Source organism: Schistocerca nitens, chromosome 5, assembly GCF_023898315.1.
Source record: "Schistocerca nitens isolate TAMUIC-IGC-003100 chromosome 5, iqSchNite1.1, whole genome shotgun sequence".
NCBI lineage: Eukaryota > Metazoa > Arthropoda > Insecta > Orthoptera > Acrididae > Schistocerca > Schistocerca nitens.
This window is the reverse complement of record NC_064618.1, coordinates 687,944,712-688,088,890: the sequence shown is the minus strand read 5'-3', so window position 1 is coordinate 688,088,890 and position 144,179 is coordinate 687,944,712. Positions and strand designations below refer to the sequence as shown.

The window sequence follows — 144,179 nt, the reverse complement described above, 5'->3', positions numbered from 1 at the left end:
GAACAGAATGACTGGATTCGACCGATTCCTAAAGTAGCTATTAACAAAATAGACCTACAAAATAAAGTACGGCAATCCTTACTCAATATAATGGACAAGGCAAAAAAAAGGAAAATATATTTTGACAATCGACTTGGAAAAATAAAAAAATATAAAGTGAAAGACCAAGTTTTAGTAAAAACTCATTCTAAGTCTTCACTTATACAGAGGAAGAACACAAAATGGCAATTATTGTATCAAGGACCATTTGTGATTACCAAAATACCCCCTCCAGGAACTTATGTTTTGAAGGAAGTGGCGAATGGAAAGGTGAAAGGAATGTATCCTCATCACTTGTTAAAGCAATTTCATGATGACTGAAGATTCTGAAGATTGAAGATAATAATCTTATCAAATAATATTGATTAGAGAACTTTCATTAAACCTATCAATCATACTTAGGATAGTTTCTTTCTTTTTGCAATTTAGTAGTTAGTTTTTCTTTTCAGGCATAATGTTCGAGAGATATGCAGACATTATGTATTTGTTTTCCACTGTAAAGATAAGTTTTCTTTTCAGTATGCAGAGAATTTAGCTATAGTATGAATGATTTCTTTTAAATTTTTTTTTATTTAGTTAATAGTAACTTCCATCATGTTTCACAATGCATAATGACCATGGGTTAGTGACTCAAATGAATCTGGTCTATGGCAAGATATTTTTTCTTATGTCAATTTAACAATGTCAGTGTATGTTTGTATTTGCTTTTTTACTCGCTGAGCTGAAGTCATGCTGTTCGGAAGGGGTAACCCGTTCTCAGTTTTAAAAGGACGCCTATTACTTTGTTTCAATCTTTTGTGATGGACATTGTCTTTATAATTGTACTATTGTTATAACATACCTGTGTATGTAAATTATGTTATGTCAATTGTTGCTCGCGAAGTTACCAACTGAGCGAATGCCTTTTGGTTATAAGCGCATGAACAACTGTTAAAGTCCATCTGAAAGATGACGAGCATAAGTTGACATGGCAGCACCAGTTGGATTTGTGTATAGTGCATTCTAGGGTTGTTGATAGAAATGAACAACACCTTACGACTTCCGAATATTTCGAATTCAGGACAGAGAATTAGAAAGACCTTTAGATTAGATTCTATTTCAGCTCAGCATAGATCAAACACCTTTTCCACGGAACTTACACTGACTCTTATTTTCATGTTAACCATATGAGGAAAACCATAATACCCACGAGGAGATGGTGAAATGGGAATAGAATTCACTCAGTTACCCGGAGATGACAGATAGAAGGGAATTGTAGATGGACGTAAACCAACGCGTCGACGGTTCACCTCAAGACACAGAAGATTAACAGTGTTGTGTTTCTTTTGTGAACAATGTTTAAATTCATTCAAAAAAAATCCATAGTATAAATATTTTTTTTATATTTTCAATTGTAATTCAATTAATTTTCTTTGCAACTGAGAAATACGAGGATGGTAAATCTACCCCGAGGTTTTCCTTGGTTTTCCTTTGTGGAGCTTGGCCGAATGGCTAGGTTATCTGTTTGAGACATCCCAAGGCGAGTGACAGAAGCTCTGAGTGATGATGAAAAAGGTTTCTGATCACATCTCATGCCATCCTCGACAAATGAATAAAAGCAAGCATGTAAGCTATGAGTATAAGCTGCATCAGAAATTTTCAAGCGGCACAGGCTTTGTCAGCAGTATATGCACCCAAATCTATAATTTCCATTTAGATAGTCATTCACTAATACCAAAATATCATAAGAAATACAGTGGACATTAATACTCTAGTGGACATTAATACAGCGTCATAAACAATCACCGATATAGTGTTGTGTGAACGCTTGTGTTTGTTTTTGCCCAAAAACGTTCGTCCACAAGAGGGCCATATATGACGTATCATGCAGCATAACTTACTGTGACAGTGCGAGAGAGAGACAAAGATATTGTTTATTACTCTGTGGCGGTCAGCACTCACATAATTATTCTTAGGAGATAGAGCTTTTGTTCTTCTTAAGAGTAAAAATTTTTGGAGAGGAGAGCCATTCTTGTGATGTAAAAATCAACGACATTGCGAGTTTTGATTCACATTGTCAAATATAAGTGTATATGGAAGGAATACCGGCCTTAATTTGAGGAAGAAATTTCTGAGGATGTATGTCTGGAGTACAGCATTGTATGGTAGTGAAACATGGACTGTGGGAAAACCGGAACAGAAGAGAATCGAAGCATTGGAGATGTGGTGCTATAGACGAATGTTGAGAATTAGGTGGACTGATAAGGTAAGCAATGCGGAGGTTCTATGCAGAATCGGAGAGGAAAGGACTGTGTGGAAAACACTGATAAGGAGAAGGGACAGGATGATAGGACATCTGCTGTTTGTTAGGCAGTTCTCATGCCAGAGGTGTAGGCCAACTTCTGCAGGAGGAATTAGGACCAGAATACCAGATCACAAATTTTTTCAAACCAAGTGCTAGTCTGGATCAGGTGACAGAGGATTTAGGTTCACTCTGTAAAGGATTTACCAGGGAAGACACCGTGGTTATTGTGGGAGGGCCAGGGAACAGCATCGACAGAGATCCTGGGTACAGTATAGAGTGTGACCTGGTAAAGATTGTGTCGGCATCGAGACACACCAATGTTGAATTTGTGTCTGTCCTGAGACGCCATGACCGGCCTCATTTGAACTCTTCTGTTGGGAGAGTTAATTTAGAGTTGGAACGGCTGCTTGGGTCGGGTGCGGGGGCTCATATTGGTGTGGTTCCTGTTGATTATCTCAGTAGGTGGGACTATACCAGGCACGGCCTACATCTCAACAGGAAAGGGAAGGGGAAACTGGCTGGGGTAATAGCAGGAAATTTAAGGTGGGGAGGCACTGCCATGAATGGTAAAATACCAGTGGTTACAGGTGTTGGAGCAGCACCTTTTTTAGGATAGGTAAGACAGAAAGATGTCAAGTTCTACGAGAGGTCAGGATTGAAACAAATCTTCAGTTTAGGAAAGAAATTAAACAGCACAATTCTAGCACATTGGATCACCAATCACAGCTATCAATTATAAATTTTCACCAATCAACAGAAATTTTATCTCCACCAAGTTGTATCTCAGTCCTAGGTAATTGCATTGATGAATTAAAGTCACCCAACCCAGTTGACATAATCTGCCTCTCTGAACACCGTGTGACCACTGGTATAGGAACTAGGCCTAAGCACAATGAGAAACTCAGACAGGAGAGTACTGCAAATGTTAGAATAAGGAAAGGTTCTCATAAAAGTGTAATTAAAAATAATGTAAGTATATTTCATCAAAATATTGGGAGTTTAAAGAATAAAGTAGATGAGCTTCTGGTTTGTTTAGAAGATTTAGAAGCTGAGAATGAAATAGATATACTATGCCTGTCTGAGCATCACATTGTTACTGATATGGATAAGGTAAATGTAAGTGGATATAAGCTCTCTGCACATGTAATGAGAGAAAATATGGAGAAAGGAGGAGTTGCCATATATGTCAAAAGTTATCATTGTGCAAAAAGTTTAGAAACAAAAAAGTTTTGTGTAGAGAAACATATAGAAGCATGTGCCTGTGAGCTTAAATTAAAGAAAGGCACATTTATAATTGTAACTGTATATAGGTCCCCATCAGGAAATTTTCATCTATTTCTGAAAAATTTGGACTCCTTGTTGTGCTATCTGTCAGACAAGGGGAAGCAAATTATTATTTGTGGGGACTTCAATGTAGATTCTCTGAAAGAGGGTAATAGAAAAAATGACCTTGAAGTATTACTCGGTTCTTTCAATTTGACACCCGTTATTGATTTTCGTACTCGAGTGGTAAAGGATTGCAGCTCACTGATAGATAACTTCTTTATAGACCAAGATAAGTTTAACCAGATAAATGCTCAGCCTGTTGAGAATGGTCTTTCTGATCATGGTGCACAGCTAGTTACAATATATGACATAGCTCCATTCAGCAATACTAAACAGTCCTCCAAAGTAGTACGTCCAGTCAACGATTTAACAATTGCAAATTTCAGGGAAAGCCTACAGCAGTTAGACTGGGATGAGGTGTACCGTGAACCTGATGCCAATTTAAAATATAATTTATTTCATGACATTTTTGTAAATGCATTTGAAAACTGCTTCCCCAAGAAAATAGTTAAATATACTCGTAAGAAACCTTGTAACAAACCATGGCTTACTAAGGGTATAAAAATATCTTGTAACCGGAAAAGGGAAATGTATCTGACAGCAAGAAAGAGTAGTGACCCAGAAACTATCAAAAATTATAAAAACTACTGTGTTATATTAAGAAAAATTATTAAAAAATCCAGGAGTATGTGTATCATGTCTGAAATCAGCAACTCTGATAATAAAATTAAAACAATTCAGAATATTATTAAAAGAGAAACAGGTCAACCAAGAGCAGAGGAAGACAGTATTACCATCAAATTGAATGAAAACTTTACGAACAAAAAGTCAGAAGTTGAAAATATTTTTAATAATCATTTTCTAAATGTTGTGGATATAGTAGGATCCAGGTGTTCATTAGAAGATGCTAGGCTGTTAATGGAAGAGGCCATACCTATGCAATTTGATACAATTGAAATCTCACCCACTTCTCCCTCTGAAATTAGGAAAATAATAAACTTGCTTAAAAGCAAAAACTCACATGGAATTGATGGCATTTCCAGCAAAATACTAAAAGCTTGTTCTCAACAGGTAAGTAAGATTCTCAGCCACCTGTGTAATAGCTCTCTGGAACAGGGCATTTTCCCTGATAGACTGAAATATGCTATGGTTATACCTTTGCATAAAAAGGGGGATAGATCGGATGTCAACAATTACCGTCCAATCTCCCTTCTAACAGCTTTATCCAAAATTTTTGAGAAAGTAATGTATTCAAGAGTAGCTTCACATATCTGTAAAAATGAAGTACTAACAAAATGTCAGTTTGGTTTCCAGAAAGGTTTTTCAACAGAAAATGCCATATATGCTTTCACCAGTCAAATTTTGAATGATCTGAATAACCGAACACCACCCATTGGGATTTTTTGTGATCTCTCAAAGGCTTTTGATTGTGTAAATCATGAAATTCTGCTAGACAAGCTCAAGTATTGTGGCATGAGTGGGACAGTGCACAAATGGTTTAATTCGTACCTAACTGGAAGAGTGCAGAAAGTTGAAATAAGTAGTTCTCGTAACATGCAAAGATCAGCACATTCCTCAAACTGGGGAACTATCAAGAATGGGGTTCCACAAGGGTCAGTCTTGGGTCCTTTGTTGTTCTTATTATATATTAATGACTTGCCATTCTATATTCATGAAGAGGCAAAGTTAGTTCTCTTTGCTGAGTATAGTAATCACACCTGACAAACAAGAATTAACTGATGAAATTGTCAATACTGTCTTTCAGAAAATTACTAAGTGGTTCCTTGTAAACAGACTCTCACTGAATTTTGATAAGACACAGTACATACAGTTCTGTACAGTGAATGGTATGACGCCATTAATAAATATAGACCTTAATCAGAAGCATATAGCTAAGGTAGAATATTGCAAATTTTTAGGTGTGTCCATTGACGAGAGATTAAATTGGAAGAAACACGTTGATGATCTGCTGAAACGTTTGAGTTCAGCTACTTATGCAATAAGGGTCATTGCAAATTTTGGTGATAAACATCTTAGTAAATTAGCTTACTACACCTATTTTCACTCATTGCTTTCATATGGCATCATATTTTGGGGTAATTCATCACTGAGGAATAAAGTATTTATTGCACAAAAGCGAATAATCGGAATAATAGCTGGAGTCCACCCAAGATCATCCTGCAGACATTTATTTAAGGATCTAGGGATATTCACAGTAGCTTCTCAGTATATATACTCTCTTATGAAATTTGTTATTAACAACCAAACCCAATTCAAAAGTAATAGCAGTGTGCATAACTACAATACTAGGAGAAAGGATGATCTTCACTATTCAAGATTAAATCTAACTTTGGCACAGAAAGGGGTGAATTATACTGGCACTAAAGTCTTTGGTCACTTACCAAATAGTATCAAAAGTCTGACAGATAACCAACAAGTATTTAAGAAGAAATTAAAAGAAGTTCTGAATGACAACTCCTTCTACTCCATAGAGGAATTTTTAGATATAAATTAAGGAAAAAAAAATATTAAAAAATAAAAAAATAAAAAATAAAAATAAAAAATAAAGAAAAACAAAAAAAACACAATAAAATAAAGTTGTTATATTAACTTAAGTATGTTGTTAAATTAACCTAATTATGTCATGTATTGGAAAATTCGACTCGTTCCACATCATTACGAAATATCGTATTCATGATCCATGGAACTAGTATTAATCTAATCTAATCTAATCTAATCTGCTATGACATGAGGGAATGACTTCCATGGTACTAGAGGGAGCTGTAGAGGGCAAAAACTGTAGAGGAAGACAGAGATTGGAATATGTCAAGCAAATAATTGAGGACGTAGGTTGCAAGTGCTACTCTGAGATGAAGAGGTTAGCACAGGAAAGGAATTCATGGCGGGCCACATCAAACCAGTCAGTAGACTGAACACACACACACACACACACACACACACACACACACACACACACACACACACACACACACACACACACACACACACAAGGAAGGAAGGAAACCAGTTAATAGAACAATAAAATATTGTTCATTTCAAGAAGGTACGTGTTATTATACACCCAGCGATATACTTCTATTGTGATTTACTAATAAACACCAGCTTGAGAACAGTTCCGACAGGAGCGAGCGTTCAGTTCTAGTGAAATAGTTCAATGTTTTCTTCGGAAAAGAAGTCACTACATTGATCATTCAAATCCACAATAATACCTGGACATTTCTCAGAACTGAAAGCAATCTGATTGCTATGCAACAGAGCCCCGAAGAATATTTCTCCGTACTTTGGTTACCACTGTCAGCTCAACACGGTATCTGCAGCATCTGGAGCAGATTTCTACAACATCGGAAGCGCGCAATCGCTATCAGTTTCACACATCGCCCTGTGTACGCTGTATGTATTTACCCTCAACAGTGAACATACAGTTACTCACACACACAGAAAGACAATACTAGGTGGTGTGGGGAAACATTTCAGTATAAAGGCCCTATAGAGCTAAACAGTAATTAGCCTAGTAGTAGTAGTGGTAAACAAAAAAAAAATTTTCTTTTTTTTTTTTCAAAGGAGTCTTTATAAGTCGCACAACTGAGATGATACCCCATAGGCCCACAGCTTGATTAGAAGTCGCTTGTGAGGAACGGTGTCAAAAGCTTTCCGGAAATCTAGAAATACGGAATCAACCTGAGATCCCCTGTCGATAGCATGAAGAGTTTGATAGAGCACTGAAAGACCTGAGTCGAAACAAGGCCCTGGGAGTAGACAACATTCCATTAGAACTACTGACGACCTTGGGAGAGCCAGGCCTGACAAAACTCTACCATCTGGTGAGCACGATGTATGAGACAGGCGAAATACCCTCAGACTTCAAGAAGAATATAATAATTCCAATCCCAAAAAAAGCAGGTGTCGACAGATGTGAAAATGACCGAACTATCAGTTTAATAAGCCACAGCTGCAAAATACTAACACAAATTCTTTGCAGATGAATGGAAAAACTGGTAGAAGCCGACCTCGGGGAAGATCAGTTTGGATTCCGTAGAAATATTGTAACACGTGAGGCAATACTGGCCTAACAACTTATCTTAGAAGAAAAATTCAGGAACGGCAAACCTACGTTTCTAGCATTTGTAGACTTAGAGAAAGTTTTGACAATGTTGACTGGAATACTCTCTTTCAAATTCTAAAGGTGGCAGGGGTAAAATACAGGGAGTGAAAAGCTATTTACAACTTGTACAGAAACCAGATGGCAGTTACAAGAGTCGAGGGGCATGAAAGGGAAGCAGTGGTTGGGAAGGGAGTGACACAGGGTTGTAGCCTCTCCCCAATGTTATTCAATCTGTATGCTGAGCAAGCAGTAAGGGAAATAAAAGAAAAATTTGGAGTAGGTATTAAAATCCATGGAGAAGAAATAAAAACTTTGAGGTTCGCCGATGACATTGTAATTCTATCAGAGACAGCAAAGGACTTGGAAGAGCAGTTGAACGGAATGGATAGTGTCTTGAAAGGAGGATATAAGATGAACAACAACAAAAGCAAAACGAGGATAATGGAATGTAGTCGAATTAACTTGGGTGATGCTGAGGGAATTAGATTAGGAAATGAGACACTTAAAGTAGTAAAGGAGTTTTGCTATTTGGGGAGCAAAATAACTGATAATTGTCAAAATAGAGAAGATATAAAATGTAGACTGGCAATGGCAAGGAAATCGTTTCTGAAGAAGAGAAATTTGTTAACATCGAGTGTAGATTTAAGTGTCAGGAAGTTGTTTCTGAAAGTATTTGTATGGAGTGTAGCCATGTATGGAAATGAAACATGGACGATAAATAGTTTGGAAAAGAAGAGAATAGAAGCTTTCGAAATGTGGTGCTACAGAAGAATGCTGAAGATTAGATGGGTAGATCACATAACTAATGATGAACTATTGAATAGAATTGGGGAGAAAAGGAGTTTGTGGCACAACTTGACAAAAAGGAAGGGACCAGTTAGTAGGACATGTTCTGAGGCATCAAGGGTAGACAAATTTAGCATTTGAGGGCAGCGTGGAGGGCAAAAATCGTAGAGGGAGACCAAGAGATGAATACACTAAGCAGATTCAGAAGGATGTAGGTTGCAGTAAGTACTGGGAGATGAAGAAGCTTGCACAGGATAGGGTAGCACGGAGAGCTGCATCAAACCAGTCTCAGGACTGAAGACCACAACAACAACAACAACAACAACAACAACCACCTTTTGCTGAAAGAAATTTATTAGTGCTCAAACAAAATTATTCTCGTTCTGGCCTTCAAAACTAACATAAAAATGGTACCCTATAAATTGTACCAAATATCATATATGCATTGTATACTGTTCTTGCTTCCATCCTCTTATAATCATTAATTCAATATAAATTATTAGCACAGAAGAAACTCTACTGAAACATATTATCACACTAAAGATCATACAAAAGTTGAAGCCAATTACTTATCAACTAACAAACTACTGACCAGATACAGTGCATTGAATCCCCTATTTGCTTCTTGTCATTTACTATTAATTTGATCCCCCAGCTCTTCCACCTAATTTTGCACTATTGACTTCAGACCAACATCTGTCTTCCAGGACATCTACCAAACCACTGCAAAATACAACAGATTCTTTGAACATTTGGTCCCCAACATACATAAATGCATTGCCCATCACTTTTTCATTGAAATTTGTTTCTTTGACATTTGTATTCGATATTATTTGTCATTGCATTTGCATTGAAAATTAGTTCCTGATTCTTATTACTACAGATTTTTGCCTGTAAACCTTCTTTGAAAATTGTTCTTTGAAATTTATTTTTGGAACCTCAGCACTGAAAATACGTTTTGCAGATTTAAATGGAAAATAACTTTTTATACTTTTTCACAAAACACTATTCTTTGTAAACTGTTCACTTATTTGCCTATCTCTAATGCTCTGTACAAATCTACCACTGCTAATTTGAGAAGAGGTATCTCTCATTTGATGACTTCCCTCTCTCAGTTAGTTCACACTTCAGCACAATATTCCATCCATTAACATTTACCAATTGCATTTCACTTAGCTTATTACTTATTAGCAAGGCTTTGCATTCTTTGTCAACAAGATTCTTAACATTATCAACATACCCATTTACTCCCTGTACACATTTCCTTTTCAAATCAGGAACATCAATATTTACATCAACAGTTTTCTGATTGATCCCCAGATCATAAATACTATCATTATTTACTTGCACTGCAATTGCAATCAATTCATCATTATTATCATTTACTTATTTATGTCAACATCAGTGTGCACTACCCCTGTATCAACAACATCAATAACAACTTTGTTAACCTTTTCGTTTAACATCAGTGCACGTTCTGTTTCAACAGCACTGAATGTACCATTATTTACACCAACATTCTCTTTAAGTAGTTCTATCTTGTCAATGTCAAAGGTATTTACCTGTTTTGTATCAAAAATAATTTCATTATAATAATCAAAAGAACAAGTTTATACTACATCAGTTAACTGAGACTGAGAAAAATCAACTTTCATTCACTTACTGCATTTGTTTTTAGTTGCATGTCAATTTAATAATCTATCACCAAAAGATTTAAATTTCAGATCAAAATTTTCTGTTACATTTTTATTTCTCTCCCTCAAACAATTTAGCAGTGGATCTATGCCATTGCTCACTCTTCCAATACTGCTGTTCAGTTCTGATTCCAAACTGTCAGAAGACCCTCTTAGGATACTTCTAATGCACTATAAAGTCAGTCTGTTTTTGAATTCATGTCCTTCCTCAGTTCTTTAAAATTCTTTTCCTGTTGTTTCATGAACTTCAAAAATAGTAATTTTATGTCCTTATTTACTGACACTTCTTGCCTTCTAACCTATAATATGCTGTCCTTTACTTTTAGGTTACTCATTTTTGTGAACAGCTAACAGTCACTCGATGCTAAAAACATTTTCACCTTGATAATTTCCAGCACTAGTTGTGCCTACTGTTGCCCATCAATGTTGTTTACAATATTTACATCCATTCATCTGTTATGATGCATGATGTGCTGTCAGCTGAAGTCACCCATTGATCATGAACTCATGTCTCACGTGTCAACAGGCTGCTGTCCAAGATGGAGTCGATATTGATGACATCAGACAGTTCTGCATTTCTCACAAGTCAAACTTTTCTTCCATAATAGCACCTGCTTCTACTTGCAAATTCAATCAGAATTCCACTTTTTTTTAAAAGTTCATATGTGCATTGTCCTGTCTTCAGTCCACATGTAATTTCAGTTAGTTAATGCCACACATAAATGTTTCATATTGTTTAACAGTCATTTCGTTACTTCTGCTGTGAGTAGTTCAAAAGTTCACTGCACTCTTACATAAGTTATTGAGCACAATATTATCTCTGTAAAGTGCTCTGAAAACATGAGGTACTAAATGGAACACAACCATATTTACCTGTGCGAATGTGCCCTTGGTACCTGCATCACCTTCGGATCTGGCTGAAAAGTGGCTGTTGGAAGTAGGCTATTTTTAGTGATATATTCTAATTCAGATTTCTAGTTCAAACACTCTAATTGCACTCAGATGTTGAAAGAACTATTATTTAGGCCAGATCAAGTCTCATTTACTCAATTTATGTACAGATAATGAGCTAGCTACATGTTACACTCAGTTGATGATCTATAATGTAATTGTTCGAATGCAATAACCTAACACTGAGACAACACAACAGTCCATGTGCGGGAAACAAATAATTAACACAGTCACTGATTAAAGTTCTTAAATCACTGTCCTTGAAGCCTAACAGTCATATCAATAAGGAATTGATGTGCACATAACAATAATTTGGAGAAAACACAGTTCACAGTCTGATGCTGTTGTCACAGTGGGCATTATTGAAGTTTGGCACAATCCATAATAATAATTACACATTCACTGTCCATTTAATTATTTAAAACAGTCACTAAATTAAAGATTGATCTCACAAATGTGAAATGTAAATAAAACTTGGCACATTTTATGACTTTTAATCTGTACTAACTTGTCTGTGGTACATTGTTCAATGATTCTGGGTACTGATCTTGCCTGTATCATAACCTTCCACAGACTGATCCAAATTATTTCCATGTTGCCTCTTTTATAAGCGGACAATACTCAAAACTAAAGTTACCGTAAACCGGGTATACTTTGACCGATTTTCAGATTCAAATGCGATTATCATGACTTTTTTTTAACTGATGTGATGTTTAAGTTTCTCAATTTGGGGGAATGTATGAAAGGATTACACAGTAATCAGCACAACACATTTTATAAAATACAGAGGTAGTTATGGGAAAAATTGTTGGTGGTCAAAGTTACCATGGGTTTGGGTTTACATTGACCGGCCTCTATCTCCGCCACAACTGTCAACTACAATTCCACCTGTGGTCAATATTTCAACAACACAGTGAAACATTGACCACCCAGAAATAAATACATTGGTCTAAATTTATCTCAAGTGCTTCATTAAGCTTTATAAAAGAGAAACCATAGTGAGCTACATAAATGAAACAGTGTGATCCATCATAAAAAGTATAAAAATAATGAAAGTTACCAGGATGGAGTACTACACATATAGCCCTAAAATTAGTTCAGCATAATACCCTCAAGTTCATCCAAATTAAACCGAAATCCACACTTAGAAAGACATTTCTTCACTCCTGGATTGTCACATAAGTTTGTCTCATCATAATTGAAGATTCTACATGGTGGTATCATATCATTGGAATTTATAACTGTTAATGAGACTTTAGATGATCAAAACACTCTTGAAGTGAACTTTCAGTAATTTCTGCCTATGGGGTCTTCAAGTTTTGGCATTACTGATGGGATAAGAGATCCTTATGACACTTCATAAAACAGCATGCCCCTTCAACACCAGGTGTATTGGTTGGACCAAATTGAGATACTTTTTTTCCTCTTGTATCTAAATACAGCTTTCCCAAATATCGGAAGTCTTGCACATCAAAAGAAAAAACCCATTTGCTAACTGTCAAAGCATAATGAAGAAATGTTTCTTCTTCTTCATTTGTAAATACACTTGGTCTTCCACATTTATGTTCATGTTTTGAATGCTCCTTATTATAGAGTGTTCCTTTTGCAATACTGTATTTCTCTGATGCTGCATTCATTGAAATTGTTTCACTTTTAATTTCATCTAATGCAGTCTGCATGTCTTCTTCACTATAAGTGTTATACTGTCTTGCACCAGGCACCTTTCTATGACTTCTTGGCATATTGTACCTGTGTAGGAGAACAATAGAAGCATAAGAACAAAAAGACAATAGCGTATCTTAATTCTGGAGTAACACTGACTGGCAGTCGAGGTCACCCCGAAACAGAGGCTTCATACACTTGACCTTAGAAAAAGTAATATACTGCTCAAAGTATACATACGGAAAAAAAAAACCATAATAATAATCAGCAGTCTGTTATGAGAATTAATCGAGCAACATACCTGATATGGTTTAAAACACTGATGGCTTTGTTGTTATGAGATGTGGTGGATTTTGCACAGCTAACTATAAACACACTTTTTTGTGAACAACTTCAAGTCTCAACAGGTTTGCCAACCACTGCATAAGAAAGTCAGCACTACATGTGCAACATCTAGTGTATACTGATGGAACTTTTCCACCAAAGAGTATTCACAAAAGACGCAACTGAGAGCCAGCAGAGATATGTAAAACTTTTCATGCTTGAGTGGTCAAAGTAACCACGGCAGTCAAAGTAGACCCAGTTTATGGTACAATTAAAGATTTATGTTTCTGAGTAACTGAGTAGTGGAGAGATATTTGTTTTAATGTGAACTTTCAGATACAACAACAATTACTATTGAGTTATGCTGTCTAGTTTGCCAAAATAGGGGATATTTTAATTAAAGAAGCTAATTACTATGAAACTCAATGAGGGCAAATGTTGCTGATATGTTTCAAATATTAGCTGCATAAATACTACAGTTATTTACATATCTTTCTCAGCTATTTTATCAGGAAGTCAGTAATCATGAATATGTTTGCATCTGAACAATGTTAATGAAATCTGAAATCACTAGTAATTGTAATTAGCACAGTTTTCAAGTAAACTAGCTGGCCCATTAACCCCTGAGAGCCAAAGGAATGTGATAAATACCAAAGTTATGTTAGAAAAGCCTTGTGTCATTTATGATGCTGACGGAATACACTCCCACGGGGGTGTGAGTGATGCCCAAGTATCTTCCAGCTGCTGATGAGCTCGTAGATGGGTTCACCTCACTTCTGTCTAGTACTTCCTCTACAAATTGTAATATATGATTATGTTGATACCTTCATGTCATGGATGGAATGTCCCGTACTCATGGCGGAGTCACTGATGTAGCCTCTGAAATAGCGCATGATGGACTGTTGTCTATTGCAGAAGTGTTCACGATACAGATGTGCTGCTAAGCGTCCACAGCCTCTAGCTTCACTGTAAGCACACATATATCCTCCACTTATGTAGAGGACTAAACATTCTGGTATGATATAAGATGTACGGAGGCCAACACAACTGTTTCAGCTTAGGCAATGGCAACAACACAGCTTTCTGGTAGGATAGGAAGTAAACAACTGACACCACACAGTCATCTACTGTTCTTGGCATTGGTATACAACCTCTCAGGGCAGCTGCAGATCTCTGCTATGGGCTGTCATATGGAGCAGAAAATGGGATTATAGGCAACACACATTGCATACATATTCCATAGAGGGCATAAGTGCTGCTGCCTCTCGGAGGCGCAACCAATAATAATAAAAGATGCCAAGCATCACCTGGAAGTGCCAGCAAAGAGTTTCAAGGATGATTAGAGAAAACAAACATGTCTCATTATATTTAGTTGCCATGAATTTGCTTGTTTGCTGACAGAATTTTTGTGGGATGAGATGTCTTATTACCAAGTTTCTTTGTGTGAGTGCACTGTGTCTGAATTCTTGTGAGTTTTATTTTGTTTACTTGTTGCAGTAGCAGCCTCTATACACATAACAGCCGATACAGTTTTCTGTTCCAGCTCATAAATGTCATCATCGGTTGGTACTCGTATCTGAGTTTTCATTTGAGATTTCCTTTATCATGGTTCAGGCACGGAAATGTCTTTGATGGCATAGTAGTCCAATCCTAGCATGGAACATGTGACCACATAATTTACAAATGATGGAAGGTGGAGGACATGGCTGGGCCTGGAGGAATATACATCACTGGCATTTGTCATTCTCCAGTCTTAGCCATTCCTGCTCAAAGTTCTGAAGAGCATTTGAGGTAGTTGAGTGCCAGCAACTGTGATCTCCTACTATGGTGGACCAGTTACTTGGATCGATGTTCAAGATTTTTAGATTTTTCTTATACTGATCCTTGTAGGATTTAAGAGGGGCACCTCTCAGCCTTTTACGTGTGCTCACTTCACTGTACACCATTTGAGGTGCAAACCTGTCACCTCTCATCCACTGGACATGCCCAACATATCTTAGTTGGTACCCAATAATGGCAGCTTCTATACTATTCATTTTCACTTTTCAAGAATGGTGGTATTCGATATAAAGTCATCCCATTTCTTGTTCATAATGTATCTTAGCTTCTGTTGGTTGAAGCATTATAGTTTCTTCAGATCGCGGTGGTATAATGTCCAGGTTTTGCAACCATCGAGCAACGTTGAGATGAGAACAGATTTATACACCATCAGTTTGGTGTATAGTGTTAGGTCTTTATTCAGGAAGACCCGTTTTCTGAGACAACCAAATGCTACATGGGCAGCACGTATTCTGATCTCCACGTCTTTTTCAGATGAGCAATTAGATGACAATATGCTTCCTACGAGGGCAGTTCAATAAGTAATGCAACACATTTTTTTTCTCGGCCAATTTTGGTTGAAAAAACTGGAAATTTCTTGTGGAATATTTTCAAACATTCCCACTTCGTCTCGTATAGTTTCATTGACTTCCGACAGGTGGCAGCGCTGTACGGAGCTGTTAAAATGGCGTCTGTAACGGATGTGCGTTGCAAACAACGGGCAGTGATCGAGTTTCTTTTGGCGGAAAACCAGGGCATCTCAGATATTCATAGGCGCTTGCAGAATGTCTACGGTGATCTGGCAGTGGACAAAAGCACGGTGAGTCGTTGGGCAAAGCGTGTGTCATCATCGCCGCAAGGTCAAGCAAGACTGTCTGATCTCCCACGTGCGGGCCGGCCGTGCACAGCTGTGACTCCTGCAATGGCGGAGCGTGCTAACACACTCGTTCGAGATAATCGACGGATCACCATCAAACAACTCAGTGCTCAACTTGACATCTCTGTTGGTAGTGCTGTCACAATTGTTCACGAGTTGGGATATTCAAAGGTTTGTTCCCGCTGGGTCCCTCGTTGTCTAACCGAACACCATAAAGAGCAAAGGACAACCATCTGTGCGGATTTGCTTGCTCGTCATGTGGCTGATGGTGACAATTTCTTGTCAAAGATTGTTACAGGCGATGAAACATGGGTTCATCACTTCGAACCTGAAACAAAATGGCAATCAATGGAGTGGCGCCACACCCACTCCCCTACCAAGAAAAAGTTTAAAGCCATAAAATGGTTCAAATGGCTCTGAGCACTATGGGACTCAACTACTGAGGTCATTAGTCCCCTAGAACTTAGAACTAGTTAAACCTAACTAACCTAAGGACATCACAAACATCCATGCCCGAGGCAGGATTCGAACCTGCGACCGTAGCGGTCTTGCGGTTCCAGACTGCAGCACCTTAAACCGCACGGCCACTTCGGCCGGCTTTTAAAGCCATACCCTCAGCCGGTAAAGTCATGGTTACAGTCTTCTGGGACGCTGAAGGGGTTATTCTGTTCGATGTCCTTCCCCACGGTCAAACGATCAACTCTGAAGTGTATTGTGCTACTCTTCAGAAATTGAAGAAACGACTTCAGCGTGTTCGTAGGCACAAAAATCTGAACGAACTTCTCCTTCTTCATGACAATGAAAGACCTCACACAAGTCTTTGCACCCGAGAGGAGCTCACAAAACTTCAGTGGACTGTTCTTCCACATGCATCCTACAGCCCCGATCTCGCACCATCGGATTTCCATATGTTTGGTCCAATGAAGGATGCAATCCGTGGGAGGCACTACGCGGATGATGAAGAAGTTATTGATGCAGTACGACATTGGCTCCGACATCGACCAGTGGAATGGTACCGTGCAGGCATACAGGCCCTCATTTCAAGGTGGCGTAAGGCCGTAGCATTGAATGGAGATTACGTTGAAAAATAGTGTTGTGTAGCTAAAAGATTGGGGAATAACCTGGTGTATTTCAATGCTGAATAAAACAACCCCTGTTTCAGAAAAAAAATGTGTTGCATTACTTATTGAACTGCCCTCGTATATAAAGGACATGGTCCACTTGTTCCAAGGACATAGCAGAAATGGATATGCTGAAATCGGGAAGGAAAGAGCCAGGAGCTGGCTGCGTAAGCACCTTTGTCTTTTGAATATTGATTGAAAGACCAAATCATTTGAATGCCTTGCTGAAACAATTAACAGACTGCTGCATCTCAGCACTTGAATGAGCTGGAGAGGCATTGTTGTCAGCATACTGCAGCTCTGTTACATGAGTGGTACTTGTAAACTTTTTTGACTGGAGTCTGGATTGGTTAAATAATCCTCCATCGAACCTGTCCTTTAGTTCTATGTCTCACGTCCATTAGCCATCGTAATTAAATTTATTATTTACCACACAAATTGATTGGTAATGGTGATTGTTGCTGACTTACGTGGTGGGCCTTAATTAAAATGATATTTCATTCAATTTTGATTTACAATTAAATGCTTTTGTGAATTTGTCTCTTTTTTAACAATATTAATCTTCAGTGGAAATTATTTGTTACGTTAATGACTGTAAGACTCACTGAATCTTAAAACATGAGCATATAAGTTGTACAATGGAATAAACTTTTCATATTGATTTCCTCAGCTAGGCAGTTCACTTTAAAGCAAAAAATCTTTAGTTATTAATTACAATTGTGGACCACACACATGCGAGAGAATTTTTTCTTACCTCCGTTAATCGTTGCATTGTAGTCAGAGTTCTGGCTCTGGCTCTCTGCTGTTGAACTGAAAATAAGAATCTTAAAGCTAAATATTTTCTGCAACATCGGGCAGCTGTGGAGAAAAATGCATAATTATGTTAATAGCGGGTGAGTTATTCGCTTCCAATAATTTTTATAAGTTAATATCACCACGTAATGGCATCGTTGGCTGCACTGGCTGCTGCAGTTGTTACACTGTAAATTATTTGAATGCAGGTTAATTCAAGGAAAGTGGATATGAAATCAGGATCACCTCTTACAAATTAAAAGTGAACAATAATATTAAATAAATATATTATCTGCTTAATTAGTACAAATATGCTTACATTTGCCAGCACTCGCAAGATGTCGGATTACACACAACCAAGACAAGAGAAGAAGTGAAGATGACTAAAAAAATTAACAAAAGGGCGCATCTTGCCGTCTCTTTAGATGATTTTTTTTTTTCCCCCCCCCGAGTGCATCTTTATATTTCTTTGCCCTTGAAACTTACACAGAGAAATTATTATAATACGGATATGTGAGAAAAGCACATGTTCGCCTGAGCAGCTAGTGTCCACTCATTATTCAATTTTAAAATGTCTCTTATTTATAAATACTATTTTTAAGTCTTTTCTTAGCATTTCACTGGGAACGGTATATATGCCAGCATTGTTTACAGCTGTCTCATAAAGCATAGCTGCCAGGTACAAGGCAAATAATGTTGGTGCAAGAACACATCCTTGTTTGAGCCCACTCGTTATTTGGAATTCCTTAGAGGATTCATTCTGGCAGATGACCTGTCCAGTCATGTCATCATGGAGACCAGCAACAAAATGTTCAGGGCAGCCGAAACATTTTAAGACCATCCACATGTCTTCTCTAGGAACTGTATCAAAGGGCCTTTTCTAGGTCATAAAAAAACTAATAGTAAAGGCTTTTGTTGATCTCTGCACTTCTCCTGCAGTTGTCATGCACACAAAATCATGTCAGTCATCCCTCTTGATGGGTGAAAAGCGCATTGAGACTCAGGAAGCACAGTCTCTGAAAGTGTCTGAAAGCAATTTAAAAGGATTCTGGCAAAAATTTTACCAGCAACAGGGAGCAAGGATATTCCATGGTAGTTACCACAGATGCTTCCATCGCCTTTCTTGAAGATAGTGACAATTGTGGAATTCTTCAAGTTGGCTGGTACCTTGTGGATTTCCCGTATTAATAGTATGAGTGAGAAGAGCCTAGTTTTTAGAGACAACTCGCCACCATGAATAAGTTTCTGTGTCATGTTGTGAGGTCCAGGAGCCCTTCCTGGTTTCATACTACGAGTGCCTTGCTGAATGCTTGAAAAGTTGGAGGATCAGCCCTCCAGGGTTGTGGAGGATGCTGTGGGACATGTTTGAGAAAGTCTCCAGCAGCAGTGGAAGTGCTGTTCAACAGTGAGCTGAAGTGCTCTTTCAAACGATTTATGATGTCCTGACTTTCAGTAAGGATGGTGGTGTAGTCAGCAGCTTTCAGTATTCCTGATAAGGAGCCGATGGGTGTCCATAAAGCTCCTTAATTCCAGCACAGAAGCCACGCAGGTTCCTGGCATTGGAAAGATTTTGGAGTTCCGAGGCTTTTTGTTGCCACCATTTGTTCTTGATTGCTCATATTTCACTTTGACATTTCTGCTTGAGCTCTTGAATGTGTGCTTTCTTTCCTGTGCAAGATGGATCAAGAGCAAGGGCTAGGTAATCATCCCGCTTTGCACTGATGACAGCTTGGATTTCTTCATTGCTGCCATCAAACCAGTCACTTCTCTTCCACACACCAAAACCAATAACATTCTCTGCAGTCTCTTTGATGATGTTCTTTAATGCGGTCCATTCTTGTTCGACATCATCTGTGATTGCTGGAGATTTGTGGAGTTGTTCTGACAGCTCGTCTTGGAAGTGTGAGCGAACATCTTTGTTCATAAATGTACACTATTGAGAAATACCAGTGTACATAAAAATTCATTTTTGAGTTGCTACAATGACAGGCAACAAACAACTGCATAATAATGTAGATATAAGCATAACAAAGCACACACATTTGATAGCAGAGCAAAAAATAAAAAAAAATAGCAATTTATGATGACATATACCTTGAAATAAATACAGTACATAGTTTTCAAAATAACTGAGATTATTACTTCTCGCTCCACATTTTATAATGACAATGTTGTGATAAATACTGATAACCATACCTTTCACTCACCAATTTACAGTGACAACAGTGCAGTTCCATCCAGATCCCCATTATTACTGTTATCAGATTCAACACTAAAACCATTTTCATCATTGTTATCAAAGTTTTTCTTACATGAGACTGCATCCACAGAGACAAGAGTTTCATGTAAGAGCCTTTCCATCTCTGTCAGTAAAGAACTTGTTATTGTCACTTATGTACATCTTCACATCACTCCATAGTAACTCAGTGGGCTTAAAATGGCAGTGATATGGTGACAGCCTTATTACAATATGATGCTGCTGCTTGGCGATTTTGTCTAATACATACGTTGGCATCATAGGCTTCTTTTCTTTAACAAGTGAATATAAAAGCATCTTCATCATACTCATATCTGTAGTAATATTCCATGCCTGTAACCACTGCACTGTAACTTCTTTTCGAGAGTTTGTGGTGGGCTTTGTTCAATATCACTGAATGATATGGAACACAATAATTGTTGTAGGGTCAGGAAACTGTTAAAATTTCTTGAATCTCTCAACAAATCATGTGTGGTCCATGTTTTCATGGTAATCATCTATCGTTTTGGACTGAAAAATTAAATGTGCATCAGAGACAAAACCACTGGAAGCATCTGCATGGATCCCAATTACTGTAGCTCCTCTTCCCATTGGCTGATGACCACCACTGCTTGAAGCATCATCCATAGAGCATTTAGTGACAAATTCCCCTGCATTAACCCACCTTTTATCTGACAATATATGGAACAGATGTCTTTGCTGACTGTTTTGTGTAAGAAAATGCTTTAAGCCATAACAATATGCATCTTTCTTAACAGGACTTTGCATCTGTCTAGCATTTTATAACAGAAACACATATTTTTCAGCACAAATTATAGTGATTTTATCCCTTACTGACTACTGTTCTTCCACTAATTCCAAGAGTTTTCGATGTTCATTCCACAACTTAATTGTCAGGAATTTATGGCTGCCCATGAATAATTATGTATTCTTTCTTCTGCTCATAAAAGCCACAAATTCTCTGTAGTGAACCCCACTATATGGCTGTTGAGCAGCACACCTGGAAGCAAATGATTTTTACTAGATGAAAGAAGTCTTTTTGGTGGCATTTTCCAAGTATCAGAACTTTCAAAATCACAGAAAACAAAGTACTCAGTAGAAACCATACACAATGCATGTTGTTTGTGTTCACACAAAACAAAGCCAGCAATGCAGGAGCTTTGATGTCACAGCACTTCACACTGGCTGTGAATACTGCACTGTGATTGGTTCATGCCCAGTGCCTAAAGCAGCCCCTAGATGGTCAATAATATTGTGCAATATAATCAGTTCTCTCCTCACAGTGCACAATAATATTGCACAATATTATTGTTTAATATTATTGAGATGCATAGATGCATAGTATTCGAAATCACAGACGATAAAGACACAGTGGCAGTGACATTTGCTTTATTGTGTTGCAAGCTAAAAAAGGACAGAAGATGGATGAAAAATTGGTACATGGAAGATTTACTCATAAATTTTTTTTGAGAGAACTGGGACTGAATGAGACAAAAGATTACCATAACTCTTTGCGTGTTGATGCCTCAACATTTGAAGCACTGCTATAAATGGTTCGTCCTGTGATCAAGAAACAAAACACTGCACTTACAGATGCAATTCCACCAAGTCACCACTTATCTATTACGCTGCAATACCTGGCTACTGACAGTTCATTCGAAGACCTAAAATTCACAACAGCAGTTTCACCTTGTAATCAAACAGAGCAACTTAAAGATCAATTCACACTGGCCATCACATCACATCCCATCCCGTCCCGTCAAAACATACTGCAGTGCATTTCAAATGGCAGCATCCACACTGGCCATCCCATCATTTAATGGCACCATCAAGGTTTCTCTGGAGGAAAGTTTCTGATTGCTGACGTCATCCATCCATTGCTGATCACGTGACCCACAAGCTTGTTTCCTCCTGATACATGGCCATGTGCTGATCTCCATATTTTGTTTTGTGATGGTTTTGTGGCTCATATCAGTTGTTTGTTGTTCTTTATTTGCTATAAATTGTTTCACTTTGTTATTTCTTTTATTAAAATTTATGATAAATGATGACAGATTAATTTGATTGATTGAGAGAGTATGGGACCAAACGTGAGGTCATCAGTCCTGCGATTCCAAATGGGATTGTTACATAAGAGAGAGAGTCTGCTGAAAGTGAACGGATTCAATCAGAGGAGTCACATTATAAAAGAATGAACATTAAACACACACAGCATAAGCATAAAAGGGGAGACCAAATCTAAAAACTGGAAAAAGTGTGTGTGTGGGGAGGGGGAGCACTCATGGGGTCACAGACCACAGACCATGAAGACTGCAAAAGAAGTCCCAATCACAACCAACCCACCCGTGCTCCAAGACAAAAGGAGAACCTTATACCTGGAAATAAAAACCACTTTCACGGTGGAAACTGAGGACCAGGTCTACCATCCATGGATTGTCCGCTAATATTAAATTTAAGGAAGCAGGAAGACTATACATAGCATGAAGGGTCGAAAGAAGGGGACATGCCACCAATATGTGAGATATCGTCAGTCTGGTGCTGCAACCACATTGTGGGGATGGGTCGTTACGTAGGAGGAAACAATGAGTGAGCTGAGTATGGCCAATGCGTAAACGACATAAAACAGTGGACTCATTCTGAGAGGGGTGGAAAGAAGTGCCCCAAACTGCAGTAGACTCCTTGATTGTGCAGAGTTTATTATGAGCAGTTGCGCTCCAGATGGCATTCCACCGTTGGGCAAAGAGAGATTTGACGTAGACCCACATATCTGCAGCTGGAATTGTGAAAGGAAAAGGGAGGGTAAGTATCTGCTTCTCTAGCCAAACGGTTAGCCAATTCATTCCCTGGGATTCCCACATGACTCAGGACCCAGAGAAAGATGACTGAACAGGCGGCACACTCAAGGGCAGAGAGAAGGCCATGGATGGCAGAGACCCAGGGGTGATGAGAGTAGCATCGATCGATAGCCTGAAGGCTGCTCATGGAGTCAGAACAAATTAAAGCACTACGGAGAGAGGCCTAAGAAACAAAAAGGAGGGCCCTGTAAATGGCTAGAAGCTCTGCTGTAAATACACAAAATGATCCTGGCAACAAATGGTGCTCAAAGCTGGTAGTGGATGTGATAGCGTATCTCACCTTATTAGTAGTCTTAGAACCATCAGTGTAAAGGATGGTGGCACCCTGGAACTCTGCAAGGATGGCAAATAGAAGACGCCAGTAAACCATAGGAGCAACAGATACCTTAGGACCATGAAATAGAGCAGTCCTAATCCGTGGTATAGGCACCATCCATGGGGGGTATGGGAGGAAAGACACAGGGCGCAGTCCAGTGAGTGCAGATGGAGATCCTGGCAGAGGGTAGTGAGACCCATGCCAACTGGCAATCCCACCTGTGGGCAGGTGTTAGCAGGGAGACATCCCTCATTGGCAAAGAGCACACGGTATACAGGATGGTCAGGGAATTGGTGAATGGCGACTGCCTAAGAAACAAGGAGTTGGCTCCGTCAGATGTGCAGGGGGGAATCCCTGTTTCTGTGAGCAGACTATGAGCAGGACTAGTGCAAAAGGCACCAACAGCCAGACGCACCCTGCAATGATGGACAGGATCAAGGAGTTTCAAAGTGGAAGGAGCTGATGAGCCGTAAACCAGACTACCATACTCGAGTCTGGACAAAACCAAAGCATGGTAAAGATGGAGGAGAGTGGAACGGTCTGCACCCCAAAATGTATGGGCCAGGAGGTGGAGAGCATTAAGCTTCCACATGCACGTAGTCTTTAGGTAATGAATGTGGGGCAGCCATGTCAGCTTGTTATCAAAAATAAGGGCCAAGAAATGGGACTGTGTTACAACATCAAGGAGCTGGTTGCCTAAATAAAGTTCTGGATCGGGGTGTAGTGTGGGTCCATGACAAAAATGCATAACCCGCATTTCGGAGGAGGAAAACTGAAAGCCATGAGTGATGGCCCACGTAGAGGCTCATCAGATGGTGCCTTGGAGCTGGCGCTCAGCAGACGCCATCGAGTGGAAGCTGCAAGATTCAAAAACCATCAATGTACAACGCCAGGGTAACCAGAGGCCCAACAGATGTCACAAGCCCATTTATGGCAATGAGGAGGAGCGTGACACTTAGTGTGCCAACTCAAACCTGGAAGAAATGGTAAGATAAAACCTCATGGATAAAAATCAGAAGGGGACCATGGAAGCCCCAGTCATGGAGGGTAACTAAAATGTGATGGCGCCAAGCCATGTCATATGCCTTATGTAGGTCAAAGAACACTGCGACAAGGTGCCGGCGGTGAGTAAAAGCCTGCGGATGGCTGATCCAAATCAGAGTAAGTGGTCAGTTGGAGATAGCCGTGCCCCGAAGCCACACTGATATGGTGACAAAAGGCCATGAGATTCAAGTACCCAACATAATCTGGAGTTGACCATCCTTTCAAGCAGTTTGCAAAGCACATTTGTAAGGCTAATGGGGTGGTAGTTATCGAGAGATGTTGGGATTTTCCAGGGCTTAAGGACGGGGATGACTATACTGTCTCGCCACTGTGATGGAAAAGCACCCGTGAGCCAGATTTTATTGAAGAACCTGAGGAGCTGTTGCCTCTGGGGAATGTCCAAGTGTTGAATCATCTGATGGTGAATGTAGTCTGGCCATGTGGATAAGTCTTGTGAAGAGCTAAGAGCCTGCACCAATTCTCATTCAGTGAAAGGAGCATTGTAGGGCTCATTGTGGTGTGGGATGAAATGGAGGGGGGGGTATGTTCAACTCTGTGTTTCTGCTGGAGAAAGGTAGGAGGATATGAAGCAGATGACAATGCCATCATACGTCGCAAGGTGTTCTGCGAGGACTAATAGATCAGTCCACAGAGCTCCTTGGATGTTCAGACCCTGAACAGTTAACTTTTGCTGGCAGCCCAGAACTCTACGGACCTTGGACCAAACCTACAATAAAGAGGCAGATGTCCCCAGGGAGGAAACATAGTGCTCCCAGCATTTCTTTTTATTCCGCTTAATAATGTAATGAGCCTTAGCATGAAGGATGCTTAGAAGTGAGGAGGTTGGTCGGGAGGGGTGTCACTTAAATCGTTGCAGTGCCCGTCAGTGGTCCTGGACAGTGACTTTGATGTCCTTGGTCCACCACAGTACCGGCCAATGACAAGGGGCCCCTGTGGATAGGGGAACTGCAGAGCCAGCAGCATGAAGAAGAGTGGCAGAGGTGCCTTGCACAACTACATCAATGGAATTCAAGAGGGAGGTGTCAAAGCAGACAGCAGACATGTATAAAGGCCAATTTGCCCTGCGGAATGCCCGGCGTGGGAGCCTGTCTGCCTGGTAGCAGCAGGGGAACAATAGTGTCACCGGGAAGTGGTCACTGTCACAAAGGTCATCATGCTATGTCCAATGTAGGGAAGCCACGAGGGCAGGGGAGGAGTTCGCGAGATCAATAGCAGAGAAGGTGCCATGAGGAGCACTGAAGTGGGTAGGGGAACCATTGTTGAGGAGACACAAATCGAAGTCTGTGATAAGTTGGTCGATTAGGATACCCTGAGCTGTAGATGTAACACTCCCCCACAGTGGATGGTAGGCATTGAAATCCCCAAGGGGGAGAAATGGGGGCAGGAGTTGCTGAAGTAAGGTAGATAGTGCAAAATAAGCAAGTGGCCTACCTGGAGGGAGGTACACATTGCAAATGGTGATTGCTGGAGTCGTATGCACTTTAACCGCTATCACTTCCGAGGTGGTACATAGGGGGATCCAGTCACTAAGGACATTGGAGTGAACCAAAGTGCAGACCCCACCAGATGCTATCCCAGGGCCAGCACAGTTCCGACAGAATGCCCGATAACCACACAAATTGGGAGAGTGGTCGTCACGGAAATGCGTTTTTTGGAGAACAAGACAGAATGCAGAATAAGAGAATACAAGACATTGCATTTCTGGTAGGTGATGATAGTAACTGTTGCAGTTCCACTGGATGATTGTGTGGCATGAGTCCATGGTAGGCATGAAGGAGCCGAGGAAAAGGTCAGGTCACTCGGTCAGCAATTGTCACCGACAAAGATGGGGTGGTATCCATAAATAAGATGTCAGACTCAGGTTGCGAGAGGGGAGTTGGGACCTCCAGGGGCACCAGAGATGCCTTCTCTTGGGATTTATGTTTCTTCTTCTTCTCTTTCTGAGGTGGAGGAGGACAGAACACAGGGGGTGTATAGGCGTCTGCAAGATCAGGAACAGAAAGAGAGCGGGCGACCTTGGGGCCCACAGATGGTTCGCCTCGTGGCTGAGTGGTGGTAACAGTCTTCTGGCCTGAGAGACACCGAGGAGGCGGTTCCCGGGAGGGAGCCAAATCATCGGCAGATGACGAAGATGGGGGGCACTTCTTCGGCTGGGGTGGAGGGGCGACTCCCTGACTGGAGGTCCTGGGAATGGCAGGGGAGGTTGAGGGAAGAGTGGGGTGGGGCTGGAGAGAGGAGGAGGAGGACTAGGAGGAGGGGGAAACAAAGTAACAAAGGCAAAAGTTGAAGATAGTCACACCGGATGGAGTCTCTCATACTTTTGGCGAGCCTCAGTGCAAGACAGGTGATGCAGGGACTTATATTCTTGTACCTTCTTTTCTCTCTTGTAAGCCGGGCAATCCGGTGAGCGAGGGGAATGGCAGTCAGCACAATTAATACACAGAGGCGGCGGAACACAAGGGGTTCCCTTATGGATGGGATGGCCACAGTCACCACACAAAGGGTCCGCTGTACAGCAGGAAGACATATGCCCAAAACGCAAGCACTGAAAGCACCGCACAGGTGGAGGTATGTACGGCTTCATGTCACATCTGTAGCACATAACCTTGACCTTCTCTGGGAGGGTATCCCCCTCGAAAGCCAGGATGAAGGCACCAGTATCGGTGCGGTTGTCTTTGCGACCCTTCTGCACACTTCAAATAAAATGAATGCCACACTGCTCCAGATTAGCCCGGAGTTCCTCATTAGTTTGCAGGGTGAGGTCCCTATGAAAAATCACTCCCTGGACCATATTCAGAGATTGGTGAGGAGTGATACATACTGGGACATTGCCAAGATGATCACAGGCACAAAGAGCTGCGGATTGGGTGGCAGATGAATCTGATCAACAGGGAGCCCGACTGCATCTTGTTAATAGCCTCCACTTCACTAAACTTGTCCTGAATATTTTCCACGATAAACAATGGCTTTGTGGTGGTGAATGTGTCACCATCCATCCTAGTACAGACAAGGTAACGGGGAAAAGGTTTCAGACCAAGATGGCAAGCCTGGCCATCCTCACATGGGGTAGCCAGGGAAGGGAAGGCTGCCGGGTCACACGAGACAGCATTTAAGGATCCTTCACCATTCGAAGAGACGGCCGTGTGAGAACGGCCATATTTTTGTAGCTTGATATGCTTCATGCACCAAGCATCCACCCTAATACCACCCACTCCAACCAGGAGCTCTCCCCATGGACACCACCCAGCCACAGCAAGGGCCATCTGGCATGGTGGCTGTTGCCAGTTCCAATACTCCAAGAAGACAAGCAACCACTCCTTGGCATACACTGGAAGGGAACAGCTCAGGTATCAGTAGTGTGATCCCTGTGTTGTCAAGGGACTCAGACATATGGGTATATAACAGCCCTACCATATGGACTGGCTACACGTGCTGGTGACCTAGCAGGGTGGAAGGGGGCTACAGTGGGGAAGGGAGGAATCCACACTGTAGATGCTAGGGAGGGAGTTCTTTCCCATATGGCTCACACTAAAAACAGGACATTTTGAAGTTGAGGTCAAACCTCAAGTGGGGACCGAAATTCCGAAAGGGTGAAAGAACCGGCAAAAGGAACAAAATTGCAACCAATACAGGAAACCAGGGGAATAGCCAGGTCAACATAAAGCAGAACACCAAGAGAGGGGAAGGAGGTGGCAACGAGGAAGGAGGGAGGTGGCAAGGAGAAGGAAAAGCAGCTAGGGAATGAAGAATAAACTGAAATAGCTCAGGGCCCGTGTGTGCCATGCACGAACTCATGAAAGAACCATGAGCCCCCTGGGGGGACAAATTAACTGAAGCAGCGAAACAGCAATCTGAATTTTACGACATAAGCGTACTAAATTACACGCCCTCTACTACATTTATAAAGTGGATTTTTATAGATACCAGTACAATATTTAATATTTTACAATGAAATGGATTGAAACATGGCTGCAAGTTGAAGTGGAAAAAGTATTGTGGGTATAATCAGATTGATTAGAAGGTGGACTTTATTTGTATTTTGTCAGGGATTTGTAGTGTTACATAAAGAGATGCACTGAAGCCTTCAGATACTGTGAATTGTTTGTTTAAATGTGTTTTTTTGGCAGGCCTATTTATTGTTAAGTAGCTCTCCGAATTGTGTGCGAAACAGTTTTGCAAGCATCGGTGATCAGTATTTATTTGGTTTTACTAGCTAAACCTATTACAAATAAGGCACTTGAACTATTAAAAGCCAAATACAACATGTAAAGAAAACCTACAATCTTGGATGAAAAGTTATTGAGGGAGACATGGCTATTGCACAAAAATTTGCACTGGACTATCAACTAAAGATAACATAAAACAAATCAAATTTTCACAAGATGTGATGGCAGTTCTTAACACTATGTTCCTTTTAGTAATTCTTGGTGCAGTTTGACGTAACAAAAGAAAAAAACTGATGCTTTGACTTTCCAAAATATAAAATGCAAATTCATCTTCCTCACACTCCTTTCATAGTGCATGAAATTCCCCTTCTGTACCACATAATGACATTATTTTGGACCCATGCATTTCCATTGTGTTGTTTGCACTTCTGCCTCCCTTCTCTAATATACAAGCTATCCCTGCAAGCTGCAAACCATTTGAGTCCAATAAATGTAATTTTCATACAAATGTGGACTTCGGCATCCATTTATATAAGGCTACCGTATTGTGTACTGTCAGTACTTTAATAACAAGAGTAAAGTATGCTGGCAAGATAAAGTTTGTTTGTTGTTTTGGAAAGCATTATGATAACTTGATACGTATCATCCAGTTATTATGTGCACCTTATATGTGTCATCTGCATGTATTGTCGTTAACTGATGTGCATTTCGTATGACTATAATAAACCAATTGAAAAAATGTTTAGGTAACTGTTCCTATTGTGGTCTGCCCTCACATTCCACAATGCTTGCAATGATCTATACACTTCAATGCTTTCCAATGAAAAGGCACTCATTTCTTGTTTCCTACTCATTCTAAACTGTGCACATACTTCACAATAACAACAACAACAACACAGTATTGCATAAATAATTATGGAAGCCAGTAATGGAATTACGTGTGAATTAAAGGGCTATATTCAGGTAAATAATGCATACAAGCACAAATATGTATGCAATTTTTTATGGGATCTTGCATAAAAGAGTGCACAAACTCCACATTGTTACAAACATAGAAACATAACAAAAGAGTGATATGACACTATTTCACTGACAAAATACAGAAAACAGTGTCACACGGCCACAAAGGAAGATGTCACAAAAAATTTAATTCTTTAAAGCCAAATCTTCAGAAATAATTGGAAAGAATAACAATTTCCAGGAAAAGTAGTGCAGGTTCTGATGCAGTATTAGAAGTCACATTATTGTATTGTGATGAAAAAAAAACATGGTGAACTATGAAAACTGGGAGAAATACTAGGCTGCATCTGCTATGGAGATCATTACTGTCTCCTGTGGATTTGATGCTGCTGTAGTAGGTAACAAAAGAGGCGTAGATACCAAAACTGTGGCTGTAAGATGTGGGTGTATCTCCACACAGTTCCTATACAAACTGCCAAGTTGGCCTTCATTCAAAATATGTTGATGGCTTCCTTTGGACATAATTGCTGTTCATGCGTCGTTTTCTCCAGCTCCACATCCCAAGCTCTGGCAATCTTCATTGATTTGCTTTCTGTTATCAGCAGCCTCTGGCAGGCTAAAGTTAAGGGCTTGCCTTGCCTCATCACCACCACCCTTTTCTGTGTAGGCGATATAGAAGCTGCAGTCTGTTTTTCATTGACCTACAAAAAAGTTAATCAGTAATCAGAATGATGCTAAATTGATTGTGTAACCAACAGAACTTCTCATATATGTTACTTTACTAATGAGGGTAAAATGTATTGGTATGATAAACCTTGTCTGCATGGCTTTTGATTACTTGACTTAGATATTATCATTAATTGATGTATCTTTCACATGAATGTAATATATCAACTGAAAAAAATGCTTATGCAACTGACAGATTATTCCAGCTCATCTAGGCCTACAGAGGCCATAGTGCTGACTGAGCTCACTACTTCTTGATCAAGCAGTAACCTCGTTTCATCAGAGTATCAGAAACTGGGTTCTAATCCTTCATCTGATCCAGAGCTGCTGCTCCTCGAATTCTTTATTCTTCTCACTTCTTTCCAAAAATTGGTCCTTAAGGAATTAAATTTTCTCACATCATCTTCCTTTGTTGCTGTGGGATAGCGTTTACTGCATTTTGTAAATAACATCCCATAACACTCATTCTTCACATTTCTGTTCTTATAAAATTCTGCTTTTGCATCCCACAGTGCATGCTATACAACTCTATGCATTCGAATAAAAATGCACGCTCGTCTTGCTTTGTGCTCATGTCAAATTTACCATGGTAAACTGAGAATACAAACATGCCCAATGTATAGATACATAAGGAAAAGCCCCAACAAGCCATGATGAAAATTTAAAACCGATGATTATAATTATTAGTGTGGCCACTGTAAGCATTGATAAAGATATATGTTGCTACGCCGGAAGGCGAATAACAAATGATAGAAAAACTCCTTTCAATTTTTTTGTCAATCATTAGAGAGACTCTGTCTTTAGTTCTCGAGTGGAGAAGATGTATTTTTGTAAGGTGTGTGAGGTAGCCAATTGTGTTGTTTGAATAATAATTATTATTTGTGTAAAACCAAGAAAGTTTTCTTTTCTTCCGCACACTATCTCAAAGTCAGGTCCACAAGCAGCCTGCATTCGGAAGAAGAAGCCCGATTAAGAACTGTTATAGACACGCTCAACAGATAAATATTCATGGCGGAAGAAGATGAATATAACCAAGGACATCAGAAGTAAGTTCACGTTAAAACGGACTCAAAGGAAACAAACTATAAAAATCCAAAATTTGAGCATTAATTGAAAATAATTGATTTCTATTAATCTCTTTATTTATGTACCCCTTATTATTGTCATTGCCATTTATATATGTATATATAAATTTGCACAACTGACGACCTGGTGACATGACATTGAGAAAGCCATGAAACCAGTTGTGTAAATTATTCAAAATTATTTATGACATTGTATCAGTTTGGAAATACGCTGTTTGTTTCATCGCAGCAAAGGTAGGACCGCTATGCAACCGCTTGCTTAGCTATGCTTGGTAGCGTCTCCTGCGTAATAATTAGAAGTACCTTTCCTTGATGAAATAAATCTCATGTGAACAGCCTGGTATGAGTGTGCATAGGACACAGGCTGTTCACCCGAGATTTATTTAGTCATAAAACATGCCTGAATAAATTGAAGAATCACAGTACCTTTCCTTAATTTCCTTTCCTAAATGCATTGTAGTGAATTTTTCAGAAATTTTTCGTAATGAGTAATGAGCGAAAAGTTTGAAGTTTTTTGTGTTACAACATTTCGTGCATCATAAAAGTAGATTAATAATGCTTGACGACATGTAAATCATATATTTAAATTCACAAAATAATATATTTAAATTTTCTGTTTTTCAAAAATTTTAATTGTGATATTCAAACAAAATGGCACAAAAATCAGTTTCCATTATTGTTGACAATGGCAAAAGTGCAATGAGCCAAAATGGCATACAATTGCAGGATAGAACATCCGAAGTACCAACTCCATGTCTTCCAGAATTAGACATATTAAATACACTCCTGGAAATTGAAATAAGAACACCGTGAATTCATTGTCCCAGGAAGGGGAAACTTTATTGATACATTCCTGGGGTCAGATACATCACATGATCACACTGACAGAACCACAGGCACATAGACACAGGCAACAGATCATGCACAATGTCGGCACTAGTACAGTGTATATCCACCTTTCGCAGCAATGCAGGCTGCTATTCTCCCATGGAGACGATCGTAGAGATGCTGGATGTAGTCCTGTGGAACGGCTTGCCATGCCATTTCCACCTGGTGCCTCAGTTGGACCAGCGTTCGTGCTGGACGTGCAGACCGCGTGAGACGACGCTTCATCCAGTCCCAAACATGCTCAATGGGGGACAGATCCGGAGATCTTGCTGGCCAGGGTAGTTGACTTACACCTTCTAGAGCACGTTGGGTGGCACGGGATACATGCGGACGTGCATTGTCCTGTTGGAACAGCAAGTTCCCTTGCCGGTCTAGGAATGGTAGAACGATGGGTTCGATGACGGTTTGGATGTACCGTGCACTATTCAGTGTCCCCTCGACGATCACCAGTGGTGTACGGCCAGTGTAGGAGATCGCTCCCCACACCATGATGCCGGGTGTTGGCCCTGTGTGCCTCGGTCGTATGCAGTCCTGATTGTGGCGCTCACCTGCACGGCGCCAAACACGCATACGACCATCATTGGCACCAAGGCAGAAGCGACTCTCATCACTGAAGACGACACGTCTCCATTCGTCCCTCCATTCACGCCTGTCGCGACACCACTGGAGGCGGGCTGCACGATGTTGGGGCGTGAGCGGAAGACGGCCTAACGGTGTGCGGGACCGTAGCCCAGCTTCATGGAGACGGTTGCGAATGGTCCTCGCCGATACCCCAGGAGCAACAGTGTCCCTAATTTGCTGGGAAGTGGCGGTGCGGTCCCCTACGGCACTGCGTAGGATCCTACGGTCTTGGCGTGCATCCGTGCGTCGCTGCGGTCTGGTCCCAGGTCGACGGGCACGTGCACCTTCCGCCGACCACTGGCGACAACATCGATGTACTGTGGAGACCTCACGCCCCACGTGTTGAGCAATTCGGCGGTACGTCCACCCGGCCTCCCGCATGCCCACTATACGCCCTTGCTCAAAGTCCGTCAACTGCACATACGGTTCACGTCCACGCTGTCGCAGCATGCTACCAGTGTTACAGACTGCGATGGAGCTCCGTATGCCACGGCAAACTGGCTGACACTGACGGCGGCGGTGCACAAATGCTGCGCAGCTAGCGCCATTCGACGGCCAACACCGCGGTTCCTGGTGTGTCCGCTGTTCCGTGCGTGTGATCATTGCTTGTACAGCCCTCTCGCAGTGTCCGGAGCAAGTATGGTGGGTCTGACACACCGGTGTCAATGTGTTCTTTTTTCCATTTCCAGGAGTGTAATTCAGAGATGAACATGACCGAAATGAAAAGTGCTAGTGAGCTTTCACAGAGCTCTAACTTTGATGATACATTGATGACAATAGATGAAACTACATCACGTATCTCCGCGAGCAAACATTCTGTTCGCACAGAAAAACATAGAAAGCACAGATTACATGATTTTTTATGACAGTTTACCGTCACCCATCACACGAAGTTCAAATATTGATTTGCAGAGTGCAGTTGTCAACAACCAAAGTACATTAAATAGCAACCAAAATGACGAACTTGCCATAATACTTCAAAAACTGGATAGTATGAACACCAATTTGCAAACAGACATACAAAATACAAACACCAGTCTGCGTGCAGAAATAAAAATATAAACACTAATTTGCAAACAGACATAAATACAAAATTTGACAGTTTGCCGCAAAACCTTACCATAGTCACACAAGACATAAACCCAGTAAACCCAGGGCTGGCACAAGGCACGTGTGAAACGTGCGGTCACACGGGGCGGCAAATCTGCCCCCCCCCCCTCTTTTTTTTTTTTTTTTTTTTTTTTTTTTTTTTTTTTGGGACAAACTCACCATTCATGCCAAAGAGGGGATTCGAAACCAAACCCCAGAGGGAATGGCTTCGGGAACTCTGGCATGTTGCCTCGACTACCTGCAGGCCGCCCCTGTTGCACAAGGGAAGGGAGGACTAATTTCTTTCTCGTCACTGTGGCAGCACTGTTGCGCTTACGCCCGAGGAACAGAGAGGGGGAAGCAGTCTGGCATACATGCCAGTATTCTTATGAGTGGAGTGCTGCGAGCCTGTTCCGCACTCTGCGTTTACTCACAACTAAGTTTGTAGAAGACGAAATCTAATTTGTAAATTCGAATGCAATGTTCGATATTGCAGTTACATGTTAAGCCTGAAGCAATTTTGTTAAGCCCTTCAATGGCAGTTTCGAGTGTTTTATTCTTCCCGCATTATGGAAAAAAATTGTTGAACATTACTACATCAAACATGTCCAACACCTACTATGGCTAAAAGTATTCCAAATGGGTAAATAGGCTGTGAGTAATTACAAGGGATAAAGACGTTGCTAATAAGCCTGGCATAAGTTCGGTTTCAACGTATTTTTGAAAATTTTTGCTATCCGTTTCTGAGTGATAGTCGGATGTTTTGATTTTTGAACCATGAAACACCTGCCTCCGTCTGCATGAACAACAATTAAACTCTGACCGGCACTTTTGTTTGACAATACTACTCGCACACTATCACTTTGCCAACATTTATTTACTGTATAATGCGTATGAATCCATGTTTCATCTTAGTAAACTACTGGTCGCTTGATTCTGATGAAAACCTGAGAAAGTGTGGTCTTTTAGCAACAATGCCCTCTCGTCCGCACAAAATGAAAATCCATAGACACAATATTGCTTCTAAGGGTTTCCTTGCTAGCTTTAAAGCCCATTTCTGTTTGACAAAAGTTGTGCGGTTTTCGCAAAGTTCGTATTTCTTTCTATTGTTCGTAATTCCATAGAAATTGCTGCCTGATAATACAGTGTGATCAAAAATTCAGTATAAATTTGAAAACTTAATAAACCACGGAATAATGTAGATATAGAGGTAAAAATTGACACACATGCTTGGAATGACATGGGGTTCACAAAATGTCCGACAGATGGCGTGTGAAAGATCTCTTGTCCGTGTCGTTTGGTGATGATCATGTGCTCAGCCACCACTTTCGTCATGCTTGGCCTCCCAGGTCCCTAGACCTCAGTCCGTACGATTATTGGCTTTGGGGTTACCTGAAGTCGCAAGTGTATCATGATCGACCGACATCTCTAGGGATGCTGAAAGACAACATCTGACGCCAATGCCTCACCATAACTCCGGATATGCTTTACAGTGCTGTTCACAACAATATTCCTCGACTACAGCTATTGTTGAGGAATGATGGTGGACATATTGAGCATTTCCTGTAAAGAACATCATCTTTGCTTTGTCTTACTTTGTTATGCTAATTATTGCTGTTCTGATCAGCTGATGCGCCATCTGTCAGACATTTTTTGAACTTTTGTATTTTTTTGGTTCTAATAAAACCCCATGTCATTACAAGCATGTGTGTCAATTTGTACCTCTCTATCTACATTATTCCGTGATTTATTCAGTTTTCAAATTTATACTGACTTTTCGATCATCTGGTACATTTATCCATATCATCGGTCACCTATTGTGAGATTCTTGCTCCTTCTTCTTGGGCGCTAGTTTAACAGTAGCCTCGCTGTACCTCGTCACGTGACCTAGTTCCTGGCACTACCACGTCACCACTTCGCCTTTCCAGGCAATGGGTATTGTTATGTTCTCTACAACGAAAACTACAAAAATTCGTTTTGGTAGTTGGCCGAGGGTGCGAATTTGTTGCATCTTGGGATGTAATAGGTAAGTGCTTTTCATATAACGTACAATTAATATTGCGCATGCACGCTACTCATAAGTAAGAATCAAGATTGCAGAATAGGAAAATTTATTTTTCTGATGATCTGTTACTTCAAAAATTGGCAAGTCAGCAAATAAGCAGGCGTCGTCCCTATAGCTAGAATGAAAATAAAGCGAAGAAAAGTGAAGTGATACAGCGATGACTAATTTGTTACCCCTTATTCCATAATCAGACATGAAAGAAGTGACACATGGAAATTATGACAGATGTCGAGTGTCAGTTCTTTGAAATGAACAACCACAGTGCAGTGAGTTAATATATTTCGACTAGCATTAGTACCCGTCGATGTCCGGGTGTGTATTTATTGTATTATTATGTTACTCCATCTCCTAATTCTTCCTGTCTCCATTTTCTTCTGCCCCACTCTTAGACTGTTTCACCTGCGTCTGTAGTGAAATTCGGCCTGAAATTCAATTTCACGCGCCTCAATTCTTATGACTTCATCTTCTGAACAGTGTATCCTATAGTAATATAATTTTCCTTTTACGTAGAGTGGAATATCAGGAAATTGTCGACAGTGAAAAGCTTGTATGACTTCTTCTCGTCCTCCGTTCGACGTTGGGCTGTCTTGAGGAAGTATCTGCCTAACCTGTCGCTGAAGCCACTGAGCAATACTAGGTGGGAAGTCGCATCGATGCACTTACTCCCCTGAGATTTCAAATTGGAGGCGTTTATGGTGCACTGGTTCAGATACCAGAAGAATTCGATGGAATGACTGCTCATGAAGCAATGTCACTTGCAAATCAAATAAAAAATTACACCTTTCTCACTTCTCTGGTAATCTGGTATGACGTTCTGCTACACATCAGTGTAGCCAGTAAAGCCCTCCAGACCATTGACATAAAAGTTTCTGAGGCCGTGGAAATGCTTGAAAAACGAAAGCATATTTTGAGACCTGGAGAACAGAAGAAAAGTTTGTGTCTTTCTTGACGGATTCCAAAGAATTGGCTACGGAATTATAGCTAGAAGATCTAACGTTACCACGCGTAAATGTTGCCCGGCGACGAAGTAAGAAGCCAATACACTTTACCTATGAAGGAAGGGATGAGACAATAGATGACCCAACATTACAAGATTGAATTCTACTATTATCTTTTAGATATAGTAACCACATCTTTGGATGAGGGATTCAATAAACTGAAATCTCATTGTGATTATTTTGATTTTCTCTATGACATCGGCAAGATGAAGAATCGCCTCCTGACAGCCTGGAAGCAAAGTGTAGAAACCTCGCAGCGATTTTGCAAGATCGTGAGTCAAGCGACATTGATGCACTGGAGTTGTGGGAGGAACTAAAAGTGCTTTCAACATTGTTGAAACCTGAAATAGGTCCAAAAGAGACTCTGAAATTTATAGGAAGACATAATTTTTGCCCTAATGTTAACATTGCTCCGATAATTCTCCTAACATTCCCAGTGACAGTTGCGAGTGGAGAGAGGAGTTTCTCAAGACTGAAATTGATAAGGACATACCTCCGATCAAAAATGAGCCAAACTCGTTTGAATAATCTTGCAGCAATATTGATTGAGCACGAGCTTGCAGAGGACTTAAATTACACAGATCGTGTGAAAGAGTTTGCACAAGCAAAAGCCAAGAAGGTTCGATTTGTCTAGTATTTTTTTAAATTTTTATATTATGATCAGTGTCTTGGTTATTTACTGTGTTGTTTCTTATTTTGTTCAACATTAAATAGTTATTGTAAATATTATTGTTCAAAACAAAATATCGTTAAATTGTAAATATATTTTGTTTTCCGTTGAATACATTATCTGTTCACAATAATTAAAAAAATGTTTATTTACATAAATTGTGTAAGTTCACGCTGCGTGGGATTAGCCGAGCAGTCTTACGTGCTGCAGTCATGGACTGTGCGGCTGGTCCTGGCGGAGGTTCGAGTCCTCCCTCAGGCGTGGGTGTGTGTGTTTGTCCTTAGGATAATTTAGGTTAAGTAGTGTGTAAGCTCAGAGACTGATGACCTTAGCAGTTAAATCTCATAAGATTTCACACACATTTGAACATTTTTGTAAATTCACAAGCTAGATTTCTTCTATTAGGTTTGACTCCATTTTGAGCTAGTGCCCAGCGACTGTTTTGTACAAATCTGTAGAGAATGTCACCAATCTGTCGCAATTTTTGTTTTTATTTTCCAGATCTACATAGATTTCAGGCACAGTGTGGCTATTCTCAGTGCTTTGAGTTATGTTTACATCTATACCTTCATGCAGAACGTAACTGTGAACATGACGGTTTAGATGTAAGCACATATTAAAAGCTTTGAGACTGGCCACTCAGTGGCCGAAACCTAGGTAGATCTGTAAAGTAAAAACAAAAATTGCAATTGATTGCTGACATTTCCTACAGATTTGAATAAGAAAAATTCCACAAACGCTTTGGAAAAAACAGGGGGTGGGGGCAATTTAGCACCTCGCACGGGGTGGCGCTTGGGCTTGCGCCGGTCCTGCATAAACCACATAAACCAAGAGCAGAAACAAGTTTTAAGAGATTTTCAGGATACAGTCACACAGCAGATCAGTGATTTGACAAAGAATTTTCCCGAGGAGGTGAATGTAAAATTTAAAGACATGGAAAAAACAGCTAAAACAAGACGTACTTTCCGAAGTAAACAATGACATTACGGATATAAAACAGAAATTGGACACTCTTCTACATCTACATCTACATTTATACTCCGCAAGCCACCCAACGGTGTGATCACTTTATGCACCACTGTCACTATCTCCCTTTCCTGTTCCAGTCGCGCACGGTTCGTGGGAAGAACGACTGCCGGAAAGCCTCCGTGCGCACTCAAATCTCTCTAATTTTACATTAGTGACCTCCTCTGGAGGTATAATTATGGGGGAGCAATATATTCAATACCTCTTTAAGAGCAGAATGATACAGTAGAGCAACAAATAAAAGCGATTAAAGACACACACACACACACACAAACTTGGAAGCTACACAAACACAGTTAACTTCTGCAGTAAAGAACATCTCTACCATAGTAAACAAACTGGACAAGGATTACGAAAATATACCAGCAGCAATAGATGAACTCACTTTGAAAGTAGCATCAGTTGAAATCGAATCACTCTGTGTCAAAAAGGAAAGAGACAAAATTAATGAAAAGTTATCCGACATAGTTTCACAAGCTGAAGCAGGTACTTTAGACAAAATCAGTACCGCAGTGGAAAAGGTAGTGAAGGAATGTAAATTAATCAATGATGTAGTTGAAAAAGTTATTCAACAAAAGGAAAATGACATTATCGACAAAGTGAACACCAATTTGCAGGCTACAGAGCACAGGATACGCAACTACTTAGGTGGAACTGATACAGAGACACAAGTTGTACACATAAACAAAGTGCCAGCCACAGCAAACCAAAGTAATGTATGCACACAGATCATTGCAAACCCAACAAACAATGCAAATAATAATGAAAGACCTCAAAGTGTAAGTTTAGATGGCATGACACCAGAACCAGTAACTACGAAAAGTGTAAACAATTATGACAGCTATGTAAACACAGCACAAAGTGCAAACAGCTTGTCCACTATATTTGCTGACGAAGGCCTGCTAAGACACCGTCAATTTCAAACATTTACGAGTGAAAGTAAGAAGATGAATCCTGTTTTGTTTACTAGTGCTTTTCGACACGTGTTTTCTAGAAATTGGGCGGAAGCGCAAAAGATCAGGTTTGTTGTTGAGTACACACAAGGCGATGTACTTTTGTGGATGACCAAGGTAGCTGAGCATTGTACCACATATTTACAATTTGAACGGGCATTTCTTGACAAATACTGGTCAGAAGCTGTACAGGAGAGACCTAGGCGAGAGGTTTTTAACCCCGCCCCTTTTAATAGCAAATATGGTTGTTTGCGAGGGTATTTTGAGAAGTATCTCAATAAAACATATTATTGGATAAATCCTATTTCTCATGTGGGTATTTTAAAAAGTTGTTTGCCATCACACATTCGTGAAAAATTAATTACTATACCTGAGCACAACACAGAATATTTTCTATCCATTTTAGATTCAACGACCTAATATATGAAGAGAAAGTAGTAACAAATAAGGCATCAGACAGCCAATCACCACAACAACGTAACTTGAATGGTCAATACAAGAAGCCAGACATGAACACATAGCAAAGCTGGTGCGTGCAACTGCAAGGATACATTAACCGTGGTAATGGATACGGGAATGGGAATGGAAATGGTAGGAATAAGAGATTTAAACAAAACTTTCCATATAACAGGAACGATTACCATCCACAAGCTAATGTCAATCCCTCCTTTCAAAATCAGGCACTGCGTGTAAATGAAAACAGTCAGCCGCATCGGTGGCCGGCGTGCAGCAACAACAATAACATTCAACAAGCTGTACCGCAGCCAACCTTTGCGCACCAAAATAACAATATGGCAACATTTCACAACAGCCATATGAACACACGAGAAAGCGTGTTGCGAACTGGAAATGACACACACCGGAGAAACAATCACACAGTACAACTGACAGAAGTTGTCCCGTGTACCAAAATAGATAAGACAACACTGCGGGAAAACGCGAATCAGTCGTAGTTGAGCCCCATACTATAGCTTTATAAGCAATGGGGGCAAACCAGATTTGCAAACATGTTTCGTACGATTCAATGAGCAAGGAGACATAAAGGGCGGTGTATACCAACATGAACTAAAATCGGCGAAAACTACACTGGAAGCACAAGTGCAAGCAGTAATAAGAGTGAACATTTTTGGTATAGACACTTGATGCAGGATCCATGACTAATTTAATGTCTGAAGCATTTTTCACTGAATTAAAGAGACAAAATAAATTTCCTGTTCTGCCAGTGCAAAACTGCAAAATACAAACCGCTAAAGGGGGCAAAACCAAATTAGTAAAACACCAAGCTCATATCACCGTGAACATTGAAAAATTCTCTGTGCAGTGTAATTTTTTAATAGTAGACAAACTTATTGTCAACTGCTTGATAGGTATGGACACATTTAGAACCTACAAAGCTCAAATAGACATAGGTAATGAAGGACCAAACATTTTCTATCAGCCTCATTACAGCATCGGAGAGGTATGACAAAGTAAACACAGAACCCCATGTCACTGTACAGTATTCATATCCCACCGTGTATTTTGTGAACAAATGTGATAACGAACACAAGACTGACAATGAAGTTAACCAGGAATTAATAGAACAAAAATTGAACGAATCAAATATTCTGGATGCTACACAACAACAGGAGCTTTCTGACTTCCTTTTTAAATATGCAAGTGTTTTTAATAAGAATCCAGGAGTAATCAAAGATTATGAACATAAACTTAATGTCTGTCTTTACAAAACATTTTGTGTTATGTGTTACCCTATACCGTGGGCAAAGCGTGAAGCAGTTAAGCAGGAAATCAATAGAATGTGCGAATGGGGAATCATACAGCCATCATTTTCTCCATATTGCAGCCCAATTTTACCAGTTAGCAAACCTGATGGATCAGTAGGACTAGTTTTAGATGCTACAGGCATAAACAAAATCCTTGTACCAGTAAGAACAAAACCAGATAACTTAGATGAACAACTGCTAAAATTTCATAACACTGAATATTTCAGCACCCTTGACCTTAAAAAACCTTACTGGCAAATAAAGTTACATGAGCAAAGTAGAAAATACCCAGCATTTGTCTGCAATGGCAGGAGTTATGAATTTCAAGTTCTACCCTTTGGCTTAAACACTAGCGCAGGCATATTTATATCAGTTTTGGACAAGGTCTTAGGACCTGAATTGCTCAGTAAAGTTACCATTCATGTTGATGATACGTTAATAGCTGCATCAACTTGGGCAGAACACATCAGTATAATAGAAAAGGTATTTCAGAGATTTACAAAGTACAGAGTAACAGCAAATCTAAAGAAATCGAACTTTGGCAAAGAACAAGTAAAATTTTTAGGACATATTGTATCAGAATAGGGTATATTACCAGACCCATAGAAACTAATTGCCATACGTAATTGCCCACCCCCAAGGAACAGAAAACAATTGAAAGCATATCTAGGACCAACTTCCTTTTTCCAAAAATTTATATCACAGCAGCTTATGAATAGCAATGCCCTACTTAACCTGTTGAGAAAGAATAAGCCTTGGTTATGGGATGAGAGATGCCAGGAGGAGTTTATCAAAATTAAAAATGCATTAATATCAGCACCCCCCCCCCCCCCCCCCCCATGAACCATGGACCTTGCCGTTGGTGGGGAGGCTTGCGTGCCTCAGCGATACAGATGGCCGTACCGTAGTTGCAACCACAATGGAGGGGCATCTGTTGAGAGGCCAGACAAATGTGTGGTTCCTGAAGGGGGGCAGCAGCCTTTTCAGTAGTTGCAGCGCAACAGTCTGGATGATTGACTGATCTGGCCTTGTAACACTAACCAAAATGGCCTTACTGTGCTGGTACTGCGAACGACTGAAAGCAAGCAGAAACTACGGCCGTAATTTTTCCCAAAGGCATGCAACTTTACTGTACAGTTAAATGATGATGGCATCCTCTTGGGTAAAATATTCCAAGGGTAAAATAGTCCCCCATTCGGATCTCCGGGTGGGGACTACTAAAGAGGACGTTGTTATCAGGAGAAAGAAAACTGGTGTTCTACGGATCGGAGCGTGGAATGTCAGATCCCTTAATCGGACAGGTAGGTTAGAAAATTTCAAAGGGAAATGGATAGGTTAAAGTTAGATAAAGTGCAATTAGTGAAGTTCAGTGGCAGGAGGAACAAGACTTTTGGTCAGGTGAATACAGGGTTATAAATACAAAATCAAATAGGGGTAATGCCGGAGTAGGTTTAATAACGAATAAAAAAATTGGAGTGTGGGTAAGCTACTACAAACAGCATAGTGAACGCATTATTGTGGCCAAGATAGACACGAAGCCCACACCTACTACAGTAGTACAAGTTTATATGCCAACTAGCTCTGCAGATGATGAAGAAATTGATGAAATGTATGATGAGATAAAAGAAATTATTCAGGTAGTGAAGGGAGACGAAAATTTAATAGTCATGGGTGACTGGAATTCGAGAGTAGGAAAAGGGAGAGAAGGAAACACAGTGGGTGAATATGGATTGGGGGTAAGAAATGAAAGAGGAAGCCGCCTGGTACAGTTTTGCACAGAGCATAGCTAACACTTGGTTCAAGAATCATGAAAGAAGGTTGTATACATGGAATAATCCTGGAGATACTAGAAGGTATCAGATAGATTATGTAATGGTAAGACAGAGATTTAGGAACCAGGTTTTAAATTGTAAGACATTTCCAAGGGCAGATGTGGACTCTGACCACAATCTATTGGTTATGAACTGTAGATTAAAACTGAAGAAACTGCAAAAAGGTGGGAATTTAAGGAGATGGGACCTGGATAAACTGACTAAACCAGAGGTTGTACAGCGTTTCAGGGAGAGCATAAGGGAACAATTGACAGGAATGGGGGAAAGAAGTACAGCAGAAGAAGAATGGGTAGCTCTGAGGGATGAAGTAGTGAAGGCAGCAGAGGATCAAGTAGGTAAAAAGATGAGGGCTATTAGAAATCCCTGGGTAACAGAAGAAATATTGAATTTAATTGATGAAAGGAGAAAATATAAAAACACAGTAAATGAAGCAGGCAAAAAGGAATACAAACGTCTCAAAAATGAGATCGACAGGAAGTGCAAAATGGCTAAGCAGGGACGTAGAGGCTTATCTCACTAGAGGTAAGATAGATACTGCCTACAGGAAAATTAAAGAGACCTTTGGAGAAAAGAGAACCACTTGTATGAATATCTTTTCATCCTACATAGTTGTGTTTATCCTTATACTATATACCTCTTTACTTCTGTATGCATCCTCTTTGGTCTGAAGCTGGCACAGTACTTACAGTAGAATATATTTGGCTTCCCTCTGACAACCATGCATCCATCCTTGCTACCCTCCCTGTTTACATTTCCCTGTTGCTTCATAACCTGGTTTGTGAGTAACTGAATCCACTTTCCCTTTTTTCCCCTCTCTCCTCCCTCACGAAGGAACAAAGTTCCGAAAGCTAGGAACGTAAATTTTCTGTTCTGTTTTGTGTATTATCGGCTGTACTGAGCTGAGGTAAGTACTGGCCAGCCCCTCTATCTCTTTGTTAGTATTTGTTTCGCATCTTTATATGAGATTTTCCATTAATCATTTATAAGTAATGTCATAGTTTTATAAGTAATAAATTTTAATATGTATATTTTGAATGATACGTGTATAGACTCAAGCAATTTTCCTGTTTTATAAGCAAAAAGAGACATTCAACAAGAGGGAAGTGTAAATACAGAGCTTCATGTGAAGCGAAATGCAAACTGGAGCTGTATATGAATCAGCTGTGTGTGCTAAACAATGCATGTTCACGTCAGTTCTAGGGAAGAAACACTGACCTTGCGCAAGCGCAACAGGCTAACTTGCAGTGCAATCAGCTAGGAACACGAAGCTACACAAGTGTCAAACTCAATTTCAAAATAAATGTTCACATGTAACAACTACATTTACTATCAGGAACGAAGGAATACAATACTACATTTACATCAAAATGCGAAGTTGCGTCAATACTAAAATATATACATTGTAACTAGAATTAAAAGAAATGAAACATGCAGCTAACAAAAGGATAAGATACTGTAGGAGATGTCAAAGTAACTTTCTTTGCAGGGTAAAGGAATAACAGGAATAATGTGAATATATATATGAACAAATAAGAATGAATTATGAAAAAACATCTGCCAGCGAATGTGATGACCGAGTATATGAGTAGCCTATGAGCTACGAAACACAATTAGTTTTTAAGTTAGTTATAAGTTTTTTATATTGCAGCAACCAGTGCGTTGACACGAAGCAGAAGAGGAGATTTACGACTGGTGTTATATGTACCAAATGAAAAAACGAGCTGCACCTCAAAGAAATGATTTAGTTATTAGTACGTCTGTGTGTATATTTAGGTCATCAAGCAAATGAAGAATAAGAATATACACCGTCACAATACAACCACGAAACATTTTTCCAATACCTACTGACTACAAAGTGCACATAAACACAGAGGCATGTGACCTAAAATAAAACTAATCAACTCATATCGTATCACATGTGAATATAAACAACAACATTTTCACATAATCGTAAAGAGGTAATCATGACGTAATGCAAAACCTTTTGCATTACAAACACAAAGCTACACATAAACAATTATAAGCAACACAATGGTATATAGTACATGAGTCGTTAATACATTTCGGTTCCATGAAAAGGGAGTTCCCTGATAAGTGATTTAAGAAAGGACAAACAGCATTTCCTTAGTAATCCATAAACCAGTAGAGTAGAATTCCTCATTCTTTCTCCAATACATGAGGTGTTGCCAAAGTGTAGTTAGGCCAGCAACGCATAATGTAGAATCATGATGTAAATGCCTTTCCATGTTTCTCCCTAGGAAAATATTAAACTCTCATAACTGATGTATGCATGACCGGAAAATAAAATGTGGATACATTAAATGCATATGTAGCAACAGAATATAATGGAAATTTGTATTTATGTACAAAGAATTTTTTTTAAGCTAACAAACTATACTAACAAGCAACTGTAATTGAAAAAGGAATTTTGTAATGTTTTAGTATTTAAGAATTCTTTATGTTTGATGCAAATAATGGGTGGAGTGTCAGCCCTAGATGTAAGCCATTGTAATATGCATTGTTATGTCAAAATATTTATGTGAATTTTGTGTGTATATCAAGCCATATGTAAATGATGAACTTGAAGAACTATCTAAAAGGAAAAAACCTCAAGGACTAAAAGCAATTCTCACAACAAACTGAACGGCGAAGTATATAGTGGGACCCAAATGCATGTGCAATAGTGCAACGAAGCAGTTATGGTAATATCATGCTACGCAATATCTGATATATTAATCAGCAAACTACAATTGTGCAAGCATCACTTACCTTGACATCGGGTGTTGATGTGCAGTGTTCACCCCACTGAAAATAAGCATATGACAAAGAAGATCCTTCCCGGGGCGTTTCAAAGGTGAATTATCTGCTGCAGCATCAGTTCTTGGAGAATAAATGCACTTGCACCACACTCACAACGGAAGACCACGCCACAGCAAATTATTCGACGGATAGTATGGTACTCAGAGAGAAAATTACACTAAAAGTGCAAGTGTAAGTGCGGATGACAGTACCCAATAATATGTGGAACATTTAACGGTTGTTGCACAGTCCACAAACATATTTAGCGAGCATGTGCACAGACACTAGCAATATTGCCAAAGTCACAAGTAACCGCTCTTGGAGCGCCCTCATGTAAATATTTGGTAAATTATTATTCCATATCTACGTCATGTGTTTTCATTTAAGATAAGGTATAATCAATACAAGCTGACATATCCAACCCAAAAATACAAAGAGAAATACGCTGACAAATAAAGGTCATTGTACCCCCTTTGGCACAAACTTAAATTTTCAGCTGTACAAGTGTATACAAAACACTGTGCCTCCATTGCATGTCACCGCACAGTGCGGAGGCAATTGTATAGGTACATAAGGAAAAGCCCCCAACAAGCTGTGACAAAAATTTAAAACCAACGATAATAAGTAGTAGCCCAGCCACTATAAGTGTCAATATAAATATATTTTGCTACACTGGAAGGCAAATAACAAATGATAAAAGAAACTCCTTTCAATTTTTTTGTCAATCTTTAGAGAGACTCTGTCTTTAGTTCTCGAGTGGAGAAGACTTATTTTTGTAAGATGTGTGTTTGAATAATTATTATTTGTGCAAAACCACGAAAGTTTTCTTTTCTTCCGCGCATCATCTCAATGTCAGGTCCACAAGCAGCCTGCATTTGGAAGAAGAAGCCTGATTAAGAACTGTTATAGACACGGTCAACAGATAAATATTCATGGCGGAAGAAGATGAATATAACCAAGGACATCAGAAGTAAGTTCACATTAAAATGGACTCAAAGGAAAGAAATTATAAAAATCCAAAATTTGGGCATTTATGTACCCCTTATTATTGTTAATGCTATTTATATATGTATATGTATATATATCTAAAAACAAAGATTCTGTAACTTAGCAAACCAAAGCATTGGTACATTGATAGAGACAATAACAAACACAAACACACACACAAAATTCAAGCTTTCGCAACCAACGGTTGCTTCATCAGGAAAGAGCAAAGGAGAGGGAAAGACGAAAGGATGTGGGTTTTAAGGGAGAGGGTAAGGAGTCATTCCAATCCCAGGAGCGGAAAGACTCACATCCTTTCGTCTTTTCCTCTCCTTCCCTCTTTCCTGATGAAGGAACCGTGGGTTGTGAAAGCTTGAAATTTGTGTGTGTGTTTGTGTTTGTTATTGTCTCTATCAACGTACCAACGCTTTCATTTGGTAAGTTACAGAATCTTTGTTTTTAGATATATTTTTTCCCACGTGGAATGTTTCCCTCTATTATATATGTATATGTATATATAAATATAATAGAGGGAAACATTCCATGCAGGAAAAATATATCTAAAAACAAAGATGACGTGACTTACCATACGAAAGTGCTGGCAGGTCGACAGACACACAAACAAACACAATCATACACAATCATAATCAAACACAATCATACACACAATATAAATTTGCACATCAAAGACTAGAGCAAATGAGACAGATTGCCCAATACTGCCCACAGATGGCTCACTATTTCCGGGCAGTGCAAAATATTTCAAAAGTTTTTGATATTCTCAATATTATTGCAGAGTTTCTCAATCTCACACCTACACATTCAATATTACTACGCTTCAGGAAATATCGTGCAATATTATTGATCATCTGTGGTCCACTTAATGCCTTGCATCTCTCAATCTTCATTTGTTAAAAGTTATGCCCCAAACTTGAAATGCACCCACCACGTGCAAAATTTCAGTGGTCTGGGTACGTAGCATACTACCAAGAGTCTGAAAGCAAAACAAAGTGAATTCAGTGTGCAACATATTAGGTAAAAATTCGGAATGTGAGCTTCGGGTGAAAGTGAAGGAATTTGGAGTCAAACCTGATCCATACATTTATCAAGAATTAAAACAGTGCAAATCCAGGAAAGGGTACACAAACTTTCAATGGGGCAGAGCATCATACCATGTTTAACCACTGACACATTTCCCAACACTTTAGCACAAAAAAAAAAAAAGTTTGTTGGAGAGATTGTCACTGTGGTGCATCATTTAAATTGCATGTATGCAAGTATCTGTATGAAGATCGACAAATATTGCATGCTAGCGTCAGAAGTACTTAAATCACCATGGAGGCTGCTCGATTTGCTCCTGTCAGACAATCACAGGACATGACCCATGATGTCACAGAATATAACTGTTTTGTTGTCTGAACTTGTATACACCACTGAAAAACATTAAAAATCTCAAGTTCTACTAAAAATATTGCACATGCAGCAAAGCTAACATAAGCTGCATTAAAAAAATCTGTAAAATGTGTCTCTTTCAGGATGATCTGTTTAGATTTTATTTGGAGTTAGCTTTTGTTGTTTTCTAGTAGTTGTTTATGAAAAAGAAAGGAGATATAATGTGTAAACAGCTTAGAGCACCCCATTACGGAAACCTCAAACTGCACCTGATCCAACCTAATGGAGAAATCTCAGCACTTGAAAATGTAAATAAAAATTTCTAGAAAATTGGTAACAGTTTCTCTGGATTGTCACTGAAATTTGGACCAAAAACACTACATGCAGTTCTATACTGCACACCATCTGGTCACATTAGTAGATATAATGCACTAGTACTAATCAGTAAATGAAACAAAATATTCTAAATGTTTATGTGTTTATACTGCTAAGTATTTGAATTAGAAATCAGATTTTATATATAACCTTAAACGCTTAAGCTCTGTAACTTTTGCATTATGAATACTAGTATACTTTGGTGATGAAAATGTAAAGTAGTTCACATTTCCTGCTTTCATTCATTACTACCTTATGATAGCATTTTGAGGCAACTCTTCATTGAAGAAGAAGAAGATGTGTATCCTCCAGAAGACTGTAATAAAGGCAATATGTAATGGCTAGTTTTGTACCTTTTCCAGACAGCTCAACAAACAGTTGTGCTTGCTGACAACGGCCTCAATACATTTACTGCTTATGAAGTTTGTTAACAATGAATACAATTAGAGGAAAATAGTAACATACATCACTATAACACTTGGAGAAATAACCTGCATTATCCATCACTCTGCCTTTATGTGGTACAGAACAGAGTAAGGTACTCAGCCATAACAATCTTTGGAATCACTAAACCAATGTAAAATATAGGTTGGAATAATAACAATATAAGGAAAAGGATAGACTGCTATTCACTCTAATGATGATATGCTGAGTTGCACATAGGCACAATGAAAATACTAAACAATGGAAATTCCAGGTAGGAAAAGATAGACTGCTACTTACCGTAAAGAAGGCATGTTAAGTTGCAGACAGGCACAATTAAAAGACACTTACACAAAACTTTTGGCCACAAGCTTAATCAGCAAAAGAGAAACACACACCATTTGTACACATAAGCAAGTACACTTCACGCACATATGACCGCCAACTCTGGTGGCTCGACCAGAATGCAACTATCGCAATGGATGGAAGGAGTGACCTGGAGGGGGTGGGGAAGAGCTAATAGTGTTTGGGTGGGGTGACAGTGGAATGCTGTCTAGTGGAGGGTGCAGGGACTAGAATGCCAACAGGTTGTGGGGCAGGGGAGTGTGGAAAAGTGGATGGGTGCACTGGCAGAGGGCAGCAAACAAAGAGTGTGAGATGGGAAAGTGGAGCAGATGATAGGACAGAGGGATTGAAACTATTGGTTGGAGGGTGTGGGGACAGTATGTTACAGCAGGCTGAGGCCAGGATAATTATAGGAGTGGAGAATGTATTGTAAGGACAACTCCCATCTTCAGAAATGCTAGTGGTGGAACCCTAAAACAGACAAGCCTGGATCTAGAGCACAGGCAGTTCACATAGTGACAGTTGCCTTTGTGAGAATTTCTGAGAAGTCAGTCCGTAGAGATTCACGTGAGCTGCAGATTCTGAAGACATTAGTGTGCCAAATCCTACATAAACAACTTCTTTTCCATGCACATCATGTCCAGATTGTGCAGTCCATCCAAAAAATGGATTACAGGCTCATTATGACTTAGCTGTTGCCATGCTGGCTGAGATTGAGGTAGATGATGACTATGTGAAATGTGTCCTTTTCTCAGGTGAGGCTACAATTCACTTCAGCAGCACTGTCAACCAACACAGTCCTACGATCTGGGGATCCAAAGATTCACACGCTGTTTTTGAGACCATCAAAAACAGCCCTAAGCTGAATGTGCAGTTAGGTCTTATGTACAGCAAAATCATAGGACCTTTCTTCTTCAGTGAAACATCACAGCCAATACCTATGTTGAAATGTTGCAGTTATTTGTTGTGCTACAGATTCAGGATGTTCTGGACTTAATTTTTTAACAAGATGGTGCACCACCCCATTGGAAGTTAGATGTTTGTGCCTATTTGGATACAAAATTTTTGGGAAGATGGATTGGGCATCATGGTTCTCAGCAACTGGCCTCTGCAATCACTGATATAACATCATTGGATTTCTTCCTTCGGCATTAAGTCAGGGACCAGGTTTACCAAACAGCAGTGAACGGTGTCCCAGTATTACTGGTGGTGTAATATCTATGTCTCACGAAATGTTGACCAACAGATGGGTGGAATTGCAATATTCCCTGGATGTTCTTTGGGCAACGAAAGGAGCCCACCTCAAACAAAATGTACACAAAACTTTAACACAATACATGCACTTCGAGATAAACGTTGTGTGTGTGTGTGTGTGTGTGTGTGTGTGTGTGTCATACGTTATGCATGTTTGTAATCAGGGAAATACTTCTGGGACACCATGTATTATTCCTACTTTGGCCATTGTCAGTTACTTTGCTGCCCAAATATCAAAATTAATTTAGTACTTTTAGTTCTCATTTCCTTATCGAACTACCTCAGCATCGGCTGATTTTGTTTGACTACATTCCATTAACATGGCTTTACTTTGGTTGATGTTCATCTTAATTTCTCTTTTTCAAGACACACACAAAAATTCTTACAGGTTCTTTGCCAGCTCTGCCAGAATTATAATGTTCAGCATATCTCAAAGTATTCATTTTTCCTCCATAACCCTAAATTCCACTTCCAAATTTCTCTTCAGCTTCCTTCACTGCTTCTCAGTGTGCAGATTGACTATCATTGGGGAAAGATTATATCCCTGTATCTCTCCATATCAACTACAACTACCCTTTCATCTCCTCTCACTCTTATAACTGCAGTCTGTTTTATGCACACGTTGCAGATAATATTCCAGCTGTGTGTATTTTATATGTTTCATACGGAGAGGACGCGTACTCGTCATCACCAAATTTGTCCAAATTTATGGTACATGTAGGGTATGGTGAGCCATGAGAGTGCCCCAAGTGGAAACTCCAGATGGCCAAGCGTTTAGGAAATAAAAGGAATTTTGATACGGATCTATCACAATATGCACCTTATCAATTTTCCCCGTGACAATGTGTTTAGGAGGCAGAGTTGGGCTCAGCAGTAAGAGATCGGATTTGCATTGAAAGGGTCACAGCTTCAATGCTGCCCGGTGGCAAATATTTTTGTCCTCCTTGGCAATGCACACACTAATGTCATCACTATTAACCGCAACATCATATAGGTTATTTTATTAATTTATATAGGCACAAAAAGTATAGGCAAAGGATGAAATGCAGGACTGCAAACATTTTCGACCAAATCTTGCGCATGTTACAAATGCTGCCTTTTTGCAGTGACATGGTTTTTTTTATTGTCTCCATAGAAAAACAAACTTGATTGACATTCTGAAAATAGCTTCTTTCTTCACACAGTCCAGCAGCAAACCACAAGTAATGCAGCATGTTACTGAATATGTGCGAGGATAGCTGGTGATGTATAATGGAATGTAGTTTGATGCGAGCATCTTGGGAAGTGATTTCTTATTTCTTCTTCTTCTTTCTCGATGAAGTGCAGTTTTGACATTTTTTATTGGGTTTTTTTACCTGACAATAATGGAATGTAGTCGAATTAAGTTGGGTGATGTTGAGGGTATTAGATTAGGAAATGAGACACTTAAAGTAGTAAAGGAGTTTTGCTATTTGGGGAGCAAAATAACTGATGATGGTCGAAGTAGAGAGGATATAAAATGTAGACTGGCAATGGCAAGGAAAGCGTTTCTGAGGAAGAGACATTTGTTAATATCGAGTATAGATTTAAGTGTCAGGAAGTCATTTCTGAAAGTATTTGTATGGAGTGTAGCCATGTATGGAAGTGAAACATGGACAGTAAATAGTTTGGACAAGAAGAGAATAGAAGCTTTCGAAATGTGGTGCTACAGAAGAATGCTGAAGATTAGATGGGTAGATCACAAAACTAATGAGGAGGTACTGAATAGGATTGGGGAGAAGAGGAGTTTGTGGCACAACTTGACCAGAAGAAGGGATCGGTTGGTAGGACATGTTCTGAGGCATCAAGGAATCACCAATTTAGTATTGGAGGGCAGCGTGGAGGGTAAAAATCGTAGGGGGAGACCAAGAGATGAATACACTAAGCAGATTCAGAAGGATGTAGGTTGCAGTAGGTACTGGGAGATGAAGAAGCTTGCACAGGATAGAGTAGCATGGAGAGCTGCATCAAACCAGTCTCAGGACTGAAGACCACAACAACAACAAACCTGACAATAAAATATACATCCCAGGCATGCACTAGTGGCATACATTTGGGGGGCGGGGAATTACTTTGATACTGCACAATGGCAATCTGATTTCATCTTGGAAGAGTTCATCATAAATTTGCCAAAGAGCACAAAAATATTGGCCGGGGTGGAGTTGAACCCGTGACCCTTTCAATACAAATCCATTCTCTTACTGCTGAGCCAAACACCGCTTCCTAAACATCTTGTCACAGGGACAACTGATAAGGTGCACATGGTGATAGATCTGTATCAAAATTCCTTTTATTTCCTAAACACTTGGTCATCTGAAATTCGCACTTGGGGCACTCTCATGTCTCACTACGCCCTACATGTACCACGAATTTGGACAAATTCAGCGATGGCGAGCAGGCATCCTCTCCTTGTCAGGTGTATTCCAGTCAAGATTGTCAAAAGTGTTCTCTAAATCTGCAAATGCTATAGACACAGATTTGCCTTTCTTTAACTTACCATCTAAGTTAAAGCATAGGGGCAGTACTGTATTGCAAGTTGTTATATTTACTTGGAGCCCAAATAGATCTTCCCTGAATCTGGTTTCTACCAATCTTTCCACTCTTCTGTAAATAATTTGTGGTAGTGTTTAGCAACCATAACTTATTAAATCAATGATTCTATAATATTCACACCTTGCAGCGACTTGCAGCTGTAATTATTATGTTAGACTTGAAGTCTGATGGTATTTCTCCTGTCTTGTATTTTGCATATTGCGTGAAATAGATTTGTAATGGTACATTCCCTCTAAGATCTCAATGATATCATCTCATCCAGATGCTTCATTTCAGTTGAGTCTTCCAGTGCTTAGTCAATTTGACATCTGAAAAAAAGAAAAAAATCAAAGAATGTGTATTGTAATTAATGAATGATCCAATATCTTTTATACACTGTTCAGTCCTAGATTCATAGGACCAATAAATAAATAAATCTACTTCCTTCTCACTTACCATAACATTGTCTTCCAAGTTTGTTTCCTTTCTATGCATCATCATATGTAAAACAAAAAAGGTAACTTTAGAGTAATATAAATGATCACCATGTTGCCTTATACACTACTGAGAAAATGTATTGTAACTGCAGACTGCCTCATTCCAAATCACAGTGAGAGACTGCAATCATAATCCATTAAATATGTGACTCATTAAACAATTTTTCAATTCTCTGAACAGGCAAATAATATTGTAGTATATGTATTAGTAAACCAATTAAATCAGTTTCCGCATTGTCAGGAATAGCTTAGGGGTAATTAAGTGGCTACTAAGATGACAAAGATTGATGTTTAGAAGTACCACATATAAAATAATTGTTTGGTGTGATAGAGCAGCAGCAGAATGTGAAATGGTACATAATCTTTAACTTCTCAGTGTTATGAACAAAAGTATGAAAATTATTTGAAACTGTAAGCTCTCCCATTTGAAATTTGGATGTTTTACTGTTTATTTAGTTGTTTGGTGATTAGACTATTAAGGGAGATGATTTACAGCACATCACTTCAGACACAGAAATAAACCCTAACTATTGTTTGTAAAGTGTCTGTAACCAATGGTCATGAACTTGATAATTATACTTGGTCAGGCTCTGTTATAAAAGACAACACAATTTATATACATTTACATAGGAATGGCCCAATTCAGCACGTTGAAACATATCCCAAAAAGTTTCATGCAGGCACAATACACTGAAAGAAATGCAATGGCAAAATTTTAACTGTTAAGGCACACTGCAGTAATTTAAAAAAATGTTACAGTTACTCATTTTTGATGCTCAAAGAATCACAGTCTGTACAGTCCTTCCTGCCTGGCACTCAAATCAGCAATTAAGTAGTTGCAGCCATGACAAGAGGACGCACAATGTCCAAAGTACAGACTCTTAAGCACTTAAACCATTCAAAGAAAGTCTCATTTCATTAATTTTTGGAATAAATTGCAATTCATACCAACAGCTAAAATGTTGCAGAAGTAATTGTTACATAAGTGACTAGCAGAGAAAAGAAAATCAAGGCAGAGTATGATTTTACATTACAGACAACTTCCATCAATTGGAACATTAATTTATTGACATTAAATATTTTATAACAATTCCAATAGCATAGTTCTTATGATAAATTTTGAATAATGTATAGTAAGCAAAAAAGGAACAGTTCCATGTTTATTTCCTGTAGTTGTCACAAAAATGTGAAGTGTCTATTGGATGACAAAAACAAACATTTTCCTTACACCACACACACGTGATAAAAGAAAAAATCAATACATTTAAGCACTTTGCAGTAACTATTAGTTCTATTTTATGGAGTAAGAAATGGTCATGGATGTTGTTCTGTAAATTGTGCTGTGTACCAAGCATATTTGATCAAATTCGTAAAATGTGGTGATGCAAACTGACAATGCAGAAATGACTTAAGTTTAATAATTCTGTTCCACTGATAAACCTGAAATGACAAAGACATACTGGAAATTATATTGTCTGACAATTTCCTGAAAAATGCTTTACACTGTTGAAAAATTTTGTTGAACAGAGGCTGGTTCACACTATTAGTTCCAGATGTAATCCAAATTATATTAACAGTTTCATTGGCATCATCCTAAAGATGGAAGAATTATGTCCAGGTCAAGAGTCCAACAGAAGCAGTGAATTATTCTCTGCGAATGGTGAGAAGACATTTAGGATGTAACACTGAAAATTATTTTCTCCCATTTTTCCAGATTTTGCTACATTGATTACAAGTCTCTTGTGAGTAAACAGTGGTTTTTAAACATTCTTGGTCCTAATTTGCATTGATGTTCTGGAAGACAGAGATAAAGTTGCAGAAACAGTAATTTACTGATATTTATCACTGGCTTTGTTGTGTATGTGTTTCATTGACTGCTCAAGTTTAGATTGGATTAGATTAGTTTTCGTTCCATAGATCCGTGCTGAGGAGATCCTCGTGGATGTGGAACATGTCCATTTTTTTTTTAGCTGAAATAACAATACTAATAGTATGAATATATACAATACATCATTTGTTTCTATTAAATAATTCGTCAATGGAGTAGAAGGAGTTGGCCACTAGTAAGTCTTTCAGGCTCCTTTTAAACTGATCTTTATTTGTAACTAAATTTTTTATGTTTACTGGCAAATTATTGAAGATGAGTGTTCCTGAGTAGTGGACCCCTTTTTGAACTAAAGTAAGTGCTTTTAAGTCCTTGTGCAGATCATTTTTGTTCCTGGTATTGTATGTATGAACTGAGCTGTTTGTTGGAAAAAGAGATATATTATTTAGAACAAATTTCATTAATGAGTAAATATACTGAGAGGCAGTAGTTAGTATACCCAGTTCTTTGAAGAGGTTTCTACAGGACGTCCGTGAATTTACTCCACAAATAATACATATTACACGCTTTTGGACTCTGAAAACTTTTGTTTGACTTTAAGAGTTACCCCAAAATATTATACCATATGACATTATGGAATGAAAGTAGGCAAAGTATGCAAGCTTTTTCATTTTTATGTCGCCTATGTCTGCTAACACTTGAATTGCAAATACAGATTTGTTAAGGCGTTTCTGCAGTTCTGCGGTGTGCTCTTCCCAACTGAATTTATTATCAAGTTGTAATCCCAGGAATTTAAGACTGTCAACCTCTTCTATCTGCTCTTCTTTGTATTTTATGCATATGCTGGGTGGAAACCTCTTACAGGTTCTAAATTGCATATAGTGAGTCTTTTCGAAGTTTAATGTCAGTGAGTTGGCTTTAAACTATTTATTAATATCCATGAAAATATCATTAGCAGATCTTTCTAGAACTACACTGGACATACTATTTATTGCAATATTTGTGTCATCTGCAAACAAAACGAACTCTGCTTCTGGCAGTGTAACTGATGAGGGATCATTAATGTACACAAGAAAAAGCAATGGCCCTAAGATGGATCCCTATGGGACACCACATGTAATTTCTTCCCATTCTGATGATGACTGATGACTTAATTCACTAGTCCCTTGCACTGACACCCTTTGTTTCCTGTTAGTGGGGTATGACTTGAACCATTTTGCAGCACTGCCCGTGACACCACAGAATTCTAATTTACTGAAAAGGATGTTGTGGTTCACACAATCAAATGCCTTTGACAAATCACAGAAAATACCTGCTGCTTGTAATTTGTTATTTAATGAATTAAGTACATTTTCACTGTAGGTGTAAACAGCCTTCTCGATATCAGAACCCTTCAGAAATCCAAACTGTGTTCTTGATAATATGTTATTTGTGGTCAGATGGTTGAGCAGCTGCCTGTACATTACTTTTTCTAAATTTTTTGAGAATGCTGGCAAAAGTGAAATCGGTCTGTAGTTTGATGGTATCTCTTTATCCCCTTTCTTGAATAGAGGCTTAACATCTGCATATTTTAGCCAGTCAGGAAATGTCCCACTTATAATTGACTAGTTACACAAGTAACTTAGAATTGTACTAAACTCACGAGAACATGCCTTAATTAACTTTGTTGATATTTCATCATACCCACTAGAATGCTTTGTTTTTAAAGATTTTATTATGGACATTATTTCTTTTGGTGAAGTGAGTGATATATTCATGTACTTGAAGCTATTTGTGAAGGCTAGTTTCAGATAATCAAGGGCACTATTTACTGATCCTGAAAGTCCCATTCTATCAGTAACGGATATAAAGTACTTGTTAAATAGATTTGCCACACTATGCCCGTCATTTACTAATGTGTCGTCTACCCTTAGTGCTATTTGCTCCTGTTCCTTTCTGATTCTACCAGTCTGCTCTTTCACTATATCCCATATTGTTTTTATTTTGTTCCCTGACATTGCTATCTTCTTCTCGTAGTGCATTTGTTTAGACATCTGAATTACGTTTTTTAATGTTTTATAGTATTCCTTGTATTTAGCTAAATCATCAGCATTGGAGCTATTCTTGGTCGACATATACATTTTCCTTTTTGTCTTACAAGAAATCTTTATTCCTTGTGTAATCCATGGTTTTATTATAGACTTCTGTTTAATTTGAGTAACTTTTAGAGGAAAACAGTTTTCAAACATAGTACTGACATTGTTCATGAATGTGTTATATTTTTCATTCATGTAATGAGCACTATAAACACCTTTCCAGTTCATATCTTCGAGCAGTTTTCTAAAACACTCAATTTTTGGTTGATTGACTACTCTCCTGTACTCAGATTTAGCAGTCTTGATAATCTGCTTAGAATTTACATCTAAAACAAGGAGCTGCATGTCATGATCTGATAGTCCATTTATAACAGGTTTTATGATATGATTTTGTTCCTTTGATTTGTCTATAAAAATGTTATCAATGGCTGTCCTTAAGGATTTAGTGATCCTAGTTGGAAAGTTTACAGTGTGAGTTAGATTGAAAGACAACATTACTAACTACAGTGAATGTTTACTGGAAGATTGCATTAGAAAATCTGTATTAAAGTCACCATCAATCAAAATTTCTTTGTTTCTTCCTGTTAAATAACCCAAAAGGGCTTCTAGATGATGTAAGAATAGATTATAATTTCCTGCAGGTGCTCAGTAAATAGTTATTATTATATAGGATCTGTTATGAAGTGAGTTAGATTGAAAGACAACATTACTAACTACAGTGAATGTTTACTGGAAGATTGCATTAGAAAATCTGTATTAAAGTCGCCATCAATCAAAATTTCTTTGTTTCTTCCTGTTAAATAACCCAAAAGGGCTTCTAGATGATGTAAGAATAGATTATAATTTCCTGCAGGTGACTGCACATGCTTCTAGATGCTGCTCTAAACAGAATTTATTAATGTCAATGTTCTTGAATTTATGGCAGTTTTTGATAAATGTGGCAACTCCTCCTCCATCCATATCCACTCTGCAGAAGTAGGAAGCTAGCTTAAATCCTGAAATGTCTAACATATCTATACCAGTGGTCACTTGATGTTCAGAGAGGCAGATTATGTCAATTTGGTTAGATGAATTCATTTCATCGATACAAATGAGTAGTTCATCAACTTTATTTCTAAGTCCCGGAATGTTCTGGTGTAATAAAGATAACTGATACTGCATACTAATGGGATTGTAACTGCTTTGACGAAGATGAACTGGCAGTTTCTGATTACTTTCTGTTAAACACTGTTTAAATGGAGGCTGTATGACAAAATCTGACTCCTGTTCATCTGTTTTCTCAAACTGAGTGTGTCTGCCAATCTCTCTTAAAATTCGTTTTCTTTCCCCCTTCCCGATCTTAAAAAAGGCATCCCTCTGACACCTGTGACCACTGGTATTTTACCACTTGTGCCAGTGTCCCCCCTTAAGTTTTCTGCAATCAACCCAGACAGTTTTCCCTTCGAAGTGACTGTCTTGTCTTTGTGCTCAAATTGACAAAGTGCAGTTTGTACAAAACCTGACTGACTGGCTATATATGCAGCTTTTAGGGAATAATAAGGAGCTCCATCTTCACATCAGCTATGAATTTCTCTAAGATATTACCTAATAATGACATCTCTACGCGTTTACCTGAGGTAAAATTCATAATTTTGCGACTTCCTCTTCCATACACTTTACCAAGACTATTTAACAAGATCAAACAAGCCTGAAATCAGTAATGTTCACATCACTTGCAATTCAGAGTGCCCGTCTCATAGATCTTCCTTGGTAACTGTGCACTGACTCATGAGCAGTTTTAAATCTTTTTTTGAGTAGTTTCTCTTTCTCACTTTTGTGGGTTTCATTTTGATGCACATTTAGTACTTCACGTACATCTTTCTTCCATTTATTCAATTTGTATTCAGATTTTACTAAATGAAACTGGCTTTGCACACTGCTTAAATTTAAGTGTTCTCTCCCTGCTTCATTTAACAAAAACTCTGCACCCTTTGTCGCTGAAATCTATTACTACAAACATTTTCTTTTGTTTTGGAAGGTTTTTTAAGGGCTTTAATTAGCACAACAATCATCATTCTAACCACAATTCACAGAACTGTCCAAGTTATTTCCTGTTTCTTTAATGTTACCACAATTTCTAATGAAGTGTCAAAATCGTAAGAATGAATGTCTAAGAAATTAACTAATAATACGAAAGCGCTGGCAGGTCGATAGATACACAAACAAACACATACATACACACAAAATTCAAGCTTTCGCAAACAATGGTTGCTTCGTCAGGAAAGAGGGAAGGAGAGGGAAAGAGGGAAGGAGAGGGAAAGATGAAAGGATGTGCGTTTTAAGGGAGAGGGTAAGGAGTCATTCCAATCCCGGGAGCAGAAAGACTTCCCTTAGGGGGAAAAAAGGACAGGTATACACTCGTGCGCGCGCGCGCACACACACACACACACACACACACACACACACACACACACACACACATATCCATCCGTACATACACAGACACAAGCAGACAGTTGTAAAGGCACAGAGTTTGGGCAGAGATGTCAGTCGAGGCGGAAGTACAGAGGCAAAGATGTTGTTGAAAGACAGGTGAGGTATGAGTGGCGGCAACTTGAAATTAGCGGAGGTTGAGGCCTGGCGGGTAACAAGAAGAGAGGATATACTGAAGGGCAAGTTCCCATCTCCGGAGTTCTGACAGGTTGGTGTTAGTGGGAAGTATCAAGATAACCCGGACGGTGTAACACTGTGCCAAGATGTGCTGGCCGTGCACCAAGGCATGTTTAGCCACAGGGTGCTCCTCATTACCAACAAACACTGTCTGCCTGTGTCCATTCATGCGAATTGACAGTTTGTTGCTGGTCATTCCCACATAGAAAGCTTCACAGGGTAGGCAGGTCAGTTGGTAAATCACGTGGGTGCTTTCACACGTGGCTCTGCCTTTGATCGTGTACACCTTCCGGGTTACAGGACTGGAGTAGGTGGTGGTGGTGGGAGGGTGCATTGGACAGGTTTTACACCGGGGGCAGTTACAAGGGTAGGAGCCAGAGGGTAAGGAAGGTGGTTTGGGGATTTCATAGGGATGAACTAACAGGTTACGAAGGTTAGGTGGACGGCGGAAAGACACTCTTGGTGGAGTGGGGAGGATTTCATGAAGGATGGATCTCATTTCAGGGCAGGATTTGAGGAAGTCGTATCCCTGCTGGAGAGCCACATTCAGAGTCTGATCCAGTCCCGGAAAGTATCCTGTCACAAGTGGGGCACTTTTGTGGTTCTTCTGTGGGAGGTTCTGGGTTTGAGAGGATGAGGAAGTGGCTCTGGTTATTTGCTTCTGTACCAGGTCGGGAGGGTAGTTGCGGGATGCGAAAGCTGTTGTCAGGTTGTTGGTGTAATGGTTCAGGGATTCCGGACTGGAGCAGATTCGTTTGCCACGAAGACCTAGGCTGTAGGGAAGGGACCGTTTGATGTGGAATGGGTGGCAGCTGTCGTAATGGAGGTACTGTTGCTTGTTGGTGGGTTTGATGTGGACGGACGTGTGAAGCTGGCCATTGGAAAGATGGAGGTCAACGTCAAGGAAAGTGGCATGGGATTTGGAGTAGGACCAGGTGAATCTGATGGAACCAAAGGAGTTGAGGTTGGAGAGGAAATTCTGGAGTTCTTCTTCACTGTGAGTCCAGATCATAAAGATGTCATCAATAAATCTGTAACAAACTTTGGGTTGGCAGGCTTGGGTAACCAAGAAGGCTTCCTCTAAGCGACCCATGAATAGGTTGGCGTACGAGGGGGCCATCCTGGTATCCATGGCTGTTCCCTCGAATTGTTGGTATGTCTGGCCTTCGAAAGTGAAGAAGTTGTGGGTCAGGTTGAAGCTGGCTAAGGTAATGAGGAAAGAGGTTTTAGGTAGGGTGGCAGGTGATCGGCGTGAAAGGAAGTGCTCCATCGCAGCGAGGCCCTGGACGTGTGGAATATTTGTGTATAAGGAAGTGGCATCAATGGTTACAAGGATGGTTTCTGGGGGTAGTAGATTGGGTAAGGATTCCAGGCGTTCGAGAAAGCGGTTGGTGTCTTTGATGAAGGATGGGAGACTGCATGTAATGGGTTGAAGGTGTTGATCTACGTAGGCAGAGATACGTTCTGTGGGGGCTTGGTAACCAGCTACAATGGGGCGGCCGGGATGATTGGGTTTGTGAATTTTAGGAAGAAGGTAGAAGGTAGGGGTGCGGGGTGTCGGTGGGGTCAGGAGGTTGATGGAGTCAGGTGAAAGGTTTTGTAGGGGGCCTAAGGTTCTGAGGATTCCTTGAAGCTCCGCCTGGACATCAGGAATGGAATTACCTTGTCAAACTTTGTATGTGGTGTTGTCTGAAAACCCACATCCTTTCATCTTTCCCTCTCCTTCCCTCTTTCCTGACGAAGCAACCATTGTTTGCGAAAGCTTGAATTTTGTGTGTATGTATGTGTTTGTTTGTGTATCTATCGACCTGCCAGCGCTTTCGTATGGTAAGTCACATCATCTTTGTTTTTAGATATATTTTTCCTGCGTGGAATGTTTCCCTCTATTAAATTAGTGTTTGTTTGTGTATCTATCAAACTGCCAGCGCTTTCGTATGGTAAGTCACATCATCTTTGTTTTTAGATATATTTTTCCCGCGTGGAATGTTTCCCTCTATTAAATTAACTAATAAATAACACATGTGTAGGTCTAGAGTAAAAGTGGGTGATTTCAATTGCATAGCATGTTTATATTTTAGCTTTGGAAGGTTGAAACTTATCAGTAGTGGATGCACATGCATCAACTAAGGAAAACGAGGATATAATTACAGAACAGTTCTACGAAGACTTGGAAAAAGTATGCTGTGCAGTACCTAAATATGACCCGATGCTAGTAATAGGAGATTTTAGTGCAAAACTAAGGAGGAATGAACATCAACATGGAGTTTCTGGAAAATATTTACGACATGAAGAAAACAACGAGAATGGAGACTTACTATGCCAATTCACAGCATGAAATAATATGATTATTAAAAGTATCTGCTTCTCACATAAAAAGATCCATATGGGTACTTTGACTACTACACTCAATGGAGTAATCAATCAGATCGACCATATTTTAGTGATTGTACACCACTCCACATCAATTATGGACGTACAGAGCTGCAGAGGACCAAACTGTGGCTCAAACTACTTTGTCATAAAATCAGTCATGAGATAGAAACTGTCACTAACAAATGGTAACAGAATAGGAAAGAGGATGAAATGGAATACTGACAAACTGAAAATCCCTAATGAAGTAAAAAAATACCAAGTAACACTAAGCAGAAAGTTGAGCAGTGAAGAGACCGCAGTAGGAGTAGACAAAAGGTGGAACAAGATTGAAGAAGTCGTTAAAGATGCTGCAGAAGAAATAGTAGGCATATGAAGGAACAGAGGAACCCAGGACTGGTTTGGTGAAGACTGCAGGTCAGCAATAGAGGAAAAGAAGAGGGCAAGAACAAAAGTGCTACAGAGAGAAACCAGAAATAATGTGGAACAATACAGAGATTTAAGGAGAAGAGCTAACAGACTGTGTAAAAGAAAGAAAAGAGAGTGGACTAAGAAGAAATTTCAAGAATTAGAAAAGTTAAAGGAACAGAATGAAATAAGAAAGTTCTGTCATGCTGTAGACAAAATGAAGAATAGATTCCGGCCAAAACTAATGGCCTGTTTCAGTAAAGATGGAAAAATGATAAGGGAGGAAGAACGGATAGTGGGAAGATGGGCAGAATATTTCAAAGATACACTAAGCACCAGCCTAGAAGATGAAGAGACAGCTGCATAGGAGGGAAGAGTGGAGCTGGAAGTAGACAATGATGCCAATGAGGCAAGAAAGCCAACACTACAACAGGTCTCCCAGGCTGTGCGCAAGTCAGAAAAGAATCAAGTCCCTAGGGAAGACAGCATAATCCCTGAATTAATAAAAACTGGTAGTAAGGCTATAACAAATGAACTGCACCCATTAATATCAGATATATGGGAAACAGAAACTATGCCAGATGATTGGAAAACTGGAATAATAATCCCCATTTATAAGATCTTCACAAGCATATTAAACAAAAGGCTACAGAAGTACACAGAAGTGTGCAGAAGGCATATTAGGGTAATATCAGTGTGACTTTCGACCAGACAGAGGAACAACTGATCAAATATTTGTGATAAGAGAAATGATGGAAAAGTTCTATGAATATGAGATAGATCTGCATTTCCTATTCATCGATTTCAAACAAGCCTTTGACAGCATAAACGAGCAAGAACTATGCAGAGTACTGGAAGAAGTTGGTATATGTGCTAAACTAATAAGACTAATCAGAATGACAATGACCGAGAGAAGAGCGAAAGTAAAGGTCCTTAGCAGAACAAGTGAAAGCTTTGACTTTAATAAACTTGTGAAGCAAGGTGGTAGTCTCTCCACTGTCCAATTCAATATAACCCTGCATAGAGTATTAAATAAAATCAACAAAAGAGGCACCATATTTATGAAAACTAACCAGATATGTGCATACACTGATGGCATTTGCTATAATAGGAAGAAATATCAACACACTCCAAGAAACATACCAGGCAATGGAAACAGAAGCCTTAAAAATTGGCCTCATAGTAAATGAAAACAAAACAAAATGTATGGTAATATAACAATCTGAGGCCAGAAGAACCACTAAAGACCTAAACAGCAATGGGAAATGCTTCAAAGGAGTATCCCTCTTTAAATACTTGGGAGCCCTAATAACAAGTGATAACACTATTGGAAAGTCTATAAGGGAAAGAAGACAAGCAGGAAACAGAGCTTACTTTGGAAATATGCAACTTTTCAGAAATAGCCTTGTTACAAGAACAACAAAACTGCTAATACATAACTCCCTAGTCTGGCCAGTTATCACACACGGGTATGGACGTTGGCAGAACATGATAAAAATGCACTACGAACCTTTGAGCAGTAAATAATACACAAAATCCATGGGCCAATAAGGGAGGAAGAAGGCTGGAGAATACACTACATTGCCAAATTAAAAGAGTTAATACAAGGTATGGACATAGTAAAATTTGTGAAATCACAGCGAATACAATGGCTAGGACACGTGGAGAGAGTGGCAGGGGATATAATTCCAAACAAAATGATGAAAGGTGTGATCCATTCAGTTAGGCGAAAAGGGAGACCTAGAAAAAGATGGATTGATGACATAATAGTGGATCTCACCAGTATGGGAGTCCAGGGGTGGAAAAGAGCAGCAAATAACTGTGAAGTGTGGAAGAAGATCGTTGAAGAAGCCAAGGCTCACCAAGGGCTGTAGCACTACTGAAGAAGAAGAAGAAGAAGAAGAGGGTTGAAAACATTAATAGTAAACCACATCACTGTGAAACTCTGGAACCAACACAAAGACAGATGCTACTAGCAAACATATGCCAAGAAATTACAAGGAAAATTAATTCAATTTTATCTCCATTGTCAACACTTACAGATATGACAAAGGCAACTGCTAAATATAATGGATTTTAAATGATTTGCAAATTTGAGCAAATAACTGTGGATAACTGTGTCAGGGAAACTACCAATGAAAAATGAAATTCTCTTTACAAATTAAAATTGGATTGTGCTGTATTATCTGCTTACTGATGTGCCATCAATCACAGATGTGTACTTGCTGCGTTGCACATGCACTATATGCTATAGCTACAGCAGAGATGTACCTTTCCCTGGCCCCTGGAGAATTAGGAACTTGGCAAATTTAAACATTTTTTAAAATTACTTGCAGTGTGTCTTAGCAGCTAAAATTTTGACATTGTGTTTTTTCCCGTATTAAAAATTCAGGACAGGTTTTGACATGTTGGATTGGGCAGTTCCCTCGTTAGTTTATTGCTTCCTAACAGTTAATGTTCTACCTACGCCTTCCGTACGCACACTTTTTGATCTACACTGATAATTTTTCATTCCACAGAAATTACCATTTAATTAATCTTAATATTTTCATAGACACCAGTTTCAACCTTTACTATAGTCTCCTATAGCACATTAATTCAGAAAATTCTAATCAGTAACTTCAGCTCTATTCGCACCGGAAAGGCTACCACTCGCTGCTTCTGTCTAATAACTACTTGACTTCTTTAATAAAGTTCTTTCTCTCAACACAGTCTTCATTGCAACCAATCCCAATCTTTATGATAAAATCAACATTTCTACCTCCCAACACCTAATTACTAACAAGCCTGCTCTTTATGTACTGGAACAGTGCTGGTGCAACTTGACAATGCTTCTGTCCCTCAAGAAATTGGTATATTCTAGAATGTCAGATTCGCCGACTAGCACGTGCTAACCAGAGTATGAGTGTAGGAGACCAGTATTCTTACAGAACACAGTTGGGAAAACATTATAATTACCTTAGGACTTTGTCTTCAGGAAGGTTCACCATGAGAGGCTGCACCACAACAGGAATATGTAGAACATTGTACTGTTGATATCATATGATTCACATAATTTCCACATAAAGATATAAAATTTTGAAGAGTTGTATTTATTGGAAATATGATTATACTAATTATTATTCTAGTTCTTGTGGGCAAATGTTAAATCCAAAGATAAAAAATGTAAAAGTAAGCTAAATGAGGAATCTTTGGTAATTTCATCTAGGAAGGAAAATGTTGATAAAAGTCATGATTGTAAATGCTTTAGTGTTGTCAAGCAAAACTACAGTGTAACCATGAGAAATCATTTGGGTTATAAAACTGTAGTTATATCTTAAGAAAGGATTAAACATCTTCTCACTGTTAAAAAGTTATACAAGTGACCATGGCTACAACCATATGCTTAGTTAAGAACAATATTTGGTCACCTTTATGCTCTGTCTTGGCTTAATGACGGAGATATTTGTTTGGCATAGAGTTTTATGCTTAAATGCGGGGGAAAAAATCATGTGTGTTGGACTTTTATTACAAAAAGTAAAAGATTTACACACAAATCCAGTGCAATTCAGGAAGTTATGAACCATGGAATTTTGCAGTGAATGAGAATAACATAATAGCTCATTCAACAGTCATGGACAGTTTTAACCCTTTATGAACTGGCAGAACTCAAAAGCCCTGGACGATTTTGTGAGGAATTCTGTAACACAACAGGTCATTGGACCTATAATGACAAAGTTCCCATTTCACACAGCGTGTGCTTCCTACACAGGATGTCCGCACGGCCTGTAGACCATTCCCAAGCCTATACATCGGCCTGGGATGTGAAAAGCTGTATTGCAAATGGCTGCTGGTGTGCAAAACAATGCTGCAAGGTTACGAAAATAAAAGTAAGATATTTGTTGACTGAGACCTAGTGTACACAATTGTGAACAGAGTGTATTTTGAAAATAAGTGAATATATTTTTGTAAATATTGCTTGTAAAATCATAAAAAAGCGCCTAAGAGCATTAGAGTATTAAAAGAAAAGTCTTTCTTCCCACCCCCCACCCCCCCCCCCCCCAAAAAAAAAAAAAAAAATCAGGTCTGAAAGGTTTAATATGTAAAGATAAGCATCAATGTTTTAACGCATCATTTCCTGTTCAAAAACTATGTGCCTATCAGTTTCAGTAAACACACCAATAATTTTAAATACAATGCAATGTGCAAACTGAAATCTTACAAATGCAGGTAAAAAATGATAACAGATTTTCAGATGTTTATTACAAATACTGAAATATGAACAAACACTTTGTAGGATATCAAATTAGTTAGCCTATTAAAATAGCTTAACACTGAAAATTATCTATGTCACACACAGTTACTTTTGCCTCATTAAAACAAACTTTATTCTTTTCTGTACTCCAACAAACAATTCAGTTCAGCATGGATAGCATGACATGAATTATGTAACAAATAACCAGTGATAGTTTTATAACGGTGTCATTTTTATAACTGTGTCTGGAGTGTTCCTAATTCTAAATTGAAACTGTTCCAACTGCACTTTCACTCAATGATATGTTCATTCTTCTTATTTTTTATATTCTTTAAACATACTAGGGGTTTTGCCCAAATTTTTGGGCTAACTAGTTGACACGAGTTTATAACTGACATTGCTGTGCAAGTTGTTAAATACTCCAGGTCTCTGATTTTACTCTGCCTACTTGTGTCAATTTTTGTGTTAAACACTACTTATGAACATCTTTTAACAAATTTGTTGCAGTAAAGTATTCTTAATAAACACATTTTAAAACAGCTTTACATGACAAATATTATGCCCTAGACAATGTGGAAGGCTTTGATCCATTGTCATCTGTCCGATCAAGAGTAGCAGCATTTTCATTCACCAGTCTTTGACGTTCACGAAACATACTAACTCTCATATTTTCAATCTGGTGGTAACGACACATTTTTAGAAGTGCTAAAACAGCGAGCCCCACCCAGCATGCCCATGACGCCCATGCTCCAAACTGTGCTGTCCCCATCTCAATGTGAAAACCTGTTGTATCAATGTGGTCTTTTTTGTCAATTGCTTTTCCAGCAGCAACCTCACACCTGCAAACAGAAATATATGTTTCAGGCTTATAAAACTGAAAAAAAGATAGTAAGATATGAAAGCAGTAAACATGAGTGGACAGATCACACAGAAAATTTTCCTCTTGGAGAGGTTACCAACAGCACATGTAGACTGCAATTTTTCTGACCACTTTTGCTTATTTTACTACTAATCCCCACATACAATTTTTCGAAAGACAATATGACATTTATAAGCAAATTTTATATTTTGTTTAATCATACTTTCCATAAAGAAAGCAATGTTACCACCAATAACAAAATCTGCAGCCATCACTAATTATTTTACTATTCTGGCTGAAAACTCCCAAGATATAGTCATAACGAGTCTGTGACTGGTATTTAAGGGGGGATTTGTTACTACTTATTCCCTGAGATGCCAAGACGCTCAAGTCAAAGATGACCTACTGCAAAATTCAATGTTTGTCTCCAGAAAATGTCAGTCATTGACTCTCATTTGTGATATAAGAGGCAATGGAAATTTTTCATTTGAGGGTACTGCTGCAGCATATATGCAACATAATGTGATTCCAATGCTGGTATACAAATACGGGCATGTAGGCAAGGGATTAGTGTGACACTCTCATCTTTCCAATGTGCATGTGGTAAATGTGGAAATGTAAACTATGGTGACTTTATTACCAAATGCATCCAAACAGGACCAATGTGCTGTTATTCTTTTCTTGGCAGACAAAGGAGAAACACTGATAGACATCTGTTGGAGAATGAAGAATGTGTATGGAGCAGCACATCTGTCAAAAATCACCAATGCAGATTGGTGCATGAAACTGAGGTACCATTTAATCCAATGTTATACATTTGAAGGAGACCAAATTTTTACCAGATTTGCATGACATGACGGCTGAGGTACTAGACCTAATTAATTCCACTTATTATATATATTACAAGGATTAAAAAAATATCACACCTTACATTTTAATTTTTATAATTTTTTTCCTAATAACAACGTTATTTTTCTATAATTTAGTTGCTTCTGCAATAAAGCTTAGGTCTACTACATAAGTATGTACTGCTGCAAGTTACAGAAAAAAATTAGAGCAATGCTTTATAAACTTTAGGAAATATTTGTACCTGAATTCTGAAAAATACAACTTGCGGGAAAATGTGAATGAAGATATGAGTCCAATTAAACTGTGCTTCACAATATTCCTGAAGCATAGTCTTCATCCTGATTCATATCTTCGTCTTTGCATTCCTTTTAGCATTTCTTGCTTCTTTGGTAACTTCAAGAGCAAATCTTTCAGCTTCATGCACCCACTGTGTGTCACACGCAAGCAATTGATCTTCCATATTAGAGCCTCATTTTATGCCTAAATTTCTCAGGACTTCCAACCTTCCTATCACTCCACCACTGAAACATATCACTGCATCTAGTACACCAACTTCTAATGTATTTAGTCCTACAAAAACATTCTTGGGTAATCTTTCCCATATGCAATGGTTAAAACTTTCAGTTGTATTCCGGGTGCCTACATGAAGACAGCTCCCATGAATACATTTACTAAGCAAAACAGGGTCACTCAGGTCTCTAAAAATTAGTTTCATTTCATTTCATTCTTAACAGGCTCAGGAAGAGAATGCTTATGATGGTGTATTTGACCTCTTTGTTTTGCTTTTTGGTAACCACACCAATAATCTGCTCCTTTAGGGCAAAGTCCATGAACAGGGTGGTCATCTATGGACAACTTATGAAAGTAGGTGGCCCATACAGCTTTTCTCATTGCTGTAACATCATTCAGAGGTGCAGTTTGTTTAATGGCCAGGATCTACACAGAACAACTAATTTTGATGCTAAACCGTTCCTGCTGCTTTGTTGTTCAGTTATTTCCAGACAGCCTACACCATCACACTGTCTACATTTCGCCACTTCCTTTATCAAAAGAGATAAGATCCCACATCAACAATAACAAAACCACTACAAACAGTGTCATTGTTAACACAAAAATTTGAATCACCAGGAGGGGTGCCATGTGGGAGAGCTGGAGAGCTGATACATAGGTTACTTTCAGCAGTGTGGCTTGCTTTGTTTGTGAGCTGGTTTCCACGGAATTTCCTTTTATTGAATTCCTCGATGCATGGCATAGTTCGTATTTATTGCACACTAAAGGATATGTGCTTCCACAAATATATGTAGCACCTGAGCAACAAACATTCAGTAACATGTGAACAAACATCTTAAACGAAACAAAATTAAATACTAGCAAAGGTAATCATTTACAGACACTAGAAACCTGCACTGTTACCAACATATACAATGTATCATATGTGTAATTGCTGGAAACAGAAAGTTCACAGTTCTTTTCAAAATAATACTGGTTTCTGTAACAGAAATGAAGGGGGCATGGCGGCATACATGACCGTAACTTTAAAATTTGGTATATATAGGTCATTTTTCATTTGAAGCCTTATAATCTATATATCAATGTAATCAGGAAATACTATAGAATTTAATAAAGTCATAAAAAACTTTCGATTTTTCCACCTTTTATAAGTATCCTGTATCCTTAAGCATGCGAATTTCAAAATTCCTTAGCTGTATCAGATTGTGACTTACATCTCAGTATTAAAATAAATCTATAGTCTTATTTTTGTAGCCTCTCTAAAAGATTCACACAAATGTAATCACAATGACCACTAAACGATTAAGATGAAACACACACATGTAATTTAGTGTAACCTTAACACTTTCAAGTGATACGAGTCTGCAATCACTGAAAAGTGTACAGGCCAGTCTTTCTGCTCCCAAAAATTTTCAAATGTAGTTTTTACATTTAAAACCACAGCATTACCACACTTTGTCAGTTTCAATTCATTCCTTGAAAATTTATTTATCAAGGTACTGGCCATCAGTATTTTGAACAACGAGCAGATCTGCAAGAAAAATTCACCGCTAGATGCTATGCCAGCAGTACTTTACCCGCTAGCTTACACATTTTTTACTTTCATTCAGGCACATCAGTATTTGTTACAGTTGATTCTCTAAAACAAAGATTACTAGTGCTATTTTAACTGAGATACACTAGTCATTTTGTTTCTGAAAGGGCTATGTTTTCTTCTTGTTTTCTTCGAGGCCCAATTGGCAACAAAATGGAAACCACAGTGAAAATGAAAAATGTTTTATCTGCAACATTTAGATATACCTCTTGACTACTTCTCTACACAGTCGCTGCTTCGAGTTAGACATTTTTCATAGCATAGTGCAAACTTTCCAATTCCCTTGCCATAGAGAGCAGGTGCATGCGCTTTTTGCCAATTCTCTATGTTGGTCTGTAGCTCATTATCAGTGTCAAAATGATGTCTTTCTTGCCAACCCAACACCTCCCTTCAAAAACACTGCTGAGTGCCTTTGTTGCAGCTGCAGTGTGCACTCAAGCATTGTCATGAGGGAGGACTATGCTTGATGATAATGTTACTCTTTGCTTGTTGCATATCATAGGTGTTGAAGAGCCATGCTGTATGAAGCTGAGTGATGGTCATGCCACATTCCATGAATTCCACCAACAAAACTCCATTTTGGTCCCAGAACATGGTAACCATACACGTTCTCATGGAGCTTTGCTTGCACTTCTTTGGTTTGCTTGGGCAGTGAGAAGACATCTACTGTTTGGATTGCTCTTATTTTTCTTCATTTTTGAAATGGACCCATGTCTTGCTCCTATGACACATTTGTTCAAAATATCTTCTCTTCATCATGGTAGTGCTGGAGAAACAAAAAGGTGACACCCACTTGCTTTGTTTTGTGATGGTCAGATAGCATATTGGGAACCCATCTCACATGGAGTTTGCAGTACTGAAGTCTCTCACTCACAATGTTATAAAGAGCTGACATTGAAATTTCAGGAAATGAATCACTGAACACAGACACTGTGAACCTATGATTTTCTCAAATAACCCAACTCATTCACTGAACAATTATCAGCTAATATTTGCTTCCTTCCCTGACTGTCTGCATCATGAACATCTGTATGTTTTGCTTCAGAGTTCCTGCACCATTGCCACACTTTGCTGTCACTAATGGATGTTTCACCATGCACGTGACTCATTTGTCGATGAATATCAGCTACTCTGCGGCCCTCAACGTGAAGAAATCGAATGGCAGCATGCACTTCACACTTGGTGGGAGACACTATTCTTTTAGACATGTTTAAATGCTCACTGTGCTCTCAGAACTGGTATGTGTGACATGACGCAATTCGATGGGCACACAAGAGATACTGTGCAACACATCTGCGCAAAGCTCCATTGGATTTTTCACTGTGGTTTTAATTTTGTGTCTGATTGGACCAAACGGCCCTCATATACGTCAACGGTAAATGTCAACTAATACATATTAACTTTATTGATTAATCACAATCTTGCAATTTTTACATTGTTATAACTAGCTTTGACTGCCATGCCAACTTCTGACATACTTCTTTCCTGCTACTGGTTTCATATAAATCACTCAGAGATAATGTCCTGCATGTTAAACATGGAGTAGCAGTTTCAGTGGCTGTTTACTTATTGAACATTGTACACATTAACCAAAGAACTGATTTTCCACAAGTTTTTTTAATCATTTTTTAGACTCATCACACCAAGTGTGTTTGGAATGACAAATTAATGATGTTTTCATACACCAAATAGTGCACGCTTATCAGTGTGTTTGCTTTATATGAATGTACTACATCCATGACTTTCAGGAAAGATGTGAGAAAAGCATGAGCTGTGTTTCCACAATCACTGTTTTCGGAATCTACATTGTATGACATGGGGGAGATCACTGTTTTCAAAAGATTCTACAGTGGACCTGTTAAGAATCTGATAGGGATTACATTGGGCAGCTGCTTCTTAACAACACTGACACTAACATCTATTTCACTTGTTTTAATGCAGGTGTGAGACTTAAACTGGGCAATGCTCCTGCATTTTCCCTTGTACATCTGAAAATGAAGTTCATTATTTTTGCTTTTGCTTTGTTACCCTCAATTTCAGTCTTTGTCTTATCTGTGAGTGTCTGGGCTCTTAACTATGAGGCCACTAACAGCCTTTATATATGAACAAAATTTCTTTGGAGTTTGCAAGAGATCTTTCTTTTGATAAGATTCTGCTACAGTAGTCACTGAAGGCATTAGACGCTGCCCTGGTAACAGTGAAGTGCATTTAATTCTGCAGTTGTCTGTCTACATACTCGTGTTTTGTTTTACGCCCATTATGAACTATTCTACTAGGTGCGTATCTATCCAGTGCACAGTCAATTATTCTTTTAAACTTGAACCACAGTTCTTCTACCTGCACCTGTCCAGAGTTAATGTTCCCAAATCCTCTTTGAGATAAGACACTACAACATTTTTATCCCATTTGCTGAACATATAAATCTTCCTACCTGTTTTAAATGCCATTGGTACTGTGGTATTCATTGTAGTAATTGCTTCATGGTCACTGATATCAGTTTCAGTGAGGACATGCTCAAAGAGGTTAGGTCTAAGTGTTGCCATTAGAATCAATAGACAATGAAACTTCATTTAAACTTTTAAGGGACTTATGAGAAGTGGTATAATTTTCAAGGGGAAAATGTAAAAGGTGGGAAATTACTTGTTCATTAAGTAATTAAGTTTTTATTAATTTGGTACTATGTTTAGCTGCTAACATGACATTTCCCGACACTTTAGCATAACAAACTGCACTAAAAATGATGCATTCAGTAGAGAGAGAAAAATAGTAGCTACCAAGAAGCTGCCATGTTCATGTAAGCGTCTTAAAAGCTAAGGTGCTGTATTTGGCATTTTATATTCATACTTGCGTGGTTAAAAAAATATTAAGTGTTACACCGTGTTAAGAATCTCTCCAATATGCGTCATTTTAATGCAATTCATCCTGCTAAAGTGTTGGGAAAAGTGACATCAATGGCTGAACACATTATCCGAAATTTATGTAGCCTTTTTATAATTTATATTGGAAAGCAAGCTCAATTTGCCATGACAACTTTTATTTCACATTCACATTTGTTGGGTTCACTCACTCGCAACCAAATTGCCATCTTCAAACCTGTAGCAGCCTTGCAAAATCACATGCTGCAGCTCTTTGGCCAGTGCTACTGCTACACTGCAAGACATTCACTAAGCGTGTTTGAGCTATTGTGATGTACGTATGATGTATGTATGTTCTCCGATTTATTTATGCCTAGTAATCAAGTCCAAATTCATGGTTTTGTGACCTCCATTATTTAAGGGAGTTAGAACGGGAAATTTTTTTTCCTCAGTTTCAGATTTTTATCTCATTATAAAATTTGTAATTTTCTGAATAAAATGATATATATACGAGGTGTGGCTAGAAAAAAACCGGACTAGTACTGGTGAAACAATAAAACGAATGCAATAAGGCTGAAAGTCGCGTGGCCTGTCACGTGACTCTCGCTCCGCCTACTGCTCGAGTTTCATCTGCCTCCTGCACTCAGTCTGCCCGTGGCGTCTGTTTTAAGTAGTTGACGTTTTGTCTGTGCGTCGGAAAATGTTGAGTGTACAGAAAGAACAGCGTGTTAACATCAAATTTTGTTTCAAACTAGGAAAATCTGCAAGTGAAACGTTTGTAATGTTACAACAAGTGTACGGCGATGATTGTTTATCGCGAACACAAGTGTTTGAGTGGTTTAAACGATTTAAAGATGGCCGCGAAGACACCAGTGATGACACTCGCACTGGCAGACCATTGTCAGCAAAAACTGATGCAAACATTGAAAAAATCGGTAAACTTGTTCGGCACTTTCCTTGTCAACTCCTGTTAACTCAGACACTGCTCTGATTGTTAAACGGCGATCTTGTCGAACAAGTTTACCGATTTTTTCAATGTTTGCATCAGTTTTTGCTGACAATGGTCTGCCAGTGCAAGTGTCATCACTGGTGTCTTCGCGGCCATCTTTAAATCGTTTAAACCACTCAAACACTTGTGTTCGCGATAAACAATCATCGCTGTACACTTGTTGTAACATTACAAACGTTTCACTTGCAGATTTTCCTAGTTTGAAACAAAATTTGATGTTAACACGCTGTTCTTTCTGTACACTCAACATTTTCCGACGCACAGACAAAACGTCAACTACTTGAAACAGACGCCACGGGCAGACTGAGTGCAGGAGGCAGATGAAACTCGAGCAGTAGGCGGAGCGAGAGTCACGTGACAGGCCACGCGACTTTCAGCCTTATTGCATTCGTTTTATTGTTTCACCAGTACTAGTCCGGTTTTTTTCTAGCCACACCTCGTATACATATATATATATATATCACTCATAAACTCACATGGGAAGTATTTTATTTTTCAAATATAATCTGCACCGGTTGAAAATGTTAAAATTTTTATGTGCAGTACTTCAAGATCTAATAAAATTGGTAATTTTTTTATATAGAAGGCTTGGATTGCTGTGTTATAAAGGTTAAATTACGTGTTTGTATTGGTAGCACTGTCAAAAACAGTATTGTATCATTTCATAGTATAAACACACATTGTATGTCAAAGTGCTAACATTTTTCCGAGGAAAAGTGACGAATAGATCGGTAAATCTCTCAAAAAGTAAAGTAAGATGCCAAAACGAAGTGTTTTTTTAAGAAACTTGGGGTTTCATGGCAATAGATTTTCAAATAAAAGGAAACACTGTGTTCAACATGTGGTGTGTGAAGTTACAGACATTGAAATACAAGCAAACTCGTCAGTATCTAGTGAAACACCCATTAGTGCATCAAAGATTAAAATAAAATGTTGTGACACACAGTTTTCTCAAAATGAAAGTGATGTAAATGGTAGGTTACGTTATATTCTGATAGAGTTACACATCCTAACAAGGGTGTTAGGAGAATGTGTGTGTTGTAAAATATGTGGCGGGCCAGTTAGTTCACATGAAGACAGTGAGGTATCAAATGGGTTAGCCAGGAAACTTATCATTAATTGTGCCAGTTGTAAATATACTCATTCATTTTGGAATTCTGATTAGTTTAAAGATAATTATTTTGAAGTAAATGTTACGTGGTTTTATGGATTGAGAGCTATTGGCAAAGGACACACTGCAACATAAACAATGTGTGCCGTGATGAATATGCCATGCCCACCTTGTAAAATCGACAAGTATGCAGGATTTATTGGAGCTGCTGTGGAATCTGTTGCGTGTGAGTCAATGAAGGGTGCTGCAAATGAAGCTGTTGAAATAAATGATGGTATGACCAACATACCAGTAGCTTTCGATGGCACTTGGCAGAAGCGTGGCTGCAGTTCTAAGAATTCTGTTGCTACAGTGACCAATGTGGATACTGAATGGTAATACATTTCCAGATTTTAAACAAACATCATTGTAAGTGTAAATCAGGGAATGAAGAAGGGTATACCTGTGACAGAAATTATGGAGGAACAAGTGGTGGTATGGAGGCCTCTGCAGCTATTGAAATTTTTAGCTGATCTCTAAACGAAAAAGGAGTGTGTTACACTAAGTTCTAAGGTGATCGAGCATATAACAGTGTAGTAGCTGCTCAGCCTTATGGTGAGAAGATCACCACAAAACTGGAATGTGGTGGTCATGTCCAGAAGAGGATGGGCATCAGGTTGAGGAAGCTGAAACAAAGTTTGAGAGACAAGAAACTTTCTGATGGTAAAACCATAAGAGGCAGGCTGACAGACAAAATGATCGATAAACTACAGCAGAATTATGAGATGGCTATTAGAAATAATACTGAGGATTTGTTGAAAATGAAGCAAGCAGTATGGGCTACCTTCTTCCATAAACAGTCAAGTGATGAAACACCAGTACACCACCTTTGCCCTCCTGGACCTGTTTCATGGTGCAATTACCGCAATGCCCAGTACTGAAACAGTGCATACAGGCCATAAACATCCCATCCCAGCAGCAATCATGGTTATCATAAAACCTATTTACAGAAACCTGGCAAACACTGAACTACTGAAGACGTGTCTGCATGGCCAGACTCAAAATCCCAATGAAGTTTTCAATAATCTTATATGGGCTCGCTTACCAATGTTTTTGTTGGAATGAAGACACTAAAGTGGGGGGTCAATGATGCTGTTATTGCTTTTAATGATGGCAACATTGGTAGGGTGAAAGTGCTACAGCATATGGGAACTAATCCTGAAGCAAACTGCATCAGAACTTGAACAGATGGACAAGGTTCGCATTGATAAAGTGGAGTATGCAGCACAATTGGCCACTAAGGAGTCCAGAAAGAAGGAAAGACTTGGAAAAAGATCAAGAGGATGATATAGAGTATGGTGCAGGGTGCTTCTGATTGACTAAAAATAAAAAATTAAGCATATATTAAGTGAGTTACAGTCTTCTGAAACTTTAAGAGACCGTTCCTAAAAATTTACATCTTCTGTTGCATTTTTCCCTAAACCTCAGAAACCTCTTCAAGTAGAGTATTCAAATTTTCAGGGAGTAATAACATACATGTCCTGAGTCTACTGAACTAAAAGAACAACATACTGTTATATATAATTAAAATTATTTAAGATAACATAAAAAAAGTACACAAAATTTTAACCGTGTAATTAAAGAAATGTATTTCAGAAAGCAGTGGCTGAAATGCAATTATTGTAGTTCAGTAGACTCAGAACATACAGTTCAATGTGCTGTAAAAGTTTCATGTCAGTGGCTACAGTGGTTCCTGAAATACAGGGAAGCCAAATCACTAAATTTAACATAGTTGGGATAGGGCGTTCCAACACCCCTTAACCTGTCAGCACATGTACTTAATGGCTATTCTACATTGGTGACCCCACATCAAACAACGTTATCAGCTATGAATTATTCTATGTTCGACTCATCTTGCTTGTAACAACAATGGAGACATCTTACAACCTTAGTGTCAAGAGACAAGTTAATACAGGATAGTGAGTCATATGGTATTGTGTTCAGTGCTTTGCATCAGCAGCGACAACTCGTGCCTTTGGTTAAAGCTGAAAACGACATTTTGTTCAGTAGTGTAGTTGGTGTCGATAAGTACCCACATGAATCCAAATGATGTGCATCAACTACTGATCTTCTGCCGGCCTCTGGTGATGAATGCACCTCATTCACATACCAGCAAGATGCATTTCAACAAACTGTCTCCGACAGACCCGGAACATCTCTCAATGGTGTCACGCCTACCACAATGTGTACAGTTCTGCCAAATTCTTTCACACTGCAAAGTGGAGTCCACTCATTTGAGCCACACACAAACACTTTCACAGGATTTCCCTCTGCATCCCGGTTTTAACATGAAAGCTCATCCGCTGTTGCTCTCTGTCCAGCTGTGGCACTACAAGCATATCAGAATTTTGACTATCAAACTTTTCTGCCACTTTTCTGGCTGAAACAACCAGCTATGTGGTTAGCTATTTTCGAGTGCATTCTCCACAATCACAGCATTTCCGATGACAGCTCCATGTTCGTCACAATACTGTGCCACCTTGGTGAACAAACCAGCCTCATTAGTGGTGTTATTTCGTCACCCCTGGCTACCTACAAATACGAATCGTGACAACAGGCTCATCCAGCGTCTAACACAAATTCTGGAACAACAGTTGCATCAGGTTATTTACAATGAACATTTGAAGACCAAGGTGCCTTCACAACTCTGGAGATGTCTCTGAACACCTGAACACTGAATGATGCAATAATCAAGCCAGTTCACACACCATATGGACACTGGATCATACAGCTACCTCCCCAGTTACAGTTAGCAATTATTTCACGTGAGAATGAGCCATCAGAGAAATTAATTTTAGCAGGCAGAATCTTATTTGTGTTACAACAAGTGACAGTGCGTTAATTCACTGAACAACAATACAAGCCCTGCCTCAGTCAGGAACCACGTCACGATGCACAACAGCAGAAAGCCAAAAGATTCCAGTGCGCACAAACAGTGTTGAGGATGATGTCACATGCACCTGCCTGGGCAGTGACCTCCAACCAGCCAGAGGAAATACACAGCTGGCTAACACCAACACACCACTCGCCGACAAGACGATGTGACAATGCCTCTGTTGGTTTCATGGCCATTTCAGCAATAAAGCACACAACTATAGAGAACCTCGGGAGCACCAACACGGTATAAACACTACAGGTCATTGCAGCAATTCAAGTCACCTACTGCCTCGACACGTGAGTCAATCTCACTGCACACCGTCCACCTGCAGTTGACTCTACATCCTGGATCAAACCTGCAACCAGTATTTTCTTGTTGACAATGAGTCTGAGGTGAGTGTAATTCCATATGAACTACCATTAATGGAAAAAAAAAACTATTGGCATTTAAGATCTGTGCAGCAAACAATTCATACACTGCAGTATATGGAACATGTCTCAAATCTTAGACTTCAGGTTAGCAGATAAATTCTCCAAGCAATTTTTCATGTTGGCATCAATGAACCAGTATTGAGGGCTGACTTTTAAAAGACATTTTCATCTCTCTCCTGATATGGCACGTAGAACTCTTCTACAGCAAAGCCAGAACATTCTGTGACTGGAATCGGCAGCAACCCACAATCCCTCATGCAACCAATGCTGTGGACACCAGCTTGCGGACACACACAAACATTATCAACAGGTACTTGCAACACATTACTCAGTGATACTTTGACATACAGAAGGACACACTCCGCCTACATGAAGAAAGCCACACTATACTAACAAAATTTACACATCTACAGCCAAGCTCACCACCACACATACGTAGGTGAAACAACTCAGTCAGGAGCAGCATCGTCTTTCTGACTATACCATCAAAAATGAGGTAGCAGACACTGAGCAGTGAGCAGCAGTCTCCCACACACCATCAGTACAGCCTTCAACAGCTTAACAAGCACCAACAAAGGTCAGTCCAGTGCTTTCTTCTTCTGGTACCTGTGCACTTCTTATGTGTATTTCCGCCAACCTGCCAGATTCATGTGTGCACTTCAGACAGTGTGTTATTAGTAACTAAACAGTTCATAAAATGAATACAATTCCAGGCTTGCCAGCCTGACTCAAGGCACCAACATTAGCTCCGGATAAATTTAGTGTGTCTAAGTAGGTTATATAGGAGTTACTGCAAGTTGATATTGTCAGACAGTCCAATAGTCCTTGGGGCTCACTCATCAGGGTCGTACCAAAGGAGGACAGCACCTATAGACTGTGTGGTGACTACTGGACTCTTAATTCTTGCATGATACCAGATAGTTATCCCATCCCAAATATCCAAGACTTTGTGGATTATTTGGCAGGCACCTCAGTGTTCAGTGTATGGTGTTGTAAGAAAGCATATCAGTAGATACTTATGAACCCACAGGAGATTCTTAAGAAGTCTATCACCACCACTTTCAGAATTTATGAATTCCTTTACATGTGTATGGACTTAAAAATACAGAAAAGACTTAGCAAAGATTCATAGACAATGTCCTTTTCAAATTTCCTTTCTGTTATGCTTACTTGAATGATAATTTGGTCTTCTCTACTTCCCAAGAGGAACATGATGAGCATCTCAAACTAGTTTTCAATAATTTACACAAACTTGGCATCAGCATCAACAATGATAACTGTCTACCAAAACAGCCTCAAGTTAGATTCTTTTGCTATTTGGTTTGCAGTGACAGCATACGGCCTACACTATGATGTATCACACTCATTTGTCACCTACTGCAATCACAGCCACAGACCTTTCATGAATTACACCATTTTCTTGGAATGATAAATTTTTATTGTAGGCACCTGCCTAATGTAGCTGCCATCCAGGCACCTCTTACAGATGCGTTAGATGGTAAGCACACCTCAGGAAAAAAAAATATTAACTGGACCTCACAGATGGAACAAGCATTTGAAAAAAAATTAGAGACTGCCTTTCTCAGACTGCAACTCTGGCAGACCCACTCCCCACTGCCCATCTGATGATCATCTCTAATGCAGATGATTCTCCCCTACAGTCAGTAGTAAGCATCCAACAGCAACTGTGCTTCTTTTCCAAAGAGTTGAAGTATTCCCATTGAAAGTGGTCAGCCTACGACAGGAAACTATTCGCAGTGTACAAAGCAATACAGCGAGGGCAGATCTTTAACAATCTATATGGATCATAGTTCCCAAGCAGATTCTATCAGCAATTCAGCAAAAAGACTGCTGCGCATGACACTTCCACCATTTGACTACATCGTGAAAGTTGCAACAGACTTCCAACATTTTCCTGGCAGGGGCAATGTTGTGGCTGATTTGCTTTCACAAATCAATACTCTCTCAGTAGTCACTGTATTTTATGGAGTACAAGATGCACCTTAGTTTTTAAGCAATTTTTTAAGAAATAAAATTTTTATCATTTTTATTATTAGACTGCAAAGCCAAAATAAAAAAATCTTAGTTCAAAAAATGACCTTGAAAATCCATACAAATCATCCCCTGAACTTTTTTCTTCCTCCTCTTCGCATCATCATTGTCCTCTTCATACACAAGATGGCTTTCACTGCCACTGAGAACATTACTTATGCCGCACTTCTTGAAAGATTTAACAATATGACTGTTTTATCTACTGACACACTTGTTGATTGTACGTCATTTGATAGTTGCCCTCGGTGTGAATTCATGCTGGATTTCATCCATCATCTATTTTTCCATTCCTCTCTCAGATACACCTTAAATGGTTTATTTATTGCGACATCATGAGGTTGCAATTATGAAATAAATCTTCGCAGAATGACAGCAAGCTCTCTATTTCCATCCCTCTATTTCTCTTTCACAGAATTTTTCAAGTGACTATTAAACTGATCTAGCATAAGAAGAGATTTCTCCTTCAATAAAGCATCTTTTCCTTCTCTCCCATACTATTTATTTATATATATTTATTTTATTTTACACTTCTAGTTCCACTGAACCAAATTGAGGAGGAAATCTCCAAGGTCATGGAACATGTCAGTCCATGAAATTACAACATAAAAGTAATAACAGATCAAATAAAATGTTTATGCACCCAAAAAAAGGCAAGCTTTAAGATTATGTAAAACCAATCAACAATGTAACACAGGAATCAGCTTAATTTTTCAAGGAACTCCTCGACAGAAGAGGAGTGACCTATGAAGAAACTCTTCAATTTTGATTTGAAAGCAAGTGAATTACAAGTAAGATCTTTGAATTCTTGTGGTAAATTACTGAAAATGCATGCAGCATTACACTGCACACCTTTCTGCACAGGAGTCAAGGAAGTGTGATCCAAATGCAGATTGGATTTCCGCCTAGTATTACCCAAGTGAAAGCTGTTAATTATTGGGAATAAGCTGATATTGTTAACAAGAAATGCCAGTAAAGAACATATATATATTTTGAGAGGCCAATGTCAGAATACCCAGACTAATGAACAGGGGTCAACAAGAGGTTCACGAACTTACACCATTTATTGCCCGAACCGCCTGTTTCTGAACCAAAAAAATCCTTTGAGAATGGGAAGAGTTACCCCAAAATATAAAACCATACTCCATAACCGAATGAAAATATGCAAAGCAGATTACTTTTCATGTTGAACTATCACTTACTTCAGATACCATTCCAATAATAAAAATGGCAGCATTAAGTCTTTGAGCAAGTTCCTGAACTTGGGCTTTCTACGACAGTTCACTATCCATCTGAACACCTAGAAATTTGATCTGTTCACTTTCATTAATCACATATCCATTCTGTGAAATTAAAACATCAGGTTTTACTGAATTGTCTGTTAGAAACGAATTGTGTGTTAGAAACTGTAAAAACTGATTCCTCCCCACTGTCAGTATCACAAAGGATTATTTTGGAAATCAATCTCAGAAAGGCATTTTCCACGAGTGTTGTACGATTCCCTGTAGAAACTAAGTTTTTATTTAATTTGCCAGCAATGCTCAGAAATTAATAGTTAAATACTGTATATATATTTGACTTATCAGTAAGAGAAATGTGTTTTCTATGAACTTTGTACTGCTGACCAGACACTTCCCTCACGACTGACCGTATGATTTTAATTTTATCCTGTAAAATTAGCTGTTCTACTTGTGTACCACATACTCTTTGCCTTCCTAATAACATTTTTAAGCACCTTACAATATGTTTTGTTATGGGCTTCTGTAGCTTGATTGTGACAACTTCTAACATTTTGAAATAATTCCCGCTTTGTTCTACATGATATCATTATCCCTCTAGTCAGCCAGGCTGCCTTTTGCTACTAGTATCCTGTTTAGAATGTTCTAATGGAAAGCAGCTTTCAAAGAGCATAAGAGATGTGTTAAGGAAAGCATTATATTTGTCATCTATGTTATCAGACTATAAACATCCTGCCACTCTTGTTCCTTAACAAGATTAATTATATATAACATTTGTTTGAGTACAAAAACCTTTTCGTGTTAAAATTTGTAAATCATTGTCTGAAAGGCCATTCACCCACCCTTTTACTAACAGAATGCCCATCTAGTAATGAAGAATGAATAAAAATTCTGTCTGTGGCTGTGCTACTGTTCCCATGCAACTTGAGTGGAAAAAAAAAAACAATCTGCATCAGCTCATATGAATTTAGGAGATCTTCCAACATCCTTTTTCTTGCATCATCATATACAAAATTTATACTGAAATTACCACATATAACTAATTTCTCGTACTTTCAATAAAGTGAATCAAGAACCCTCTCTAGCTGGAGCAGAAATGCTCTGAAGTCAGAGTTAGGAGACCTACAAACAACAATTCGAAGCTTAGTTTCACTAAATTTAACTGCCCTGCACAACACCTGTTCAGTGCAGTGCTGAGATAGTCTATAGTCTTAAATGGAATACGGTTTTTTTCGTACATGGCCACTCCCCCACTCCTCAAGGAACTCCTTGAAAAACAGCCAGCTAGTCTGTATCCTGCTAAACGAAGCCCCTGAATTGTCAAATTATTCAAGTGGTGTTCTGAAATACCAATAATGTCAGAGTCAACATCTATAAGCAGTTCACTAACTATCTCTAATACCTCTTATATTTTGATGAAATATGCTAATTCCTTTACTACTTGGATACCTGGCCTCCTTTGAAGGTGATTCCTGTGTTAGAGGGACTTCCTTTAAGCAGGGATACCCGTCAGCTGACTTCAGTCTAAAATAGATGCAGCTCTAACACCAACTACTACAGGAATTTTTCCCATGAATGATCCCACCACCGCCCACTATACTGTCACCTATAAGCTTTGCAAGCCTCCCCTTCCAATTCCTATTGAGGTGCAGGCCATGCCAAATGAAACCTGATCTATTGACAGACTCAATTGGCAGCACTGCAATGTGAGCCATGCCCTCCACCATCAGTGCCTTCTCCAGCCACAAGTTAACACACCTAACAGCAGCATTAAAATGAGGTTGATCATGACACTGAAACAGTTGCACAGAGTGCACATTAGTGCCACCAATTTCAGTAGCTATCTTTACCAGGTCACCACCTACATCATACCTCCTCTCCCTATGACGACTATTCCCAACTCCACCCACAATCCTTACGTGATCCACTTTCATGAAGTTCCTATGTAACTTCCTTACGTTAACAGTCACCTGAGCCAACCCTGCACTAGGCTTCACAATGCAGGTGACCTGGTACTCACTCCGCAACACTTCCTGCAACTGCTGGCCCACATCTCTACCATGCAAATCATCTAGCAGCAGAGCCTTCTTCTTTCTGTTAGAATTTACAGCTGACTTAGGCTCCCTAACTGCTGAAGACTGCTGCACATTTCCTATGTCTACAGCTACAAGATGCTGTCTCCACTCAACTCTGACAGTTGGTCAAATCTATTGGTTATACACAAAGTACAACTGTCTGAATGTATCCTCCTCCTAGCTGTTCTCTTACCAACTGCCATTTCTCATTCCCAGCACCCTTCACCCTTCTCATCCTATATAGTTTCTCTTTTGTGGCTTGTAAATGCACATGAAGGGCACAGATCTTATGCTCCTGCTCCTCTATCAACTTATTTCTGCTACAAATTCTGTATTTCCTGGTGAGGATCTCACTAGAATGCCCACTGACTTCACCACTGCATTCCCCCCAATAAAAATACTTTGAACAAATCTCACACCGGAACCCGCATCCCACAAACCTATGACAAAGGCCACACTTCTCACTCATGATAAAATTTTAACAGATACTGAAAAAACTAAATGTCTACATTATCTAAGTTCAATTACAACAGTAGAACTATTTAAAGAACTAACAATAGTGATCTCGTATTTCACTCTCTAATAAGAAAGCAACTACTTCTGTTAATATTACTAAACCACAACTAATACCAATACCACAAAAACTTCACGCAATTTCTTATCTAAAACCAAAAATTCAAGTGACCACTGTAACACTCAATGAAATGAAACACAGTGAACGAAAGTGTTACTGAAATATCCCACTACAAATAATAAGAAACGTCAGCTGGAAACTACCACACTAAATTTAATAAACAACAAACAACTCTAAAAAACACAGTAGGTGAAAGTTTCTGAAAGTTTATTAATCAGTTATTTCACCAGAAACAGCACGAGACACAATTAAAAACTACTAAATTTAATAACTGAATAACAGTGCACAAACAACTTTGTCAGGACTTAGCTTTAGAACTCCTGCAGCTGCAATTGTATGCCATGAAATATAAACAACTGCTCAACTCTGTTGATCCATAATTCCATATCAGCCTCATCCATCCAGTCCTTATAATGTACATCACCAATAACACTTGGCAGTATTTTAAAAGGTTTTGGCATTGTTTTGCACTTGAAAATTGTCATTGGATTGAGTTTATTACCATCAGTACAACATGAAAGGGCAACACTATAGTGTATTTTTTCATGTCCGCATGTTTTTATAGTTACAGTTTTAGCACCTTTCATGGCAACTGTTGTTGTACTCCACACACTAATGTCAGAGGAGTTTCATCCATATTCACTATTTGGCTTAGTTCCACACTAGTTGTATTTCAGTGCTGAATAATAAAGTGATGGAAAGATAATATTTTCTCTTCATATTCTTGTGGCATTTTCTGAGATATTTTGGTCTTGGTTTGTCTGCTAAGTCCATGATGCTTCATAGACCTGTAGCACCAACCAATCCTACCCTTAAATCCCGTCAGATTCCACTGTAGCACTTGCTTACAAGCATGTATTTAAATTATTTTTGTATTAATTTCAGTACCATTTGGGTGATGTCTTTGAATCCATTTCAATTCGTCATCATCTAGTTTTGGCAGTTTCGCATTCAGTGCTCTATTTGTGCATTTAGTCGTCTTTTTTTTTCAGTTCTTCTTTACTAGCCCACCAATCACAAATAGTTTTTTATGTTGGTGGTGGACCAAAATGCTGCTCAGCTGCTTTGCTTCCATGTTGTTCTGCGCATATTATTACTTTCAATTTATAGCCCACATCATGTGAATACCTTTTATTTTTTCCATTACGAAACTAGCTACTAACAAAAATATTATACAGTCACTGATAACACAAATCTCTGTCAATCCAAGTTCACTGGCACCACAGACCGCAATGACGCATCCTAGACTAGACAGTGTTCTAGGTTTTTGTTGGCAGAGTGGGAAGGAGGCATTGTTAGCAAGCTTTTGAATTCCCATAACTGATGTTTGTTGCATTGGTGCACTGTTGCTGTCAGTTGAATCCAGTGTTGCCATATACAGATAGGTTTCCCGCAGTGTCAAATATATCACGATTTTTAAGACTGGCGAGAAGTTTAAATTGAGCGCTGGACATTTTTACATTAATTTCAGTAAAAGACGCACTTGAAATTTGGAAGTAATTTTTCAAAGAAAACATTGTCTTGTAGTCCATAAAATACGGTACTGATTTTGACAAACTTGCAACAATAACACAGACTCTTGCACAATAACATCACAGCTGAATGCCACAATGTTCCTGGCTCTTCAACGCTAGTACTATGTGACGTCTCACAAAACCACCTTTGTTTACTAGTATCACTGACTATGAGGTGAGCCATTTTTGATAACAGGGCTATCACAAACTGGGATCTGACCTACAACAAAGTTTGTCACAGACTGCTTTGTATGGCCAAATATCAAGGAAGGCTGTATATCATAAATGCAAGCATATACTGCATGTCAACACTCCAAAACAGGATGGTGTGCACAACAACAACATGCCTGTTATTCTACTTCTAACAGACTTTTCAGCATGTCATCTTAGATACTGTTGGACCCCTCCCCAATTCACAGGGTTATCAATGTATTCTTTCATCAACTGACACAGTAACATGTTGGGTTGAAACTACACCAATTCTGGACATCAGTGTCAAGACCATTGCAAAGACATTTGTCATTCTATGGATTTTTCTATTTTGACTGCCCTGCTACAATAATGACAGATCCAGGCAGACAGTTCAAGTCAGCACTTTTTACTGGGGTATGTCACTTATGCAATGTTCAGCACTTTGAACAACAGCTTACCATCCATAAAGTAATGGACTGTTAGAGCACTGGCAGCACACACTTAAAACATCTCTTGTGTCATGGAGGGGAATGGACTGATGTCCTGCCATCCAGATTAGATCACTTCCACATTTTCAGGAGATGGGATTCTCACAGTCACAGTTGCTACTTTTGTTGCTTCGGCACAGTCCCCTCCTTCACTTCAGCCTCCACCACTCACTAACCCTGACCACCACAACTGTTTTGGATGACCTCACCTTGTACAATACCATCTTTTTTGACTGGTATCAACCATGCAAACACCACCTACTCAACACAGTGAGAAATGGTCCAACCACGCCACTACATTAATAGATTAATAACCAGCCACAGCAAGCCTGGTCATACGTACCTGCACAAAAATTAGGTATACAGCAGAACCGTCCACCCCCTGTGTGCTCTGCACTCCCAGGAAGAGGCTCTGTGGTAACTCAGCAGGGATTGCATGTTGCAGCACGAGGAAATTCTTTGGCCAGCACTATGGCCTTGCTGCAGAATCTTAGAGTGAATCTGTTCGAAGCTACTGTAGTTTACGCACCTTCTCTGATATATTGTGATCTCCATTATTTAACCAGGAGCATCCTCACATACATCTACTCTACAAACCTCACTTAGATCTCAGATCAATCTGCCATCATAGGCTGCACTTCAGGGGGTGAAACTTACTGGCAGATGAATACAGTGTGCTGTACTAAGACTCAAATCTGGGACCTTTGCTTTTCACAGGTAAGTGCTCCAACCACATGGATTACCAAAGCATGATTCATGAGCTGTCCTCCCAACTTTACTTCCACCAGTAGCTCACCACTTACCTTCCAGAAGTTTGAGTAAGTCTGGCACAAAGTTTCAATCTGTCAGGAAGTATTGTACAAATGCACATTCTACTGCTGGGTGAAAATTTCATTCTGGTCTCAGGGGATCACACGCTAGCCCTTAAGAGGCAAGCACTCAATAAAACATTAACAAGCAATTTCATTTATTATATATGAACTTCAAATTGGTCTTACATAAATGTGACAATGAACAAACACGTATGGTAGGATCTAATTTTTAACAAAAATCCAGAATTGTGGATAATTTACATCTTCGTGAATTGTTTCAATATGGTTTTCCAATTCATAAACACAATGGAAAGCTTTAACATCTCCAGCAGAAATATTGTTTCATTATTATTGTCTTCACTGTTGCATTTACATCTGCAACAGAAGGAACCTCACTATCGTCATTACTATCATGTCCAGTGGTTGGTTGGTTGGATGGTTGGTTGGGAGGGGGACCAAACAGCGAGGTCATCTGTCCCATTCTATTAGGGAAGGATGGGGAAGGACGGTGGCTGTGCCCTTTCAAAGGAACCATCCCGGCATTTGCTTGAAGCTATTTAGGGAAATCATGGAAAACCTAAATCAGGATGGCTGGATGTGGGTTTGAACCACTGTCGTCCCAAATGCGAGTCCAGTGAGCTAACCACAGTGCAACCTCGCTCAGTGTGTCCTGTGCTGTAGTCATTTGTCTGTATATGCAAGTCAATCATTTATTTAAAATATACCCTGTCAGTAGTGACAACATTTTTATTAGCGTATAGAAAATCTTGTACTAGATGCTCCGACTGCAGCTTTTCCCACAATGAAACAAGTTTAATTTCCTTCATGTGCTTGAATGAATCCCATTTTATAAAAGCAGGTGGAAACAGTAGACTCTTCAACCTCTCTCTATGTCTTGGCAATATAATCCAATACATCTAACAATGACACACTGAAGGAGGCTAGATCTTTTCCAGCTTCCGTCAAATTTACCACATTCTTAACAATGGCTTCAATGTCTTTCCTAAAAGAGGTTTTGAAGGCATGGACAAGTCCCAAATCCAAGAACTGCAATCTTTTTCTGCAGTTTGGTGGCAGGACATTGCGTAAATTTATATGTTTTGATGTACAGGGCAACTTACTACAAAAAGGAGAATTTTCCTATTACAAGTTCCCATTCTTGCATCAGTGCTTTGCAATTACGTCTAAGTAATTATGATGTCAACCATGCTTTGTTATTGGCAATGTTATTTATTTGCAATGTTTTTTTACATTTTTAAAACAATATGTTTTTTATTTGTCTATCACACATGGTTTCATTTTTCAGAGCCAACAGTATTTGTACCTAGCATTACTGTAAGGCAAACTTTACTAGGTTTCCACCATGGCAATTTTTGCCTTTCATTGTGAGTGTTTTGTTTGGAATGGTACTGAAAGAAATACCAGATTTATATATACTGAAGACAGTCTTTAGTTTATATACTTTATAAGTTCTTGTAATCTGCTGCAGCCACTCAGCAACTGTTTTTATGTTTACAATGTTTCCTTCACCACATACAGTTTTAAACACCACATTTCATATATCACTTCTTATACCCATCGATCCACCGATCAGATGTAAGAGTCTTCGACTCCAAGAATACTGGCTGCCTTCAGCACCTTTTCATCCCGTATCATATTGTTCAGGGGGACATATAAAGCACATGCTATTTGAAACCAGCTCTTCCTAATTTCTTCCAGCTCTGCATGTTTAGTGTAACTGGCATATTTAATCTATTTTGATTTTAGCCCTCTGTTACTTGCACTTTCCAAAATAAAGCCTTTGTTTTAAACAATGGTGTTCAGCGTAGACATAGGTACCCCAAAACTCTGTGTTAATGCAATGCGTGTTCCATAACAAACTTCAACTCTTTCAAGAATTTTTACTTTCTCTTCCATAAAAAGGGTTTTTCTACCTCTTTTGTAATATTTTCCACCTTAAAATTGCAACAGCAAACACTAAACTTCTACTTGAAAGAAACAGCTGCAATGTTGATTACTTACGCAACACTTTGAACAAAGCTACACGTTACACATAATTAACTCTTGGCACTGTGGTTGATGGTAGTAACCGTGTCAATTGAAATTGACTCATCTCGGTCTGTAACAACAAATTTGTCAGCACAGCCAACATAGTCAACTTCGGCTACCAGGTGACACTGTTCGTGCATATGCGAACCATAAACAAAATTATAATATTGCTTACAAATACTCAAAGGTAGATGTCCTCTAAACATGATCATAGTCACAGTGCAAAGTTAATACTGAAATAACGTGGCTACAATAATGTCACCATACTACTTTTTATGTAGCATACAGGACTGAAAGTTACTGAGTGACGTGGTGCAGTGGTTAACACACTGGACTCTCATTCGGGAGGATGAAAGTTCAAATCCATCTCCAACCATCCTGATTCAGGTTTTCCGTGATTTCCCTAAATTGTTTCAGGCACAAATGCCGGGATGGTTCCTTTGAAAGGGAACGACTGATTTCCTTCCCCATCCTTTCCTAATCGGAGCTTGTGCTCCATCTCTAATGAACTCGTTGTCGACGGGACATTAAACACTAATCTCCTCCTCTAGTACTGAAAGTTAGAGTTGGTAATGACAAGAAAGAAGTGAATGTTCATCTTAAGTCACACCTTCTTGTAACTTCTATCGAAACAGTTACTGTCATCAGTCACCAAGCTGAGTGGAGCTTAGCAGTGGCAAGAGAAAAAGTACTGTTGTTGTTGTTGTTGTTGTTGTTGTTGTCGTCGTCGGCGTCGTCGGCGTCGTCTTCAGTCGTCCAGAGACTGGTTTGATGCAGCTCTCCATGCTACTCTATCCTGTGAAAGCTTCTTCATTTCTCAGTACCTACTGCAACCTACATCCTTCTGAATTTGTTTAGTGTATTCATCTCTTGGTATCCCTCTACGATTTTTACCCTCCACACTGCCCTCCAATACTAAATTGGTGATCCCTTGATGCCTTAGAACATGCCCTACCAACCGATCCCTTCTTCTAGTCAAATTGTGCCACAAACTCCTCTTCTCCCCAATTCTATTCAATACCTTCTCATTAGTTATGCGATCTACCCACCGAATCTTCAGTATTCTTCTGTAGCACCACATTTCATTTCAAAAGCTTCTATTTTCTTCTTGACCAAACTATTTATACCTTTTTAAATTTTCTAACCTACCTGCCTGATTAAGGGATCTGACATTCCACCCTCCAATCCGTAGAATGCCAGTTTTCTTTCTCCTGATAATGACGTCCTCTTGAGTAGTCCCCACCTGGAGATCCGAATGGGGGACTATTTTACCTCCAGAGTATTTTACCCAAGTGCCACAAATTGTTCCAATTTTTATTGTTTCAGATCTACAGATCAGAAAATCCAGGGTTCAAGAAAATTAAGCATGTAAAACTTGTAAACAATACTTGTAGGCCGATGTCAGCATCATTTTATGTGAAGTACATTAATTTTTTCTCTATGAATGTTGTATCATAAAGTGCAAATCATACAAAAATTATAAATATGTTAACATACAAACAGGTGTGAATTAATATTGGGAACATAGCAAAAGTTGACAGTATTGAAATAGTTGGAAAGGGCAGAAAAACATTAACTTCTGAATGTAAAAGTGGGGTTATACTAGTTGGAAATGGTAGAAAAACATTAACTTCTGAATGTAAAAGTGGGGTTATACTACATATCCATTATAAGTGGGCTTTCAAATATCTATCCTGGGTTTTCTCAGAAATGTTAAAGGCACTGATCTGCACATAACCTTCAGTTACGCAATGTCTGAGAGTGACAGCATTAATAATGACGAATGTGGAACCACAGAACAGGAAGTGATCCACACCATTCAAAAGCTGAAAAACAACAACACAGCAGGCGAGGACCAGATAGCAGCAGAGATGTTAACAGAGGGCAGAAGCAGACTGTACAAAGAAATTTATAACCTTGTCACAATGATCTGGAAAAGTGAAACATTGCCTGAAGATTGGAAAATTGCAATAATCTGTCCCATGCACAAGAAAGAAAACAGAGTGGAATGTGGAAATTACGGAGGAATCATTTTGCTGAACATAACATACAAAATCCTGTCAGTGATTATTCTGGAAAAATTTAAACATTACGCAGAAAACATTATTCAAGATTATCAGGCTGGATTTTGAACAAACCATTCCACAACTGATAATTTGTTTACTATACTACAGATCTTTGAGAAATACTGGGAATTTAACAAAAACATCCACTGTCTCTTCATTGACTTCCAGCGAGCCAATGACAGCACCCACAGAAGTAGCCTCTACAACATGTTACGAAAGTTTAGTATACCCAGTAAAAACCATTAGGGTGATACATCTATGCATGGATGGCTCCCAGGCAATAGTGATGTTCAGGGGATCCATATCCCCCACCTTTCCAATTAAAACAGGCTTACGACAAGGAGATGCTCTTTCATGTGTCATCTTTAACCTTGCATTTGAGAAAGTGGTCCAGGAGAGTAATGTACACCTATACAATGGTCTCCAGTTCGAACACAGTGAAGTAAAACTCCTGGCTTATGCAGATGATATAGTGTTGCTGAGTGGAACTGAAAGACATGTGCAGATTTCTCAGGCACAGTGTGAGCAAAATGGGGCTTTTGATTAACCACGAGAAAACAGAATATATGGAAATAGGCCGAGTCATAAACCCAAATCATTACTTTGAAATTGACTAAAATTCTAAATCCAGAAAAGTTTTTCAGTTTATATACGTTGGATCACGTTTCAACAGTAAAAATATCATAATAATGGATACAAACGAAAGAATAGCCTCAGGGTCAAGATGTCTGTACTCACTAAGCAACCCACTGAATAGTAAAACTGTGTCAATCATCACAAAGATGAAGATATACAACCCTATCATCTGCCCCATAGTACTGTACAGTTCAGAAAGCTGGATGCTTACACAGAATGAAAGAGAAAAACTCAATGTTTTCGAAAGAAAAGTAATGAGAAAAATCTGGGGATCCATGATGGAGAATGGCATGTGGAGAATTCAGAAGAACAATGAAATTCAGCAGTTAATGAAGCAACCCACTATCATCCAGAAATTAAAAAGTAGGAGACTGTAATGGGCTGGACATGTGGCTAGAATGGAAAACAACAGAAACACCAAGAAAGCATTTGAAGGAACTCTTCAGGCAACAAGACCATTGAGCAGACCTTGTACAAGGTGGAAAGATGACACAGAGAAGGACATCTCAGCATTATGAATTTCCACAGGGTGGAGAGAGACTGCAAGAGATAGAAGGTGGTGGAAGCAGATCTTTGATGCAGCGCATGGTCTACTGGGCCTGTGATCACTGAGAGAAAGGGGGGGGGGGGAGGAGAGAGAAAGGGGGGGCAGTTTTTAGAGAAGGCATTTAGTATTATTTTGTAGGATGTATTGTTACATCACTTACAAAGCTAACTGTTCCAGTTGACTGGGTGATGATTAAAGTCAGCTGTAATGATGATAGTACAATTAGTGAACATATGTACTAGCAAACTGAGATTTCCTTTAAAGCTTTTAGTTACGCCTGGGGATGATTTTGGTGGTTGAGAGAAAGAATCAGTTATACGTTTATGCCCACTCTTGATGCTGAACCTTGCCCAAACTATTTTGCACACTGCAAATATACTTCTTGGATTTTCCACCAGATAGTATTGTGTGAATTCCACAATATTTCATTGATGAAGCTGCTCCACATCTACAGGTGGTGACAGTTGCTGCTGTCACTGCAGCAAGACGTGACTGATGATAATCACATGGCAGCATCAAAATTTATCATGCCAGGAGCAGGCAATATGCTTGCACAGGAAGACGCTTGCAGTTGGAGAAAAGTAGCACTCCTAATTCACCCTGCTGGGAGCCACAGAAAGATGTTTCGCGTGTACACTGTGGACAATGACTGTGCTGTCGGAAACTCGTGTTGTTAAAAGCAGAATAAAATCTCAGCAGTGCATTGTGCTGAGTCATGAATCAGAAGTTCTTTTTTAAGTTTTGATTTAATGCAAGCCAGTGATGGATTCCAGGCAGTGCTTAGTTGAAAACCTGCATCCCTGTTGATAAGGTTGTCTACTGTGTGGATGTGTATGGCCTCCATAACAACAGTCCCAGGAACATAACACCAGGGACAAAATTTTGGTCATTGTGTAGAACATGAGAAGTCCCGTGTCTAGACAAAGCTCTGCTACCGCTGATTTATCATGTTGCCCCAGGCCTGTATGGTGGTGGTGTTCAACACAACATCCTTGCAAGTTCAGCATGTTTGTCCAATACACAATTTTCCACAAAGACATGGGATCTTGTGGACACCACTATCCCAATCCTAGATGTCATAGCTGGCATGGAACAGGCAATTTTGAAGCTTCCCTGTGATGTCGCAGAAGAGATTAGGAGGGACACCTGCAGAATTTTAACATAAGCCCCAACAAGAAAGTTTAACATCAGCTCAGCAGAAAGGAAGGCTCTGTGAGACTTGAGAGCAGACGAAGACCTCGTCATGGTACCTGCTTACAAGGGGAATACCACCGTCCTCTTCTCACGAGCTGAATACAACAGCAAGATGGAGGTGCTGCTCCTCAATGATCCTTCTTATCACAAGCTAAGAGAGGATCCAACTGGCAAGATACAGGGAAAAACATTAGACCTTCTTAAGAAGAGTTCTATTGCTTCTGAAATCATGAAGAGCCTACACCAAAAGGCTGAAGCTCCCCCAAGACTCTAGGGTCTACCACAGATACATAAGGATGGGTCTCCTCTTTATCCAATAGTAAGCAGCATTTGAGCTTCTACCTATTTTCTGGCCAAACACCTTACTACACTCTCGTGACCTCTCAGAGGTAAGTGTGACCACCATATCCACAGTTCAGAGGACTTTATAGGATGCCCGAAGACATTAAAGCTACAACTGTCAGATCTTTTGGTTAGCTTTGACTTTGTATCTTTATTTACAAAAGTACCCCTGCAGGACTCATTAGAGCTTATCAGCAGCCAGTTTGAGAAAGACATTGCGGCAGTGTTGAAACATGTGCTTATGGTAACTTATTTCTTATTAGAAGACCAGTATTTTGAACCAGTGGACAGTGTCACCATGGGAAGTCCTCTATCTCCCGTGGTGGCCAACTATTTTACGGAAGACTTTGAGGAAAAAGCACTACAGTAGGCAAGTCTCAAACCTTCCTGCTTCTGGTGGTATGGAGATGACACATTTGTGGTGTAGCACCTTTGAATAGATACATCACCTGCATTTCTCTGTCATCTGAACTTGCTCCATCCAAATATAAAGTTCACAATGGAAGTGGAAAAAGATGGCATTTTAGCATTTCTGGATGTCATGATGATAAGAAAAGCCAATGGTACACTGGGATATAGTACATCACAAATCAGCTCACATGGAGGTATATTTGCAGGTCACAAGTTGTCATCACCCTGCACAATGCATTAGTGTCTTATGCTCCTTGGTGCATAGAGCACATGTGGTCTCAGATCCCAAAATTCTACCTGGTGAACTACAACACCTAAGAACAGTATTCAAACAGAATGGCTATTCCAATAGATAGATACACCACGCATTATGTTCTATGCAAATTCAAAGCACGAATGTAAATGAAGATGCAGGGGCACCCACTGCATTGGCATTCTTGTCCTGTTTTGGTGGCATGTCTTCAAGAATAGAAAGAATGTTCAGAAGGCATAAGGTCAAATGTGTTTTTCAGCCACCACCAAAATTGAGGAATTTATTGTGCTCGGTCAAAGATGACCTTGGCCTTAGGAAATGTGGCATGTACGAGATCCCATGCCAATGTGGAAAATCTTATTTAAGGCAGACACGTTGAATCATGCAAGAACATTGTGTCGAATGCCATCATCACAAAAGCCTGGGGCAACCTGATAAATCAGTGGTGGTGGAGCACTGTCTGGAAAAGGGGCATTGCATGTTTTACGTAAAGACTGAAATTTTATCTTCAGCATCATCTTTCTGGGACTGTGTTGTTAAGGAGGCCATATATATCTGTGTGGCAGACTATCTTATCAACAGGGATGCAAGTTTTCAATTAAGCGGTGCCTGGAATTCAGAACTGGCTGCCATTAAATCAAAACAGAGAAAACATGAATTTCTTATTCATGGTTCAATGCAACATACTGCTTAAATTTAATTCAGCTTTTAAGCACATGAATGTCTGGCAGCACAGTCACTGCCTACAGTGCACGTGTGGATGGCCTTTCTGTGGCTCCCAACAGGGGGCACTAGAAGCGCCACTGTTCTCCAACTGCGAGCATCTTCCCACACATGCATATTGTCTGCTCCTGGTCTAATAAATTTCAATGCTACTGTGTTATTATCATCAGTCAGGTCTTGCAGTAGTGACAGCAGCAACTACCACCACCTGAACATCATGCAGTTGCTGTGACGAAATATTACGCAATAAGATCTGGCAACAAACCCGAGAATAGTATTTGCAACAGATACATCGATAAAGCCTGTAAAGTCACAATTTGCATGTTGTTTCAATTTCTATCTTGGTGAATTTGAGTTTCTCTTCTATTGCTAGGAATATACCACCTCAATTTCTCACTGTCTATCTTTTGGTATACGTACACTTAAATTTTCCCCAAAATCTCACTTCGATCAAATTTAGAGTGTTATACTTCACTGAAATTCTACAAGCGAGGCTAATCTTCTCAACCTTTCCTGCCAGACGTTAGTGGAATGATATTAGCATTACCTAGGAGCCCAGAGACAGGCATTGTTTCTTCCAACATGCACCACAAACTGTAGTTGACTGCACCCCGTTCCTTCAATGGCTGTCTGAATACCCCCTTCAATATGTGGAATGAGGCCTTCAGGCGTACACACTGAATGCATCTAGTGTTCTTTTCAATCCCTTGCTATAGTGGGGTACCATTATGCACAATATGTCTGAATTGCCAATGATTAATGAACCACTACTCTTTTGCTCTGCATTCCACTAACAGGAGGAACAGCATATTTACCAATAGGTGAAATGTTTGATGATCTTATATACAACCCTGATTTGGTTCCCAGTGATTACTAATCTCCAAAAAATAATTAATATTTTCTCAATCAAAAGGTTAGTTTGAACAATTTAATGCTTTTCTAGTCATGGCCCCACTACAGGTGGTATGTCTGTGGCCTCCATCAGTGTTTGAACTGATCAGCTAAGCCTGTTATAAAGAGATCTACAGTTTCATGTGGACCCTGAACCATGATTAGCACAATCATCAGAAGAGAAAGAAACGCTACCGACAGATGAATTTTTCCCGAGGGCATGCAGCTTTACTGTATGATTAAATGATGATGGCGTCCTCTCGGGTAAAATATTCCGGAGGTAAAATAGTCCCCCATTCGGATCTCCGGGTGGGGACTACTCAAGAGGATGTCGTTATCAGGAGAAAGAAAACTGGCATTCTACGGATCGGAGTGTGGAATGTCAGATCCCTTAATCGGACAGGTAGGTTAGAAAATTTAAAAAGGGAAATGGATAGGTTAAGGTTAGATATAGTGGGAATTAGTGAAGTTCGGTGGCAGGAGGAACAAGACTTCTGGTCAGGTGACTACAGGGTTATAAATACAAAATCAAATAGGGGTAATGCAGGAGTAGGTTTAATAATGAATAGGAAAATTGGAATGCGGGTAAGCTACTACAAACAGCATAGTGAACGCATTATTGTGGCCAAGATAGATACGAAGCCCACACCTACTACAGTAGTACAAGTTTATATGCCAACTAGCTCTGCAGATGACGAAGAAACTGAAGAAATGTATGATGAAATAAAAGAAATTATTCAGATAGTGAAGGGTGACGAAAATTTAATAGTCATGGGTGACTGGAATTCAAGTGTAAGAAAAGGGAGAGAAGGAAACATAGTAGGTGACTATGGATTGGAGCTAAGAAATGAAAGAGGAAGCCACCTTGTAGAATTTTGCACAGAGCACAACTTAATCATAGCTAACACTTGGTTTAAGAATCATGAAAGAAGGTTGTATACATGGAAGAACCCTGGAGATACTAAAAGGTATCAGATAGATTATATAATGGTAAGACAGAGATTTAGGAACCAGGTTTTAAATTGTAAGACATTTCCAGGGGCAGATGTGGACTCTGACCACAATCTATTGGTTATGACCTGTAGAATAAAACTGAAGAAACTGCAAAAAGGTGGGAATTTAAGGAGATGGGACCTGGATAAACTGAAAGAACCAGAGGTTGTACAGAGTTTCAGGGAGAGCATAAGGGAACAATTGACAGGAATGGGGGTACGAAATACAGTAGAAGAAGTATGGGTAGCTTTGAGGGATGAAGTAGTGAATGCAACAGAGGATCAAGTAGGTAAAAAGACGAGGGCTAGTAGAAATCCTTGGGTAACAGAAGAAATATTGAATTTAATTGATGAAAGGAGAAAATATAAAAATGCAATAAATGAAGCAGGCAAAAAGGAATACAAACGTCTCAAAAATGAGATCGACAGGAAGTGCAAAATGGCTAAGCAGGGATGGCTAGAGGACAAATGTAAGGATGTAGAGGATTATCTCACTAGGGGTAAGATGGATACTGCCTACAGGAAAATTAAAGAGACCTCTGGAGAAAAGAGAGCAACTTATATGGACATCAAAAGCTCAGATGGAAACCCAGTTCTGAGCAAAGAAGGGAAAGCAGAAAGGTGGATGGAGTATATAGAGGGTCTATACAAGGGCGATGTACTTGAGGACAATATTATAGAAATGGAAGAGGATGTAGATAAACATGAAATGGGAGATATGATACTGCGTGAAGAGTTTGGCAGAGCACTGAAAGACCTGAGTCGAAACAAGGCCCCCGGAGTAGACAACATTCCACTGGAACTACTGACGGCCTTGGGAGAGCCAGTCCTGACAAAACTCTACCATCTGGTGAGCAAGATGTGTGAGAACAGGCGAAATACCCTCAGACTTCAAGAAGAATATAGTAATTCCAATCCCAAAGAAATCAGGTGTTGACAGATGTGAAAATTACCGAACTATCAGTTTAATAAGTCACAGCTGCAAAATACTAACGCAAATTCTTTACAGACGAATGGAAAAACTAGTAGTAGCCAACCTCGGGGAAGATCAGTTTGGATTCCGTAGAAATGTTGGAACACGTGAGGCAATACTGACCCTACGATTTATCTTAGAATCTAGATTAAGGAAGGGCAAACCTACGTTTCTAGCATTTGTAGACTTAGAGAAAGCTTTTGACAATATTGACTGGAATACTCTCTTTCAAATTCTGAAGGTGGCAGGGGTAAAATACAGGGAGGGAAAGGCTATTTACAATTTGTACAGAAATCAGATTGCAGTTATAAGAGTCGAGGGACATGAAAGGGGAGCAGTGGTTGGGAAGAGAGTGAGACAGGGTTGTAGTCTCTCCCCGATGTTATTCAATCTGTATATTGAGCAAGTAGTGAAGGAAACAAAAGAAAAATTCGGAGTAGGTATTAAAATCCATGGAGAAGAAATAAAAACTTCGAGGTTCGCCGATGACATTGTAATTCTGTCAGAGACAGCAAAGGACTTGGAAGAGCAGTTGAACGGAATGGATAGTGTCTTGAAAGGAGGATATAAGATGAACATGAACAAAATCAAAACGAAGATAATGGAATGTAGTCAAATTAAGTCGAGCGATGCTGAGGGAATTAGATTAGGAAAGGAGACACTTAAAGTAGTAAAGGAGTTTTGCTATTTGGGGAGCAAAATAACTGATGATGGTCGAAGTAGAGAGGATATAAAATGTAGACTGGCAATGGCACGGAAAGCGTTTCTGAAGAAGAGAAATTTGTGAACATCGAGTATAGATTTAAGTGTCAGGAAGTCATTTCTGAAAGTATTTGTATGGAGTGTAGCCATGTATGGAAGTGAAACATGGACGATAAATAGTTTGGACAAGAACAGAATAGAAGCTTCCGAAATGTGGTGCTACAGAAGAATGCTGAAGATTAGATGGGTAGATCACATAACTAATGAGGAAGTACTGAATAGGATTGGGGAGAAGAGGAGTTTGTGGCACAACTTGACCAGAAGAAGGGATCGGTTGGTAGGACATGTTCTGAGGCATCAAGGTATCACCAATTTAGTATTGGAGGGCAGCGTGGAGGGTAAAAATCATAGAGGGAGACCAAGAGATGAATACACTAAGCAGATTCAGAATGATGTAGGTTGCAGTAGGTACTGGGAGATGAAGAAGCTTGCACAGGATACAGTAGCATGGAGAGCTGCATCAAACGAGTCTCAGGACTGAAGACCACAACAACAACAACAACAACAACAGCATATAAGCCTGCAAGGGAAGAAAGACTAATATTTAATGTCCTGTTGAGGACAAACCCTTTACAGATGCTGCGTAAGCTCAAATAGAGCAAGGATGGGGTAGGATACTGGCTATGTACCTTTTTTGAAGAAGCTATTCTAACATTTGGCCTACTCAATTTAGGGAAACCATGGAAAAATTGAATCAGGACAACTGGATGGGTGTTTGAACCCCACTCCCTTCAGATGTGAGTAATGTCTTTATAAACTCAGTATTTCACTCAGTCTTACTGAAGTAACTCTAATATGAAACAATAAAAAGTCAGTACATGTATCTGTGTCTTACTGAACAAATATAAGTGACTTTCTAAACTACCCTCATGCAAGGATGAGTTGAATAATCCTACATTATTAAGAGCCTTCATGCTCTTAATTTTCCAGTTCTTCGCAAAAGTCAAAATTATTGAACAGCCATTCATGTTTTCCTCTGACAATGGGATGAGTGTCTGTCTTGTCAATATTTCAACTTAATGAGAGTAAATGCAGACTCAAAAACAAAATGCTCCATTATTCCTTTTCTATCTGCTCCACGTGTCACTTGAACCAAATCTAATCCATAAAGTGTATAAATTTGTTAATATCTTTGAAAAATAGGATATTTTATATAAATTTCAGATTCATTTACAGAACAGGGTGTAATGGGTAACATCTACATAATACTCCACAGGCCACCTAACAGTGTGTGGTAACACTAACTGATCCCTCCTTCCCCGTTCCACTCGCAAATGGCATGTGAGAAGAATGACTGTCGGTAAGCCTCTTTATTAGCTCTAATTTTCTGAAGTTTCTCATCATGGTCTTTTGCGAGATGTATGTGCGAGGAAGTCATAAACTGTCAGCTCTTCCTGAAAAGTGCTCTCTCAAAATTTCAATAGGAAACCTGTCCATGATGCACAACCCCTTTCTTATAGCATCTGCCACTGGAGTTTGTCAAGTATCTCTGTAATGCTCTCGCATCGACTAATGATCCTGCGACAAAACATGCCACTCTTCATTGTATTTTCTGTGCATCTTGTCAGTCCTACTTAGTAAGGACCCCAGACAGATATAGTATACTCAATAATTGGTTGAACAAGCATCTTGTGTACCACTTTCTTCATGGATGAGTTACATTTCCTTAATATTCTTCCCATGCACTTCAGCCTGCTACCCGCTTTTCCCACTATCTGCTTTTCATTTGATTTGATTTGTTGATCCATCTTCAAGCATTTTCCATGCAACTGATATCATTTTACATACATCATATAGCTACATAGTAAGTCATACATTTATGTGGTCATTCCACTTAAGATCACTTTGGATAGTTACTCCTAGATACTTTATGGTAGATACTGTTTCCAGCAATTTGTCATAAATAGTGTATTTGTGTAATAGTGGATTTCTTTCCTATGTACGTGCAACATGTTACATTTGTTTACGTTTAGGGTCAACTGCCAGAGCCTGCAGCATTCATCAACCCTCTGCACGTCATTCTGCACATTGATACTATCTGCTGGAATCGTTACTTTCTTATAGACAACTGCATCATCTGTGAAAAGTCTTAAGGAGCTTCTTCTTATGCTTTCTACTGGATCATTTACATACACTGTATGCAGTAACTGTCCTATCTCACTTCCTTGGGGTAATAGCGTAGAAGGTACCTGTCAACCTGTGTAATTTGGTTCCTGGAAGAGTTAACTGTGACAATACAAAAGGCACATAGAATGTCCACCGGGAAGCAAGTGAATGTTACTCTTGTTTCCTGAAGGCATTATTTTTGGTAGTAGTTAGCAATGACTTAGCAAGTGTACAATCTCTTTGGTGGGTAGCGCACAAAGGAAATTTTAAGACAGCTACTTTTGTTGAGTTGTTGGCCATTGCAGGATTACCTGCAGGGTTATGGTTAAAATTAGATGTTGACAGTTTTGAGTATTTCTAGTATATGAAACTGATCACATTGGAAAAATATAGTCTTGTGCCAGAATGAGTACTGTTGATTTCATACTACTTTTAATAATCCTCTCTTGATAAAGATTTTCTCTACTTCCCCTATCTGGTACACTGTACAAGTTCAATTACCGGTAGCTACTCAATATTCAATATTGACAGTTGAGTCATCTCATAAAAGGTAATGACATAAAGACAATAATACGTACTGTGAAATCTAAGGAAAAAATGCAAAAGCTATAAATTTTCTTTGCTGGACACACAATGAAAACTCAGGGGAATGAACCGGCCTTTATGAAGTGAATTGAAGGGTCATGTGACAGTATTTTTCAACCAAAGGGTCACTGACAACCAATACTGATACAAAATACAACTACCAAAACAATACAAACAGACTTCACTACCAGGAAACATCGGTTGATCAAGTGTTCCACTCAATAAATCATGACAAAGTGATCTGGTAAAAAATAAAATAAGACTCATACATTTCTGTATCTCTAGATTTCACAATTATTGTGCGTGTTTATTTAAAAACAACTGAAACAGCATTTTCCTCTACCAGGTACAAACAATACTGTAATTTTATCTATAACCACAAAAATTATTTATTGCAGACACTACAATAATTCCTTCCTGACTAGTTTTGGTGATCAGACAGGTACAATAGAGTGGGGACTATCAGACAGTCTACCTTGGCCAAAGTGACATTTCGTATTGAAATAACATTTTTCGGAGGTTTCCTGTGGTAAGAGCTGGAAAAGCAAGGTACTAACAAGGGAACCTCCCCATCGCACCCCCCTCAGATTTAGTTATAAGTTGGCACAGTGGATAGGCCTTGAAAAACTGAACACAGATCAATCTAGAAAACAGGAAGAAGTTGTGTGGGAAAAAAAAAGCAACATATACAAACTGAGTAGTCCATGCGCAACATAAGCAACATCAAGGATAATCTCAGATCAGGAGTGCCGTGGTCCTGTGGTTAGCGTGAGCACCTGCGGAACAAGAGGTCCTTGGTTCAAGTCTTCCCCTAAGTGAAAATTCTGATTTCTTTATTTTCGCAAAGTTATGATCTGTCCGTTCGTTCATTGACGTCTCTGTTCACTGTAATAAGTTTAGTGTCTGTGTTTTGTGACTGCACCGCAAAACCGTGCGATTAGTAGACAAAAGGACGGGCCTCTCCAATGGGAACCGAAAACATTTGATCGCAAGGTCATAGCCAACCGATTCCTCCACAGGAAAACACGTCTGATATATTCTATATGACACTGGTGATGGAATGTGCTTCACATGACAGGAATATGTTGTCGACCCACCTAACTTGTACACTTGGCGAATGGGTAAAAAGATTCTTCTACCTTGCCCGATTTAGGTTTTCTTGTGGATGTGATAATCACTCCCAAAAAAGTGATGAAAACATAAGAGTTTGTCACAAACTGCAACAAATGAATGCAACAGTTTCACAGTCGCACAGTTTTCCCTGTGCTCTGTCAAAACATATGTTTTTAACGTTTTCAAATTTTTCCGTGTGTAGACCATCAAATCCTCCATATGTCCAAGCAAATGTGAACATGTCCTGGAATTCTGGAGAGTGAAGTTAATTATGTGTGAGTGCGTGAACTTTGATAATTAACTATATATGACGGTAGTATCTGTTCCCGAAAGAACAGTTACCGTCAATGACCATGCAGCTTTGCTAGAAATGAAATGATAATTAAATAGACACCCTAGCTGCAAGCAGGCATTGATACACTTCATTGGGGACATGTTGAAAATGTGTGCCCCGACCGGGACTCGAACCCGGGATCTCCTGCTTACATGGCAGACGCTCTATCCATCTGAGCCACCACGGGCACAGAGGATAGTGCGTCTGCAGGGAGTTATCCCTTGCACGCTCCCCGTGAGATCCACATTCCCAACATGTCCACAACACTACATTCGTACGGGACTTGGTAGATTAATCTGCCACGAGTACTGAGTATGATGGGCAAACATCTATTAGGCGCACTACGAATGTAGTGTTGTGGACATGTTGGGAATGTGGATCTCTCGGGGAGCGGCAAGGGATAACTCCCTGCAGACGCACTATCCTCTGTGCCCGCGGTGGCTCAGATGGATAGAGCGTCTGCCATGTAAGCAGGAGATCCCGGGTTCGAGTCCCGGTCGGGGCACACATTTTCAACATGTCCCCAATGAAGTGTATCAACGCCTGCTTGCAGCTAGGGTGTCTATTTAATTATCATTTCATTTCTAGCAAAGCTGCATGGTCATTGACGGTAACTGTTCTTTCGGGAACAGATACTACCGTCACATATAGTTAAAAATATGGGTTCCCGGCCTTTGACCTTCTTGTGCGAACGCACACGCTATGCCCGAACTCGTATGGGACTTGGTAGATTAATCTGCCACGAGTACTGAGTATGATGGGCAAACATCTATTAGGCGCACTACGAATGTAGTGTTGTGGACATGTTGGGAATGTGGATCTCACGGGGAGCGTGCAAGGGATAACTCCCTGCAGACGCACTATCCTCTGTGCCCGCGGTGGCTCAGATGGATAGAGCATCTGCCATGTAAGCAGGAGATCCCGGGTTCGAGTCCCGGTCGGGGCACACATTTTCAACATGTTCCCAACGAAGTGTATCAACGCCTGCTTGCAGCTAGGGTGTCTATTTAATTATCATTTCACTTTGATAATTGTCTGAAAACAAAAAATTAAACTTTTCACTCGAGGTTAGAATTGAACCAGGGACCTCTCGTTCCACAGGTGCTCACGCTAGCCACGGGACCACAGCGCTCCTGAGTTCACTTTATCCTTGATGTTGTCTATGCTGCGCATGGGCTACTCAGTTTGTATATTTTGCTTATTTTTTTCATAGTTCCACACAACTTCCTCCTGTTTTCTCGATTGATCTGTGTTCAGTTTTTCAAGGCCTATCCACTGTGCCAACTTATAACTAAATCTGAGGGGGGTGCGATGGGGAGGTTCCCTTGTAAGTAAGATAGTATCACAAAATACAAACAAAATTTAATTTTTTCAGAAATAAAAAGACAAAAGGTCTGTAAATCAGTCAACTTGGTTACTACTTATGATGGAAATTTAATCAGTCAACTTGGTTACTACTTACGATGGAAATCTTTTTGTCATTTCATCACACCATACTAGAAAGCCCAGAGTTATCATCAGTGCAGCTATGATTGTCATAATACACAATATTGTACTTGTAACAACATCCACAAATGCTGATACAAATGAGCTGTAAAGAGACAGACAAACAAAACATTAGTTTTTAAAACTAACAGTTACTGCGCGCGCGCGCCCACACACACACACACACACACACACACACACACACACACACACACACACACAAAATGTCCTTGTAGAAATAGAGTAGTAGTAGTAGTAGTAGTAGTAGTAGTAGTAGTAGTAGTTGTTGTTGTTGTTGTGGTCTTCAGTCCTGAGACTCGTTTGATGCAGCTCCCATGCAACCCTATCCTGTGCAGGTTTCTTCATCTCCCAGTACCTACTGCAACCTACATCATTCTGAATCTGCTTAGTGTATTCATCTCTTGGTCTCCCTCTACGATTTTTACCCTCCACACTGTCCTCCAATACTAAATTGGTGATCCCTTGATGCCTCAGAACATGTCCTACCAACCGATCCCTTCTTCTAGTTAAGTTGTCCCACAAACTTCTCTTCTCCCCAGTCCTATTCAATACCTCCCCATTAGTTACGTGATCTACCCACCTTATCTTCAGCATTCTTCTGTAGCACCACATTTCGAAAGCTTCTATTCTCTTCTTGTCCAAACTATTTATCGTCCATATTTCACTTCCATACATGGCTTCACTCCATACAAATACTTTCAGAAATGACTTCCTGACACTTAAATCTATACTCGATGTTAACAAATTTCTCTTCTTCAGAAACGCTTTCCTTCCCATTGCCAGTCTACATTTTATATCCTCTCTACTTCGATCATCATCAGTTATTTTGCTCCCCAAATAGCAAAACTCCTTTACTACTTTAAGTGTCTCGTTCCCTAATCTAATTCCCACAGCATCACCCGACTTAATTCGACTACAATCCATTATCCTCGTTTTGCTTCTGTTGATATTCATCTTATATCCTCCTTTCAAGACACTGTCCATTCCATTCAACTGCTCTTCGAGGTCCTTTACTGTCTCTGACAGAATTACAATGTCATCGGCGAACCTCAAAGTTTTTATTTCTTCTCCATGGATTTTAATACCTACTCCGAATTTTTCTTTTGTTTCCTTTACTGCTTGCTCAATATACAGATTGAATAACATTGGGGAGAGACTACAACCCTGTCTCACTCCCTTCCCAACCACTGCTTCCCTTTCATGTCCCTCGACTCCTATAACTGCAATCTGGTTTCTGTACAAATTGTACATAGTCTTTCGATCCCTGTATTTTAACCCTGCCACCTTCAGATTTCGAAAGAGAGTATGTATTCCAGTCAACATTGTCAAAAGCTTTCTCTAAGTCTACAAATGCTAGAAACGTAGGTTTGCCTTTCCTTAATCTTTCTTCTAAGATAAGTCTTAAGGTCAGTATTGCCTCACGTGTTCCAGTATTTCTACGGAATCCAAACTGATCTTCCCCGAGGTTGGCTTCTACTAGTTTTTCCATTCGTCTGAAGAGAATTCGTGTTAGTATTTTGCAGCTGTGGCTTATTAAACTGATTGTTCGGTAATTTTCGCATCTGTCAACACCTGCTTTCTTTGGGATTGGAATTATTATATTCTTCTTGAAGTCTGAGGGTATGTCGCCCGTTTCATACATCTTGCTCACCAGATGGTAGAGTTTTGTCAGGACTGGCTCTCCCAAGGCCGTCAGTAGTTCCAATGGAATGTTGTCTACTCCGGGGGCCTTGTTTCGACTCAGGTCTTTCAGTGCTCTGCCAAACTCTTCACGCAGTATCATATCTCCCATTTCATGTTTATCTACATCCTCTTCCATTTCTATAATATTGTCCTCAAGTACATCGCCCTTGTATAGACCCTCTATATACTCCATCCACCTTTCTGCTTTCCCTTCTTTGCTCAGAACTGGGTTTCCATCTGAACTTTTGAAGTCCATATAAGTTGCTCTCTTTTCTCCAAAGGTCTCTCTAATTTTCCTGTAGGCAGTATCTATCTTACCCCTAGTGAGATAATCCTCTACATCCTTACATTTGTCCTCTAGCCATCCCTGCTTAGCCATTTTGCACTTCCTGTCGATCTCATTTTTGAGACGTTTGTATTCCTTTTTGCCTGCTTCATTTATTGCATTTTTATATTTTCTCCTTTCATCAATTAAATTCAATATTTCTTCTGTTACCCAAGGATTTCTACTAGCCCTCGTCTTTTTACCTATTTGATCCTCTGCTGCCTTCACTACTTCATCCCTCAAAGCTACCCATACTACTTCTACTGTATTTCTTTCCCCCATTCCTGTCAATTGTTCCCTTATGCTCTCCCTTAATCTCTGTACAACCTCTGGTTCTTTCAGTTTATCCAGGTCCCATCTCCTTAAATTCCCACCTTTTTGCAGTTTCTTCAGTTTTATTCTACAGGTCATAACCAATAGATTGTGGTCAGAGTCCACATCTGCCCCTGGAAATGTCTTACAATTTAAAACCTGGTTCCTAAATCTCTGTCTTACCATTATATAATCTATCTGATACCTTTTAGTATCTCCAGGGTTCTTCCATGTATACAACCTTCTTTCATGATTCTTAAACCAAGTGTTAGCTATGATTAAGTTGTGCTCTGTGCAAAATTCTACAAGGCGGCTTCCTCTTTCATTTCTTAGCTCCAATCCATAATCACCTACTACATTTCCTTCTCTCCCTTTTCCTACACTCGAATTCCAGTCACCCATGACTATTAAATTTTCGTCACCCTTCACTATCTTAATAATTTCTTTTATTTCATCATACATTTCTTCAATTTCTTCGTCATCTGCAGAGCTAGTTGGCATATAAACTTGTACTACTGTAGTAGGTGTGGGCTTCGTATCTATCTTGGCCACAATAATGCGTTCACTATGCTGTTTGTAGTAGCTTACCCGCATTCCAATTTTCCTATTCATTATTAAACCTACTCCTGCATTACCCCTATTTGATTTTGTATTTATAACCCTGTAGTCACCTGACCAGAAGTCTTGTTCCTCCTGCCACCGAACTTCACTAATTCCCACTATATCTAACCTTAACCTATCCATTTCCCTTTTTAAATTTTCTAACGTACCTGTCCGATTAAGGGATCTGACATTCCACGCTCCGATCCGTAGAACGCCAGTTTTCTTTCTCCTGATAACGACATCCTCTTGAGTAGTCCCCGCCCGGAGATCCGAATGGGGGACTATTTTACCTCCAGAATATTTTACCCAAGAGGACGCCATCATCATTTAATCATACAGTAAACCTGCATGCCCTCGGGAAAAATTACGGCCGTAGTTTCCCCTTGCTTTCAGCCATTCACAGTACCAGCACAGCACACGGCCGTTTTGGTTATTGTTACAAGGCCAGATCAGTCAATCATCCAGACTGTTGACCTTGCAACTACTGAGAAGGCTGCTGCCCCTCTTCAGGAACCACACGTTTGCCTGGCCTCTCAACAGATACCCCTCCATTGTGGTTGTACCTACGGTACGGCTATCTGTATCGCTGAGGCACGCAAGCCTCCCCACCAACGGCAAGGTCCATGGTTCATGGGGGGAGAAATAGAGTATGGGACACAAAACTGTCAAAACTACTGTCCAAGTGTAAAAATGGCACAGTTTCCACAACATACGATGAGGTATATGAAGATGGCACCTGTTTGTTCCGACATGTCTGAAAGAACAGATACCATTGATGATCTTGCAGCTCTTTAAGAATGAAATTACAATGAAATCCAGACCTTTAGCTACTTAAAGGCATTAATAAATATCAACGGGGACAGTTGAAAATGTGCGCCTCAACCAGGACTCGAACCCAGGATCTCCTGCTTACCTGGCAGATGCTCTATCCGACTGAACCACTGAGGACACAGAGGATTGTGCGACTGCAGGAACTTATTTCTGGCATGCTCCCCGTGAGACCCACATTTCCAACTTACTGTCCACACACTACATTTGTAGTGCCTGCCTACTATATTCATTCGGACACATCCGAAAGAATAGATACCGTCTTCCTACAGATAAAGCTTAGCAGCCAATGATCTTCTCCAGTACAAATGCACTCACATTGGCTCAACTCCTATGGGAATTGGTAGATTGACTGCCGCGAATAATGAATTAGTGGGCAGGGGCACTACAAATGTAGTGTGTGGACAATAAGTTGGAAGTGTGGGTCTCACGGGAAGCATGGTAGAGATAAGTCCCTACAGTCACACTATCTTATGTGTCCTTGGTGGCTCAGTCTGATAAGAGTGTCTGCCATGCAAGCAGGAGATCCCGGGTTCGAGTCCCGGTCGAAGCACACATTTTCAACTGTCCTCGTTGAAATTTATCAATGCCCATAAGCAGCTAAAGGTCTGGATTTCATTGTAATTTCATTAAGCTGAGGTAAGTTAGTGATACAAATATCATAAGTGATAATGAGAACAAAAAAAAGGTTAAATAAACTGTTTTCTGTTCCATAAAGTTCATAAATGTAAATAGTACACAGAGTGATAAAAATGACATATATAGCTATTACATGTATTTGATCACTGGAATGAAATCAAAACAAATGTGCCATAGGGAAACTTCGTTGTAATCAGTTTCACTTTTTAAAAAAAATGTGGTTTCTATAGATGCAAATTCCAAGAAGTTTCAACTGTAGTGATTTCAATAGCCCAACCACTATAAACTTGTTGGAAATTAAAGTTATGGTTCCACTTGGGCTGTAAGAGTTGTCAAATAAATAAAACTTATTTCTATAATGGCACAATTAGTCTGTTTCACCCATACAGGCCATTACCAAGAAGTGGCCACATCATCATTTCACAATTATGGAAACAACACAGCACTTGCACCACCTTCTTATTAAAGCTGCCAAATATGTCAACTTTTATTCTCATTTATCAGGTCTCCTGAATCATACCAAAGAGAACTAGCTGTCAAACAGATACCTGACTTAACTTAAGATTTAAATATGGCAATTCCTTGCACTATTTTCTCCCATATCATACTCTTCCTTTATACCTTAATAACTGTACAGGGTGACAATTATTAAACTATATGAAAAAAAAAAACTTAAATTAATCACAAACTATGGCATGCACACACTTTATTCAACATGTAAACATTGCTACATATTTGGATTTAGGTTACAACACATTTGATATGCCTGCCATCATTGGTGGTGATGTGGCGCAGACAAACAGTGAAATTCTGTGTGACCTGCTGAAGTGTTGGAACATCAATGCTGTTGAGGACTTCCTGAATGGCTATTTTCAGCTCAGCAATGTTTTTGGGTTTATTGCTGTACACCTTGTCTTTAATATAGCCTCACAAAAAGGAATTGCATATGTTCAGATTGGAGAATATGGCAGCCAATCAACGCCCATGCCAGTGGCCCTGGGTACCCCAGAGCCAGAGTGCGGTCCCCAAAGTGCTCCTCCAGGACATCAAACACTTTCCTGCTTTGACGGGGTTGAGCTCCTTCTTGCATGAACCACATCTTGTCGAAATCAGGGTCACTTTGGATAATGGGGATGAAATCTTCTTGCAAAACCTTCATGTACCTTTTGGTATTCACCATGCCATCAAGGAATATCCCACAAATTATTCCGTGACTGGACATTGCACACCACACTGTCACCCGTTGTGGGAGAAGAGACTTCTCGATTGCAAAATGCTGATTCTCAGCCCCCAAATGTGCCAATTTTGCTTACCGGTTGACACACCCAAATGAAAGTGGGCTTTGTCACTAAACCAAACAATACAGTGCATACTAATTCCCATCATGCCCTGCAGCCAACCGTGCAGTTTGAACATCACAACGCAAACCATTCAGAAGTTATGATTTATTTTACTTTATTTCATATAGTTCAATAACTGTCACCCTGTACATACTGTTTTTCCCACTTTTCTTGGTCAAAATAATTATACTTTTTTACTTGGCTCCCTTCAGATTCACTTCACTTTCACTGCTTAATCTCTGTAGTAATGCACATATTATAGCTATCCTTTTCTCTACTAACTTTGATCATTTTTTTTTCTTTACAAAACTATGCAAGTTTGCTTGTATTTGTGTTAAGCTAATGTGTGACGGGTATCAAAGTCAATGAATAACATGGAAACAGCCTGAGATCTAAGTAGCATTGAGAGCAAATATTTGTTCATATTTATTCAACAACCATTGGTGATAACAAGATGTTACTTTATATTTTACATTAAAATTAAATGTTTGGTTTAGGATATCATACTATTATAGAATTCTTCTATGTCATGAGCACAGTGGTCGATTAGTAGGTTCTCTACATACCTTTCAAAGGAATTGTATGGTTGGTCTCTCACTGCCAGGGGTAGTTTACTACAGAGCTGTCTGCTAGTATATTTGAAAATATCATGGGACTGACTTAATCTAGTATATTTTGAAGTCTCTATTATATTTCTATTCCTTGTTCCATAATTGTGGACAGAATTTTTGCAAGTTAAGGTCTTTGGCATTTTGTTTTTAATTGAAAAAAAGGAAGATTCGTGGTCAACGTCCAATTTCGCAATGAGGTCATTACAGACTGAGCGCGAGCTTGGACTGGGGAAGGAAATCGGCCATGCCTTTTCAAAAGAACCATCCCGACAGTTGCCTTTAAAGATTTAGGGAAATCACAGAAAATCTATATCTAAATGGCCGGGCGTGGTTTGACTCACGTCAAACTGAATGCAAGTCCAGTGTGCTAACCACTGTGCCATGTCACTTCGCATTTTATTGAGAAGAGACACGCTTTAATATAAAGTGCAGGTACAGTTAATACAATCAAATATATAAAAACAAGTAATAGATCACAGATAAATATTCACAACATCCTGAAAAATAACTTCCAGTAGAAAACTAAAACACGACAAGAATAACCTGTCACCACATCAGAGTAACAGAAAACCCAAGACTATCAATCCCATCGAAACAAGTAACAGAAGAGGAGCATATATAGGATGTAAAAGAGCTGAAAGGAAGTAAGTCTGCTGGCCATGATGTAATGACAAACTATCTAATCAAGCAGGTGACGTTATTGGACAATGTTATTCTGAGAGACTGTTTTTCCGTATCAGCTTCAATTAATCAATGTAATGTCTGTGTGCAAAAAAGAAAATAATAACTACTCTAATAATTATAGACCAATATCTACTATCAGGTTTTTGGAAAATATTGGGTCATTCCATGTCAATTCAAGCAATTTGAGAAAATGTTCCAGCTGATAGTGTCAGATTTGACTGAAATTTGGCACGCCAATGCTACCAAGTGTGGAACACTCATGTACAAAATTTTAAGTTCCCCTGTCAATTAGTTCCAGAATTATGGCTTGTGAAAAAAGGTGGCGTGACCTGGAAATTGCAACCCACATCTGGCAATATATCTTCAGACCCAACTTCAGGTCTTAATAACTTTGGAACTATTCCACACAGTCCAGTGAAATTTTTACAACCCAGTAACATCCATTTAGAGAACACACTCTACGAATCAAAACACCAACAACTTATTTCTGAGGGAAAATAAAAAATTCCAAAATGTGATTAAATTTTTTGTGGTAAGCTTAATGTGGCCTAAACACACACAGAACTCATCTTGCCCATATCAGTCACACAAACAGAGTTACATGCACACGAAAATACAAAAATTTGAAAAATTACCTGAAAAACACGGATTTTCTAAGTGTGGTAGCACAAAAGGGAGAAGTGATATCCAAGCCAAATTTCAAACACTGCATAAGTAGACCATAATATAATATGTGGCAAAATTTCAACTTGTTATTGCAAGGTATTTGTGTACAATAAAAGTTGACAGAGATGTATTTGGTTACGTTTCTTTTAACACGATTTAGCAAGTGATAGTGATGATGCAGACAGCTTGTTTCAGATAAAGCTGCAGCAATTGTTGGGAACCATTACGCAACAGAAAGTTAAACAATGGTAGTTTCCAGGAACAGAATGAGTCATTGTTAGGCAGGAACAACAAAGGAAACAAGCAACAATTACAGGTTACTCATGTTTTTAAGATTCTAGTTCAGACTGGTCAGTACTGTTGTGGAAAGTCAGTATGGAGGCAGAAGAGTGTACTAGTGGTGATTTTGTTCAAACAACTTGCAGTATTGGTAGAGCACAAGCATCTGAATGTCATAAAATAACATATGGAACAAAATGTGGCATTCGCTTTGTACTGTATGATCTGGATGAATCGGACCAAGATTTGTTGCTATGGAGATCCGGGATAAACCCTTTGGGCAAAAGAAGTACAGTTCCAGGAAACTTTAGAGTTTGTTATCATCATATGAAAGTGTTTCTGAATAAGTCTTCTTTCCTACACAGAAGTTATTTTGATCCATTTTGGAGTCATAAGAAGACAGTGAAGTGCAGCCTCAAAGAACTTGATATAAAATCAGTATTGAAAGTGAATCAGTGCATGGGACTTAACATGAAACCAGGGCAAAAGCTATGTTCCAGGTGTGTTACACTGCTAAAAAATGAAGAATATTCTGATAATTTACATGACAGTGATGAAGAGTATCAGCCACCTACAACCACAGCGGACGAGCAATTAAATACTTCAGTGACTGCTCTTGGTTTGTCTCCCATGAAGACACACAAAGTTGGGAAAAGAGACAGGCCCAGCTATGGTAAAAGAAAACTACAAGAAGCTCAAATAGAATTAAAACACAAACTAGCTGCCACACTAATGGTGGAAGAGGAAGAACTATCTGCTCCAAAGGAACAGAAATCATGCCAGAAATGCTCTGATTTGGACAAAATTGTGCATGATTTGAAAGAAAAATGTGCCATTTCCACATGCCAGAAAAAAGTAGCTATTCTTACCCTTGCACCTTCCAGCTGGTCTATTGACTACTGCAAAGGAATTCAATGTTTCTACATATATGGTAAAGCAAGCTAGGAAAATAAAAGCTACCCAAGGAGTGCTTCCACAACTTCAGCAGGTTCAGGGCGAGAAATTGAGTTCAGAAATAAAGGTGCTAGTGTTGGAGTTTTATGAAAATAATGACTACAGCCAAATAATGCCTGGAAAAAAATGACTATGTAACGGTGAAAATGGGAAATGTACGTGTACAGATGCAAAAAAGACTGTTGCTATTCAACATATCAGAACTATATGTACAATTCAAGGAAAAGTATCCCAATACCAAAGTAGGTTTATCACCTTTTTTCAATCTTTGGCTTAAATGGGTTGTGCCTGTAAGTGCAAGGGGCACACACAATGTTTGTGTATGTGAGACCCATCAAAATGCTAAGCCGATGTTTGCTGCTATAAAGGATTCTGGTCTGATGTGATTCTTGAGTTTCTCCTGGCATATTTGATAGTCAAAATATCCACGGGTGAACTGCCGGTCTACAGTGTCCAATGGGCCCGTTGGACACTGTAGACCGGCAGTTCATCCGTGGATATTTTGATTCTGTTCTGGATTACAAAGGTGCAATGAAGCTGTAGTGTGTGACATCAGTTCCTACCACTGCATGATACACAGGTGTGAAAAGTGTCCTGGTAATCCAAATCTTACAGAACACATGAACAACAAACTGTATGGTGAACTCCTTATGGATGACGATGAACTTGTTTCTTATAAACAATGGACACACATGGATCGCACAAGTCTTGAAACAAAGCGAAGTACATCAGTAAACACTTCCGGGCTAAGTTGCCATGGTCGATCTGTAGAACTTCTTCTCCCTGACGTTTCGTTCTCAACTACGGAGAACATCTTCCGAGGTGAGTCAACGAATATCAATGGGACAACAGTCAAGCAACTCTGCAGCCATTTGCAATTTACTATAGAGGTGAATCGGGTGATGTGTCTGTCATGAAGCTCTGCATTTTTAGAGACTGTTTAATTCACGATGCCATTGCAGTTCATGTCTACATTCGCACTGTCATGGCATATGTAAAAAACAAGCTGCCTCACATACATTTTGCAAAATATTTCAGAGATGGGGCAGCTAGTCAGTACAAAAATTGTAAAAATATCAAAAATTTATGCATGCATTATCATGATTTTCAGATTCACGCAGATTGGAATTTTTTCGCAACAAGTCATGGTAAAAATGTGTGTGATGGTATTGGTGTTACCATTAAGCACATGGCATCACAAGCTAGTTTGCAGCACCCTACAGAAGGTCACATCTAACACCTCTTCAATTATTTACCTGGTTACAGAAAAATATCGCTGGCATACAATCATTCTATGTTTCGAAAGATGAGGTGAAATCAGTCGAAGAGTTGCTAAAAAGCAGACCAGAACACATTAAAACTATTGCAGGTGCAAGGAGCCATCATCCCTTCTCTCCAGCGGACTCTGACAATGAGCAGATGAGCAGACTGTCTGGTTATAACTATAGGTTCATGCACAACATGTGTCTTCACAGTGTGTCTGACTCAGGATTCAGAAGCAAAAGTAGCAACATAGAACCAGGTTGCTATGTTATTGCTGTTTATGATGACCAATGGTACTTAGGATGTGTTGCAGAGTGCTGTGAAACAGAAGGTTATGTATTTGTGAACTTCATGGCACCAGCAGGACCAGCAAGATCATTTCATTGGCCAAGTTTGGCAGACAGGTGTTGGATGCCTTTTGAGCATATTCTTACGACAGTTCCAGGTCCTACCACAGTCTCAGGAAGACAGTACAATTTGCCACTCAATGTACAGAGTACAGTAGCTAAAGTGTGGGAGAACTTCTGTTCGAAGCACAATCAACTGGTTTTTAGCAGTTAAGGTGCAGTAAACATTAATGATAGGTTGTGTTAATTTGTCTATATGTTGTTACTTAGTGATTAAACAGTTGTGGGAGAGGATAAGAAGAGGCAGAACAGTTTACGAAATGGTTTTACAAAACTGTTGTGGAACAATGGCCACATCACCAAATACATCTGTCAACTTCCATTGTACACAAATGTCTTGCAATAACATGCTGAAATTTTGTGGTATGTATCATTATGGTCTACTTATGCAGTGTGTGAAATTTGGCTTGGATACCACTTGTCCCTTTTGTGCTACCACACTTCAAAAATCCATGTTTTCCAGGTAATTTTTCAAATTTTTGTATTTTCGTGTGCATATAACTCAGTTTTTGTGACTGATATGGGCATGATGAGTTTTGTGTGTGTTTAGGCCACATTAAGCTTACCACAAAAAAATTTATACACTTTTTGAGTGAATTAAATTTGGCATAGAGGGCACCTACAATATGTACCTTTTAACGTATTACATTTTTCTAATCACATTTTGGAATTTTTTATTTTCCCTCAGAAATACGTTGTTGGTGTTTTGATTTGGTGTTTTGATTCATAGAATGTGTTCTCTAAATGGATGTTACTGGGTTGTAAAAATTTCACTGGACTGTGTGGAATAGTTCCAAAGTTATTAAGACCTGAAGTTGAGTCTGAAGATAGATTGCCAGAAGCGGGTTGCAATTTCTGGGTCACACCACCTTCTTTTACGAGTCATAATTCTGGAACTAATTGGCAGGGGAAACTAATACTTTGTACATGAGTGTTCCACACGTGGTAGAATTAGTGTACTGAATTTCAGTCAAATCTGAGACTATGAGCTGGAGCCCCTGGTTGAACTGACATGGAATGACCCTATTAGAAATGATCATCCTCAACAGGCTAATTGGGTCTTAGAAAACAATGTAATAACTCCACCACAACATGGACACCAAAAAGGGAAATCAAAAGACAACAATTGAAGGTTTAACTGGATTGACTGAGCAGGCTTTGGATAAAAAAACACAGTATCTGAAGTTTTCCTCAAATTATCCAAGGCATTTGAATAATTTATCACATAGTCTTGCTGAAGAAACTAGGGATGATGGTATTTGTTGGTATGTAGCGGTCTGAATCTGTATCTCAAAACAATGGCAGATAAAATTTAGGTTAACTGAATCCTCTGATACTGCTCTGTCAACTCTGAACCAAAATGTCACATTTCAGTCTGAACTAGACCTCAGGTTGCCCTACAAATCACACTGTCACCACAACCTATACACCAAAAAGTAATTTAGATGCAAAACGAAGGCTGCCAATGTACTGTTGTTCTCTCTTTTATTGTGCACACATGACATCACATGACGTAATATCATTCATGTGCCATAATACCATCATCTCACAAGTCAAAGCCTTCAGTCTGGTATCTGTAGACTCTACTGATCTTCATATATGATCACATTTTTTTAAATTCTATAGTAATTATCAGACCTTACTATGAATTTGTGCTGGAAAATAATGTTTTATACATACTTATCTATATACTGTGTTGGCTATCATACATATAGCCAAACCTGGAAGCAAGATTACTTTGCTGGCATATGTACAAAATGTAATTTACATGACCAAGAGCACCACACTTTCATTTATATATATTTTATAGTTTCATTAATGCCCCATCTAAATAATGTACATTTGTCAGCTGCTTTGAAAACATCTCTATGAGCCTATTCTTTGCTGATCAAATTGTGTAGTTATTTGAGACTATTTTCACATCAGACTCTTTCAGAAGAAGATTATTCTTGATTTTCTGAAACTGTTTCAGAAAATACTGAAGCACGTAATCCAGAAATCTAAGCAACTTTATTATGAGAAAATGATAATTACATCAGGCAACAAAATAAAAATTTTATTGAATTTAGTGAAGACAGAGACAGGTGTGGCCAAAAGCAAAGAGCAATAGATAGCTCTAAACATAAATGAGGCACTGATAACAAGTGCATGTAGTGTTGCAAACCTCTTACACAAGTACTTTGTTTCTGTTACTGACAGATTGGGGATATCAGGTTCAGTAAACAGGGCAATGGAGTTGAGACCAGTCTTTATAAATAACGTTAGTAAAACAGAAGTGACACTCACCTCTCCCAGAGAAGCAGAATCCATCATAAAATCCTTAAAATCTAATAAGTATTCTAGTGTTTATGATAACACGTCAATAAAATTAATCAAAGATTGCTTATGTGAGTTGAGTTCTACCTTAAGTTATTTGTGTAATCAATCTCTTATCAGCAGAACATTTCCAGCCTGTCTAAAACATGCTGAAGTCGAGCATTTTTACAGGATGGGGGATAACGAGATACCATCAAACTATCGACCAATTTCACTTTTGCTGGCTTTTTTCAAAAATATTTGAAAAGGTTGTGTTCAAGTGACTCCTTAAGCATGTGACTGCATATAATATATTGTCCAAATCACAGTTTGGTTTCCCTAAGGGTTCCAATACAGAGAAAACTATGTACATGTACAGTGAGAATATATTTAATTCATTAGATAACAAATTAGAGGCTGCTAGCATTTTCTGTGACCTGTTAAAAGCCTCTGACCCTGTGAATCACAGCATTCTCTTAAGTAAATTAGAATGTTATGGTATCACCGGCAGTGCTGCAAAATGGTTTGAGTCTTACCTAACAGTAAGCAGTCACACTTCTGATTGTGAATTAAATACATGTGGTGTTCCTCAAGGTTCCACCTTGAGGCCATTGCTTTTTCTTCAGTGCATTGGTGACCTCTTGTCTGTTACATTTCCAAGTGCTAAGTTTGATTTGTTCACAGATGATACAAACATTGCAATAAGTAACAAGTCAAATACAGATTTAGAAATGGTTGCTCATCAAATTTTCACTGTTGTTAAGGAATGGTTTGAATCTAATTCACTATCATTAAACTTTGTAAAGATCCACTATATGCAGATTGAAGAGGTTGACAGTAATAAATTCCTGGAATTACATCATGCTAATAAACTCATTTGGACAGGGCATGCCACAGAACTGCTGAAGTGCATAGACAAGTCTGTACTTTCAGTGAAAATGATGTCGAATGTAGGGGATAAAATAAATAAATAAGTAAATAAAAATAAAAAATGCATACTTTGCTTACTTTCATTCTATTATGTCATGTGGGATCATATTGCGGCGTAACTCATCAAACCGAGTAAACGTTTTTAGTGCGCAACAGCTTGTAATAGGAATCATTTGTTGTGTAAATTCACAAATATCATTTAGAAACCTGTTCAAGGAACTTGGTATTCTCAACACTGCTCCTCAGTAAATTTATTCTTCAACGAAATTTGTTGCAAGTTATATATCTCATTTCCAACCAATAGCTCAATATATAGGCTAGTATTGATACTAGGAATAAGAACAATCTACATGAGGACCTAAAGTCACTTACCTTGGCCCAAAGAGGGGACCAATATTCAGGAACACACATTTTCAATAAATTGGCAGCAATCATTAAAAACTTGGTTTTAGATAATGTACAGTTTAAACAGAGTTTGAAAGTTTACAATGGGCCACTCAGGTGCAGATGTTGGCAACACCTATGCACGTATGATTAACAGCAAATGTGTAATTACTTTTGACAATAAAAACAGGTAATTATCTTAACTCATCCACCTCCCCAGCCCCATTTTTTAATTTTAAATCATATGAAACATTGGGAAGTACGGAAGCGTCCGATCCCGCCCGTCTGCTTTGACCCATGACGTCACAAATATGGCGGAAACAAAAACAAACACACACACTTTCCACAAGAAGCCTAATGACACTAACGGGTCAAGCGCGGGACATGGGGTGTTTTGGGTGGGGGGGGGGGCAAACTAAATATAAACAAATTCAGACGCCTTGCGTAACTACAACGTGTAAGTGAAGACAGCCATGCATGAATACCCACCCACCTCCCAACGGGTCGTAAGCCCTGCAACCCATAGAAGATAAAGATGCTTCAGTAGCTGATTAGTGTTTTTTTGATAGAACGAACAGATCAGAAAGATAAATATAATAAACTAAAACAGAAATTAGAGGAAACATAATTAAAATAAGTAATAAGTGTTTTTAAATTTTAAAAAATCTCACGAGATAGAATGAACAGATCAGAAAAGTAAATAAAATGAGATAAAACAGAACTGGAGACAGCCACACTCAAACCAAACTCCGCGCCGTCATGACGTCACACACGACAACACCCCTACGTCACGGGTCATAGCCGACGCGTGGGATCGGACGCTTCTGTCGACCCAAACATTGATTCACAACTTAACTGGTTCACCATCTTAAGGTTTCCCTGGGGGCTCTTCATAGTTTTACCAACTTTTTGATAGCCAGTTCCCCCTACTCTACTGAGGAATGTCTTAACACGGACTGTTAAACCAGCTTAATAAAAATGTCTTAGATTTCAGTTCTGACAGCACTTAGTTACAACAAACATTATTTTATGAATGATATATTTATTAAAATAGCATAACTATGTTTCATTCCGGCACTGTAGTAATTCTGTAAATATTAGCAGCTTCAGATCACTGTAGTGTAATCACCTATTTTGACAATCTCCTGGCAAGAGATCAGGGTAGTGTTGTTATATTCAAATGTTTTATGTTTTTTATGTTACACTTTCTGACTTGTTCCACGCCCACAAGAATTATGTCGTTTTTGAGTCTATGGAAGGAAAATTGAATCGAATATAATCTAATCTAGGGTGCCCTACAACGGGCAATTGTAATTTCCTTCCGCAAATAAAATGAGCAGTTTCTGCATAGTGACACTGGCATCTATGAAAATTAATGAACTATTTTCCCTATTTCTTCATTTTGTGTTTAACTACTTCCTCATTATTTGATCAACTGTAATGATCAAGTTCTTAGTGTTCTTTACCTCTTACTCAAGTGGTACAAGTGTGAGCCTCACGTGTATATTGGCAGTATAATAAACGTTAAATTTCGTACAGCTTACCTGTCGATTCCCTTGTACATGAACATCGACAGCCGATAAATCTGAATAGCTGAAATCACAAACAGCGTCACACCAACGAAAATGCCGTAATTACAATATGCCTGCGAGGCCCAATCTACACTGAACTGTCCGTCGTCCTCTTGCCAAATCCCAGTGGAAAACAACAGGCAATGCCCTCTAAACAAATCAAAAACAAAAAAATAGTATATTTCCTTTTACATGGATATTCCAACGGGAAAAGACAAATGCAATACGTACCTAAATTCATCCTGGTGCATGCTCAACGGCACAGTCATACACACTGACAGTATTAAAGCGATTACATAGCCAGCAATCTGACTAAGTAATGTGAGATTTGACAATGCCATGGCAAAATAAAGAGGCTACCAATGGTGTGTTCTTCACTGTATCATTCAAATAAGGCCTCTGTGTTCAATAATGCTAAAGATGAAGTATCCAACAAGCGCCAAGTTATTAAACAGAGACTGGGGTATTCTCAGAAATCAGCACGCAATGAAAGCAATTGAGATTCATTGCCGCAATATCCTACATCACGCAACAACTGTCATTCGGTTTGTTTTTGTTTACAACTCAATCAGTGCCTTTTGCTTGCATTGCTGCACGAGTGCAAGGTGTACCAACATTTGACATTAACACTCCCCGTCGTGTAGGCTTAAGTCCAAAACTACCTTAACGTTTCTGTGGCTCAAATATAGCAACAATTTTTAAACTGTATAAATCTGCCTCAGAATCTTCTACTGAGCAATCGTGATTTTAAACAGTTTAGGTGTTTATACCGGCGCATTACAAAAATATGAAGTCCAGCGATACACCTCATTATAAACATCTCTCCTGAAGGCGTCATTTTTGATACGTTTTGTTGTGTTACAGTGGCAAAAGTGCGATGTCAGTCACTACGTTTACTTGTGACACATCTTCCAAAGACGAATTTCGGAACCCGTTTTTCGCTCTTGCGTTTAATACATGTGAAGGCCTGAAGCGGATTTCCTATTCCAGCTAAATATGGAGCCCGAAAAACAGCAGTCACAGTTTTTTGTGATTTAGTCATCGCAATCGCTATTTATCTTCAATTAGACGAGGAGTAAACAGCTCCAGTCTAATACTTCTCCTTAACCTTCAGTGTGCGAAAAGGCATTCCGTCCATATAAGCAGAAAATTTGTTAAACCAGTCGCGTTTACATAGGAGCGAAAACCGGTCGCGGAACTGGAAAACCGGAAACCAGAAGCGGATTTCCAAAATCGACTTTGAAATGTTTACCTGACCACCGAGAAGAGGTATTGGGGAATGGGTTTACGAAATCCGGTTTTGGGAGCCCCATGTAAACACGGTGTCAGAGAAACAAAATGGGACAGAATAGTCAATAGACAGTCGAAACATTCCACAATGCTTTTCAAATCGTGTCTTTCACACAGACCCTCACTGGAAGTGGGGGGGGGGGGGGGGAGGGACGTCAGTGATAATATTTCTCCGGAAGAAAGGTTTAAATGTAAAACCGGGTTCAGACACGCATCTAATATGGCGCCATAGTCTATGGCCTGCTGTAGTGGCATAGTGAGCTACTGTTCACACAGGGCGCCATAGATTCTGTGTAGTTGCACAGCTTTCAGTATGACGTCAACTGAAATTATATGGGCGGGTATGAATGTTATGGTACAGGTTATGGGCTTAAATACAAGGAATACGAAACCCAAATGTCCGATCCGAAAATAAATATCGCACAGGGATAAATCAAGGGAAATAAATACATTTATAAAAGTAATAACACTCAGACATGAAAATGTTGTCTGCAATGGCAAAATAACCAACAGCTGCCATGTAAATATCATCTGCAGACACGCCATTGTTCCAAGAATCTTACTGTATTCATTGATACAGGCATTTTGAATAATTAAGTTTTAGTTTAACAGCTGCTACATCACACTCTGGAGATATTTCCTGCATATAATCCACAATTTATACAATGCTTGGGCTGACAAATTACGAAGTTGATACGACTCGCTTTTTTGGTTACATATAGTTTATTTATTCCTTCGTGAGATATGTAAAAGGTTTACACACACACACACACACACTGCTGCGGAAAATCAAAGGTGGGTTGCTGTTCTTGTAGTTTTAGAAGCCGAAATTGAATGGAAGATGAAGTAAAGCAGCAATTACTGCACGATAAATGCGACAGAATGCTCGTGTTTCGGAATATTGCCACCAGGGAGCAGTGGTCCTAGGAAAGTGTCACAAGAAAGTGGAACCAAGCTAAACTTTTAGTGGTGTGGCAAAAGTTGCGTCTCTCATGTTGTGCCACTAAAAACTGGGAGTTCACACATGCAACTCCAATGTAACTTCAGTATGCCACTATCTGTGGCGACACTTTTGTTGTGTGAGTGTGTGAACCCAGCTCAAAGTTGGTGGGGAAGCACGGTGTTGGCATCTACTAACATCGGAAATCAACATATTTTCGCCACGCTCAGTCATGTTATGGGTTATGGTAATGAATTAACTGCTTTGGAGGCTCTTAGTCTTTATTTTTATTATTTTGCTTTGTTTTTGGGACACCAAGCAATTTTTCCATGGCGACAGGGACATTTTTTACACTGGGTGTGCTACTATAAGAGGGGCCAGATATCAGAAAGCAAAGAACTATTTATGTTTTATACTAACTAAAAAATGGTGATCGCTACTCAGTATATAGAAAAGAACATAAATTACTAAAGCAATTTTTATCAAATAACTTTTCCTGACTGAAAACTTCAGCCCTATTAAAGAAAACTACAGTTGTTTCTAATGTTATTTCCTAGACAGAACAAAAAACCACAGTGGGTCAGGTAAAGAGGATCTATGTGTTCCCTCACGAATATTGATCGATGTGTTTCTATGTACATATTTTCAGTAGCAAATAAGTTTATTTATATATTTATTTATCGCTGTACATCTGACTCCACTGTCTTGTGAGTCTAAAGTGGGCCTTATATTCTGTAAATTTCAGATTAACGTTAAATATGTAGTATTAATGTCTACAACTAACATCTTCAACTGTTTAAGATAAAAATGTAGAAAATAAAGAAAGCAGGAAAAGTGAAGAGAAAATGAAATAAAAAGGAAAAAAACTCAACACCACATGACCCTCTATCCCTAATTAGTTACAACAGTGACCAGCAACCTTAGAATTGCTGAAGAGGGCTGGCTACATAATTACACTACATCTAAGTTCATGCATATATTAAACTACTACCATATGGTATTATGTGATGCCACTGCACTCGACCCTTTGCATTACCTTTGGGTTCCTATAACTAATTTCCTGTTTTTCCTTTTTTTTTCTCTCAACTGTGCACTGGAAATGAACCCATTACACTGTTAATTTTTATGCAATTGATAAAATTCTATAAATGAACACATAGCATAATTAATGTACATGTCATCATCCCATTCCAATTCATACACATCATCATTCCATTCCCACTCATTATCATCTCCTTCCGAACATAGAATGTTTGAAGAGCTTTTCTCAGCACTGTTCCACTGTTGAGCTCCTTCTTGAGGTTGTCCTGTTGCAGTTGTTCTTCTTGTACCGTTATACTTCAAACTTCATTTACATTTACCCTCTTGGTTACCAGGTATATTAGCCCATTCTTCATCATTAATATCCCTATGCTCCCCATTGTAAAACTCATACTGCAGTGTTGCTGAAGTAAGTTCCATCCTTCGGTATTTTGACCTACCCTGCCCAAGTTCAAATTATTCAATCTGCTCCTTCTTTCTAGTTAGTGTAAACTACAGTGAAGCACTACATGTTCAGACATCCCTATTTCTCCATGGTCACCAAGATCCATTGCCCTTGCCCCTATTTTGTGTATGTGGGTAGGATAAGGACCCTGACCAGTGTTTCTGTGCACCATTCCCTTAGTTGGTTCATCTAGGCACATACATAGTCTGACTTTAACATTTGTATGCATACATACCGGTGGTCATTCCTGTCATCTGCTCCCCCAACTGGGAGCTGTATTTTGTTATTGATATTTTCCCCTGTAATCATTTGCGCTAAGTCAAGTCTGTCTCAACTTAACAAGTAGTATGCTACTCTGTATTGTACCTGAATACTGATGGGACAGATCCCCAGTATCACTGGAATATACTCAGTAGATGTTATCCCAAAAGCTGCAACAAACCTGAGGAGTACGCTCCTCTTTGCTCGCCTAAAGATGAATCTACAGTTCTTGAATCACAGGCTGCAAAGCCAACTATAGCATTGAAGATGGTATTGTAGTACACACCTATGGAATGCAACAGCAGCTTATAGCTCATGGCTCCAGCTTGCACAAACTTGTGCATAATTTCCAGTGTGTTTTCGGTGGATTGTTTAATATTTATCATAAAATTCCTCCTTCACCCAGTTGCCATCCCAAATACCTAAAGATCTCGCTGTGTGATATAGAGGGGTCGCTAATCTAAATTGTACGATTTCTAGTCTTAGGTAATTGGTCATGGAGCAATGTATACGTTCTGTTGTGAATTTCTAGGGCTAGTTTATTATCTGAGCATCACCTGTGCATCTGTTCGAGTGCTCCACATTCCTTTTCCTCGAGCTTCACCTGAGAGTCTGCAGATACCATCACCAGGACATTGTGTACCCCACTATCCCACTGACAGTTTTATCTTTGGTGAGGAGAAAATAAGAGGTTCAGTAGTGAAGTCCCAAAAGACAGGACCACTTATGGAGTCTTGCAGACAGTCTTTAGTTTCTTTTTAATAACTTATTGTTTTCCTATGCACCCCTCAACACTACCTGTTGCACAGACACCTTGGGACCCAAAGATCCCTTAGATAGTTAAACTATGCAAGCCACCAGTGACTGCTGAATGTGATTGCCATGTCAATCATGATTGCTATGTGTACTTACTTCTGGAGCCATCGACAGTTTCAAGGGCTCTGTTGATAGTGTCACCAATGGATCTGCCTTTCTGGAAACTGTATTGGCACTGGCTCAGCCACAGTTGCTCCCCATTGGCCTACAATAGATCACACAACAGGTGCTCCTGGACCTCAGCCAGACTTTTCATCAGATATATCAGTTTGTAGCTCTTGTGAGTAGTTGGAACTTTATCTGTACCCCTGTTGAGTATTAAGCTTCTGACACTTTCCAGTGTGAGGGACTCCTTCCCTGTACTAAAGCTTCATTAAAGAGAGATGTTAAGCTCAACACTCTAAGTTATCATATCTTCCTTATGACTTCAGGATATATTCCATTTGGACCTGGAACCTAATTATTCTTTAAGTTCATTATCGCAATTGCTACAGCCCCCTGTTCAAAAGGCGTTACCACAGTTTGGTCGTTGTAATCCAGCTCAAAGATTTCCCTGAACGTTCGTCATTATCGATGTTAGCGACATATAAGGTAAAAACGAGCCAACCAGGTACTATGCTGAGTCCTCCCATCCATGTGTCACATTAACACCTGCTCTTCTGATTGTGGACAGAACCGTTGGACCACAAACTTTCTCTATAATGAACCTATATGGTTGCCCCCATACATCAAATCAAGGGCGACTACTTGGTAGTCTGTAGAGCGGAGGGGGGGCTCTGTTAAAATACTGCATAATAACTTCTTTTAAATCAATTTCTTGAAACAAAAACACCTGAGTACACCATATTTTTCCTTTCCCAAAGAAATAGGGGGTGGGGGCGTCCCCCCCTCTTTGCCCATAGAGATGGATGCCCTTGCATCAAATTGTATTTTGCCCCTCATATTTTTCCATTATGTTCGTTTTGTTTCATACAGCGCTGTTTTATAGTCTTCTTTAGTTCTTCTGTACATGTGAAATCTTCTACTTCTTTCCATATGTCCTATTGAAAGTTGGTACATTTTTCTTCTGGCCCAAACCTCTGATTTTAAGTGCATCAGCACTGTCCTCCACGGAGTTTTAGCTGGTATATCCAGTCGTTTCCTGGGGATGTAGACTTCTTGAATCTTTTGAATGTGCTGTGTAAGCAGCTGTGCACCCAAATCAACGTGAAGAAGTATCGATCTGAGAAAGGCAGAAACATCGACACAAAGCACTTCCTAGTCTGATTAATGAAGATCAGGCCTTATCGGTTGCTCTGTATTCGATTCCATAACATTGTTGGCACATTGTACTTACATTCAAGCGTATTGTGGTCGCTCGAAGTTAAGTATTGAAGCACCTTGCACCCTGTAACTCTTGCTGCTCCTGAACTGCTAGCAATTGTTATATCTATGTTAGTGGTCACTACTGCTCACCCTTTGCATGCATGTAGGGGACCGTCGCTCTTCGTTCAGCGCTGTTTGGTTTGTCTAGTGTATTGCCTTTCACAACGGTATTCCTATCTCTTCAGATACACTACTGTGCACACAGACTTAACTTTGCATTTGCATCAGCTGTACGATGAGAAATTCATTTCAGCTGTAATGTACAACTGACTTTATTTGATTAATGTGTCGTTTAATACTACGTTAATATTGCATATAATTACTTGAGAGAATCAACCTGGTAAGTAGGTACTGAATTTTTGTTCAAGAGTGACCATGTGTTTATCGCACAGCTAAGCTTTCATGGCTACAATACAGTAAATATTAAGTAAAACATAGCTGACATCGGCCTATTATCACCTGCTATGACCATGGTCTTTTTAGGGAAGCAGGTATTCTTCAATTTACAGAATAGGGCTCCTGAAAGCATGCTACTCGCACTCCCTTTTCTTCAAAGATGTTGTCCATTTTATTTATTAGCAGTGAGCTCCTCCAAGCACTCAAATGTCGTAGACTTAACGCACCAAGTGTTTCAAAATGAGTATTGGGGGTTTTAAGGTTTGTAACATTTACTACATTCAATTTACAAGTATAAATAATACATCAAAGAGCAACCCAAGCACTTTTGTTTGTGTGCCTGTGTGCAAAGGGAAGAGTACACGACAACCAAGAAGAGCATGTTGAATGAGAGGGAGATTCTTTCACCCATAGCCCCAAGAAATCAGTTTGGAAGGCTATACGTGAATTAGCAATTCCAGTGACATCTGTGTGGAGACTTATAAGAAGATATGTACAGCTACGTCCTTATGGTTTACAGCAGTCACAAGTTCTAGAGCCCATAGGCTAAAAAGTTTATGTGCCAACTTTGCAAACAAAATGTTGCTGCATGATGATGAAGATTTTCTGTATTGTGTCGTCTTCAGTGATGAATCGACATTTCACCTAAGTGGAAATGTGAACACACTTAATGTGCGCTTCTCAGGGTCATCAAATTCACACTAGGTGGTACTGTTGCAACGATATCCCCTAAATGGAACGTTTTTTGTCCCATATCCAGATGGAAAGTTTATGGACCTTTCTTTTTCAGAGAAGCACCTGTAACAGGTGTTTCTTATCTTGATGCGCTAGAATATGGCTCTTTTCTCAACTGAAAGAAGTTTAACCACAGAACTTTATTTTGGTGCACGATGATGTGCCATCTCACTGGCACAACTTTAACGACACTGTACCCAACGGCTGCACTGGCCATAAGGGGCCAGATGACAGTTTGTTTTACATTATCTCCACGTTCACACGATCTGACACCATGCTATTTTTACTTTTGGGGTTTTTTAAAGGACCATTGGTGCTCCCACTACCAGCTGAGCTACCCAATTTAAGAAACAGAGTTGAAGCAGTTGTTGCACCAATTACTCCAGACACACTGATCAAGGTTTGGGAAGAACTTGCCAATCGAGTCGATGTGCAGCATGTGACAAATGATGCTCACACTGAACACTTGTAGGAAAAACTGTGAGAGTTGCTCTTTCATTTGATATATTATTTATAATTTTAAGTTGAGTGTAGTAAATGCTAGAAAGCCTTAAAACCCCTACATTCTTTTTGAAACACCCAGTACCAGACGTATCCGGCATATACACAGCACTTCGGTGCCTCTAGGGATGGATCAAAGCACACTCATTCACAAAGTTCACATATATTCTGTGTAAATCCAAGGTTCCTCTCCCCTGTCAAAAACCTGTAGAAGCAGATTGCTCAACTCTTTTATTTTGGTCAGTAGATTGTGCGCATGAAGTATTATTATGTCTGTAGCTTCTGGTGTAGGGTATGTTACTGATTCATAAGGAGCAATAAAAAACTTTCATTTGAAGGCCATAAAGTCCAGAATCGCTATGTCAATCAGGCAAAACTGCTGTGAACATTGAGGCAATCATCCCACAGATGCACCACTTTGTAAAGCACCCTGGCCTGCTGCATGAAGAAGTCGTTAATTACCTGCTGCACAGCCTTGTCCAACAGCAATCGTCGACCCTTCTACGCTTTTTTTAATCCATCAAAGGGGCGACAATCACATGAGACGAGATTATGATTAGAGGTTGGGTCCTCGAGTGTCTCCCACTTGAGTTGATGTAACTGCTGTGTTATGACTTTTGCTGAATGGAGGAGTGCACGTCGAATTGCAACCAGCATGGAAGTCAACACACTGTTCCACATGTTTCAGGAACTAAATGGGAATTCTTGAAGAACACTATTGAGAAAATGTAGGGAACCAGCATTTGAAGCTGACTGCAAAGCGATTTTACTGACACCAACATACATTTCTTGTAAGAAGCAGAAAGATAATATAGGAGGAATTAGGGCTGATACAGAGGCATATAGATAGTCGTTTTCCCTCGCTCCATTTGTGAATGGAACAGGAAAGGAAAAAACCAGTAGTAGTACAGGGTACCCTCCGCTAGCCACCGCACGGTGGCTTACAGAGCATTTGTTTAGATGTGGATTGGTGGTTTTCAACAGACATGCTGCTGTTTACACATTTTTCATTCTCAAATGGGTCGCTACCAGTGTTTGTTTTTCGGCAGCTAAGAATAGAGTAACAACAGGCTGGGTCTGTTTGGATGCATTTAGTAATAATATCGCCATATTTTACATTTTCGCATTTACTATGTTTATGTCGGAAGGACCACATGCAGCCCAATGTTTGTGTTAATGGATAAACCTGTATATGTTAAGCTAATTACCACATATTGCCTCCTTAATACTAGGTGTTCGGCACTTTTAGCCTGTAGTGGGAACGTTGTGCCCCCAGTTACAGTATTAGATACAGAACACACCATTTCCCCATATATGAAATTACCATATGTACAGCACACTCACTATTAGTGGTACCCAATGATACATTTGTAGGCTGAAAGGAAAGTGCTATTGTGTTCTTTCTATCACTTGTGCATCTAGTATCACGTATTGATCCTACTCATATACAGTCTCCTCCTGGAGAGCCTCTAATTCTAATCCGTTTATCCTAATGCACCTTTTAACTGAACAATGTTTGTTTCAGAGATAGTGCGACTTCGAATTCATTTCTGGCTTGGAAGAACAACTCATCAATACTATATATATATATATATATATATATATATATATATATATATATATATAGGAGTTTAATTATATCTGTTCTTAGGCTGAAAGTGTTTCTCCTGCTGAAGGCTATCAAAGAATGGTCCATTGGTCCATGTGACCCTAACTGTCTATGCCACTTTATAGCACAGCACCAGTTCCTAGCTATAGTACATGTGGATTTGTGCCTTCGTCTTTCTTGCAACATGCTGATATATGAAAATCATGCATCACACAATGTTATAAACGAGAAGGGAATAGTTTTATTAGCCATGGTCATAGTCGGTCCTCTGAATTTCTCGTTGAAATAAAAGCATATACATTAGACATACTGTACCTACTCCACAACAAGGCTTGATCTTGTATGAGCATGGAATAGACACCTGTTTCTCGCATTTCTTGGGACAGTCGTTGTTTAGGTGTCCTGCTTTGCCACGCTGAACACAAACCTTGTTACTTATACTAATTTAGTTGGGTGTCCTAGACTGTAACATTTAAAGCATTTGGGCACTGTATAACATTCAGTGTCATGACCTAACACAGAGGTTAGCCCTGTCCAGCAATATGCTCCAGACTCTGGGAAATATCTCTAATACACAATGTACTGAGGGCTTGTATTTATGGACCATTTTAAATCATAGCTTAGCCTCACCACTGAATTCACTTTTTGTGACATCTGTTGCTAGATTAAATACATAAATCTTATCTAAAAGGTCTTTATTATTGATGTCTGTCGTTTGTTGCAGCAACTGAATATTTCGAAAATGACGTATCACACGAAAAAGATGTTCTACATGAAAAGAACAAGGTAGGTTCGAAAAGTTTCTGGCCTGACAACGTTTTTAAAGTCGTAAAAATAAAACAATGATGCTAAATTCCAACGTAAATCACTCTTTATTTCAATATACTTTTCACATCTGTGAAATAACAGTTCTATGCCTTTCAAAATGTAATCTGACTCTTTATCTGCCATATGTCCCAGTACAACAGCTTTCACTTTACTGTTATAACCGAATTTCTTCAGTTTGGAGAAGAGATAATGCTCACATGGGGCTAGATCTGGACTATAGGTTGGGTGGTCAATCTCCTGGAAGCTACTTTCCTTTACTGCAGCCTTCTCCAGTGACAGCGCTAGGCGAAAATTGAATGTCAGCGACGAATCAGCTTTGTGAGGCCACTTTCACTTCCCAGTCAGAAAGAAAATGTTAGAGTAAATAAGCTAAATTCTACACTAACAATAATTATACACAAATTTTATTGTTATAATATACAAGGATCATTACAATGACAAAAATTACATTAAACAAGCACAAACCAAAATAAACGAACTTCCCGGCTTTTTGCCTCACTGAATTTTTTTAAGATTACATCATAGTTATCACCAACCCCTATGTCCACTTCAGTTGGTAGAACCAACAACGCAGGTAGTCTTTCTTGGCACATCATGTTTCTTAATTATGTCTTTATCAGTTTAAACTTTGAGAAACTTCTCTTGGCAGAAGCTGAACTGGCGAGAACTCCGAGCATTATTCTTCCAAATTATTTTCTAATATATACTGAAAAGTTGTTTTGCTTCTTTGGTTGAGTCCTGTAGGTTGGGTTTTAAAAGTTGGAGTTCCTCATAAAGTTCGAAAGGCTGTATGTCGCTATTTTCGCCTTCTCGTAGCGTTGTACCTAATTCATTACAATATTTGTGAAGGTCGTCCATGGACAACGATTTCAAATAATTCATATCGTAAGTAAAACCAAACCGTTCAAAATATTCGTTGAGCACTTTGAATCGACGATCAGTGTTGACTATATAACTCTATTATTGTGTTACAAACGCTAACTCTGGAATTCCTTTTCAGCATATTGTATAGGTTCTTCAGTTTGTTCATAACCGAACATTCGTTTTCTTAGTGCTATTTTTTAAAACTGAGACCCAATTTCGTAATTACTTTTTCTACAAATAATGGAGCCTCTGTAATGCTTGTTTCAAATCCCATGTTAAGCAATTCTCGAATCCAGTCAAGAAATGAATGTAAAGTATCAATAGCGACTTACAAGTTCACTTGAACCGATAATTTACTTATATTGTCGACACATAGTAAAATCTCATACCACACGTATATTGCGACAATAAACTCGAAAGTTAACATTTCCTTCAAGACTGCTTCACAGTCGCTTACAGTTTTGGAGTCATCAGTTCTATTTTTCAGCTCAATCACACTTTCGATGACATCATCATTGCAAAAATATCGCTTTTACAGCTCCTATTCTGTTTCAGACAGAGATTTCAATGCCCATTTCATTTTAGTTTTTATAAGATCCCAACTCTTGCTTGGCTTTGTAAAAAGCACATAACATTTATTGATGAAGCCAAAAAACGTTTAAGCTATTGTAGATATGTTAGTGGCATCTATCAAAAGCAAATTCCAACAATGGCATCCAAACGGTGCGATCAAAGCTCGTGGATTAATATTGAGTATTCTTGTTCTAACACCTTTATTTACGCCAACCCTATTGGTACCATTATCATGTCCATGTCCTCAACAGTTTTGGATGTCTAGTCCATTTTTTCTAGTTCATTTAAAATGGCATTTGTTAAATACTCTCCCATTGTTCCTGCAACGCATAAACCCAAAGAAACGTTCCTCTATTTCTACAGTTGAGGAATTAGAAAATCTTAATATTCTTGACAATTGTTCCACACAGCTAGAACCCCTGGTACAATCGAGCATGAAGGCATAATATTTTGATTATTTGACACTGTTTATTGCTTCATTGATAACCGATTTGGACATTAATATAATTAATTCATTTTGTATGTCGTGGCTTAGAGAATGATGACAAAGCTGTTTTTCGTTAATATGTTGCAAGTGCTCTTTTAGTGTTAGATCATATTAGGATAACGATTTAAACAGGTCTATAAAATTTCCATTATTTCCGCTATCGTTCAGGTTAAATGCCAGATCGGGCGAAGCTAAGTATTTTGTAATATCGATCAATCTTTGAAACAAGTTATACCAATACTTTTGTGATTTCCTAATCAGTCTCTCGTTTTCCATATCTATTGTTTTTCCGTATTTGACTTCTTTAGAGAATTCCATCCATCTAATCATACACTCCATGTATCCTTGACTTTGTTCATGCCTTTGCAATATCCTACTCAGATCTTTCCAGTCACAATATCCCTCTTTTACTATCTGTGTATGCAAGTGTCGTAAAATGAAATTTAGTAAAATATCTTTTATTTTTTTCATCAGATTTCTCTGGGTTTTGTTATGGACCGTTTTGAATTAGATCACCATACTGCAAATCTGGTACTGGAAATACCCACTTTCTTGGATCTAATTCAATAAATGACTGCCTTATATGAATGGTTTGTTCTTTATTATAACTTTTGAAGTCGTTATTCAGCTCACAATCTCGGACCACAGCAGTTTCACCCAACTCTGATGCTGTATCAGAAAGGGTAAGAGATTCATTCGACCCTGAAGCTGGTTCTGTTTTAGAAACTGAAGGCACTTGGATGAGAGCTTCGTTGGAGGCCTCTGGAACAGTTACACCTAAAGTTTTCTTAAGAAATTTCGTCATACTTGAACTCATAGCTTGGTTGATATAATGGTATAAGTTTTTCTTTTTCTTTTTGATGCACAAGATTCCCATTTTTCCCCTATGTCTCTCTCTCTTGAGGGCCCTCCAGACATGATGACCTAAAACATTTTGTGCTAAGTACATCGATAAGTACATAAGGGTACTTACAGTACTCAATGTCATAATACAGTGCGAATAGGCGGTTCGATTATCATACTGGCAGAATATTCTTTTTTTATTCTGTGATGTATGATAGCAGGCTAATAAATACGCCAAGAAATGTATTTGTATACTTACTTACCGTAGGATGTGGTTGCCTTAACATATATGTCTGAAACTGGTACAGCCTTCAGAGACAAGAGACTTGTTCACTTGTACCAATTCGATAACTTGAAAAAGTGTGAAGTGTCACTTGGTAGATTGGCTTCAGAGAGCTCTCATTACTGGCCAAGATAATGCCTCTGCCTGTATTGTCTCTTCCACAGAGCATTGTTGCATTTGCTTGTTGTTGGATCGAAGTGTCAATTTGGAAAATTTGTGCATACCAAGTGGGCTGTGAATATGGTATATAGAAAAGTAAGTGTATTTTCCGTTTAACATGCATCATTCTTTAATATGGCGATCAGCTTCCTCTCTAAATATATAATTTAATTATTTATTTTACAAAACTTTTTAGTCTGTATGAACGACTTTACAACAAAACAGTCTCCTTCGAGTTCCATGCATTACTGCCATTTACTGTGCATGCACTGATTTGCAACAGTTATATCCCACATGGGTTGTGTAATGTAATAGGCGTGCCAGAACTAGTCTGAAGTCCCAAACTTGTACGCTTGCCACGCTGCCACTTAGGTGTACACTTGACAGCAAAAAAAGTGGGTCACTGTCTAATACAACCAACATAACGTAGCTGTGTTGCAGATCCTCTAAACACCAAAACCCCGAGGGGTACAGTCGTTTGACTACACACAATGGGTACCGCAAGAGACTACTAGAGACTACTAGAGACCAAAGGTCTTTGTGGCAGTCAGTCTAAGTGTCTACTAATATCGTCATACAAAACATATTAAAAAACACGTTCTTAGCGATGAGACTCCCCATAACACTCATACACTAACCTTAACTACAAAAAGTGACATTCCAAAAGTTCTGAGAAAATGGATTATTTTACATATATCGTACAGTAATCCCTAGTCAAAATTAAATACTTGAGACAATATATGGAGTTACAAAGCTGTACGGCAATTGGAAAAAAGTTGTTCACTCTCGAAAAGGTTTTCCATCCACATGCTGAATGTCGCTCAATAGCGAGTGTCTCTGGAAACTGGATATTGGACGAACCAGTAAAAAAACGCGATTAATGGCAACAAGCACTCTACGGAAACCACAACATTAACAGCGAATCACCAGTAACATCATTGTTCTCGTAACACGTCAACAGCTACGTGTACCAAAACTGAACTTTAAATGACATGACCGACGTCGTCGTTCTGGATCTGGATTCAAATCCAGCACCTGTAGCTATTGCTAACTAAGCTAAGCTTTGTTTGTGCCTTATTGAGACCCGATCACTAGCATAAAGAGAAGTGAAGTATAGACGTTTGCACCAGTATCAGTTGTCAATTCAGATCCTGAAATAATTGACGAAAATGTTTGTACTGAACTGGGAATCTGTCATAACAGTTACGTTCCTGGGAACTGCCCTCAACGACGTGTAATATGGTGTCATTCACTAGGAACGAGGTATGCTCATGTTTAAAATGGAAATGCCATCAAGTAAAGCTTGTGACAGGGATGCGAACCCAGCACCTAATCGGATTGTTAACGAAGTACGTAAATTCAGAAGTTAAATGTCAAATGTTTTCACCAATAGCGAGAAGTTGGAACCTTAAATGACAATAGAACTGTTTTTGCCTGACTGGGATTCGAACCCAGTATCTAGCGCCGTCGTTTTCTAGCCAGGAACAGACGATAAATAGCTATTGTTGGTTCACCAGTAGCGAGATGTGTGTATGTTTAGCTAGACATCAGACGACGAAAAGTTCTGTGATGAATGGAATTCAAACCCTGCACACGTGGTTATGAAGACACTTTAACTACCAAATTCTTTTCGAATAATAGCTAGAATTGGCATGTTTGTACTTTCAGTGATTTGATGGAAAATACTCTGCTGGCTAGAAGTTGAATCCACAACATTGGTGATCACAACGAACACAACCAAATCCGTTTTCGCCAGTAGGATGGAGAGGAATGTTTGAACTTGAAAAGATGTAATTAAACGTTTGATCTTGTAACGTTGTGATAAAAAACTCATCATGTGGCTGTGAGCTGAAACGAACACGTTACAGCTGACAACGCACGAGGAGACGTTGAAAATGCAACTATTTTTCACTAGTAGTTCGGAGTGCACATGCTAGGGCTTGAAATGAAATAATGACTATTCTGTGCTGATCAGGATTTGAAACCAGATAGGTGCCTTTCGAAGAGGCCTAGAAGAGTTTGCAATCTTGGGGAACACATTGAAATCGAATTCGAATCCCAGTCCAGCACCACAATTTTCATCGTCTCAGTTTCAAATAAAGGAAGAGCCTTGTGAACGTACATGGCCATTGGTTCATTAAATGAAATACGTTTTCTAGTTTACGACGGCTTGCTGGTGACAGAGCCTCTGCCTTCCGGCGTTTCTCCATCTGTCAAAGCTCAAACGAATGCCGCTCTGCCCCAGTCGGCAGGTCCGCAGCTCGTGGTCGTGCGGTAGCGTTCTCGCTTCCCACGCCAAGGTTCCCGGGTTCGATTCCCGGCGGGGTCAGGGATTTTCTCTGCCTCGTGATGACTGGGTGTTGTGTGCTGTCCTTAGGTTAGTTAGGTTTAAGTAGTTCCAAGTTCTAGGGGACTGATGACCATAGATGTTAAGTCCCATAGTGCTCAGAGCCATTTGAACCCAGTCGGCAGCGAAGGGATGTTATCTTTACTGCGGATATTGAACTACGGAGCTTACTGGCGTTCTGCACTTGGCGTTACTAGGGGTGAAGGAGACTTACTTGTGTGTATTAAAAATCTACGCCTGATGTGAGATGTGAACCTACACATTTTACACATCAATACAGGATTACTCCACCAGACCACAGAACCCCCTGCCTACCACATAATTATGAATTGCAGAGTATTCATTTAGATGTAGATGCAGATGTCAAGTGACGGGTAACAGGAAGGAGGGCGGGATCTGGGAATGGATAGAAGTGCAAAAGTGCAAAATATAAGCGTGAAATGCTTGCAAAGTATTGCTTAATTAGATGTGTGCCACAGTTCATTTTATCTTAGGACCGAGAGATAAGGGAGGACTGTTTTCAGAACGAAGAATGGGTTATAGGGAAGGGGAGATCAAAGAATACGGTTTCATAGGTGTTGAGAGGAATGATAGAGAGTAAAGACAGCAGCAATTAAAAGAGAAAATGTAGCGTCAATGGAAACCGCTATATTTGTTTATAAAGTTTTGGGGGAATGAAATAGAAGGGCACTTGCGGCGATAGTGTCAGAAAGAGAGAGTGGAGACAGAATAGAGGAGATATTAACAACGAGTAAACATAATATGAAATCGTTTGTGTATTGTGTGGAGGACGGAGGGTGTATTCATGGATGGAGGGGAAGAGAGAGATGTATTTGAAATAGCAAAACATACTGTGACAGAGTCCATCTACGCTGATTAGTTTGTAAGTATCTAGACGGGGTATAAATGAAATCAAAGTAGAATATTTAACAAACTGTATATTCAAAAGAAACCCACTTGAATTAAAAAGGCAACTCAAAGGAAAACTAACCCATATTGTATCTTTTCTGTTGCCACGCGATCTTCCACTAGCTCCCAATGAGGAAAAATGACGAAAAAGAAGACATAACAAAACATTTTAAGGACTCTAATATTTTATCCAGAATCCTTCATTATTTTGTACTTCTATCATGCGTCTTAGCATAGAATGTATGGGCCGTCAGACGTAAAAGTCTGAAGAAGCAGCTTCCTCCCAGGCTTCCAGGACGCAGTCCCAAAGAGCGTCCGCAGTAGTTGGTTGGTTTCGTGGCCAGTTCTCCATTAATGTTCTGGCGACCTCAGCCCACATGTTTTCCATGGGGTTCATATCAACCGCCCATGGCGGCCAGTCCGTGACGTTGATGGCAATCGTGGAGAGCCACTGCTGAACAAATGAAGACTTGTGAATGGGAGAATGGTCCTCTTCCAATGTGACGTCTCCTTCTGCGTACAGCATTCGCACTTACGGAAGCATCACACTTTCCAATATGTGGGCATACTGCACGCTGTCCAGAGTTCCGTCTATCCTATGAAGAATTCCCGCCCCTCTCGCAGAAATCCAACCCCAGCAGGTAACAGATAGCCGGCCACTTCTTCTCGTCGTGGTTACATAGTCGCGTCGATGGCGAGTCCCTTGCGGCCTGTAAACGATTCGTGGACCGTCGCTATTGGTGGAAAACACCTTCTCATCAGTGAAAATGACGTTGTCCCACGACGCCCTCAGATAGACCTCCGCAAGATCTAGCCGGTATAAAACGTTGTCTTCGCTGAGCTCTTTTTTCACGGCGGATTGTCGTGCATGCAGTCCAGCGTCCCTCAGCCTTCGGCGAATCGTGTCACTGGAGCCGGGGAAGTTGATCTCCCGCCGCAACTGCCTCGCGTTCAGAAAGGGATTTTCTCTGCTCCTAGACACTAGGTCCCCGTCTTCCTGCTGTGAGGTCACTCTCTTCCTGCCTGAGCCAGGAGCCCTGTTGGTGGTGCCTCTTTCAAGTCAGATCCTCCACCATCTCGTTACAGTGGTAAGTCGTACGCCATACAGTCTGCCAGCTTCTCTGATGGAACGCCCTCCTTCTTCAATGAGAGCGACGACTCTATCTCGAATATACCCCTCCCAGTGAGCCATTACGGCAGACAGCCTGATGTGTATTTCTGCTTGCCGCTCTTATACTGATGCCAGGAGAGGAGGTAAACATACACTCCTGGAAATGGAAAAAAGAACACATTGACACCGGTGTGTCAGACCCACCATACTTGCTCCGGACACTGCGAGAGGGCTGTACAAGCAATGATCACACGCACGGCACAGCGGACACACCAGGAACCGCGGTGTTGGCCGTCGAATGGCGCTAGCTGCGCAGCATTTGTGCACCGCCGCCGTCAGTGTCAGCCAGTTTGCCGTGGCATACGGAGCTCCATCGCAGTCTTTAACACTGGTAGCATGCCGCGACAGCGTGGACGTGAACCGTATGTGCAGTTGACGGACTTTGAGCGAGGGCGTATAGTGGGCATGCGGGAGGCCGGGTGGACATACCGCCGAATTGCTCAACACGTGGGGCGTGAGGTCTCCACAGTACATCGATGTTGTCGCCAGTGGTCGGCGGAAGGTGCACGTGCCCGTCGACCTGGGACCGGACCGCAGCGACGCACGGATGCACGCCAAGACCGTAGGATCCTACGCAGTGCCGTAGGGGACCGCACCGCCACTTCCCAGCAAATTAGGGACACTGTTGCTCCTGGGGTATCGGCGAGGACCATTCGCAACCGTCTCCATGAAGCTGGGCTACGGTCCCGCACACCGTTAGGCCGTCTTCCGCTCACGCCCCAACATCGTGCAACCCGCCTCCAGTGGTGTCGCGACAGGCGTGAATGGAGGGACGAATGGAGACGTGTCGTCTTCAGCGATGAGAGTCGCTTCTGCCTTGGTGCCAATGATGGTCGTATGCGTGTTTGGCGCCGTGCAGGTGAGCGCCACAATCAGGACTGCATACGACCGAGGCACACAGGGCCAACACCCGGCATCATGGTGTGGGAACGATCTCCTACACTGGCCGTACACCACTGGTGATCGTCGAGGGGACACTGAATAGTGCACGGTACATCCAAACCGTCATCGAACCCATCGTTCTACCATTCCTAGACCGGCAAGGGAACTTGCTGTTCCAACAGGACAATGCACGTCCGCATGTATCCCGTGCCACCCAACGTGCTCTAGAAGGTGTAAGTCAACTACCCTGGCCAGCAAGATCTCCGGATCTGTCCCCCATTGAGCATGTTTGGGACTGGATGAAGCGTCGTCTCACGCGGTCTGCACGTCCAGCACGAACGCTGGTCCAACTGAGGCGCCAGGTGGAAATGGCATGGCAAGCCGTTCCACAGGACTACATCCAGCATCTCTACGATCGTCTCCATGGGAGAATAGCAGCCTGCATTGCTGCGAAAGGTGGATATACACTGTACTAGTGCCGACATTGTGCATGCTCTGTTGCCTGTGTCTATGTGCCTGTGGTTCTGTCAGTGTGATCATGTGATGTATCTGACCCCAGGAATGTGTCAATAAAGTTTCCCCTTCCTGGGACAATGAATTCACGGTGTTCTTATTTCAATTTCCAGGAGTGTATTTACGTCAAACGGAGCGGCAGAGGCAGAGGCATGCCGCACAGTAGTGCTCACTCGTCCTGGGCTGTTGGCCCACCAACGCCGCCGCCAGCTCGCTCACTTCCGTCTCGCCAGGGCCAGCCTGGCTGGCCCGTAGCTCGCGAGCCGCGGCTAGTACAGACCCGGGCCGCAAGGCCATGATCACCCCTTGAAGGATCAAAAGTTACTCCTAACCTACCCAAGTACATAGTATAAACTAACGCAGTTACAGCTATTATGCTATAACATGTGCAGGCACATCTACAGTTGACGATTCATTCAAATATTTGACGAACAATGCGTTCAAAAATACATTCATTTTAAACATAGCTACCACAAAACATTTCACCTAGCTAGCAATAACATGACGCAGGAAACTATTCTTTCTTGTAAGCGCTCTGCATTAGATGTAGCCTTAAGAAAACGTGTATGCAACCACGACAACTAAGCGGAATGTAAAAGTAAACAGGTCTGGCGGCAGCTTTTCCAAATAATAGTATATACGTAGTATATAATACACGTTTTGTGCACGTATAACATGTACTCAGTGTCTCTGAAACAATACGTGCTGCACGACGGAAATTACTTTCTGCTGAGGCACTTCATTTACATCTCAATGATGCACGACTACTAGAGAACATTGCTCTTTATGGCAGTCAATCCACTTGTAAATTAACACCATGATATCGCAGATATTAGGCAACACGTTACTAGGGATGAGAAAGGCCTTAAGGTTTGCAACTAAACATGCTACGCCTAGCTACTACTGAATAAGAATCTGATTATTAACGTGTCTTCATAACCATGTGTGCGGCGTTCGACTCTCAGTCAGCATAGACGTTTTCGTCACCTTATTTTTAGTTAAACGTGCGCACATCTCGCTAATTGTGGATCAACATTGGACATTCCTCGTCTGTTCCTGGTTAGACAACTACGGGTTCGAGTCCTGGTCAGGCAATACAACTTCAGTCATCACTTAAGGTTCCAACTTCACTACTGGTGAAAAACTGTGATATCTACATTCTGATTTTACGTACTTATTCAACAATCCGACTAGGTTCTGGGTTCGCATCCTTGTCACCAGCATTACATGGTAGCATTTCAATTTTAGACATGTGCATTCTTTGTCCCTTGACAATGCAACAATATTCAACGTCTTTCGAGGTTAATTAGCAAGAAGGTAATTTTCATGTTAGGGTTCCTGATTTCGTACAAACATTATCGTCATTTACGTTCAAGTTGAGAGTTGATAACTGATACTGGTGCAAACGTCAATATTTGACGTCTCTTTCTGCCTAGTGATCGAGTCTCGATAAGCCACAAAGCTTTGCTTGGGTAACAATGGCTTTATGTTCTGGGTTTGCATCCAGATCCAGAATGAAGACGTTGGTCATGTCATTTAAAATACAACTTTGTGTACAAGTAACTGTTGATGAGTAATGTGAACAATAATATTACTTGTGATTCGCTGTTAACGTTGGGATTTCCGTAGAGTGCTTGCCGCCATTAATCGCGTTTTCTTTGTACTGCTTAGTATTACATAAAGTTGATGCGAAACAACTCCCCGTTGAATGTTGAACGACGTTCAGCATGTGTTGGGTAAATCTTTTAGACAGCAAAGAACTTGTTTCCAATTGCCATGCAACTTTATAAATCCATATACTGTCTCAAATATTTAATTGTGCCTAAGGATTACTGAACGATTTATGTGACAAAATTAGTTGTCCCATAACGTTTGAAATGTCACTTATTGTAATTAAGTTTATTTTACAAATGTTAAGGACTGTCTGATTTCTTCTGCACTATCATGGTGTTACTTTACATCTGGACAGACTGTCATTAAGACCAGTGTTCTCTAGTGCTCTCTAGCGGTACCCATTGTGTATCTTACAATGACTGTACCATGGAGGGTTGCAACGATGTGCACCACAGATATGCTATGTTGGTTGCATACATTCAGGTGCAGCCTACACGTTGGAATTCAGGCGTGGCCCACTTTTTTTGCTGTCGAGTGTACACCTTAGATGCATCTTGTAATGGGGCTTGACTGTCATAATGTTGCCAGACGACCCTAGATAGATACTACTACATTCGTATGGAAACAACTAAGTAGCTAAAATTTTAACAGCTTCAACATCTTGTTTGTGAGGCCCTCATAGGCGCGAGGCTGTCAGCAGTCGCCGACGACTAACGCCGCCACTGGTCTTCAGTCGGCGTCGTGTGCACTGGCTCATTGTTGTGGAGAAGACGAACACCACGTCACAACCTACCTCGCCTCTTTAGTTTGTTGGAGTCGTGTAATTTGGCAGAAGTAAAGCATAGTACTCTGCATTCACAATGGCTTTCCTTTCTTTGAAATCTGTTATGGGAGCTCCTCTGGAATCCCTGAAGATTGTTGCCATGACCCTTTTTTGTGGACTGAGTGTCCACTTTTCTTGGTGGAGCTACACCTGGTTTATGCATTCAAGAGGCTCTCTTTGGACAGAGGATCATAATAATGAACCTTAGTTTCATCCCTTGTAACAATGGACTCCAGTATGTTTTCTGGTTACCACACCAGCGCTCCAAAAACTTGGTGCAGAAAGTCACACACTCCCCCTTCTGCACTCCAGAGAGAAGTCTGGGCACCCGTCTTGCACTGACTTTTTCCGTGTGCAAATGATCGTCCATGATCTAGAAAACTGGTGTTTTAAATAACCCAAACCTTGCTCCAGTTTCCTTGTCTTTCAAACGCCTGTCATTCAGAACTTAACTTTCAACAGTAGCAGTGGTGTCCTCAGCTACCACCTCAACAGGGCGACCAACAAGTGGATGATGAGGAATGTTATACCTGTCTAGACGAAACTGTAAGACCATTCCATCACTGTGAAGTATGAAGGGAAAGCATCAACATAAACATCATCCGAGTGGATGTTGATTTCAGCTGGTGCAAGCCCCTCTTTTGTCAGAAACCTTATCACTGCACGATACTCGATTTTATCCACTGCATCATTGCAGCACGTAATGTCTTACTCAAACGAGTATTACCATTCGACTGAGGCTAGTAACGGGCTGAAATTCGTGTATGCCTCTAATGGA

At 39.5% G+C, this 144,179-nt stretch overlaps 1 protein-coding gene and 2 non-coding genes across 3 annotated transcripts; 2 read left to right on the top strand and 1 right to left on the bottom strand.

Annotated features, from left to right (window-relative positions):
• Positions 1–67,355: 67,355 nt before the first annotated feature.
• Positions 67,356–122,319, bottom strand: LOC126259437 (transmembrane protein 179). The gene is made up of 4 exons (XM_049956252.1): positions 121,938–122,319; positions 121,680–121,856; positions 105,889–106,017; positions 67,356–68,151 (listed from the first exon to the last, which is right to left on the bottom strand). The coding sequence occupies exons 1-4, from the start codon at positions 122,045–122,047 to the stop codon at positions 67,869–67,871; spliced, it is 699 nt and encodes a 232-aa protein (XP_049812209.1). The 5' UTR covers positions 122,048–122,319; the 3' UTR covers positions 67,356–67,868.
• Positions 104,857–104,931, top strand: Trnat-ugu (transfer RNA threonine (anticodon UGU)). The gene has a single exon. It is a non-coding gene; the product is annotated as a tRNA-Thr (tRNA).
• Positions 105,298–105,372, top strand: Trnat-ugu (transfer RNA threonine (anticodon UGU)). Its single transcript has one exon. It is a non-coding gene; the product is annotated as a tRNA-Thr (tRNA).
• Positions 122,320–144,179: the final 21,860 nt, after the last annotated feature.

Coding starts and splice junctions, on each gene's coding strand:
- LOC126259437 (XM_049956252.1), bottom strand. CDS start 122,047: ATGGCATTGTCAAATCTCACATTACTTAGTCAGATTGCTGGCTATGTA. Junction 106,018..121,679: donor ATGTACAAGGGAATCGACAG/GTAAGCTGTACG, acceptor GTCTCTTTACAG/CTCATTTGTATCAGCATTTG. Junction 68,152..105,888: donor ATGACAAAAAGATTTCCATC/GTAAGTAGTAAC, acceptor TTCTGTTTGCAG/GTGTGAGGTTGCTGCTGGAA.